This window comes from Bos mutus, chromosome 14 (genome assembly GCF_027580195.1).
Source record: "Bos mutus isolate GX-2022 chromosome 14, NWIPB_WYAK_1.1, whole genome shotgun sequence".
Taxonomy (NCBI): Eukaryota; Metazoa; Chordata; class Mammalia; order Artiodactyla; family Bovidae; genus Bos; species Bos mutus.
In genome coordinates, this window is record NC_091630.1 from 8067122 (window position 1) to 8198785 (window position 131664).

Consider the following 131664-nt stretch of genomic DNA (forward strand, 5'->3'; position numbering starts at 1 on the left):
ATCTTTTTAATGTGTTGTTGGATTCTGATTGCTAGAATTTTGTTAAGGATTTTTGCATCTATGTTCATCAGTGTTATTGGCCTGTAGTTTTCTTTTATTGTGGGATCTTTGTCAGGTTTTGGTATTAGGGTGATGGTGGCCTCATAGAATGAGTTTGGAAGTTTACCTTCCTCTGCAATTTTCTGGAAGAGTTTGAGCAGGATAGGTGTTAGCTCTTCTCTAAATTTTTGGTAGAATTCAGCTGTGAAGCCGTCTGGACCTGGGCTTTTGTTTGCTGGAAGATTTTTGATTACAGTTTCAATTTCCGTGCTTGTGATGGGTCTGTTAAGATTTTCTATTTCTTCCTGGTCGAGTTTTGGAAAGTTGTACTTTTCTAAGAATTTGTCCATTTCTTCCACGTTGTCCATTTTATTGGCATATAATTGTTGATAGTAGTCTCTTATGATCCTTTGTATTTCTGTGTTGTCTGTTGTGATCTCTCCATTTTCATTTCTAATTTTATTGGTTTGGTTTTTCTCCCTTTGTTTCTTGATGAGTCTAGCTAAAGGTTTGTCAATTTTATTTATCCTTTCAAAGAACCAGCTTTTGGCTTTGTTGATTTTTGCTATGGTCTCTTTGTTTCTTTTGCATTTATTTCTGCCCTAGACCACTTTCTAACACCATACACAAAAATAAACTCAAAATGGATTAAAGATCTAAACGTAAGACCAGAAACTATAAAACTCCTAGAGGAGAACATAGGCAAAACACTCTCCGACATACATCACAGCAGGATCCTCTATGACCCACCTCCAAGAATATTGGAAATAAAAGCAAAAATAAACAAATGGGACCTAATTAAACTTAAAAGCTTCTGCACAACAAAGGAAACTATTAGCAATGTGAAAAGGCAGCCTTCAGAATGGGAGAAAATAATAGCAAATGAAGCAACTGACAGACAACTAATCTCAAAAATATACAAGCAACTCCTACAACTCAACTCCAGAAAAATAAATGACCCAATCAAAAAATGGGCCAAAGAACTAAATAGACATTTCTCCAAAGAAGACATACAGATGGCTAACAAACACATGAAAAGATGCTCAACATCACTCATTATCAGAGAAATGCAAATCAAATGGTACACTATGAGGTACCATTTCACGCCAGTCAGAATGGCTGCGATCCAAAAGTCTACAAGCAATAAATGCTGGAGAGGGTGTGGAGAAAAGGGAACCCTCTTACACTGTTGGTGGGAATGCAAACTAGTACAGCCACTATGGAGAACAATGTGGAGATTCCTTAAAAAATTGGAAATAGAACTGCCTTATGATCCAGCAATCCCACTGCTAGGCATACACACTGAGGAAACCAGAAGGGAAAGAGACACATGTACCCCAATGTTCATCGCAGCACTGTTTATAATAGCCAGGACATGGAAGCAACCTAGATGTCCATCAGCAGATGAATGGATAAGAAAGCTGTGGTACATATACACAATGGAGTATTACTCAGCCATTAAAAAGAATTCATTTGAATCAGTTCTAATGAGGTGGATGAAACTGGAACCTATTATACATAGTGAAGTAAGCCAGAAAGAAAAACACCAATACAGTATACTAACACATATATATGGAATTTAGAAAGATGGTAACAATAACCCTGTGTACGGGACAGCAAAAGAGACACTGATGTATAGATCAGTCTTGTGGACTCTGTGGGGGAGGGAGGGGGTGGGGAGATTTGGGAGAATGGCATTGAAACATGTGTATTATCATGTATGAGACGAGTCGCCAGTCCAGGTTCGATGCACGATGCTGGATGCTTGGGGCTGGTGCACTGGGATGGCCCAGAGGGAGGGTATGGGGAAGGAGGAGGGAGGAGGGTTCAGGATGGGGAGTACGGGTATACCTGTGGCAGATTCATTTCGATGTTGGGCAAAACTAATACAATATTGTAAAGTTTAAAAATAAAATAAAATTTAAAAAAATAGAAAAATTTTTAAAGAAAAAGAAAACACAAATAGCAAACTAAAAAAGAAAACAAAAGCAAAGAGGATATAACAAACACTTTAAAATATTGAAAAATAAAATAAGAAAAGAGTACAAACCCAAAAAAGTTATAGTAAAACTAGAAAAAAGTATTTTAAAAATTTAAAAAAATAATAATAACACCACCACTATTTGGGTTGGCCCCTGGACCACCTGTGGCCACTGTGGGTTCAGCTCAGACTCTGATTTGATCCAAGTCACTGTGTAATTGTCCCCAAAGTCCACAGTTGCTGAAGCTTGACCCATCTCAGGAGTGGGAATGCCCATCTGCTCAGATATTCCGCAGACACAGGATTGACCAAGCTGATCACAGGGATTTAATCCACAGCTTTTGCAGCTACATGGAGAGATTTCCATTCCTCTTCCTTCGCTGAGTCAGCCCTGGTGCTCAGCTTTGGCTTTGATGCCACCCTCGGGTATCTGTTCCCTGCCAGAGTGAGAGGGAGGGAAAGCAGTGACTGGCTGGGGCACACCTAACCAGGCCAGAGAAGGATAGGGCCGCCACAACCGGGGTGCAGACCAGCAGGCGGTTGCAGCAGCCTGGGGCAGGGTCGCTCTGGTGGGAACCACTCCTGGCGCCGAAGGAGGCGCGAGCTGGTGTGTGGGCAGCCCCACCTCCACAGTGGCGCCTCCTGTCCTAGGCAGACAGTGTTTCCTCAGGAGCATTCCCGGCCATACAGCCCCCGAATCCCGTCCTCTCTGCCCTATCCGCGCAGCAACAGCGGTCCTCTCCGAGAATCTGCCCTCCCAGCTCCAAGCTTGAGCGCACAGCCCCGGACGGCACTGATGGACTCCCATCTCAGACAAGGGAGCCCAGGGCTGATTCCCAGAGAGGCTTTGAGACTTGCACCAGCAAGAACTCCAGGGCCCACGAGCGCAGAAGAGGTCCTGGCTGGAGGATCAGACAAGTCTCCCCAGTCGGATGCCATCCTAGAGCCTAGGGAGGCTGAAGAAGCCAGAGGATGCGGAAGGTGCCCGCCCATCGCGTTCCATTCAGCAATGGTGCCTGGCTTCCACGGTACCCCGGGCTTTTTCTGCAAACTTCCACACTTGCGGAGCTCCTTGCTCCTGTCCCTTCAGGCTCCCTTTTCACAGCCAACAGCTGGTCCTTCCCAAGGCCCATGCTCCAAAGCCCTCTTTCCAGCACGCAGCCGCCCCCCACGACAGGAGGCACGCAACTCAGCCTGGGGTGCACAGGGCTGCCGCACAGGCCAGGCGGGCTTCATCCTGCTTCCCACAGACCATCTGTAACAACCTCCTTTGATCCCCTAAAGATCTCTTTCTGTCCCAGCTGACTTCCCCACCATGAGGGTCTTTGTTTTTTTTTCCCTGAACGCAGGGACCTCCCTCCACATTCAGCTTCCTGCCAAAGTTGCTGGTCCCTTCTGTGACTCCTCTCGTCTTTTTATCTTTCTTTCCTCCTACCCAGTTTCAAGGGGATTTTTCTTATCCTTCTAGGTGTCCAATGTCTTCCACAAATGTTCAGCAGGGGCTCTGTAAGAACTGTTCTATTTGTAATGTATTTTTTATGCACTTTTGAGGAGAGACCAATTCCGCATCCTCCTGGTCCACCATTTTGACTTCTCTCAACATTTCTTTGAAAAAGAATGTTGCTTATTTACTATATGCAATCATGACTAAGAGTGAACCTGCTTGTTTTATTATTTTGTTCCCCTCCAAATTCTGTGCACTGTGTAAGTCACTCTCATGCCCCATTACCTGGAAAGAAGTGCCTTAGAATACACAATGAAGCATCTCCCAGAGGTGCCTGACTTCAGCAAGCGGCAAGTCACTGCTTTCTCTGTTTCAAATGGAAATCAGTGTTACACTTAGATGACTGGACAACAGTGTCAGCTGTCATCAGTCTCTCACGGAAAACATTCAAAACTAAATTAGAATTTGCTGTTGCCTAGCTATTTTCCCTTTTATTTTAGAAAAATTTTTAAGGAAACAAGGCTGAAGTTTGGGACTTGTTTGTCACAGATTTTTTTTTTTAAACGCTGGGTTTTATTAGGGTCAGCTATGTTTTGTAGAAGTGACTGCTTAGTAGACTGTCATAGTTTTAATCGCAGAAGACTTTAACTCTTGAATCCTGAGTATTTTGTAATCCTGAGTATCACTTGAACAAACTATGAGGTCCTTAAAGGCAAAAAACATTGTATTCAACTTTGTATCCCCATCACCTTACTCAGTGCTTGTCACATAAGCAGGCATCTCATACTCAGAGATTTTATTAAATCTTTGGTATTAATTACGAAGGTGACCTACGTCTAAACAGTCAAAACTTCTGGAATGTTCTACCTTATCCTATTTGAACTAACATATTTCAATAACTGGATATCCTACTTTGAATCAACTCTCGCTTTTAGTAAACAATTACCATATACATAATTCCAATAATTTTAAAAAGCTGGCCTGAATGAGACTAAAATTTCCAGTTAATGTGTATGCTGGGGGTAAATATATAAATTCTTCGTATTATACCATTTGTCTTTGAGAAATTTTGAGAAAATGTGACCCTAAATTTAATAAATGTGAATTTCCTAAGAAAGATATCTATACAGGTCTTGAGTAACAATCCTCTTTTCTGAAGGGAAGAGAAAACTTCTATTCGTGTTTATTTGGTGATTTATTACTTGTTTCAGTTACTGGGTTGTTGGTTTTTTTTTTTTTTTGTCTTTACATACTTCTAAGGATTTTATGGTCCTTTGATTTTTAAAATGTATATTACTTTAATTTTGAAACAGTTTCATAAGTAGAAAACATTGCAAAAAGTGACCCCCTGTTGGTCTGGGTACCTTAGAATAAAAGGAGTCTGAGACCTCGCCCAGTGGATAAGATTCTCTGCTGTTAACTCAGCATCACCACCACCCTCTCCAAGTAACCCCAAACTCCTCCACCATCCCATGGTTCCAAGATGGTGATGTAATAATAAGTCTCTACTCTCTCAAGCCAGTTTTGGACCTTCCCAGAAAGCCTCATTTTGTAAGTAATGAATCTTTTCATACTTTCTTGATACATACAAGGATTACCATCAGCCTTGACAGCTAAAGCAAATTTTGAGTGAAGGAGCCATCGCATCTTTACAAGATAAATGCAAAAATTGTGCCAGAGAAAGGCCATAATTCCCCGGAGAAAGATGTGGCCATATATATGAGCAAACTTGGGATTCATAACAGCTTCTGGAGCAATGCTTTGTAAACCACTCAGTTTAACGCTGCACATGGGGACTGTTGATAGAAGCTCTCCGGAGAATCCCGAGATTTGCAGCGGCTTCCAGATGGCCCGAGACCATCCACTTCAGCAGTGACTCTCCTGCCACATTTCCCTAGCTCTTCCAATGATTGTATAAACCTCAAATTAGCTGCAGACTCCTCTATCCTTGGAATACAAAGGGGAATTTCTATTTTCTAGACTGAACCCTGACTGACATACTCAGTTAATAACAGGAAAAATAAAAACTCAGATTTAACAGATTGGCCCTCAATGGGCTTCCCTGGTGGCTCAGATGGTAAAGAATCTGCCTGCTGTGCTGGAGACCTGCATTTGATCCCTAGGTCAGGAAGATCCCCTGGAGAAGGGAATGGCTACCCACTCCAGTATTCTTGCCTAGAGAATTCCATGGACAGAGAAGCATGGTGGACTATAATGGGGTCACAAAGAGTCGGACATGACTGAGCGTCTAACACTTTCACTTCATTTGGCATTCAATAAATAATCATCTTATGGTTGTAGCCTTGTTCCTTTATTCCTGAGAGTATGAGTTAGCAAAATGAGGTGATGTGAGAGAACCTTAGTACAAAATATGTCACAGTCTGTCCAGGGAGTAGTTTTGAACAGGAATCTGAACAAAGAGGACAGACAATATTCCACAGGTAAGATCAAACCTAGAGCCAGAGATGAAGCAGAAAGGAAATGAACATGGAATTGAGCAACTGGAAGATGCATTTTTTTTTCAATTATAGTGCATTTGTAGCAAATTTGTTGAATAATTTGCTGCTGATTAGCAATTTTTATTGGCCTACACTCAATTTTGCAGATCTTTCTCATGTATCTTCAAGGAAACACATGGCTCCCAATTTGCCTCACTATCACGCCCTGCATGATAACAGCTGGGCATATAATCTCCTAATACCTAGGAGAAAAGCCAACTATGGGTGCCCAAAGAAGCAAGCAAGAGCAGCTCCCAAGCCGACTGGTGAAAGAGACTGAAGAGTCTCTAGAACTGATTGTCAGAAAGTGAAACCTAGATAAGAATGAAAAAATCTGGATATTTGCGGGATGTAACTCCCTTGTTTTTGCTCATATAAATTCTTTGGGAACTGTGTTGCTGCCCAAATAGGTTGTAATGTCCATGAGACTCACAGGGGGAGGCTGCTTCTAAGACTCTCGCTCACTCGCTCGCTCAGTCGTGTCCGACTCTTTGCGACCCCATGGACTGTAGCCCACCAGGCTCCTCCATCCATGGGATTCTCCAGACAAGAATACTGGAGTGGGTTGACTCTCTAGGTAAAGATAATCACCTCGCTCAGTCGTGTCTGACTCTTTTCAGCCCCTTGGACTGTAGCCCACCAGCTTCCTCTGTCCATGGGATTCTCCAGGCAAGAATACTGGAGTGGGTTGCCATTTCCTTCTCCAGCAGATCTTCCCAACCTAGGGATCAAACCCAGGTCTCCTGATTGCAGGCAGATTCTTTACAGTCTGAGCCACCAGGGAAGCCCAAGGCTCTTTAAAGCTGCTAAATATTTCTTGACATTGTTTTTTTACCTTTGATACCATTTTGGCTAAAAGTACTACAGAAATCAGCATTTGACGTAGATAACATAAACACTAAGTCATATTCCCCTGTTATGGTATCCATGAAGCTATTTTCTGTTGCTGTTCATAGTTGCACTGCTAAATTTGCCAGTATCAAAAACCAGTGGCTTAGATTTTCATTTCACATCCTCATGTAAACATCACCAGGGTTTGTCTGCTTATTACCTTTTCCTGATCCCTCTTCTGACCTTTAACTACATTTATTCCATCTTCCAATCCAAGATCAGTGGCTCCTTAACTCTGAGTTAAGACTATGTTGAATTCACTCTGGTTTTCTTCTCCTTTTCCTCCAAGATAAAGAGAAAACACTAGAAATTGCAAGGTATTTGTTTTTTTCTTATCAATTTCAAATGTACCAAAAGAACAAATAAGGGAGAATTGTGCAGAAGGGGAATATTTTGCTTGCTGCAAGCTAAAATCAACTTGTAAGGTGCTGCATAAAAATATAACATATTCATAAATTACCTCTTAAGTGAAAGTTTTCTGCTGAGCCGTGAGATACACCTTTAGATTCTTCCTTTGTTCTTGAGGATGCAGTTGCCATCAGTATTGTATTCTGATTCCTAATGAGCATCATGACTTTCATTCTGGGATTTCTGAACCAAGACATGAATGATATCATATAAGTTTCATCTTGGTGAAAGTGAGTAACCAAGATGGCAGAAAGCTAAGACAGACACTAGTAATCAATATTATTAATAGTAACAAAATGTTTCAGAAACAATAACATAAAACAAATAAGTAAAAATACAGCCTCATCCAAATACAAAATACTCACTTGTATGGTCTTTGATACAGATAACATAAAAGAAAGTGAAGTTGCTCAGTCGTGTCCGACTCTTTGCACCCAGTAGACTGTAGCCTACCAGGTTCTTCTGTCCCTGGAATTTTCCAGGCAAGAGTACTGGAGTGGGTTGCCATTTCCTTCTCCAGGGCATCTTCCTGACCCAGGGATCGAACCTGGATCTCCCGCATTGCAGGCAGATGCTTTTATCATCTGAGCCACCAAGGAAGCCCTACAGATAATGTAAACACAAAGTCATATTCATTCAGATTCATCATTTTACACAAATTCATTCACATGTGACACAGGATAGACCAACATATATTCATAAGTGCAACTCCTCACAACTGCACTAACTGAAGATTAGAACTCCTCTGGAGAGAGCACAAACACATGTGTGTATTTAGGCCCATGCTAGCCCAGCACACATTCACACAGACCTACTACAAATATGCCACTGCTACCATCAGAGTCTTTCAGCCATGTGTGAAGTCCACTCTATGTCATCTGTACTTATCTACGATATAACTGCATAATGTAACCAATTTTTTTCCTCAAACATTTTGTCTCTTTTCACCAATTAACAGTTAAGTTCCCATAGAATATTATTTTGACAATTTTATTAACAAAAGACCCACAAGAAAAATTAAAATATAAGCTTAAGCATATTTCAAATTGCTGAGTGCAAAATATTGAATCCGCTTTTACTACCAAGAAATTTCCAAGTTACTGTTTAGGTCTCTTCTAGTACTATTCTGAAAATTGATACTCTGTGATACTTTTAGAATGGAGTGGTCATTTGAATAGTAGTGTATCCCCTTTTCATTGGATTATGATCTGCATAAAACTTCTTTGAAAGCTAGAAAATATTTCTACACTAATTAATGTATATAAACAATTCAGGCTAAGTTTAAGCACTTGAAATTGCTATTCAATTTTAGGAACAGAGGATCAGCTTGGTGAAGAACTAAACACTTGTGACATTAAATAATATATTATTGAAAGAGTTAAGGGGAAAAGGTCAATACAGAATAAAATATGTGCTGAAAATTTAGGAAAAGTTCACTAACTTCCAGAAATAAATTCTGTAGGTATAATAACTAAGATTATTGACATTGTTAGCTCTGACATAGAGTATTTATCCAAAGATTTTTAATAGGATTCACTCAATGTTTTGCTTTGTATTGAGAAATAGAATTTCATATATATTAACTATATTAATTATACTACTTTACTGTTTTTAGCACTAATGAATATTCATAAGGCTTGATGTCCTTTCAAACTAATTGGGATTTCAACTTTCAGTTTACCTATTACTGTCACTACATCTCTTGAAGAAGGACAAATTAAACTCAAAATCCATGGCACAAATATTAATTTCATATGCTATTCAACACCTCCATGAGATCCCATCTGTTTACAGATTATATTCATAAGACTCTCTCTTGCATATTTTCAGGTTAAGTCCCGTTATAAACATGTCAAACTTCATGGTTGGTAAAGTACTACATTTCAGTACAGTCAGTGGACAATAAAAATGCTGTGAGACACAAATTGCTTTGCACATTGATAAAAAGCAAGAATTGTGTCTAAAGCAAAGGTCCTACTCAATCAACAGTGTTCTACAGACATCAAGAATGGTGAAAAGACTAAAATGTCAGGGTATCATTGCAAAGTAAGTTAGCTTTCTATTTTGCAATCAACCAAGTTAGAAAATCTAGATTGTAATAATTGTTACACTTTTAATTAATAATAATATTGCAGTTTCCGGAATATTCCAGTTTCTTGTCCTCCATTCTCTCCTCTTTCTAACTGAGAAGCTGGGAAACTAATATATATATTTCCCAGACTCCCTTGCAAATACAGGTTATAAATGCAAGTCAAGTTCCAACATGTAAATTTGCTCATTAATATATGGAAAATAGAATTGAGGCAGAGGCCAATTTCCAGGGCTCTTGGCTATTGTTACTAGCTATTATGGTCTTGGAAACACAATGCTCCCCTGAAGAAACTTTATATTATGCATTCTTCAGCTTCCTAATTATCCAAAGTAATAGAATCCCTGCACAACAATCTTGGTTGCCCATTTTCCAGATACCTCAGACAGTTAAGAGATAGAGAGCAGTTCTGGCTCTAATATATCTCTAATATTGGGTTCTTTTCCATGGGGATGATCTTGATCCCTGACTAATGTACAATGTCATGAACCTCCATCCATAGTTCATCAGGCACTCTATCTATCAGATCTAGTCCCTTAAATCTATTTCTCACTTCCACTGTATAATCATAAGGGATTTGATTTAGGTTATACCTGAATGGCCTAGTGGTTTTCCCTACTTTCTTCAATTTAAGTCTGAATTTGGCAATAAGGAGTTCACGATCTGAGCCACAGTCAGCCCCTGGTCTTATTTTTGCTGACTGTATAGAGCTTCTCCATCTCTGGCTGCAAAGAATATAATCAATCTGATTTCGGTGTTGACCATCTGGTCATGTCCATGTATAGAGTCTTCTCTTGTGTTGTTAGAAGAGGCTGTTTGCTATGACCAGTGCATTCTCTTGGCAAAATTCTATTAGCCTTTGCCCTGCTTCATTCCATATTCCAAGGCCAAATTTGCCTGTTACCCCAGGTGTTTCTTGACTTCCTACTTTTGCATTCCGTCCCCCATAATGAAAAGGACATGTTTTGGGGGAGTTAGTTCAAAAGGTCTTGTAGGTCTTCATAGAACCATTCAGCTTCTTCAGCATTACTGGTTGGGGCATAGACTTGGATTAACATGATATTGAATGGTTTGCCTTGAAAACGAACAGAGATCATTCTGTCGTTTTTGAAATTGCATCCAAGTACTGCATTTCGGACTCTTTTGTTGACCATGATGGCTACTCCATTTCTTCTGAGGGATTCCTGCCTACAGTAGTAGATATAATGGTCATCTGTGTTATATTCACCCATTCCAGTCCATTTTAGTTTGCAGATTCCTAGAATGTCGACATTCACTCTTGCCATCTCCTGTTAGACCACTTCCAATTTGCCTTGATTCATGGACCTAACATTCCAGGTTCCTGTGCAATATTGCTCTTTACAGCATCAGACCTTGCTTCTATCACCAGTCACATCCACAACTGGGTGTTGTTTTTGCTTTGGCTCCGTCTCTTCATTATGATCAAGACCATCCCCATGGAAAAGAAATGCAAAAAAGCAAAATGGCTGTCTGGGGAGGCCTTATAAATTGCTGTAAAAAGAATAGAAGCGAAAAGCAAAGGAGAAAAGGAAAGATATAAGCATCTGAATGCTGAGTTCCAAAGAATAGCAAGGAGAGATAAGAAAGCCTTCCTCAGTGATCAATGAAAAGAAATAGAGGGAAACAACAAAATGGGAAAGACTAGAGATCTCTTCAAGAAAATCAGAGATACCAAGGGAATATTTCATGCAAAGATGGGCTCGATAAAGGACAGAAATTGTATGGACCTAACAGAAGCAGAAGATATTAAGAAGAGGTGGCAAGAATACACAGAAGAACTGTACAAAAAAGATCTTCACGACCCAGATAATCACAATGGTGTGATCACTCACCTAGAGCCAGACATCCTGGAATGCGAAGTCAAGTGGGCCTTAGAAAACATCACTATGAACAAAGCTAGTGGAGGTGATGGAATTCCAGTTGAGCTCTTTCAAATCCTGAAAGATGATGCTGTGAAAGTGCTGCACTCAATATGCCAACTAATTTGGAAAACTCAGCAGTGGCCACAGGACTGAAAAAGGTCAGTTTTCATTACAATCCCAAAGAAAGGAAATGCCAAGGAATGCTCAAACTACCACACAATTGCACTCATCTCACACGCTAGCAAAGTAATGCTCAAAATTCTCCAAGCCAGGCTTCAGCAGTACGTGAACTCTGAACTTCTAGATGTTAAAGCTGGTTTTAGAAAAGGCAGAGGAACCAGAGATCAAACTGCCAACATCTACTGGATCATCGAAAAAGCAAGAGTTCCAGAAAAACATCTATTTCTGCTTTATTGACTCTGCCAAAGCCTTTGACTGTGTGGATCACAATAAACTGTGGAAAATTCTGAAAGAGATGGCAATATCAGACCACCTGACCTGCCTCTTGAGAAACCTATATGCAGATCAGGAAGCAACAGTCAGAACTGGACATGGAACAACAGACTGATTCCAAATAGGAAAAGGAGTACGTCAAGGCTGTATATTGTCGCCCTGCTTATTTAACTTCTATGCAGAGTACATCATGAGAAACGCTGAGCTGGAAAAAGCACAAGCTGGAATCAAGATTGCCGGGAGAAATATCAATAACCTCAGATATGCAGATGACACCACCCTTATGGCAGAAAGTGAAGAAGAATTAAAAGCCTCTTGATGAAAGTGAAAGAGGAGTGGAAAAGTTGGCTTAAAACTCAACATTCAGAAAATGAAGATCATGGCATCCGGTCCCATTACTTCATGGGAAATAGATGTGAAAACAGCGGAAACAGTGTCAGACTTTATGTTTTTGGACTCCAAAATCACTGCGGATGGTGACTGCAGCCATGAAATTAAAAGACACTTACTCCTTGGAAGGAAAGTTATGACCAACCTAGATAGCATATTGAAAAGCAGAGACATTACTTTGCCATCAAAGGTCCGTCTAGTCAAGGCTATGGTTTTTCCAGTAGTCATGTATGGATGTGAGAGTTGGACTGTGAAGAAAGCTGAGAGCTGAAGAATTGATGCTTTTGAACTGTGGTGTTGGTGAAGACTCTTGAGAGTCCCTTGGACTGCAAGGAGATCCATCCACTCCATTCTAAACGAGATCAATCCTGGGTGCTCATTGATAGGACTGATGTTAAAGCTGAAACTCCAATACTTTGGCCACCTCATGCGAAGAGTTGACTCATTGGAAAAGACCCTGAACCTGGGAGGGATTGAGGGCAGGAGGAGAAGGGGATGACAGGGGATGAGATGGTTGGATGGCATCACCGACTCGATGGACATGAGTTTGAGTGAACTCCAGGAGTTGGTGATGGACAAGGAGGCCTGGCGTGCTGCGGTTCATGGCGTCGCAAAGAGTCGGACATGACTGAGCGACTGAACTGAACTGAACTGAATATTGGGTGTAAAGCACTAGCTCTTCTAGTAGATCACTTCTGAACTCATCTAAAAGGCTGTTGGGTAAATTTTAAAAACAGTCTCTTTTAGGCTTCAGAGACAAAGCAGAGTGGGCCTCTGCCCTTGCTTCTAACCTGCCTGGACACTGCCCTGACTGGAAGTGACTGGAAGTGACTGTCTGCTGGGAGCACAAGACTTAAAGCCCCGTAGAGAAGATGGTGGTGGGGGAGGGGAGGAATCCTGAGATTGTTGAGCCCCTGGAGGGGGCCTGGGCAATCAAGCCTCAGGCTTAGCAACAGTCCAAGTTTTCCAAGTCAAAACAAACAGCATAAACAGGAAACCAGGCTTGCAATTTGGTCACAGCTTGATGATGATATCAGCTTGCATCCTTCCTGGGATTATAAGCAGGAACCCCGAACTGCCATCTTTGAAGTCTCACCCATGGAACAGAGGACACACTGCCTGGGACCCTTTCCCAGCTGGGACTCCAGATGTGCTGTGACATGGGAATTCCCAGCGGCGTTTGTCAAAACCCAATTTGGCGATGTATTCTCTGCTCTTTCTATCTCTCTTTTCTTTTAATGTTAGTATATGGAAAATAAGCCACATAATTCTGTAATAAATATTTGTATTGTTAGGTAGATAGAATAGGGAAAAGGAGTCCAAAATGACGGTGGCTAAAAGACAAGGAAGGTCAAAGGAAGGTCCGAGGACCAGAATGAAGACTTCAGGCAGAACAAACAGCACTCCTGGCTAAGCCCAATTTGCATAGGGCAGGCCCAGGTGGAGGAAAAACATATAAAAGGAGGAGCCAAAGCACTTTCTCACGGACTCTCTGAGCGCACGTGCGTGCGCTCTTTTCTTTCTCTCTCTCTCTCTCTCTCCTCTCTGTCTCACTCTCCTGCTATCTTCTAAATAAAATAGAGCTGTAACACTGATTTGCCTAAGAGCTGTAGCACGGTTTGTCCAAGAGAGCTGTGACGCGCCGAGGGCTTTAATGTCCGTTGCTCCAAATCTTTGTTGTGATGAGACAAAGAACCAAGGAACATACACTCGCGTGACAGTATTATTTATTTGTATATAACAAGTGGCTTATTTTGTTAACAAATCCTTTGAACCTGAGATGAAAATGAAAATTTTTGGCAAAACAGACTCTTATCTTAGAACTTGCTCCTTAGGCTTTTCCAATGTAAGCTCTAAATTCCCTTACCTGCTAAAAATACCTAGAGTGGTTTCTGTTTTGTGCATTGAACCCTGACTGACATCTTACATTTTTGTAGCTGTATATGATTTATAAAATAGGCTATGTGATGTCAACAAAGACTGGCTTTACATTTAGGTTCGAACCTTGGCTTCACCATGTACTAGCTTTGAGATCATTTAACTTTTACCATCCTCAGTTTTATTATATCTAAAGTAAGGATAACAATAACTGCTTCACTGCTGGCTCAGACAGTAAAGAATCCACCTGCAAAGCAGAAGACCCATGTCTGATCACTGGGTCAGGAAGATCCTTGGAGAAGGGAATGGTTACCCACTCTAGTATTCTTGCCTGGAGAATTCCATGGACAGAGGAGCCTGGCAGCCTATAATACTGCATGGGGTCTCAAAGAGTCGGACATGACTGACTGACACTTTAACTTTTTACAAGTTTCAATATATTAAATTAGATCTCATAAAGTACTTTCCCAGCATCAAGCATAGAATCGGTGGTTAAAAAGTCAGTTCCTAATCTTATATGTTGTGGTTGATGCTCAGTGGCTCCATTGTGTCTGACTCTTCACAACTCCATGGATGGCAGCATATGAGGGTTCCATGTCCTTCACAATCTCCCAGAGTTTGCTCAAACTCATGTCCATCAAGTCGATGACACCATCCAACCATCTCATCCTCTGTCATCCCCTTCTCTTCCTGCCCTCAATCTTTCCCAGCATAATATTATTTTCTAGTAACTTGGCTTTTAGCATCAGGTGGTCAAAGTTCTAGGGCTTCAACTTCAGCTCAATCCTCCCAATGAATATTCAGGACTTTAGGATTGACTGGTTTGAATTCTTTGCTGTCCAAGAGACTCTCAAGAGGCTTCTCCAGCACCACAGTTTGAAAAAATTAATTCTTCAGTGTTCAGACTTCTTGATGGTCCAACTCTCACATCCATACATGACTACTGGGAAAATCATAGCTTTGACTATATGGACCTTTGTTCACAAAGTGATGTTTCTGCTTTTTAATATGCTGTCTAAGTTTGTCATAGCTTTTTTCCCAAGGAGAAAGTGTCTTTTAATTTCATGGCTGCAGTCACCATTCACAGTGATTTTGGAGACCAAGAAAATAAAGTCTGTCACTGTTTCCGTTTTCCCCATCTATTTGCCATGAAGGGATAGGACTGGATGGCATGGTCTTAGTTTTTTGAATGTTCAGTTTTAAGTCAGCTTTTTCACTCTTCTCCTTCACCTTCATCAAGAGGCTCTTTAGTTCTTCACTTTTTGCCATTTGAGTGTGTCATCTGCATATCTGAGGTTATTGATATTTCTCCTGGCAGTCTTGATTCCAGCTTGTGCTTCATCCTACCCAGCATTTTGCATGGTGTACACTTCATAGAAGTTAAATAAACAGGGTGACAATATACAGCCTTGATGTACTCCTTTCCCAATTTCGAAACAGTTCATTTCTCAATGTCCAGTTCTAACTGTTGCTTCTTGACCTGTATACAGGTTTCTCAGGAGGCAGGTAAGGTGATCTGGTATTCCCATCTGTTGAAGAATTCTCCACAGTTTATTCTGATTAACACAGTCAAAGACTTTAGTGAAGTCAATGGAGCAGAAGTAGATGTTTTCTGGAATTCCCTTGATTTTTCTATGATCCAACAGATGTTGACAGCTTGATCTCTGGTTGCTCTGCCTTTTCTAAATCCAGTTTGTAAATCTGGAAGTTCTCAGTTCAGGTACTGTTGAAGCCTAACCTGAAGGCTTTTGAGCATTACCTTGCTAGCATGTTAAATGAGTGCAATTATGGGGTACTTTGAACTTTCCTCAGCATTGCCTTTCTTTGGGATTGGAATGAAAACTGACTTTTCCCAGTCTTAAGTTTTCCATTGCTTAGTTTTCCAAATTTGCTGGCATATTGAGTGCAGCACTTTAACAGCATCATCTTTTAGGATTTGAAATAGCTCAGCTAGAATTCTGTCACCTCCACTAGCTTTGTTTTTAGTAATGCTTCCTAAGGGCCACTCGACCTCACACTCCAGAATCTAGGTGAGTGAACACACAATCAGGGTTGTCTGGGTCATCAAGACCTTTTTTATATAGTTCTTCTGCATATTTTTGCTTTTTTTTTTTTTTTTTTTTTTACATCTTCTGCTTTTGTTAGGTCCATACCATTTCTGTGCTTTATTGTGGCATCTTTGCATGAAATATTCCCTTGGTATTTCTAATTTTCTTGAAGAGATCTCTAGCCATTCCCAATCTACTGTTTTCCTCTCTCTTTGCATTGTTTACTTAGAAGGCTTTCTTTTCTCTCCTTGCTATTCTTTGGAACTCTGCATTCATATGGATATTTCTTTCATTTTCTCATTTGCCTTTCACTTCTCTTCTTACTTCTATTTGTAGAAGTAAGCTATTTGTAAGGACTCTTCAAATAACCATTTGCCTTTTTTCATTTCTTTTCCCTTGGGATGGTTTTGATCACCACCTCCTGTAAAATGTTACAAACCTCCACCCATAATTCTTCAGGCACTGTGTCAGATCTAATCCCTTAAATCCATTTGTTACTTCCACTGTATAATCATAAAGGATTTGATTTAGGTCATATCTGAATTGTCTGGTGGTTTTCCCTACTTTCTTCAATTTAAGTCTGAATTTTGCAATAAAGAGTTCATGATCTGAGCCACAGTCAGGCCCTGGTCTTGTTTTTCTGACTGTTTAGAGCTTCTCCATCTTCAACTGCAAAGAATATAATCAATCTAATTTCAGCATTAACCATCTTGTGATGTCCTTATGTAGAGTAGTCTTTTGTGCTGTTGGAAGAGGTGTTTGCTATGACCAGTGTGTTCTCTTGGCAAAACTCTGTTAAGTTTTTGCCCTGCCTCATTTTGTACATCAGGGCTAAACTTTCCTGTATCTCCAGGTATCTCTTGACTTCCTACTTTTGCATTTCAGTCCTCTATGATGAAAAGGACATCTTTTTTCATTGTTAGTTCTAGAAGGTCCTGTGGGTCTTCATAGACTCGTTCAACTTTAGCGTCTTCAGCATTAGTGGTTGGGGCATAGTCTTGGATTACTATGATATTGAATGGTTTGCCTTGGAAACAAATCAAAATCATTCTGTAATTTTTTTTTTTTTTTTAAATTTTATTTTATTTTTAAACTTTACAACATTGTATTGGTTCTGCCATATATCGAAACGAATCCACCACAGGCATACATGTGTTCCCCATCCCGAACCCTCCTCCCTCCTCCCTCCCCATACCATCCCTCTGGATCGTCCCAGTGCACCAGCCCCAAGCATCCAGCATCGTGCACCGAACCTGGACTGGTGACTCGCCTCACACATGATATTATACGTATTTCAATGTCATTCTCCCAAATCATCCCACCCTCTCCCTCTCCCACTGAGTCCAAAAGACTGTTCTATACATCAGTGTCTCTTTTGCTGTCTCGTATACAGGGTTATTGTTACCATCTTTCTAAATTCCATAAATATGCGTTAGTATACTGTATTGGTGTTTTTCTTTCTGGCTTACTTCACTCTGTATAATAGGCTCCAGTTTCATCCACCTCATTAGAACTGATTCAAATGTAGTCTTTTTAATGGCTTTAATGGCTGAGTAATACTCCATTGTGTATATGTACCACAGCTTTCTTATCCATTCATCTGCTGATATTCTGTAATTTTTGAGATTGCACCCAAATTCTGCATTTCAGACTGTTATGTTGACTATGAGGACTACTCCATTTCTTCTAATGGATTCTTGCCCACAGTAGTAGATATAATTGTCATCTGAATTAAATTTGTCCATTTTAGTTCACCAATTCCTAAAATGTCAATGTTCACTCTTGCCATCTCCTGTTTGACCACTTCCAATTCACCTTGATTCATGAACCTAACATTTCAGTTCATATGCAATATTGTTCTCTACAGCATCGGACTTTACTTTCACCACTAGACACAAACACAGCTGGGCATTGTATCTAATTTGGCTCAGCCTCTCCATTCCTGCTGGAGCTACTTATCCAGTCTTCTTTCATACTGACACACCTATTGTCCCAGGGGTCCATCTTTAAGTGGCATATCTTTTGGCTTTTTTATACTGTTCATGGGATTCTCAAGGTGAGCATGCTGAAGTGATTTGCCATTCCCTTCTCCGTTCCATTTACCACGTTTTTTCAGAACTCTGCACCATGACTCGTCTGTCTTGGCTGGCACTACACAGCGTGACTCATAGTTCATTAAGTTACACAATGGTGTGATCCATGTGATCATTTGGTTAGTGTCTGCCCTCCTACATATACTTTATATCCTTTATGTCTCATTCAATGCATATTCAATAGAAAAATTTATCCCCTTTCTTATTCACAAACGTAATCTCATTTATCTTTATGTCTCTATTGAAAAACAAATATTAGTTTTTTTATCAGTCTATGAATCTGTGTACCTCTCAGACATATGTTGAGTCATCAACATGAATATGATTAACCTATATCTAAATTTATGACAACAGAATTAACAGTTCATAAATGTTGCTCCATGTACTTTTTGTATATATTTACTTTTTATTATTTATTTACAAATTTACAAAAATCACATATATTTTTTATATATTTACCTTTTATTATTACCAGGGATTCCCTGGTGGCTCAACTGGTAAAGCATCTGCCTGCAATGGAGGAGATCCTGGTTTGACTCCTGGGTCAGGAAGATGTCCTGGAGAAGAGACAGGCTGCCCACTCCAGTATTCTTGGGCTTCCCTTGTGGCTCAGCTGCTAAAGAATCCACCTGCAGTGTGGGAGACCTGGATTCGATCCCTGGATTGGGAAGATTCCCTGGAGAAAAGAATGGCTATCCACTCCAGTATTCTGACCTGGAGAATTCCATGGACTATACAGTGAATGGGGTCACAAAAAGTCAGACACAGCTGAGTGACTTTCATTTTCATTTCACCTTTTATTATGGACAATGCTAAATATATCTAAAAGTAGAAAAAACAGTATATATACCTCCTTGCACCCATCATCCAGCTTCAATAGTTTTCAACTTATAACCAATTTGTTTCATCTATATCCCTCACCTGCTTCTCTACCTGCAAACTGTTGTTTTTTAATTAAAGTATAGCTGCTTCACAGTGTTGTTCTAGCCTCTGCCATACAGTGAAGTGAATCAGCTATGCAAGCATACCTCCTTCCATCTTGGACCTCCCGCCCATCGCCTACCCCTCTAGGAGTGAAGTTGGGTCATCTGTAAAGACTTGAATGAACCTAGAGTTGTCATACAGAGTGAAGCAAGTCAGAAAGAGAAAAAAACATTTTATAGTAAGACATACATGTGGAATCTATAAAAATAGCATGGATGAAGCTGTTTGCAGGGCAGGAATAGAGAAGCAGACCCAAGAACGGACATGCGGACAGAAGGAGGAGGAGCCAGGTGGGATGAATTGGGAGACTGGGACTGACTTATGTCCATCGTCACGTGGAAGCCAGAGCTCGTGGGAACCTGCTGTGCGGTCCAGGGAGCCCAGCTCTATCCCTGTATTCAATACTTCTTTATGTGCTATGTAGAGAATATCCGGGGAAAACACTAGTCAAACATCCAAGATGTATAAACCAGACACACCCAGGTCTCCTGCACGCATGGCAGGCAGATTCTTTACTGCTTGAGCTACCAGGGAAGCCCACAAACCAGATACAAACCAGCACACAAAGTGAAGCTGACCAAACGTCGGGATATCGTTTTCTGTGAAGAGCTAAAAAGTAATGCTTGTTGCCTTTTTCTCCAACATTTTTTATATTTTAAACCTCAAAACAACCTTTGAGGTTGGTACTTTTAAATAATTAAGCATACCAGTGGTGTCCAGACACTTCTAATTATATGATCCTGGACGCATTTCTGAACCTCAAGTCACAGGACCTATACATGAGGACTCTAAAATTTCTTGTATCATAGAGCTATTATGAGAATTAAATAAGCCATTTGGCCTTATTATTCTTTCTGACATACACTGGAATCTCTGGTTTCTAGCCCTAAGGGATGATATTTTCATACAACAGTCAGCTTTCCTAAAGTCCTTTATCTCTTGAACTTCAGCACAGTCAAATTCTTCCTGGCTGTGCTGTAAACCTGCAAAAATATGACTGCTTTCCTTAGCTTTCTCTTGTCTATCTACCTTACCTAGAATTTTCAATTCAATGATCTTGTGACTGCTTCCATCTATCCAAGATAGCCACCTGCCTTAAAATCCGCCACTGTTCACCAGACAAAAAAAAAAAACACACACAAACAAAGAAAAAGGGCATCTGTCCCCCTTGTTTTCGCTTGCTTCTGTGTTAGGGGATGCCCTAGGGAATGCACTGGGGAAAGAGCTGCACTAAGGAATGCCTGCAGGGGACACAGCCTGCTTAACTCTCTGTAGACTAATATGTTGTCCTTTGTCAGCCAGCTGGGTCAAGTTCCCCATTAGCAATTCTAAGGGTTCAGCCCATCAAGACAAATGATTCATTCATTCAGATGAGCATTTGTCTTGATAAACTGACCTTTTTCACTCTCTCCTCCTGATAAACAAGCCCATTATCATTCACCCATACCTTTCACAAAATTTTACAGGTACTCCCTCTAAAAAAGGATTGAGCTAGGTTCTAGTTATAAAAGAATGAACAAGATTTATCCCTGGTCTCAAGGAAGTCGTAATCTATTATGGTACATCTTCATTAAACAAAGCTCAATCTGTATGTCTCTTTTTCATTAGAAGCAACATACTCTTTACGTCTGCTTTGTTGGCCTCCTAAGTATCTAAACATAAATGATACATGTGGACAGACCACATACTTTTGTACTGCTTTGTTTTGACCAACACTTTTCTAGAACAATAGCCCAATAGCTGCTGTTCCAGTAAAAATCTGGATTCTAAAACTAAAATGTTTTCCTGTTTTTACTCATATTTCCTACATTTATTTATACAACATGTACCAGAACTATCAGTTACTATATTTTGTTACCTCCAATTAGGGCTTCGAAAATTTATTATGAAACTTCAGCATCTCAGAGATTGTACAGACATTACTTACTGTTGAACATGTTAGCTTCATTTTTACTGGGGCAAATGTTACTTAAAAGAAAAGTATGCTACGGTCAACATGGAATGATCTGGGAGTTACCAGCATGATTCAGTCAGTTCAGTTCAGTTGCTCAGTCACGTCTGATTCTTTGTGACCCCCACAGACTGCAGCATACCAGGCCTCCCCGCCACCAACACCCAGAGCTTGCTCAAACTCATGTCCACTGAGTTGGTGATGCCATCCAACCATCTCATCCTCTGTCATCCCCTTCTCTTCCTGCCTTCAATCTCTCCCAGCATCAGGGTCTTTTCCAATGAGTCAGCTCTTCGCATCAGGTGGCCAAAGTATTGAAGTGTCAGCTTCAGCATCAGTCCTTCCAATGAATATTCAGGACTGATCTCCTTTAGGGTAGACTGGTTGGCTCTCCGTACAGTCCAAGGAGCCTCAAGAGTCTTCTCCAATACCATGTTCAAAAGCATCAATTCTTCAGCGCTCAGCTTTCTTTATGGTCCAACTCTCACATCCATGCATGACTACTGGAAAAACCATAGCTTTGACTAGACAGACCTTTGTCAGTAAAGCAATGTCCCTGCTTTTTAATATACTGTCTAGGTTTGTCATAGCTTTTCTTCCAAGAAGCAAGTATCTTTTAATTTCATGGCTGCAGTCACCATCTGCAGTGATTTTGGAGCCCCCAAAAATAAAGTCTGTTACTTTATTTGTCCCATCACTTCATGGCAAATAGATGGGAAACGATGGAAACAGTGACAGCATGATTCAAAGTGCACAAAATTATGTTTCCCATCCAGATGTTACAGTATCTGACTTTTTACTACTAAAGATTCATTCCTTTGGATTGTGCTTCTTGCCTGCTTTCAGTACTGGCAACAACAGGCTAATTCACACTGAAGAATCAAAGGGTTATGTTCCAACAAGGATTTCATTGCCATGAACACTTTAATGAAGATTTTTCTTCATTATTTTTAGTAATACTATCAACCATTTATTGATAGGCTAATGCATACTAAGATACTAGACATTTCACAGTTCTGTTACTTAATCTATAAAACAACGCTGCAAGACACATGCTATTATCATCCATATTTTACAGACGAGAGGCACTTTAGAAGAGTAGTGAAGGAGCACTGGCCTTGAGGAGGGATATACATGATAAAAATTTCAAATTCATCTCTTAATAGGATGTGTCCTTGGAAGATGTACAGTGTTTCACCTATAAAAACATTGGTAATGGTACTTTTCTCCCGAGCCTGCTATAAAAAGTAAATATGCTTGACATGGACTCTAAAATACAGAGGCTGTATAAGGGTAGATAAAGAAACAATAATCAGAGGTCAAACAATCTACCCAAGGCAGCAGCTAACAAGATCCCCATATCCTGGAGGACTTCTGCTACATCATAGTGGTTTTTGCAAAGGGTACCCATATCTCTGCATCTCTGAGTGCTTCATCTAAATCAATTTGGATAAATAAATATAAAAAGGAAGGCAATCGTCATTACAACAACAGCAGCAGCAACGAACACACTGCAAATTTAACTGCTGTCCGTTAGAACAGTCTGTCCGTTTCTACCCTGGGTTATTAAGGTCAACTGGAGATTCAACCATGGCAGCCTCCTTCCTCTTCCCTGCTTCACGTGGTCTGCCCGTCAGTCTGTGACACTAGCTCTCCTGTAATAGAAGCTCTGTGAGTCAGTGCCAATGATCAGGCTGAGTCATTAGGCAGTGACGCAGTCCTGAGACTCTAAAGATAGCAATTAAAAATGACCTTTGTTGATGAATTAGGTGTCTCCACGCCCCTGGCTCCCTACCTTCAAATTAGTATCAGCAAAGAAGTTACTGCCAGGGACATGAGAAGAAAATGTAATTCTTGAGAAAGATATGATTATACAAATGAAGAGAAGGAGGAGAGGGAGAGGGTCTCACTCCAGCTATATTTGGTACTGGACATAAACCTTCCATTTTGTTTTCTCGTTTGTTCAAATTTGCATGACAAAGAACTGTTTATTTAAAACTCAAACTTTTAAGTGCTCATAAAAAGACTCCCTTTCTCTCTAATTGACATTTTTTTCTCATTTAGCCATTTATATTGTTCCCAGATGGTCTTTTGTGTCTAACTCTTTGCTACAACTATCAAAATAATCAACAAATTCTAAGAAAACAACTTGCTTTTTCTTACCACGTCATATTACTTTCTTTAGAAACATAAGAGGTAGTCCATCACGTCATTATCAAATTATAGTTATTGCAACAAGATTTTTTTCCATATAACACTAAGCCTGTTATAATACTCTCTAATGTTAATCCTCAGGTCTAAACAAGTTTCCCAAGTAAGAAAAGAAAGTAGAAATCATTAACCAGCTTCCTCTTTACTGAATGTTCTGTTTTTTTGAAGAAGCAAGCCTTCTCCTTTGGTAAAATATGCCAGTTGGTTCTGACAAGCACTTGTGAAACGCCTGTCTTCTTGAAAATAGCAAATATCTGAAAATTCACAAAATTTTTCCCAATTATAAAAAATTAGTTGGAATAGGTGCGCTCTCAGAGGCCAAACTTCCCAAGTTCCAGCCCTGCTTTGCCAGTGGTCTCTCCAGCATTATCAAGTGGAAGTCCTGCAAAAGCCTTCCACTCAGCTTGTTCAAACCTGCACGCTCCACCCTGTCCTCCAACCTTCCTGTGACAGGAAAGGGCGTCCTCAACTTGCTTTGCCGATGTCTTCAGATGCCCCCTCCTCTTTACTACTTCAGCACAGTTCATCACTTAGTGCTGTGTCTTTGAGTCGATAGCTCTTACCTATCTCCTCTCTTCCATAATCACTGTTTGACCCTTGCTATCTCTCAAATGACGTAGTGCAGAAACCTCATCAGTGGTCTTCTTCACCTCTCTAATACTCTTCACACAGTCACCAGCATTATCTTCCTAAAATACACAATAATTTCCAGCTCCCTACAGAATATAGTCGGGTCACAGCCGAGCATTCATCTCCTCTCTGATCCCATCTCATTCCATCCTCCCCACATGGCAGATAATACAGCCACAGTGGAAAACTCCCTGTGGCCCCAACAGGCTTCACATTTTCTAGACAGTCTGCCTCTGTGGAAGGTAACCCCTTTTCCTGGAATACTCAGCCAGCCTACCTCAATGGCCAGCATACCCCCTCCTTCTTGATGCTTTCCCTGACTTGTCAAAGTCAAATCCCTCTTTCTCTCCTAATTGCCCCAGTGAACACTATAGTTCTTCACAGTAGCCAATATGATATTTTTTTATTTATTCAAATAATATCCCTTCCCCACTTAAATGTTTAGAAGCTTCCACTAAACACAAAGTAATTAATTAAACACTTCTACAAATACCCTCTTGCAACAACACGAGAGAAGATTCTATACATGGACATCACCAGATGGTCAACACTGAAATCAGATTGATTATATTCTTTGCAGCCAAAGATGGAGAAGCTCTATACAGTCAGCAAAAACAAGACCAGGAGCTGACTGTGGCTCAGACCATGAACTCCTTATTGCCAAATTCAGGCTTAAATTGAAGAAAGTAGGGAAAACCACTAGACCATTCAGGTATGACCTAAACCAAATCCCTTATGATTATACAGTGGAACTGAGAAATAGATTTAAGGGCCTAGATCTGATAGATAGAGTACCTGATGAATTATGGAATGAGGTTCGTGACATTGTACAGGAGACAGGGATCAAGACCATCCCCATGAACAAGAAATGCAAAAAAGCAAAATGGCTGTCTGAGGAGGCCTTACAAATAGCTGTGAAAAGAAGAGAAGGGAAAAGCAAAGGAGAAAAGGAAAGATATAAGCATCTGAATGCAGAGTTCCAAAGAATAGCAAGAAGAGATAAGAAAGCCTTCTTCAGTGATCAATGCAAAGAAATAGAGGAAAACAACAGAATGGGAAAGACTAGAGATCTCTTGAAGAAAATCAGAGATACCACAGGAACATTTTATGCAAAGATGGGCTCGACAAAGGACAGAAATGGTATGGGCCTAACAGAAGCAGAAGATATTAAGAGGTGGCAAGAATACACAGAAGAACTGTACAAAACAGATCTTCATGACCCAGATAATCACGATGGTGTGATCACTCACCTAGAGCCAGATATCCTGGAATGTGAAGTCAAGTGGGCCTTAGAAAGCATCACTACGAACAAAGCTAGTGGAGGTGATAGAATTCCAGTTGAGCTATTCCAAACCCTGAAAGATGATGCTGTGAAAATGCTGCACTCAATATGCCAGCAAATTTGGAAAACTCAGCAGTGGCCACAGGACTGGAAAAGGTCAGTTTTCATTCCAATCCCAAAGAAAGGCAATGCCAAAGAATGCTCAAACTACTGCACAATTGCACTCATCTCACATGCTAGTAAAGTAATGCTCAAAATTCTCCAAGCCAGGCTTCAGCAATATGTGAACTGTGAACTTCCTGATGTTCAAGCTGCTTTTAGAAAAGGCAGAGGAACCAGAGATCAAATTGCCAACATCTGCTGGATCATAGAAAAAGCAAGAGAGTTCCAGAAAAGCATCTATTTCTGCTTTATTGACTATGCCAAAGCCTTTGACTGTGTGGATCACAATAAACTCTGGAAAATTCTGAAAGACATGGGAATACCAGACCACCTGATCTGCCTCTTGAGAAATTTGTATGCAGGTCAGGAAGCAACAGTTAGAACTGGACATGGAACAACAGACTGGTTCCAAATAGGAAAAGGAGTATGTCAAGGCTGTATATTGTCACCCTGCTTATTTAACTTCTGTGCAGAGTACATCATGAGAAACGCTGGACTGGAAGAAACACAAGCTGGAATCAAGATTGCCGGGAGAAATATCAATAACCTCAGATATGCAGATGACAACCACCCTTATGGCAGAGGGTGAAGAGGAGTTAAAGAGCCTCTTGATGAAAGTGAAAGTGGAGAGTGAAAAAGTTGGCTTAAAGCTCAACATTCCGAAAACGAAGATCATGGCATCTAGTCCCATCACTTCATGGGAAATCGATGGGGAAACAGTGGAAACAGTGTCAGACTTTATTTTGGGGGGCTCCAAAATCACTACAGATGGTGACTGCAGCTATGAAATTAAAAGACGCTTACTCCTTGGAAGGAAAGTTAAGACCAACCTAGATAGCATATTCAAAAGCAGAGACATTACTTTGCCAACAAAGTTTCGTCTAATCAAGGCTATGGTTTTTCCTGTGGTCATGTATGGATGTGAGAGTTGGACTGTGAAGAAGGCTGAGCACTGAAGAATTGATGCTTTTGAACTGTGGTGTTGGAGAAGACTCTTGAGAGTCCCTTGGACTGCAAGGAGATCCAACCAGTCCATTCTGAAGGAGATCAGCCCTGGGATTTCTTTGGAAGGAACGATGCTAAAGCTGAAACTCCAATACTTTGGCCACCTCATGTGAAGAGTTGACTCATTGGAAAAGACTCTGATGCTGGGAGGGATTGGGGGCAAGAGGAGAAGGGGACGACAGAGGATGAGATGGCTGGATGGCATCACTGACTCGATGGACGTGAGTCTGAGTGAACTCCAGGAGTTGGTGATGGACAGGGAGGCCTGGCGTGCTGTGATTCATGGGGTCACAAAGAGTCGGACACGACTGAGCGACTGATCTGATCTGATCTGAACCATAATGCCTTCAAACTGTGGTGCTGGAGAAGACCCATGAGAGTCGTTAGGACAGAAAGGAGATCAAACCAGTCAGTTTAAGGGAAATCAACCTGAAAACTCATTGGAAGGACTGATGCTGAAGCTGAAGCTCCAGTATTTTGGTGATGCTAACAGCTGACTCATTGGAAAAGTCCCTGATGCCGGGAGAGAACTTGGGCAAACTTCCAGAGATGATGAGGGACAGGAGGCCTGGTGGGTTGCAGTCCATGGGGTTGCAAAGGGTCAGACAGGACTGGGTAACTGAACAGCAACAACAGCTGCAGTGTACAAGTCTGCGCTTTTGGCTCTTGTCTGTGTCTCCAGATCTCGTGTGTCCCTGCTTGGTTTTCCCATCTTTGTGCTTCTGCCTCACAGTCTCCTTTTTATTATTTAAAACTCCAAGTGCATCCCCACCTCATTGCCCTTCACTTTCATTCACTCTACTTGGAACACTTTTTCCAAACCTCTTAACATGACTGACTTCTACAGGCTTTCAGAAGGCCTTCAAGAAAGTAGCTACACCAACTAGGTGTCACAAAATTCTACATTTTCTTTCTAGCATGTGTTTATATCTATAGCTAAATTTTTGTGTTTCTGGTCTCCTTCAAGCCCTTTGAGGACAGGTAACTTATCCTTTTGTTTACGTCTGAAAACTCCACACCTAATACAGAAGCTGACACATTCAATAAATGTTTATTAAAAGAAGTAAAGGATAAAACAAAGATTTCATTATATATTGTGTTGAATTTCATTAAATTGCATGCCTAATTTTCACCCTAGACTTTAAACTTCTTGAGAACCAGGAACAATATATTAATTATATATTCCCCCACAGTATCTAGCATATCAGATTGCCAAGCAGGTATTCAATAACATTCTCTGATTGGAATTGAATTGAGTAACTCTGTCCTTCCTAAGCTAGACTTATTTTCCCAAAGGTATAAGTCATTGAATTCAGGAAAACTCGGCCTCAGCCTCAGCTCTGCCACTTAAGAACTATGTATAGACCACTGTCGAGTTGCTAAACTTCTCTGAGTCACTGATGGCTCATATGAAAAATACAAATGATGAATGCCTCAGCCTGATACACGTGGTGGTTATGAGGATTAAATTGTGTGTGTGTTTTTCTCTCAGATTAAACTGCAAACTCTTCCTCATCTTTGTAGAGCAGCCTCATACTTTTGCACACAGATCAGCCAATAATAGCCACCATTTATTGAGCACCTGCCATGGGACAGGCTCTAATAGGCATTTTCATAGGACACATTAATTTAATCCTTAAAACCACCATGCAGAACTAAGTATCAGTATCCTCATTTTGTAGAGAAGAAAAACTGACACCTACAGAAATGAAAAACTTTGCATAAGATCACAGAGTTAGTCACTGTCTATGCTGGGATTTGATTACAAGTCTGTGTGAACAACAAATTATAAGTGCTAATATTTACCTTTTTTTTTTAAATTACCCAAGAGTCATTCTTTTCCAGAGAGTTCTCCAATTGCCTTATAAATACTGATATCTGTTAGAAACCCAAAGAATCCCTGGAGGCTCTTTTCTTCACTTCCTCCCACTCAGGGTTCTAGGATAGCTCGGGTGGGAGCCCATGCTGCATTTGGCCATTTCCCCCAAGGCACTGAATCTTGATCAAGGTGAGAGAGAACGAGTTCATTCTTACCAGCAATGGTTCCTATACAACACTGTTCTCTAGTCCCTTGCCATTTACAGCTTCTGGGCTTGCTTCTCTTCTGTTCCAGGCCTGCTTCTCCATTCTGCCCCTCTACAAAACAGCATTCCCTGATAGCTTTCCCTTTTGTCTTGAAATTTACCAGTTTCTGTTGTTAGCATAACAGAACTCCAACAGCTAGGCTATGCAGAAAGAAAAGAATAAGAATTATAATAAATTTTCAAAAACATAACAAACAAATAACAATTTTACTAATGAATGAAAGTCCCTATATATGTAAACATGTAAACTACTAAGTAACAGACTAAACTCTACATAGAAATACATCATAGAAGAGAAATGCTGGGTTTCCCTGGTGGCTTAGTAGTAAACAGTCTGCCTGCCAGTGCAGGAGACGTGGAGTCAGTCCCTGGTCTGAGATGACCCCACTTGCTGCGGAGCAGCTAAGCTCAAGGCCCTGGGCCCCAGGACTACTGAGCCTGGGCTCTAGAGCCTGGGAACCGCACCTACGGAGGCCATGCGCCACCACTACTGAGGTCAGCACTCCTTCGAGCCCGGGTCCCACAGAAGAGGCCACTGCCTGAGAAGGCCACACACTGCAGCTAGAGAGGAGCCCCCACCCGCCACAATTAGAGAAAGCCCATGCCGCAACAAAGACCCAGCACAGCCCAAAATAATAAATAAACACCCCCAGGAGGCCTTTGGCAGTGTACAGAGATATTTAAGGAAAAAATGAATGCCATAAGATCATCTATGATTAATTGCCAAATGAATAGCTTAGGATATAAATGCTATAGAGTAGAGGAGAAAAAGAACACAGGACATTTGCATAACCCAAGGAACATGCAATAAGTACTCACTGAATGAAGTCTGAATATCATTGTCTAAGGCAAGCCTGAGGTAACTCATAAATGCACTTCTCCTGTCAGAGACACAAAGGTGGGGCAATGGAAGGATTCAGCATACAGTCCTTCAAACTGCTCTTCTGCGCAATTCAACGCAGGCCTGTTACAGAAAGACAGGCTTCAGCCACAGTGGCCTTAACTGCTTTCAGTCAACAAATCTATATCAAGCAGTGTCACAGCCATCAGGTGAGGTGCTAGAAATTCAGGAAGGAGTCAAATTCAGACATCCAAAGTATACTGTTATGTTGGTGCAAAGTAATTGCGGTTTTTGCATTGTTGAAATTTGTCATTTGATATTGGAATAGATTCTAAATAAATGTGGTTATGCTATACACCATTTTAATATACATTTATTGCTCTTTTTTTGCTAATGACTTATTCAGTTCAGCTCAGTCGCTCAGTTGTGTCCAACTCTTTGCAACCCATGAACGCAGCACGCCAGGCCTCCCTGTCCATCACCAACTCCCGGAGTCCACCCAAACCCATGTCCATTGAGTTGGTGATGCCATCCAACCATCTCATCCTCTGTCATCCCCTTCTCTTTCTGCCTTCAATCTTTCCCAGCATCAGGGTCTTTTCCAATGAGTCAGCTCTTCACATCAGGTGGCCAAAGTATTGGAGTTTCATTTTAACATCAGTCCTTCCAATGAATATTCAGGACTGATTTCCTTTAGGATGGACTGGTTGGATCTCCTTGCAGTCCAAGGGACTCTCAAGAGTCTTCTCCAACACCACAGTTCAAAAGCATCAATTCTTCAACACTCAGCTTTCTTTATAGTGCAACTCTCACATCCATACATGACCACTGGAAAAACCTTAGCCTAGAATGACTTATTATTTGCTGTTTATTTTAGACTATGGAAATGAAGTTAGACAAAAATCAATTCAAGTGATTGTCTTAGTTGAGTTAAAAATGGGTTGTAAAGCACTGAAGACAACTCACAACATCAACAACTCATTTGGCCCAGGAATGGTTAATGATGGATAGTGCAGTGATGGTTCAAAAAGTTTTGCAAAGGAGATGGGAGCCTTGAAGATGAAGAGTGTAGTGTCTGACCATCAGAAGTTGATGACAATTGAGAGCCAGCATCAAAGCTAATCCTCCTGCAATACAGAAGAAGTTGCCGAAGAACTCAATGTTGACCATTCTGTGGTTGTTCGGCATTTGAAGCAAATTGTAAAGGTGAAAAAGCTCAATAAGTTAGTGCCTCATGAGCTCACCAAAAATTAAAAAAAAAAAATCATCCTTTTGATGTGTTTTACTCTATGCAACAACAACAAACCACTTCTCAATTGGATTGTGACATGAGACAAAAAGTAGATTGTATATGACAATGGCGATGACCAACTCAGTGGTTAGACCAAGAAGAAGCTCCAAAGAACTTCCCAAAGCCAAATTTGAACCCCACCCCCCCCAAAAAAAAGGTCATGGTCACTGTTTGGTGGACTGCTGCCCATCTGATCCACTACAGCTCTCTGAATCCCAGCGAAAGCATTACATCTAAGAAGTATACTCAGCAAATCAATAAGATTCACGGAAAACTGGAACACCTGGAGCCAGCACGGGTCAACCAAAAGGGCCCAATTCTCCTCCACAACAGTGCCCGACAGCATGTTGCACAACCAACGCTTCAAAAGTTGAACGAACTGGGCTATGAAGTTTGGCCTCTTCCGCCATATCCGCCTGACCTCTCAACAACCGACTACCACTTCTTCAAGCATCTCAACAACGTTTTATAAGGAAAATGCTTCCACAACCAGCAGGAGGCAGAAATGCTTCCCAAGAGTGCACTGAAACGTGGGTTTTTATGCTTCAGGAATAAGCAAACTTACTTCTCGTTGGCAAAAATGTGTTGATTGTAATGGTTGACTGTTTGATTTTGATTAATCAAGATGTGTTTGAACCTAGTTATAATGATCTAAAATTCACATTCCAAAACTGTTTGTGCCAACCTAATATCTAAGTGTAGAATAAAGACAAATAGAATACTATAAAAACAATGCATAATTGCACATAGGGAACTACCTAGAGATGAGAAAGCTCTTAAATGGGCCACTTTACCCAACTGGAGCACAGGAAAGACTTCTAGAAGAGAACTGCCTGTCTAGATGTTCAAGCATGAACAGAATTGACAAAGGAAGAGGCGAAGAAGGGATATCCAAGAAAATGGATATTATATTTGCATAAATATATGCAAAAATTTATAAACAAATGGTGTTTCTGGAATACAAGTGGAGTGTGAAGGCGGTGGAGTGTGAAGGCAGTGGTGACAAGAGATTAGATCCAAATGGAAAGCGAGAGTTAGATTATGGAGGGTCTAGTATGAGATGACATCGTAAACACAAGGACATAAACCTTTCATTGACCAGACCTGAGTCTCATGCCTGCCTTTGGAAGCTGGAAAGGAACCAATGTCATTCAAACCACCTAAACTGAATCTGAAAGGGTATTGCACTTGAAATACCCTGGAGGATCATCAGGGCGCTATCATCAGAAAAGTAAATAGATGCAAGGCAGGAAATAGCTGATAATATCTATTATTATTTCTCCTAAGGAGAAGATTAAAATAGCTTCATCACAATCTGTTAAGCCTAGGAACTCAATAATATTTATACTTCTTACTCATGAATAATCATTTAAGTTTCACAATGTGTCGACATCTGTATAAATCTGCTAGACAGCAAACGCCAACAGGGCAAGGATATTATCTGTCTTGTAACTATCATGTTTAGTGCATAGCAGGTACTCAACTACATGTATTTAATAAATAAACGAATGAATGCATATGTTACTTTACTTCACGTTCACCATCAATTTTACAAGGTGGGTAGTTTTATTTTCATTTTATAGATAAATTTTTTAGGTAATTGATAAATCTTTTGGTGAGAAATATATAATCAGATGATTTTCCTTTTAGACACTGAATATCAAGATGGAACTTATAAAATTTCTCTATTAATGTTGTAATGTTTCCTAGAGGGGGAAAAAAAAAAAAAAAGTCATTCTAAATGCCTGGTTTCTTTTGCTATAGCGACACCTACTGTTACTGCCAATGTTTTTAGAAAGAAATATTTGAAAAATAGCAATATATTTAAGCTCTAATTAAAAAGACTCAATATGATTTTTATTTTAATGGTTTAACTTATAAATTATAGTATTTAGGAAGGTTAAAAGAAAAGGTATATAATTTATACACTTATAAAAGTATAATTTTATACTTTTGAAATATGTATGAATGAAATAATATCAAATACTGTTAAGTAACTGGCAATAAAACTATCATTACCAGATGTCTCTACATATATAAACACTTATATATTCATATTACATATGAACATATAAGGCATTTTAAAAAATAATTCTGATACTTTTAATTGTAAGCCTAGAAAACTTTAGACATTTTGTCACCTTAGTAAGCCTTGTAACATTTGAAATGCAGTATTAAAATTGTAGAATGTTTATTCTAAGGTGCTAAAAAATATAAAAATGTATATTTTTAATATTATTAAACATAGCTTATGTACTCATTTATACTCACTTTATTGAATAAAGTTTTCATTCAATTTTTTTCTCTTTTTTAAGGACCAGAAAGAACCCTAAGAGGATACTAAGCCCATTTCACAGAATCTAAGAAACTTGCAATTTAATTAGCTTCAGAAATGTAAGTAACTCCTCTATTTCCATACCGCTCTGGAAAAGGGAAGTTGACACCTTCTTCACATTATATATGTCAGTACTTTTAAGATTTCTTCGGTTTTCATTTTTTGGAAACAAAGACAATAATTTACCTAAAGTTGTCTAGGTTAGGACTTCAGTTCAGTTCAGTCGCTCAGTTGTGTCCAACTCTTTGTGACCCCATGGACTGCAGCACGCCAGGCCTCCCTGTCCATCACCAACTCCCAGAGTCCACCCAAACCCATGTCCATTAAGTCGGTGATGCCATCCAACCATCTTATCCTCTGTCATCCCCTTCTCCTCCTGCCTTCAATCTTTCCCAGCATCAGGGTCTTTTCAAATGAGTCGGCTCTTCGCGTGAGGTGGCCAAAATATTGGAGTTTCAGCTTTAGCATCAGTCCTTCCAATGAATATTCAGGACTGATTTCCTTTAGGATGGGCTGGTTGGATCTCCTTGCAGTCCAAGGGACTCTCAAGAGTCATCTCCAACACCACAGTTCAAAAGCATTAATTCTTCGGTGCTCAGCTTTCTTTATAGTCCAACTCTCACATCCATACATGACCACTGGAAAAACCATAGCCTTGACTAGACGGACCTTTGTTGGCAAAGGAGTAAGCTACCACTATTGGCTTAAGTTTATCAACTAGTTTGTATGTGACCAGGCCATGTTACTTGCTTTACAAAAATTATCTTGCTTAATGCTCAAAATTAAAATTCTAGAGTCCTACACCTCCAAATTATAAACAAGGAAATACAGATACAAAGATATCAAGTTACTTGCCAAGGTGGAAAAGCTATTAATAGTAAGAGGCAGTTGGAAATATTAATCCCAGAACATTTGTACTCCAAAGACCAGAGCTCAACCTAGGATCATGTACATATATTTTAACACCTGAAAAATAGAATGCAATTTTACAAGGGAGAAGGGGAAAGTTGAAGAAGGGAAATTCATGTATAAGGGAAAAGTTCTCTGCATACCTATGTTCTTCTCCCAATACTCCCAGCAGGATATAACCATGTGGGAAAAACTGAATATAAAATGAATTAATGTGATATAACTGACTAACCTCATTGTACACTTTTTGGTTGAGCAAAAACATGCTTTTTAGAAAATGTACATGCATAATAACCAAATAGTACAGAAAGAAAATATTGTATAGAAATCATGAAGCAAAAAAAAAAAAAAATCATGGTGATCATCAGAGCATGTCATCAACAGTAAATATCTTAATACAGTTAAAAACAGGCTGTAAAGATAAACAAATCCAATCACTATTAGAACTAAAATTGAGAAGAATCTCAGAGCTGGAGATCTTTTCTAGCATCTCGGGAATATAATGTGGAAAGTAGAGAGTCAAGGAAAGTTTCTGAAAAGACAGATTTCATAGCTATTGGTATTCTTATTCATTTGAAGTAATTTCCTTTTTATACAGATATTTATAGATATTGATCAATGTATATGATGACAGCTACATAGATATGGATATCTATAGCTGAACTTAGCCCTCCTGCCTCGTCTTCTACATAATCACAAAGCTGTGATTTCCCTGGTGGCTCAGATGGTAAACAGTCTTCTTGCAATTCAGGAGACCCAGGTTCAATCCCTGGGTCGGGACGATCCCCTGGAGAAGGAAATGGCAATACACTTCAGTGTTCTTACCTGGAGAATTACATGGACTCCAGCGGGCTATAGTCAATGGGGTTGCAAAGAGTTGGACACAACCGAATGAGTTTCACTTGTAATAAGAAGAAAAAGATCGATGTTCACATTTTGAGGCGAACACTAGACAGCCACAAAGAAGGACAGAAAGAAATGCAAGCAAGGTGAAAAATGAAGCAAGTTGTTAGGTATAATCTTCAGATATAAAAACATAATTAACAATATTCAATGAAATGAGGAGTTTCATATATTAATAAATGGAATTTGGGGAGAAATGATAACCTCCAACTTGGATTGTTGCAGAGGACTCCAAAATAAATAGGGACCATGAACTTTTTTTATTTTTTTTATGGGTTGTCTTATAGTTGCAAAGAAGAACAGGGAAACTTTAAGGGTTGAAGGGAAGGAGTCAAGTTTAGAAAAAATAGTGTGAGGTCAAGACTATTCATTGTGCATTCAGAGAAAGTGCTGGATTAATTTGTCTAGAGAGCAAGGATCCTAGACAGGCTGCAGGATTAGTGTCAGAAAAGGCAGATTAATAACTATGAACTGTGCTGAATGTGACACTAAAGAGTTGGTAGTTCATCTATTTGGCAATTTGACTTTGAAAGATTTTGATCACAGGGATGACATAAGTAGTCCTTCCACGAGGATAATGAAAGTAGTATTTTAGGAATAATACTGTCAGAAAAGTACATGACAGACAGGGGAGGCTAAAGGTAGAGATGCCCAGGTGAAAGTTGCTACATTAGTTCAGGTATGAGATTGTAAGAGTCTGAATTACATTGGTCAGACTGAAAGCAGTAAGGAAAAAAAAAAAAAAAAAAAAGGATGATGCCAAGATTAAATTTAAAGGATTTGGCAAATCGCAAGGATCCTTATATTAGGCTTGAGTGTGGATGCAGGTTACAAAGAGCAAGAAGAAAATAGAATAATAACTCTCATAGATTGTCAGCTGTCCTGCAGCCTGAAACTTTCAGAATGGCACCCATCAAGTACATGTAAGTACTTCTAGAAGAAGAAAAGAGAATAAGAGCAAAATTGTGAAGAACAGAAGACCTGAAAAGAACATAGAATGTGCAAGGATTGATAGAAATACAGAATGAAAGGATATTCTGTAAATACTAATGACTATACCAGCCAAGCCCATTTGTAGAAAATCTAAGCTACCTGGACTAAGCAACAGAAAAAGAAATAGGAGAGAGAGGAAATAAGAAAAAATAAGCAAATGGCAAGCAGCCAAGAAGACAAGCAAAACAAGTGGCAGGGGAGAATAGAGGCATTGGAAGTGACAAAAAGCTGTCACATTGACAAAATAGAAGAATTAAATCAACAATGGAGACAGAGGTGCTAGTACAGCTCTGAAGTCTAACAGGACTACAAAATTCAATGTTCCTCATTTAATCATCATTACAGTGACTATTTCCAGGAGCAAAAATTAAGAATCCATGTAGTAATCAACCCAGGTTTACTCATAAATTCAATGGGTAGAATGCTAGGTGTTTGACACCTAAGGAGGTGGGAAGGAAAGAAATTAAGTGAAAAGAGATTCAAGTCATAAGTCATCTCCCAAGGTCTGTCTTATAGGAATGTTCTTCCATGAGATTTGCTGATAGTATCCAATTTACCTTCATTCAGTCCCTGCACAAATGTCGCCTCCCCAGCCTCACTAGCTAAATGAACCACTCAGTCAACTCAGTCACTCTTTAACTCCCTAATATGCTTATATTTTCTTTATATAACTTACTGTCATCTGAAATTATATTGTGCCTTTCAAGTATTTTATTTTCTGCCTTGACTGAGGGCAAGCACATAATCTTGTTCATGACTGTATTATACAGCTTTGAAAAGGGCCTAAGTGTTTGTTGACGGAATGGATTAATGACATTTTCACATTGATGTTCTAATTCACACAGACCTAGGCTGAAATTCTAGGTCTGTGTGAATTAGCAATTTCCATCTCCAGATTTGTAGTGGAAATGTGTTTTCTTTCTCCCCAGCACATTTTGGAGAACCTTCCATCCCTAATCACAATCCAAGTGGCCCAGGAGACTGGACTCATGTTCCAGCTCCCAGGCGGCAACAATTACCCATCAGAGAACCCAATTACCTTGGCCTTGATGGTTTGTCCATGGATTGACATGGAATCTAAATTAAGTCAGTTCAGACTCATTCCCAGGGCTTTTTCTGGAACTACCCGGTACATATACTCTCTGGGATCTCTTGCGATTAAAATAAGCTTGGAGCCACCAGCAACACTTTGTGTTACTGCACGGAAGCAGCTACCAGAAAATAAATCCCATGCAGAGGGAAATCCACGAGATGCGGAAAAAGAGACAAATTTCTGATGACGTGGTTTCAATCCCTGGATTTAATGATGCTCACAGCTTTCCAAGAATGTGAGACAATCAAAACCTCTGTTTAAGATAATTTGAGCTGGATTTCTCTCACTTGCAATGGAGAGAGTCCTCACTGGTGAAAATTGTGAGAATTTGGGAGAGTCTCAATTTCATTATTGGAAAAGCAGGGATAATAACACATATGGGTGCTGGAGAAAAATCAGTAACCGTTTAAATTATAAAAATTAAAATAAAATACTTCACACAGAGTAGATACTTAGGAAATGGTAAAAAGTGGCACCTGAATTGTTTATAAAAACATACTAGCAAGAGCAACAGCAGCAGAGTTCACAGTCTGTGGGACATAATTGCTAGCATTCAGAATAAGCAAAAGAAAGACATTTTAATGTCAGATCTGTCCATAAGAGAGAGATCTTATGTGAGGCAAATTTGGACACAAAATGTAAAACAACAGAAGAGAGAAAATAGATTCAAGACAGATATGGACAGGAGGGAAAAATAAAACAGTAAAGCAAAGTAGGTCAGCAAGTTCGGGACACGAGTTGATAAGAGATGATAGAGAAGTGAGGTTTTAAATACTAGAGACAAAAAATACATATACAGATGGGTAGGGACAGCTGAGATGGTATTGTCATCATATGCACTCATCCTATCACAGAGGCGCTGAGCTGATTCACTACAACAAAAGACACATCTTTGAAATGTCAGAAACTTTGCCTAATGTAGTATATCTAGAATCAATTTACCCCAATCAATCAAAGCTAGATACAGACATCCTCTTGAAATATGTACTGTTTTCTTTCTCAAGCAAAAAACAAAGCTTTAAACAATCTTCCTCACTCTGAAAGAGAAAATGAATATCTGTACATGACTTGAGAAGAGATAGTCCTGGAACCAGCTGGATCAAGCAGTGTGCAATCCTCTACACTATTTAACATCAAAAGGGCAACTGGTCACAGTGTCTGTAATTCTTTAATCAACCAATCATTGAGCATTACTGTATCAAGCAATTATGCAAGCAGTTCCCAGTGAGAAGACTAATGTATTTCCCTATCAGGGTTCAAAGTTAAATAAATATAAATGTATATATGAGCAAAAAGAAGAAATGTCACTCAGTTGTGTCTGACTCTTTGTGACCCCATGAACTACACAGTCCATGGAATTCTCCAGGCCACAATACTGGAGTGAGTAGCCATTCCCTTCTCCAGGGTATCTTCCCCACCCAGGGGTTGAACTCAGGTCTCCCACATTTCAGGCCAATTCTTTACCAGCTGAGCCACCAGGGAAGTCCATATATGAGCAAATATGATTCATTTATCAACAAGCATTGTCTGACGTGGAGAAGGAAATGGCAACCCACTCCAGTATTCTTGCCTAGAGAATCCTCTGGACAGAGGAGCCTGGTGGGCTGCTGTCTGTAGGGTCGCACAGAGTCGGACACGACTGAAGCAACTTAGCAGCAGCAGCAGCATTGTCTGATGAGTAATTTGAGAAGAAATATCAGAGAAGACTAACAACAGCAACTTAAGAGAGACTTCACAAAACTTTGTGCCAAAGAAATATAGAGAGTTTTCCAGTGAATCCAGATTAAAGTCAAAACATCACTCATCCTCTAAAATCTAATCCAAATGTCACTTCCTCCAAGAGGCCTTTTTGGTACCATTACCTTCCCTTAAAAGAGCTGATTCCTTTTTCAACCATGTTTTATCCATAACCCTGTTAGGACATTCTTCACTATAAAGTACTCTTTCTTTACTTTTGTTTTCCCGTTCACCTCCATTAACTCAGTCCCAAAAGTGTGACCTCCTTAAAAGCACATCCTTGTAGACCTAGAACTTAATACAAAACCAGGCAGTTGGTTAACCAGGCACCAGGCAGGTGAACAATAAGAGAATGACAACTGAATGAATGAGCACGGCAAACCTGAACTGCTTTACATTGTTACTCAAAGGAATCTGTTTTGGCTAAACCTTGGCATTATCCTGACAGCTGCCCATGAATTAAGATCCCATGAGTTTAAAACGATGAGTGAATTGATTGTTTTAGCATTTGCTAATCTCAAAATTTCTAATAACTTAGAAAATACCATCATCTAGGAGCTTCAAAGATATTTACTCCTTATTACTTACACATACAAGCTAATTCATGGATGAATGAATGAAAAATATTCTTGTGTCTTTATCATCTCTTCATATTTTTAGTGGAAGTTAATTTCAGACCTGTATGCTTAGCTGAAGATAGCAAAGCTATTCTACTGCTATAATATTGAAGAAGTCACTCCTAAAATGCAAGTTCACTGTCTGTTAATATTCTCAGCATTTTCCTGTTCTCCATTGTTACCTCACTGAGTCAACCAAGGGGTCAGAGTGTTTTCCAAAATATGAAATGCTATTAAGATTCATCTGAAGGAATAACCTAAGAGCTCTAAGTTCATTACAATATTATAAAAGCAATTCCTGTGATATTGCATATACTGAGAATTCAGAGTCAAATGTGACAGACAACTTAGAGGGAAAATGTGACCCAAGGTTAACATGCAGAATTGTTAATGTGGCATACTGAGTGGTTAAGAGCACACACTTAAAGTTAGTGTGTCTGAGCTTGAATCCACCACTTATAGCTATGGAATTTAAACAAGTTACTTCATCCCTCTAAATATCTTTATCATCTATTAAATGAGAATACCAATAATAATGCCTACCTACAGATTAGATATTCCACGTGAAATAAAACTTTCAGTACATTTTTAGCTATTACTATTATTATTATTATTGCCCTATGATTATGAAGATATTTTAGGCCACAGGCTTAACTGAGTCTTTCTAAAGCTTCCTGACATATACAGTGAAATAACGATTATACCTCTTTCCCACAATAAGGCAAAGTGGTTGTCTGAGGAGGCTTTACAAGTATCTGAGAAAAGAAGAAAAGTGAAAGGGGAAAAAGGGAAAGATATGCCCAGCTGAATTCACCAGTGTTCTAGAGAATAGCAAGGAGAGATAAGAAAGCATTGCATTATTCTTAAGTCAACAGTACAAAGAAATAGAGGAAAACAATAGAATGGGAAAGACCAGAGATCTCTTCAAGAAAATTGGAAATGTCAAGGGAACATTTTATGCAAGGATGGGCACAATAAAAGAGAAAAGGTAAGGACCTAACAGAAATAGAAGATATTTAGAAGAGGCGGCAAGGATACACAGAACTATACAAAAAGAGATCTCAATGACCTGGATAACCATGGTGGTATAGTCACATAGCAAGAGCCAGACATCTTGGAGTGTGAAGTTAAATGGGCCTTAGGAAGCATTACTATGATTTGTTCATAGTGGAGGTGATGAATTCCAACTGAGCTATTTCAAATCCTAAAAGATGATGCTGTTAAAGTGCTACACTCAATATCAGGAAATTAGGAAAAATCAGCAGTGGTCACAAGACTGGAAAAGGTCAGTTTTCATTCCAGTCCCAAAGAAGGGCAATGTCCAAGAATGTTCAAACTAACATACTGTTGAGCAATTTCACATGCTAGCAAGGTAATGCTTAAAATCCTTCAAGCTAGGATTCAGCAGCATGTGAACCAAGAACTTCCAGATGTATAAGCTGGATTTAGGAAAGAAAGAGGAACTAGAGATCAAATGGCCAACATTCATTGGACCATGGAGAATGCAAGAGAATTATACACACACACACACACATACTTCTGCTTCATCGACTATGCTAAAGTCTTTGGCTGTGTGGATCACAACAAACTCTAGAAAATTATTAAAAGATATGGGACTATCAGACTACTTGTCTCCTGAGAAACCTGTATGCAAGTCAAGAAGCAATAGTCCTGGACATGGAACAACATACTGGTTCAGAATCAGGAAAGGAGTATGTCAAGGCTGTATATTGTCACCCTGCTTATTTAACTTATATGCAGAGTACATCATGTGAAATGCCAGCTGGATGAAGCATAAGCTGGGATCAAGACTGCTGGGAGAAATAACAACCTCAGATATGCAGATGATACCACTCTAATGGCAGAAAGGGAAAAGGAACTAAAGAGCCTCTTGATGAGGGTGAAAGAGAAGAATGAAAAAGCTGGCTTAAAGCTTAGCATTAAAAAGATAAGATCATGGCATCTGATCCCATCACTTCATGACACATAGTAGGGGGGAAAGTGGAAACAGTGACAGATTTTATTTTCTTGAGCTCCAAAATCACTGTGAATGGTGACTGCAGCGATAATATTAAAAGATGCTTGCTTCTTGGAAGAAAAGCTATGACCAACCTAGACAGCATATTAAAAAGCAAAGATATCACTTTGTCAACAAAGGTATGGATAGTCAAAGCTATGTTTTTTCCAATAGTCATACGCGGATATGAGAGTTGGAACATCGAGAAGGCTGAGTGTCAAAGAATTGAGGTTTTCAAATTGTGGTGCTGGAGAAAACTCTTGAGAGTCTCTTGGACAGCAAAGAGATTAAACAAGGCAATCCTAAAGGAAATCTACCCTAAATATTCACTGCAGCTGAAGCTCCAATACTTTGGCCACCTGATGCAAAGAGCAAATTCATTGGAAAAGACCCTGATGCTGGGAAAGATTGAAGGCAGAAGGAGAAGGGGACGACAGAGGATGAAATGGATGAATAGCATCACTGACTCAATGGACATGAGTTTGAACAAAATCCAGGAGATAGCGAAGGACAGGGAAGCCTGCCATGCTCTAGTTCATGGGGGTGCAAAGAGTCAGACACTGCTTAGTGACTGAACAGCAAACAGCAACTCCTTCACACTCAGCAAACTCCACACTTATAAAGTAGACATATAACTCCTGAGTCAATAAGAATAAATGATTTAGAATTGGATAATATTAACCTTTGAAAGGACACTGCCATCTATACAGAGAAGGAAAAAAAGAGGTTTTCCAGAAGGCTGGAGAACCATCTGGTAAATTGTTCTTCACCACAGAAATGCAGAACACAACACTGAGTGATGCTCAGTCCAAACATTGCCCTAAAACTTACTTCCTGATTTATTTATTTTAATTGGAGGATAATAGCTTTACAATACGGTGTAGGTTTCTGCTGTAGAACAAAGCAAATCAATCCAAACTATATATATATATATATATATATACCTCCCTTCTGAGTCTCCCTCCCACTCACAACCATCCCGCCCTTCTAGATCATCACAGAACAGCAGGCTCGATTCTCTCTGGTATAGAGCAGCTCCCCACTAGTTATCTATTTTACACATGGTGGTGTTTCTATGGGGCTGCCCTGCTGGCTCAGCAGTAAAGATCCACCTACCATTGCAGGAGACACAGTTTTCATCCATGGGTCGAGAAGATCCTCTGGAGAAGGAATGGCAATCCACTTCAGTATTCTTACCTGGGAAATCCCATGGACAGAGAGATATGTCTGACTTTTTGTGACCCCATGGACAGCAGCATCCCAGGCCTCCCTGTCCTTCACCATCTCCTGGAGTTTGCCAAGTTCATGTCCACTGAATTGGAGATGCTACACAAACATATCATCTTCTGCCACCCTCTTCTCCTCCTGCCCTCAATCTTTCCCAGCATCAGGGTCTTTTCCAATGAGTCGGCTCTTCGCATCAGGTGGTCAAAGTATTGAAACTTCATCTTTAGCATCATTCCTTTCAATGAGTATTCAGGGTTGATTTCCTTTAGGATTGATTGGTTTGATCTCCTAGCTGTCAATGAGACTCTCAAGAGTCTTCTCCAGCACAACAACTTGAAAGCATCAATTCTTCAGCATTCAGCCTTCTTTACGGTCCAACTCTCACATCCATACATGACTACTGGAAAAACCATAACTTAGACTATATGGGCCTTTGCTGGCAAAGTGATATCTTTGCTTTTTAATACACTCTCTGTTTTTTCATAGCCTTCCTTCCAAGAAGCAAGACTCTTCTAATTTCACGGCTGCAGTCACTATTCACAATGATTTTGGAACCCAAGAAGAAAAAATCTGCCACTGCTTCCACGTTTTCCTCTTATATTTGCCATGAAGTAATGGGATCAGATGTCATCATCTTAGCTTTTTTAATGTTGAGGTTTAAACCAGCTTTTTCACTCTCCTCCTTAACACTCATCGCAAGGTTCTTTAGTTCCTCTTCACTTTCTGCCATTAGAGTAGTATCATCTGCATATCTGAGGTTGTTGATATTTCTCCCGGCAGTCTTGATTCCAGCTTATGATTCATCTGGTTGGGCATTTCGCATGGTGTACTCTGCATATAAGTTAAATAAGCAGGGTGACAGTATGCATACAGCTTTGTCATACTCCTTTCCCACTTTTGAACCAGTCAGTTGTTCCATGTAAGGTTCTAACAGTCTACAGCTGAGGACAACTTAGCAACTAAACAATAACTGGTGACCCAATGGTAAAGAATCTGCCTGCCAGTGCAGGAGACACAAGAGACGTTAATTCCACCCCTGAATCAGGAAGACCCCCTGGGTAAGAAACGGCAACTCACTCCCGTACTCTCACCTGGACAGAGGAGCCAGGCAGGCTACAGTCCATGGGGTCACAAAGAGTCAGACGTGAGTGCATATGTGTTAATGCTACTTTCTCAGTTCTTCCCGTGCTCTCCTTGCCCCACTGTGTCCACAAGTTAGTTCTCAGGGTCTGTGTCACCATTCCTCCTCTGCAAATAGGTGCATGAATACCATTTTCCTATATTCCATATGTATCTGTTAGTATATGATATTTGTTTTGCTCTTTTTGACTTTCTTCACTCTGTATAACAAATTCTAGGTTCATACACCTCATTACAAATGACTCAAGTTCGTTCCTTTTATGGCTGGGTAATATTCCATTGTATATATGTACCACAACTTCTTTATCAGTTTATCTATTGATGGGCATCTAGGTTTGCTTCCATGTCCTGGCTATTATAAACAGTGCTGCAATGAACATTGCGGTACATGTGTCTTTTTGAATTGTGATTTTCTCAGAGTATGTGACAAGTAGTGGGGATTGATGGGTCATATTGCAGTTTTATTTCTAGTTTTTAAAGGAATCTCCACACAGTTCTCCATAGTGGCTGTATAAATGTATATTCCCACTAACAGTGCAAGAGTGTTCCATTTTCTCCATATCCTCTCCATCCTCTGTATTTGTAGGTATTTGTCGATGGCCATTCTGATTGGTGCGAGGTGACACCTCACTGCGGTTCTGATTTTCATTTCTCTATTAATGAGTGATGTTGAAAATCTTTTCATGTGTTTATTGGCCATCCGAGTGTCTTCTTTGGATAAATTTCTGTTTTAGGTCTTCTGCCCACTTTTTGTTTGGGTTGTTTATTTTTCTGGTATTGAGCTACATGAGCTACTTGTATATTTTGGAGATTAATTCTTTGTCCATTGTTTCCTTTGCTATTATTTTCTCCCATTCTGAAGGTTGTCTTCTCACCTTCCTTATAGTTTCCTTCACTGTGCAAAAGCTATCAGCAGATGAATGGATAAAGAACATACTTTGATACATACACACAATGGAATATTACTCAGCTATAAAAAGGAATATATTTGAGTCAGTTCTAATGAGGTGGATGAACCCAGAGCTTATTATACATGGTGAAATAAGTCAGAAAGAGAAAGACAAATATCGTACATTAACACATGCATATGGAATCTATAAAGATAGTCCAGATGATCCTACATGCAGGGCAGCAAAAGAGACCCAGACATAAAGAACAGACTTTGAACCCAGTGGGAGAAGGAGAGGGTGGGACAATTTGAAAGAGGAGCACTGAAATGTAATCATTACCTTATGTAAAGTAGGTGACCAGTGAAAGTTTGATATATGACACAGGGCACCCAAAACCAGTGCTCTGCAATAATCTGGAGGGATGGGGTGGGAGGGAGGTGGGAGGGGGGTTCAGGATGGAGGGGACACATGTGTGCCTATGACTGATTCATACTGATGTATGGCAAAAACCATCACAATATTGTGAAGTAATTATCCTTCAATTAAATAATTTTTTAAAAAAGAAAACAATTCCTTAATCATATGGTGACTTTATTAAAACCATAGTGTCCAGCTCTTGTAAACAATTTAGAAGTATCCATGAAGATTACATAAATAAACACAAGTTACAACAGGCAGAGGAGAGATAATAAATCAAATCTGACTAGCATAGCTAGATCCTAAAAGCCAGTTTGGTTACTCTTCACATTTTGCCAATTTCCATGTGTGAGATAACATGCTACATTGTGTGAATTTAAGTGTTACATTTAATTACTTGATCTGCCTGTCTTATGTTAGTCAGTGGAGAAATATTTATTGCACTCCCCAGATGAGTAAGTTCAGAAACCATGTTTGCAGGAAACCATCCAAGGGTGGAATAAATGCTAAGCCTCTAAAAATTCCTCTCTCTTCTCTTAAAACTCCTGGAAGGCAGGAAATAACTTGTGTTTTTCTGTATGTGCCCTGTCCAGTGTTCACCCTCAAATGACATTAAACTAGAATAAATAAAACCTTAGAATAGAGCTATCCTCCAAAATGAAAATTAATTAATATGTCGCAGTTCATAGGGCACTTCTTTTATGAGTGAGGAAAGCTAGTTTCAGTAAGGATACGCGTTGCAGGTACTGAAATACGGAACCTGACTCTTAAAACGCTTTATTGCACAGAGTGTAGTTAGGCAGGTCCAGACTTCATTTGCCACTCAACTGTTCTTTTGCAGCATGCAGACCCACCAATTGTCCTGAAAGATGTGATTTTCATTCTTGGATATTGCAGCCCTCTACAAAATGTACCAAAAAGTCTCTGAAAGCAACTAAAGTGATTCTTTCCTTTGAACTGACTTTCAGATCATCCTTTCCCATAAATTTTTGCCAGTCATTCACAGTCTACAAAATAATAGTGATTCAATTCCTCATTCACTAACTCTCTGGTAACTTCCATATTTCAGCATGAATATAACTGAATCTTTTTACGGTATTTTTGTTAAATATTTGTATGTAAAGTCATATGTACACTCTGCTATCTCTCCAGTGATAGCTTCTTAATGACTGAAGTATTTCAGGCATTTAATTCAGTGTTATGCACAGTGTGAGTACTCACCAAATATATACAATGCCTTTATTCTAATAAGCTACCTGTTGAGCCACAAGGGAAGCAATAAGTTCATCACCTCATCACAAAGCAAATATAAAGAAAGCTGCAAATTTATGATATTTGGCTTTGACTTTTATAAGTCCTAGTTATATTGTAACTCTAGGATACTGTATCATGGACCTCATTAACAAGGGTCCCCTAATGTAATAAACCCGAAATAAACTATCTGGTTTACTCCCAGTTCTATCACTTGTTACTTTTAATACTTGAGGCTAGTCAATCTACTCTGAGACTCAGTTTTCCCATCTTTGAAATGGAAATTGTTGGGGAGAACACTTACCACCATCCACTCATTCCAGATATTCTCTTCCAGGAGGAATTCTTTCCTTGGAATAATATACCCAGCCAATGGCTGCACCATCCATGCCCCCTCTCTCATCAGGCCTGTCCTCCTTTTAGGAGAAAAGGAGTATTTTACCTGACTGATAACATAGTAGCTCATCCTTTTTTCTTCCCTTTCTCTTTGGAATCTTCCTGCCTTCGTATTATTTATTCAGTTCAGTTCAGTTCAGTTTAGTCGCTCAGTCGTGTCGTACTCTTTGCGACCTCATGAGTCGCAGCACACCAAGCCTCCCTGTCCATCACCAACTCCCGTAGTTCACTCAGACTCACATCCATCAAGTCAGTGATGCCATCCAGCCATCTCATCCTCTGTCATCCCCTTCTCCTCCTGCCCCCAATCCCTCCCAGCATCAGAGTCTTTTCCAATGAGTCAACTCTTTGCATGAGGTGGCCAAAGTACTGGAGTTTCAGCTTTAGCATCGTTCCTTCCAAAGAAATCCCAGGGCTGATCTCCTTCAGAATGGACTGGTTGGATCTCCTTGCAGTCCAAGGGACTCTTGAGAGTCTTCTCCAACACCACAGTTCAAAAGCATCAATTCTTCAGTGCTCAGCCTTCTTCCCCCATCAAATATCAATAGGGAAAATATTACAACACAAGCTTGTCTTATGATATTATATTTGGTAGAACATAAAACATTTTTATGTGTGAGGAGTTAGTATTTGATTTTAATAATTCTATCATTTATTTCATAGTAAGTTTTTAAAGGAAGATTGATTTACTCATTCAATCAGATGCTAAATCTACTAAAGAATAAACTTAAGTGAATATTTGCAACTATGCTGGAAATAAAACATCTTCCATCCAACAGATTCAGTTATACATGGTTTATTTAGTAATAATTTAAACTTCTAAATAGCTGAAAGAAAATGCTGGATACAGTCTAAGAGTTTAGAGATCCAGTTTAGATTCAGAGAGTGATCCGAATATTGGCTGCAAAGGTTTTTAAAAGTCTGGCACTGTCATAACTTTACCTCTGTGAACTGTAACGATTTTTAAACATGATCTTGTAACTCTGAAAAAACAAAAACTTGAAATGAGCACACCAGATAACTCCGCATGCTTTTCAGCCAAGAACTGTAGTCTTCTGCTGGCCATAAGATCCTTCCACAGCCTAAAGTAACAATAGGTAGATTATCATGACTTTCATTCATTGTCCTAAGTAATGCTGAACAACACAGATACAGCCCACGTTTTCATAGAGATCACATTTGAAACAAGAGCATGGCTACACAGTTAAGCCATTTTCAGTAATGCATAAGCCAACCTTGACAATCATCTTATAAAGTTGATAATTCTCACTTAAACTAAAATTGTTGTTTAGTTGCTAAGTCATCTCTGACTCTTGCAACTCCATGGACTGTAGCCCACCAAACCTTCTCTTCATGGGATTTCCCAGACAAGAATACTGCAGTGGGTTGCTATTTCCTTCTCCAGGGGATATTCCTGACCTAAAGTCGAACCCATATCTCCTGCATTGGCAGGCGGATTCTTTACCATCAGGCCAACTGGGAAGCCCAAACTAAAATTGGCAAGATTCAAACACTGTATTTTCTAAATAAAGTAATTTTTGAAAGAAAAGTAATATTTATTGGGTATAATCTTATTGCACATTATCCTATTTAATTCTCCTAAAACACTTAAGAAAAAATATTGTTTTCACTCTTTAATATATGAAAGAAATGAGACTCACTGAGATTACAAAATACGAAAGAGGTCATACACATTGGTTAATGAAGAAGGAAACATTTCACTCCATTAGATATCAAAGTCTCATATATTTCTGCTAGAATTAGATAAGTTAGTGCCAATTATATCCCATGGACTTTCCAGGTGTCTCAGTGGTAAAGAATCCATCATCTCAATGCAGAAGCTGCAAGAGATGCTGGTTTGATCTCTGAGTTGGGAAGATTCCCTAGAGGAGGAAATGGCAACCCTCTCCAGTACTCTTGTTGCTGGATAATCCATGAACAGAGGATCCTGGCGGGCTACATTCCATGGAGGTGCAAAGAGCTGGACATGACTGAGCACACACACACACACACACACACACACATACACACACACACTCTAGGGTTCAAATTCCTAAAGAGAGACTTTCTACAGCATTTGCCTTAATCTGGTCATATCCCAATTCTAAGTTGCTATTCCAATAAGAAAGATTTCTAAGGATAAAAATGATGTATATAAAGACTTTAGTCATAACTTTTGTAGATAGCAATGTAGAGCTTATTTGTGTGTCCCAGTCTATGTAGAAAGAGCCTGTGTGTCCCAGTCTATGTACAAAGAGCCATTCACACCATAGACAGTCAATAAGTGCCAAATTAAAATGTTAATACATAAAAAATAAAGCAAATTATAGCCAATAGGATTGGTTCCATAAGGTTTAAATCATTCCTAACAGATACCATTATCAAAGAGACATATCAACACTTTAAGATTACTAGACTGAACTTCTTTAAAACATATCCTTGCTCACATATAACATAACTCTTCATATAAAAGTGTGCTGAAAGTGTTAGTCAATCAGTAATGTCTGACTCTTTGCAGCCCCCTGGACTGTAGCCTGCCAGGCTTCATATCCAAGGAATTCTCCAGGCAAATACACTAAATATACAAATTCTCCAGGCCATTTCCTATCCCAGGAGATCTTCCCAACCCAGGTATCAAACCCGGGAATCTGCATCACAGGCACATTCTTTACCTTCTGAGTTACCAGGAAGCCCTAAAATTGTGTTGAGTGGGGCCAATTCAGTCATGCTCCATCTCTCAGTACTCTATATGTGAGAACAGTTGAACTGATTCAGAATACAGCAATATAATTTCTTTTGTTCAGTTGCTGGCTGGCTCTGCTTCTTAATAGCTGTGGGACTTGACACAAGTAATAAACGTCTCTGTGCCTTGATTTCTACATCTGCAAAGTGAGAATGACAATGGTATCTACTCTATAGTGTTGCTGTATTAAATTAATTACTCTATGGAAATTGCTTACCTGACACATAGCGAGCATTATATGTGTTAGTTGTTATTGCTGTTGCTATATTGTTGCTGCCATTTTAGAAATTCAGTACCTCGTGTCCATAACCCCATAATCCACAAAGGGCTTGAAAGATGAGATTATGGCCAGCCAGAATCTCTTCCTCAGGAGTTGTGTGTTGTGAAACAGAATCAACACCATAGACGTGTCCCTACAGAAGTTAGAAGAGCTGAGATGCAGGTAGTGAGGGCTCCAGGCTGGGCAATAACTGCTCTATGAACCTGTCAATGTCCTCTAGTCAAAGACCATCAGCAGCACATCCGCAGTTCTATGAACTGGATTTACTGATTCACTGCAAGCAGGAGTTCTGTAACACTAGGAATCACAGGACATTTCAGTAAGATATTAGAAATAATTTGTTATAGGATTTGGGCTTATTTTAGGTGATTTTGAGGAGCATTCAAGAAAAACAGGTATCTTCCCTATGTTGGATACCATCTGGAAGAGGAGTGATTCTCTGATTGGATATCTTAATTTGTATTTAGACAATGAAAACAATGAGATCAAGTTAAAGCTAAAATTGTTAAAGAAGCAGTAGGTACTCACTATTAGCCAAGAAAGGGAGATGTTTGTTCATTTTTGTGGTTTGAACAATGCTTTTACCTCTGTTCAAACGTGATCATGAAGTGGTCTTATTTTGTCTTGCTCTACAGTGGCAAAGGAGCCTTGTCTGAGGTTGGTGTTCTATGAAAGTTATTTATATTGAACAGGAGAATGCCACAGATTCACTGAGAATGCCAAGCCAGCTCCCAGCTAATAGCGGCTGCTTTGCTCTTTCTCAGACTAGGTAAGAATGTTTTGCTTTAAGGGCAAAACTTGTAAAGTATTATTATATTATTTACATAGATTGACAGGTTTATAATTTATAGGTCTTTTATGTTCGTTGTATAACTTGAGTCTCTGAGAACAATTCTGGGAGAGAGGTAAGCCGTAGGGCCTCCACATTGTGTAACACTAGGGGGCCCATTTACACTTTTTTCACACTGGCACCTCCCCAGCGGGAATAGTGTCCCCTGGAGTTGTACAACAGGGTTTCCCTGGCAGGGCAGACATTTCTATTCCTTTTTACAACTGGGAAAATTAAGAAACTTCCTGCGTGTTCCTTAGTTCCCAATAAACTTTAGAGTTCTCTCTGGAAACCTGTTCAGCTGCTGCTGCTGGATCCCTGCTTCAGTCATAGTTTCTGATTACACAAGCCTGTGCTCTTATGACCTAGACTATACTGGCTACTACAATAAGAAAGGTTCTGCCTTCTTCCATAATTTTGTTTGTGTCTGCCCAAAAAAAGGACACTAAAAAGGGTACTAAATTTACAATCTCTTTCATACAGTCACTGCCTAAAGCAAAAAAAAAAAAAAAGTTTGTGTGTGTGTGTGTGTGTGTGTGTGTGCATTGTCTAAAAAATATACCTTAGTATATTTTGCATACAAGATAAGAGTGACAGATGGAGAAAATGATTTTGAGTTCTGAAGTCATTTTGGAAAACAAAATATCCTGCTAAATTCAGAGGCTAAAAATTTTAAATGCAGACAGAGCTACTAGTAACATGGCTTTCCACTCTTGGAAACCTGCCAAGTAAAATGTCCAAAGCAAATGGAATTTCCCATGAAGTATCCATTAATAGTTAGTTTTGGTCCATCATTGTCTTTTTGTAGCTGGGAAATTCCCTCTTGCTACTAAATTCCTCTCCTGGGACATCATATAATGTGAAACTGAAAATGGAATACTCTAGCAGTTCCCGGAAAGAATGTGAGCTTTAATTCAAATAGATTTGTGCAGAAATCATGTCCCTGTAATTTAAAACTCTGTTGACTTTGGGGAGTTGCTTTACCTCTCTTCATTAAATTACCATCCATGCTTCTTTCGCCTAGTATCCAAGTGTGCTCTGGACTTCACTATCATATGCTGGACTTCCCTATCAGAACATGTATCACACTCTACTGTAATTGTATGCTCAGGTTCTACCTCCCTTAGAATACTAAAAGTATTTTAAGGATAGAGATCACATGTCTTTGGTTATCCTTGTAGCACCTACATTATGGCACATAATATTTGCTAAATTTGTCTGTTGCCTTAGGGAGTTGGATTAGAGATCTGAAGAATCAAGGAAAGCTTACCTCTCATTTACACGTGTGCTTGCTCAGTTGCTCAGTTGTGTCCAACTCTTTGTGACCACGCGGACTGTAGCCCACCAGGCTCCTCTGTTCATGGGATTCTCCAGGCAAGGATACTGGAGTGGGTTGCAATGCCCTTCTCCAGGGGATCTTCCTGGCCTAGGGATAGAACCCAGGTCTCCTGCATTGCTGGCAGATTCTTTCCTGCTGAGCCACCAGGGAAGCCCAACTCATTTACATACCTTTCTTATAATTCTTGTGATTCTTTGTTATGGTAGTCCCAGGAAACTAATACATCGAAGTTCAACTTTTTAACACCTTCTATTTGGAGCTGATAATCGACTCACAGGAAATTGCAAAAATAATACAGAGAGGTCCCTCATATCCTTCACCCAGCTTCCCTCAATGGTTACCAGATGCATTTAGACCAAACAATAGAAAAAAAAATAGAATATGAAATGTTTTTAAATCTTTTATTTGTACTTTTAATAAGTGGTTTATTTTTCCACTTTTCTGTCTTGTTTCTAATTTAAGAGACTATGAGAGATTTCAAGCATATCACTTCGAGCAACTATGTCCCCAAAATAGCACATACAGCATAAATAATTTTTATTCTCAGTAAATGGAAAAATGTGTCTTAATATGATTTTACAGAATTCTGAATAGATGAATTCAACATATACATATCATGCTTCTTTTTAACCTAATTTCCATAAATATTCTCATTTTTTGTTTCTCATTTAGTTGATATAGTTTAGCATCAGTATTCTTTAGGTTTTCTGCCTTTAGCCATTCTTTATGGCCATTAATTAAACACTATACCCTCCACAAAGACTCATTTGAAAAGACCCTGACGCTGAGAAATACTGAAGGCAAAAGGAGAGGGGGACGGCAGAGGATGAGATGGTTAGACAGCATCACCAACTCAATGGACATGAATTTGAGCAAACTCTGGGAGCCAGTGAAGGACAGAAAAGCCTGGTGTGCTGCAGTCCATGGTGTCACAAAGAGTCAGACATGACGGAGCACATACACACACAAACACACACATACACCCAAGAGACATGATATATATATATGTATGTCCACATATATTATTTATTTCGTATTTAAATCTATTAACTTTTTATTGAAGTGTAACCATACATATATATATGAAAAGTGCACATTGTATAACCTCAAAGAATTTTCACAACTGAGCATACCCATGTAACTGGCACCAAGAGTCTAGGTCCTAGATCAAGAAATAATATTTCTATCACCCCAAAATCCTCATCATGTCCCTTCTAGTCACTATGGCCACCCTACAAGAGTAGCTATTATCCTGATTTCTGAAAGCATAGGCTATTTTGTTTATTTTTGTACTTAACAGAAATTGACTCATAAAATGTATACTTTTCTGTGTTCAGCTTTTTTCATCTGATATTATATTTGTGATTCATCAATATTGTAGCCTATTCAATACCATTGCTGTTTCATATTCCATTATGTTAAATGTGCCACAAATTATCTACCCATTCTACTGGTTATGGATATTTGGGTAATTTCCAGTTTGAAGCTATTATAAATAGCATTACTTTGAGGATTCTAGTATAAGCTGTGATTAATCACTCAGACGTGTCTGACTCTTTGCGACCCCATGAACTATAGCTCGGCAGGCTCCTCTGTCCTTGTAGGTTTTCCAAGCAAGAGTACTGAAGTGGATTGCCATGCCCTCCTCCAGGAATCTACCCAACCCAGGGATCAAACGCAGGTCTCCTGCATTACAGGCGCACAGATTCTTTACTGTCTGAGCCAGCAGGGAATATCAGTATACCTAGACAATAGAATGGGAAAGAGTAGAGATCTCAAGAAAATTAGAGATAACAAGGGAACATTTCATGCAAAGATGGGCTCAAAAAAGGACAGAAGTGGTGTGGACTGAACAGAGCAGAATATATTAAGAAGAGGTGGCAAGAATACACAGAAGAACTATACAAAAAAGATTTTAGTGATCTGGATAACTATGATGTTGTGATCACTCACCTGGAGAAGACATCCTGGAGTGAGAAGTCAAGTGGGCTTTAGGAAGCATCATTATGAACAAAACTAGTGCAGGTGATGGAATTCCAACTGAGCTATTTCAAATCCTGAAAAATGATGTTGTTAAAGTGCTGCACTCAATATGTTAGCATATATGGAAAACTCAGCAGTGGCCACAGGCCTGGTAAAGATCAGTTTTCATTGAATGCCAAAGAAGGGCAATGCCAAAGAATGTTTAAACTACTGCACGTGCACGCGTGCCAAGTCATTTCAGTCGTGTCCGACTCTTTGCCACCCCATGAACTATAGCCCACCAGGCTCCTCTGTCCATGGGATTCTCCTGGCAAGGGTTGCCATTTCCTTCTCAAGCTACTGCACAATTGCAGTCATTTTACATGCTAGTAAAGTAATCAAAATTCTTCAAACTAGGCTTCAACAGTATGCGAACCAAGAACTTCCAAAGTTCCAAGAACTTCCAAGCTGGATTTAGAAAAGGCAGAGGAACTAAGTCAAATTGCCAATATCTGTTGGATCATAGAAAAATCTAGAGAATTCCAGAAAGACATATATTTCTGCTTCATTGACTGCGCTAAAGCTTTTGACGGAGCAGACCAAAGCAAACTGTGGAAAATTCTTAAAGAAGTGGGAATACCAGATGACCAGACCTGCCTCCTGAGAAACTTGTATTCAGGTCAAGAAGAAATAGAACCAGACATGGAACAAAAGACTAGTTCAAAATTGGGAAAGGAGTACATCAAGGTTGTATATTGTCACCATGCTTATTTAACTTACATGGAGAGTACATCATGCAAAATGCGAGGCTGGATGAAGCACAAGCTGGAATCAAGACTGCAGAGAGAAATATCAATAACCTCAGATACGCAGACGACACCACCCTTATGGCAGAAAGCAAAGAAGAATTAAAGAGACTCTTGATGAGATAAAAGAGGAGAGTTAAAAAGTTGGCTTAAAACTCAACATTCAAAAAACAAAGATCATTGCATCCAGTCCCATCACTTCACAGCAAAACAGACGGGGGAAAAGTGGAAACAGTGACAGACTATTTTCTTAGGCTCCAAAATCACTACAGATGGTAATTGCAGCCATAAAATTAAAAGACACTTGTTCCTTGGAAGCAAAGCGATGACAAACCTAGACAGCATATTAAGAAACAGAGACATTACTTTGCCAACAAAGGTCCATATAGTCTATCATCAAAGCTATGGTTTTTCTAGTAGTCACATACGGCTGTAAGAGCTGGACAATAACAAAGACAGAGAGTCGAAGAATTGATGCCTTCAAACTTGGTGCTAGAGAAGACTCTTGAGAATCCCTTGGACAGCAAGGAGATCAAACAAGTCAATCCTAAAGGAAATCAACCCTGAATATTCAATGGAAGCACTGATGCTGAAGCTGAAACTCCAATACTTTGGCCACCTGATGCGAAGAGCCAAACTCATTGGAAAAGTCCCTGATGCTGGGAAAGATTGAAGGCAGGGGAAGAAGGGGATGACAGAGGAAGAGATGGTTGGATGGCATCACTGACTCAACGGACATGAGTTTGAGCAAACTCCAAAGAGATGGTGAAGGACAGAAAGCCTGGCTTGTGGCAGTCCATGGGGTCGCAAAGAGTCGGGACACAACTGAGTGACTGAACAACATACCTAGACAAGGAATTACTGAGGATGCGCATATCTGTAATTTTAATAGATTCTGCCACAGGGTTTGAATAGTTGGTTATACCAAATGGCACTCTTATCAGCAATGTACAAGAGTTCCAATTGCTACAGAACCTCATCCACACTTGGTATATTCTGTCTTTTTCATTTCAGTTATTCTTGTATTTGTGTAGTGTTATTTCATTGTGGTTTTAACTTGTAGTTCTCTAATAACTAAAGATATAGAATACCTTTTCACATTCATTTGCTATTTACTGTTTAGATATCTCCTCTTGTGAAGTATCTATGTCCACTCCTTAATTTCCTATTGGATTATTGGAGCTTTTAAATTTAAAAATTTTTGAACCATGTGACTATAATACTATTTTTTAATTTAAAAGAAATGCAATTAAAATATAAATTTTATAGACTTCTATGCTGCATGTTCTCTCCTTCTTAGAGATTTATAATATACTAGTATTTCAGAAGCTCTAAAAAGTCTTAAACTTTTCAACCACAGAACAGTTTGGAGAAATGCTGCTTCCATTCTTATATAATCTTTAGTTTCATGGAATTAATAATTTTTTTTCGCTTTCCTATAGTTTTAAATCTCCTGCTCAAATTTTATCACATATTTCTTTAGATCTATCAAACATCTAGCTATATAACTACACACAAATACTCAAAATTAATCATCTAAATAAATAATTTTTATCAGTCTTTCTTCTTGGAATCTGCCATCTCCTTGCTCCAGTGAAAGCAATTGCTCTCTGATCCGGCCACATATCTTTCACCTGGCATTTCCCTTCACATCCTTCTGGTCCTGTTTTCTGGGCCCCATGTCTTTCTTGTTTTGCTGTCATGTTCTATTGCAGTACATCCTCTAGTAGTTTTCTTTTTTAAAAAAGTATATAGATGGAAAATAAATGTTTTTGCATCCTTTATGTATGTGAAATGTTTTTATTCTGCTCTTATACTTTATGAATAGTTTGACTACAGAATTCTAGATTGGAAGCTATTGTAATACAAAATTTGAAATTTCACTGCAGTGTTTTAGCATAAAAGCATGATCACTGAGAAATCAGATGCCATTCTAATACCCACCCGTTTGTTCTTGTTTCTTCCCTCTGAATTCTTAGAATCTTCTATTTGCTTTTAGTGTCTTGATCTTTTTAATGATGTACTTTAATATAGGTCTTTCTTATTCACTGTGGGTGCTGTGTATGTGTGTGTGCGTGCGCACGCGCTCAGCTGTGTTGGACTCTTTGTGACCCCATGGACTGTAGCCTGCCAGGCTCCTCAGTCCATGGGGTTTCCCAGGCAAGAATACTCCAGTGGGCTGCCATTTCCTCCTCCTCTTCCCACCCCAGGCATCAAACCGGCGTCTCTCGAGTCTCCTGCATTGGCAGGTGGATTCTTTACCACTGCGGCCACCTTAGCTGGTAGACCCTTTCAATATGAAGACCTTTGACCTTTGATCCTGGCAAAAATTCTTGAGTTATTATTTTGATAATTTCCTCCCTACTTTTTGTTCTCTTTCTCTAGAGCTCTTAGTTTGTAAACTGAATGAATGAATGAACACGAAAAGTTTTCTAAGCACTTTTTGTAGCAAAAAGCTTATTTAGAAATAAACCACAGATTATCAGACCATAGCTTTAAAGCTAAGCAATTTAAGTTACCAGATTTCAAAACAATCTTTATTACAGCTTCCATTAATTGAAAAATGTAGCATTGCTACTCACATTTCCGGCAATAAAGAAATAAAGGGAGAGTTGAATTTCCCTAGGCAGAAATCCCTGATTCAACTCAAGCGTTTCCTATTAATTACGTTTTAGAACTCATTAAATGCCTAGCACGAACTTGCTATTGTGTACAATGTCTGCACCACACGTTGCGAAACAGCCATTTCAGGTGTAGACAGGTGTTTAAGGTAAAAAAAAGACGAAAAGATGCTTCCATCGTTTTTCAGTTGGCATTAAATACTGCGTTCTTCCCAGATCTATGAGAAAGAAACGTTTGCAGTCTTACCTGAAATCAGAGAGAAGGAATCTCTCAAGGTTATTTTTCAATCTCTGGCTGTAATTATGGGCGTCAGGAGAAAACATAGGTAAGGGGAAGAAAACTATGTTGCTAGTAGACGGGACCAGAGGAGAGTCTTCCAGGCGGGAGGGCCTGCGGACCAAGTGTGAGGCGGCTGAGGGGAAATTTCCTCATAGGAAACCCTTCCAAACCCTGGCTGGTCGAGGGCGCGGAGAGAAGACGCACTGAGCGCCCCGGGCTCCTTTCCCACTCTCAGGCCGTCGCCCGCGCCGCGCCGGCCTGGGACACGCGGTCGGAACTCCCGGCGGCGGCGACCTCGGGCGGACGCGCGGGAAAGCCCCCGGCTCGGCGTCCGCCCGCTGACGTCGCTGGAGCGTCTGTGGAGGCGGAGCTCCGAGCGGCCGGCTGCCGCGCCCTGGAGGGCCGGGTCGGCGAGAGGAAGCCCGTCTCCGGAGCGCCCCGTCTCCTCGGCCTTAACCTGTCTCCAGAGAGAGTTCGCCCGGGCCCTGGATAAGGAGCGTGGCGCGGGCCGCCTGGGGGATGAACGGCCTCGCGACCTAGTGTGCGGCCCCGCGCCTGGCGGAGCTGCGGCCGCGGCGGGCACTTCCGGGAGCGGCCGGCGGCCGGAGGGCCGGGGCGGCCCGCCGCCATGAGCGCGGAGCCCGTCTGCAGCGCCTTGCCCGCCATCCCGTACCACAAGCTCGCCGACCTGCGATACCTGAGCCGCGGCGCGTCCGGCACCGTGTCGTCCGCCCGCCACGCCGACTGGCGCGTTCAGGTGGCCGTGAAGCACCTGCACATCCACAGCCCGCTGCTCGACAGGTAGGGCCGCGGTCCTGCCCCTCTCACTGGCTCTCACCCCGGGCACCTGGGCTCCGGAGCCCCGACGGCGGTGACCGCTTCCCCTCGAAGCGGCCCTTCGAGGCTTAGGCTCACCTGGGGGAAAGGCCGGCTTCTCTGGAGATGCCACAGTCTCGCTTCTTGTCACTGCTTTGTTATTTTTTTCCTAGGCTTCCTTTCTCCAGGCACCAGAGCCAGCAATCACAGCCCAACTCTAAACGTCCTCTACTGAAATTCAGTTGTGTTGACTTCGTTTTTTTCTTTTGAAGTCTAACTCTAGGGTCGCATCGCCCAATGGGTAGCGTTTAGCCACACATAGCTGTTGAGCGCTGAAAATATGGCTGTCTGAACTGAAATGTGTTCTTAGTGGGAAATACACGTTAGATTTCTAGCACTTACTATCAAAACTTGTAATATCTCATGTATAATTTTATATGATATGCTTAGATGGTATCTTTTGATATGTTGTGATAAATATATTGGTAAAGTTCACTTTGCATATTTCTACCTTTTTTTTTTAAGTGGCTACATGAAAATTTCAAATTGTATATGTGGGTCACGTGTTTTTATTGACCAGCACTGCTGTAGAATCTGGGACGTTTTGCTTTGGGCTTTTTGTTGTGGTTTTTGGTTTACTACATGTAGTCAGAGAAGTTTAGACATCAAACTCAACTCAATTTAGTTTCTCCTCACTCTCATGGGAAAGGAAGTCTGTCTCTGGAGGAAACTTGTGTAATTTTTACTAACAATAAACTGGAATCAGAAGACTGTTAAATGACGAAACTTTTGAATGCCTCTCCCATTGAACAATTTTAGTGCACTATCTAGATTTCATGGGAGGGCTAGCATTAGTTTCTGTTTCCAGAAAAACCTTTCAACTATATGTATTGGTCAGTGTGTTTAGTCAGTGTGTTTTCCTTCCGGTAGAAATCTAACTAGGCTCTGCATTCAATTCTTGGCAAGTTAACACCCATGATTGCAAACATTCTCCTCTCCCACCTCCCCCAATGAAAGTGAAAGTTGCTCAGTCCTGTCTGACTCTTTTCTACCCCCATGGACTATGCAGTCCATGGGATTCTCCAGGGCAGAATACTGGAGTGGGTAGCCGTTCCTTTCTCCCCGGTATCTTCCCAACCCAGGAATCGAACCCAGGTCTTCCCCCTATATCATATAAGTGAAAATACATCATGCTAGATGCCTGATTTATGGCAGAAAGTGAAGAAGAACTAAAAAGCCTCTTGATGAAAGTGAAAGTGGAGAGTGAAAAAGTTGGTTTAAAGCTCAACATTCAGAAAACGAAGATCATGGCATCTGGTCCCATCACTTCATGGGAAATAGATGGGCAAACAGTGGAAACAGTGTCAGACTTTCTTTTTTGGGGCTCCAAAATCACTGCAGATGGTGACTGCAGCCATGAAATTAAAAGATGCTTACTCCTTGGAAGAAAAGTTATGACCAACCTAGATAGCATATTCAAAAGCAGAGACGTTACTTTACCAACAAAGGTCCGTCTAGTCAAGGCTATGGTTTTTCTTGTGGTCGTGTATGGATGAGAGTTGGACTGTGAAGAAAGCTGAGCGCCAAAGAATTGATGCTTTTGAACTGTGGTGTTGGAGAAGACTCTTGAGAGTCCCTTGGACTGCAAGGAGATCCAACCAGTCCATTCTGAAGGAGATCAGCCCTGGGATTTCTTTGGAAGGAATGATGCTAAAGCTGAAACTCCAGTACTTTGGCCACCTCATGCGAAGAGTTGACTCATTGGAAAAGACTCTTGATGCTGGGAGGGATTGGGGGCAGGAGGAGAAGGGGACGACAGAGGATGAGATGGCTGGATGGCATCACTGACTCGATGGACGTGAGTCTGAGTGAACTCCAGGAGTTGGTGATGGGGAGGGAGGCCTAGTGTGCTGCGATTCACAGGGTCGCAAAGAGTCGGACACGACTGAGCGACTGAACTGAACTGAACTGAGATGCCTGATTAGTTGTCAGTATCCAACAGCAGTTAAATTCCTCAGTTTCAGCCCTGCTAATGCTACTGACTTTCATCTGCCTGTGGTTTCTTTTCGTTCTCTTGCTATCAGGCTTGGATGGGCAAGGTCCCACAGTAAGTTTGAGATACCTCTAGGGATTGCTTCCATTTTTTGTGTACCATAATTCAGATTTAGTGATACACAGGGTATGTTTACCCTAGGTGTTGAATTCTGTGTAGCAAGTATGGGGCAATTACATATATATATATGTATGTGTAGTCAACCTTGAAGGGTGGTAATTGACTAGAGAGGGTGGATGTATTTTAGAATCAACTTAAAACATATGGAAATCGAGCAGTTATGGACTCATTAGGTATTTTAAAGCAGATTGATCCTCCCATTTTGGATGCTGCTTCTCAAGATTTTAATTTATCTAAGTTTTGTGCCATTTGGAGCCAAGAAATGAAGCGGGAGTTCACTTTCCATGTTCATTAACAATTTTCATAATCCAAAATTCCTACCAAATTGGGTAGGAAATTAATTCTGCCTTCAAAGAAGCCTTAAGGACCAACACAACACTCTGGCATTACTGCACCGTGTATTTCCTCCTGCTCGTTACCTAGAATGTTAACATTATCTGTGTTTATGACATCTGAGCATAGCACTGGATATGCAGTTGACTCAAAGGATGTCTGTGTCCTCACTTATGAAGTAGGAATAACAAATACATGTACTTCTTGGGCTCTCGTGTGGATAATGTTTGCATTGTTCTTTGAGAGGAAAGAAAAATAAGTTTATGTGCTATTACATTTTCTTATTTTAGTGATTGATGAGTCATTCTCTATAACCTGACTTCTGCCCAATGAATGGACCTTCCCCAGCAATCTCCCAGCTCCTATGAGTACATGAGTTTGACTGGTTGTTCAAACACCTTGTGTAAACAGTTTAACTGTTTTGTGACTGAAAATTTCTTTGTTGCCAATATATCTATGGAAGCTGTGTTTTATGTTTCTGGGTTTTTTTTGTTTTTGTTTTTTAATATATTGGGTTGGCCAACAAGTTCATTCATATTTTCTGCAAGATGGCATGGAAAAACCCAAATGAACTTTTTGGCCAACTCAATAAAAACCTATTTTTAAACTGTTGTAGCTTATTCTGTTTTCCCACTCTCTCATTCTTTTCAAAATATAACTTCAGGAATTTTCCTTCTCTAATTAAGCAGTGATAGGAAAAAACAAAGGTGTTAGAACCCACAATTGCAATTCAAATCTGACTCCAAACCTGCCACTTATTATTAACATGACCATTAGAAAATTATTCATTTATCTAAGCCCAGTGTGGCAACCCACTCCAGTACTCTTGTCTGGAGAATCCTAGGGACGGGGGAGCCTGGTGGGGTCGCACAGAGCCGGACACGACTGAAGCGACTTAGCAGCAGCAGCAGCAGTGCTCTCATAGGGATAATAAAACCAACTTTGGTAAAGTGACTGATACATAGTAGGATCACAAGAGAAGGAAGAATGCCTCGTACTCCTAATGGGAGGAGGAATTAGTATGTTAAGTATCACCAAGATTTCCCCTAGCATGCCCTCTCTATAATTCTCAGGGTATCTAGGAACCTTCAGGTCAATCCTGGGTTTTCCCTGCAAAGGTGCTACTCTGTAACTGTCTTGTTGATCTACCTTTCTTAAGGCAAACACACACCTCTTTCAATTTAGGGAACAAATTTAATTAAAGCTGGTCTCACAGACCGGTATAATTGGTTGTCTCACAGTTGGGGTACTAAGTGTCTAAAGAACAGGAAGGATAGAGGCTCTTGATGTATTTTTGTAACTCTTGAATTTAGAAACATGTAAATATATTACCTGTTCAAAACATGGATGGCTAAGATATTTTTTCTTTATTTTGTTTATTGTTTGTTTTTAAAAGGAAGCCTCATAGTCTGGTCTGGAATGTGTTTTTCAGCAGCCATTCGTCAAGATCTTGGGTGGTTTAAACAAAAGCATCCAGAAAAATTTTACATTATATGCAAGATGACAGTTATATGAATTTCTTTTAAATAAGCTTTTTAATGGAAGCATAACATGTGTATCAGTTCAGTTCAGTTCAGTCACTCAGTCGTGTCCGACTCTTTGCATGTGTATAGAAAAACACAAATATAATTGTTCAGCATGACATCACAAAGTAAAGATAACTACAGTCACCACCCACATAAATAACTATATCACTTCTTAGTCATTACTCGTCATCCTTCCCAAGGGTGAATACTATCCTGAATTCCAAAACCAAAGATTAGGCTTGATAGTGGTTAACCTTTACATAAATTGAATACATAATGTATCTTTAATTTCTGGCTTCTCTTATCTAACATTGTAAGATTTATCCATGTTGTTACCTGGAGCAGGTAACCTTCATTTTCATTGCTATAAAGTATTCAGTATTCTACTTTATAACACATTTATTTATCCATTCTGTTGTTGATAGAGATGTTTCCATTCTTTGGCTATTAGGATGAGAGCTTCTATGAACATTGTTGTGTATGTCTTTTGATGTACACACGTACGCTTTTGCATTGTATTCTCTTACTATGCCTAGTAAGAGAATTTGAGGAATTTTTTGGTCCCTGAAGCCTCAGTCTTAGTGGTTTTGGAGGTTTTAGTACTTAAGGGAGGTATGTTTCCTAGGAAACATGGTTTCAGTGAATTAGAAGTGGACATGGCTTGCTGGCAAGATTTTTTTCCTGTCATTAACCAATGTGGGTGGGGGAAACATTATTGACAGAGGAGAAAGATTCCTTTTAAGAGGGGGAACTTGGATTGCTGTTGTACAGTGGAGTAAGTCCCTGGAGATGGAAATGGCAACCCTCTCCAGTATTCTTGCCAAGAAAATCCCATGGATAGAGGAGCTAATTGGATGAGCCACAGTCCATGGGGTCACAAAAGAGTCTGACACAACTGAGTGACTAAATGACAGTCATCAGTTCAGTTCAGTTCAGTCGCTCAGTCGTGTCCGACTCTTTGCGATCCCATGAATCGCAGCACCCCAGGCCTCCCTGCCCATCACCAACTCCCTGAGTTCACTCAGACTCACGTCCATCGAGTCAGTGATGCCATCCAGCCATCTCATCCTCTGTCGTCCCCTTCTCCTCTTGCCCCTAATCCCTCCCAGCATTAGCATCTTTTCCAGTGAGTCAGCTCTTCGCATGAAGTGGCCAAAGTACTGGAGTTTCAGCTTTGGTATCAGTCCTTCCAAAGAAATCCCAGGGCTGATCTCCTTCAGAATGGACTGGTTGGATCTCCGTGCAGTCCAAGGGACTCTCAAGAGTCTTCTCCAACACCACAGTTCAAAAGCATCAATTCTTTGGCACTCAGCCTTCTTCACAGTCCAACTCTCACATCCATCATGACCACTGGAAAAACCATAGCCTTGACTAGACAGACCTTTGTTGGCAAAGTAATGTCTCTGCTTTTGAATATGCTATCTAGGTTGGTCATAACTTTCCTTCCAAGGAGTAAGCGTCTTTTAATTTCATGGCTGCAGTCACCATCTGCAGTGATTTTGGAGCCCAAAAAAGAAAGTCTGACACTGTTTCCACTGTTTGCCCATCTATTTCCCATGAAATGATGGGACCAGATGCCATGATCTTCGTTTTCTGAATGTTTAGTTTTAAGCCAACTTTTTCACTCTCCACTTTCACTTTCATCAAGAGGCTTTTTAGTTCCTCTTCACTTTCTGCCATAAGGGTGGTGTCATTTGCATATCTGAGGTTATTGATATTTCTCCCGGCAATCTTGATTCCAGCTTGTGCTTCTTCCAGTCCAGTGTTTCTCATAATGTACTCTGCATAGAAGTTAAATAAGCAGGATGACAATATACAGCCTTGATGTACTCCTTTTCCTATTTGGAGCCAGTCTGTTGTTCCATGTCCAGTTCTGACTGTTGCTTCCTGACCTGCATACAAATTTCTCAAGAGGCAGGTCAGGTGGTCTGGTATTCCCATCTCTTTCAGAATTTTCCACAGTTTATTGTGATCCACACAGTCAAAGGCTTTGGCATAGTCAATAAAGCAGAAATAGATGTTTTTCTGGTACTCTCTTGCTTTTTCGATGATCCACCAGATGTTGGCAATTTGATCTCTGGTTCCTCTGCCTTTTCTAAAACCAGTTTGAACAACTGGAAGTTCATGGTTCACATATTGCTGAAGCCTGGCTTGGAGAATTTTGAGCATTACTTTACTCGCGTGTGAGATGAGTGCAATTGTGTGGTAGTTTGAGCATTCTTTGGTATTGCCTTTCTTTGGGATTAGAATAAAAACTGATCTCTTCCAGTCCTGTGGCCACTGTTGAGTTTTCCAAATTTGCTGGCATATTGAGTGCAGCACTTTCACAGCATCATCTTTCAGGATTTGAAGTAGCTCAACTGGAATTCCATCACCTCCACTAGCCAAATAGCTTCTACTAGAGAGTGAAAGTGAAAGTCGCTCAGTCGTGTCCGATTCTTTGCAACCCCATGGTCTCTACAGTCCATGGAATTCTCCAGGCCAGAATACTAGAGTGGGTAGTCTTTAGTGCAGTATGTTATACTTCCTTAATAAGGTATATTATACTCCCTTAATCAATAAAGTCAGTCAGTCATCACAGCCTGGGCATTCTATTCAGCTAATGTTTTTCTTCCCATTTCCACTGCAACCTTTATAGCTTCAGACCGTCATTGCTTCACATTTTTTGTAGTTTTTTTTTTTTTTTAATTTTATTTTTAAACTTTACAATATTGTATTGGTTTTGCCAAATATCGAAATGAATCCTCAACAGGTATACATGTGTTCCCCATCCTGAACCCTCCTCCCTCCCCATACCATCCCTCTGGGTCGTCCCAGTGCACCAGCCCCAAGCATCCAGTATCGTGCATCGAACCTGGACTGGTGACTCGTTTCATACATGATAGTATACATGTTTCAATGCCATTCTCCCAAATCTTCCCACCCTCTCCCTCTCCCACAGAGTCCATAAGACTGTTCTATACATCAGTGTCTCTTTTGCTGTCTCGTATACAAGGTTATTGTTACCATCTTTCTAAATTCCATATATATGTGTTAGTATACTGTATTGGTGTTTTTCTTTCTGGCTTACTTCACTCTGTATAATAGGCTCCAGTTTCATCCACCTCATTAGAACTGATTCAAATGAATTCTTTTTAATGGCTGAGTAATACTCCATTGTGTATATGTACCATAGCTTTCTTATCCATTCATCTGCTGATGGACATCTAGGTTGCTTCCATGTCCTGGCTATTATAAACAGTGCTGCAATGAACATTGGGGTACACGTGTCTCCTTCCCTTCTGATTTCCTCAGTGTGTATGCCCAGCAGTGGGATTGCTGGATCATAAGGCAGTTCTATTTCCAGTTTTTTAAGGAATCTCCACACTGTTCTCCATAGTGGCTGTACTAGTTTGCATTCCCACCAACAGTGTAAGAGGGTTCCCTTTTCTCCACACCCTCTCCAGCATGTATTGCTTGTAGACTTTTGGATCGCAGCCATTCTGACTGGCATGAAATGGTACCTCATAGTGGTTTTGATTTGCATTTCTCTGATAATGAGTGATGTTGAGCATCTTTTCATGTGTTTGTTAGCCATCTGTATGTCTTCTTTGGAGAAATGTCTATTTAGTTCTTTGGCCCATTTTTTGATTGGGTCATTTATTTTTCTGGAGTTGAGCTGTAGGAGTTGCTTGTATATTTTTGAGATTAGTTGTTTGTCAGTTGCTTCATTTGCTATTATTTTCTCCCATTCTGAAGGCTGTCTTTTCACCTTGCTAATAGTTTCCTTTGTTGTGCAGAAGCTTTTAAGTTTAATTAGGTCCCATTTGTTTATTTTTGCTTTTATTTCCAATATTCTGGGAGGTTTTATTGGAGTAATAGTTGCTTTACAATGTTGTATTTCTTCTGTACTACAGACTGAATCATCTATATATGTATATGTGTGTGTGTATGTATATGTATATATATATATATGTATGTCTCCCTTCTTTTTTGGATTTCCTTCCCATTTAGGTTACCACAGAGCACTGAGTAGAGTTCCCTAAAGTATACAGTAGGTTCTCGTTAGTTATCTACTTTACCCATAGTATCAATAGTGTATATATGTCAGTCCTTATCTTCTAGTTCATTCCACCACCCCCTTTCCCGCCTTGGTGTCCAATGTTTGTTGTCTGTGTCTCCATTTCTGTTTTGCAAATAAAATCATCTATACTATTATTCTAGAATCCACATATATGCGTTAAAATATGCTGTTTGTTTTTTTCTTTCTGACTTTTAACTTCACTCTGTATGATAGTCTCTAGGTCCATCCACATCTCTGCAAATGATCCAATTTAGTTCTTTTTTATGGCTGAGTAACAATGTTCCATTGTACATATGTACCACATCTTCCTTATCCATTCATCTGTAGATGGATATCTGGGTTGCTTCCATGTTCTGGCTCTTGTAAATAGTGCTGCTGTGAACATTGGGGTGCATTTATCTTTTGGAATTATAGCCTTTCTCTGGGTATATGCCCAGTAGTGGGATTCCTGGGTCATACAGTAGTTCTATTTTTAATTTTTGAAGGAATCTCCATAGTGTTCTTCATAGGGCTTTATCAGTTTATATTCCCATCAACAGTTCAAGAGTTCCCATTCTCCACACCCTCTCCAGCATTTATTGTTCGTAGATTTTTTTTTTAATGATGGTCATTCTGATGGGTGTGAATGATATCTCATTATAGTTTTGATTTTCACATCTCTAATAATTAATGATGCTGAGCATCTTTTCAGGTGTTTGTTGGCCCTGTGTATGCCTTCTTTGGAGAAGTGTCTATTTAGGTCTTCCACCCATTTTTTGATTGGGTTTTTGTGTTTTGGTTTTTTTTTTTACTTGAACTGTTTGTATGTTTTGGAGGTTAATTCCTTGACAGTTACTTCATTTGCCAGTATTTTTTCCCATTCTGAGGGAGAAAATATTGGCAGATATTTCCTTGTTTGTCTTGTTTATGGTGTCCTTTGCTGTGCAAAAACTTTTAAGTTCAATTGTGGCTCAGCAGTAAAGAATTTACCTCCAATACAGGAGATGTGGGTTTGATCCCTGGGTCGAGAAGATCCCCTGGAGGAGGAAATGGCAACCCACTCCACTATTCTAGCCAGGAAAATCCCATGGACAGAGGAGCCTGGTGGTTTGCAGTCCATAGGGTGGCAAAGAAACAGACACGACTGAGCGAATGAGCTCACGTGCACATAATAAGCACAGATCCCATTTGTTAATTTTGGTTTTTATTGACATTACTCTAGGAGGTGGGTCAGCAAAGATCCTACTATGATTTATGTCAAAGAATGTTCTGCCTATATTTTCCTCCAAGAATTTTTCAGTGTCTGGCCTTCATTCAGGTCTTTAATTCATTTTGAGTTTATTTTTGTGTATGGCATTAGAGTTCTAATTTCATTCTTTCACAAGTAGCTGTCCAGTTTTCCCAGCACTACGTATTGAAGAGGATGTCTTCATTGTATATTCTTGCCTCTTTAGTCATAAATTAGTTGACTGTATATGCACTAATTTGTTTTGGGGCTTTCTATCCTATTCCATTGGTCTGTATTTCCATTTTTGTACCAGTACCATACTGTCTCGATGACAGTAGCTTTGTAGTATAATCTGAGGTCAGAGAGCCTGATTTCTCCAGCTCCCATTTTTCTTTCTCAAGGTTGTTTTGGGATATTTGGGATCTTTTGTATTTTCTACGAATTGTAAAATTTTCTGTTCTAGTTCAATGAAAAATGCCATTGATAATTTGATAAGGATTACATTGAATCTGTAGATTGCTCTGGGTAGTATAGTCATTTTCACAATATTGATGCTTCCAATCTAAGAATCTCTCCATATGTTTGTATCTTTGATGTCTCCTGAATGTCTTTCAGTTTTCTGGGTACAGATCTTTTGCTTCCTTAGGTAGGTTTATACCTAGGTATTTTATACTTTGTGTTGCAATAGTAAATGGGATTGTTTCCTTAATTTTCTCATCTTTCTTTGTTAGTGTATCAGAATGCAAGAAATTTCTGTTTTAATTTTGTATCCTGCAACTTTAGTAAATTCACTGATGAGCTCTAGTAGTTTTCTGGTGGCATCTTTAGGATTTTCTATGTAAAGTATCATTGTCATCTGCAAACAGTGACAGTTTTACATCTTCTTTTCCAATTTGGATTCCTTTTATTTCTTTTCCTTTTCTGATCGCTGTGGCTAGGACTTCTGAAACTATGCTGAATAATAATGTTGAGAGTGGACACCCTTGTCTTGTTCCTGATCTGAGGGGAAATTCTTTTAGGTTTTTCACCGTTGAGAATATTTGCTGTAGGTTGTCATATATGGCCTTTATAATGTTGAGGTAGGTTCCCTCTATGCTCACTTTCTGGAGAGTTTATATCATAAATGGGTGTTGAATTTTGTCCAAAGTTTTTTCTGCATCTATTGAGATGATCATGTGATTTTTATTCAGTTTGTTAATATGGTTTGTCATATTCACTGATTTGCATATATTGAAGAATCCTCGCATCCCAGGGATAGATCCCACTTGATCATGGTGTATGAAGCTTTCAGTGTGTTGTTGTATTTGATTTGCTAATATTTGGTTGAGGATTTTTGCGTCTGTGTTCATCAGTAATATGGGCAAGAATACTGGAGTGTGTTGCCATTTCTTCCTCCAGGGGATCTTCCTGACCCAGGGTTTGAACTGAGTCTCTTTTGTCTCCTGCATCGGCAGGCAGGTTGTTTACTGCTAGCGCCACCTGGGAAGCCCACTAGTCATTGGAAATGTACCAGTCAAGATCACGATGAGTATGTATGTTTCTTAAAAAGGTTTCTGGACAGCTTGAGATCACAGACTGTATTTTTTTATCTAATTTTTTATTTACTTGACATGTACACACTGCTTTATTTATCTTCGGGTGGGCTAGGTCTTTGTTGCTGCACATGGACTTTCTCTATTTGCAGAGAGTGGGGGCTACTCTAGTTGTGGCACGTGGGCTTCTCATTGCGGTGGCCTCTCTCGTGGAGCACAGACTCTAGGTGCCCTGGCGTAAGTAGTTGTGGCCCAGGGGCTTGTTAGTTGTGTCTCCAGGGCCCTGGAGCATGCAGGCTTCAGTAGTTGAGGTGAGTGGACTCAGTCATTGTGGCCCGTGGGCTTAGTTGCTCCATGGCGTGTGAAATTGTCCCAGACCAGGGACTGAACGCATGTCCCCGGCCTTGGCAGGCAGATTCTTATCCACTGCACCACCAGGGAACTCACCAAACTGTGTTTTGGGTTTTTTTTTTTTAACTTAATTGTCTCCATAAGGCTGAGCACTGTGGTTTATTCATAATGAAAGTTCAACACTTATTTCTTTTATGAATGAATAAGGAAATAAATCTGGAATCCAGAGTTAGCCCAGGAATGTTATAAGCATTTATCTCTTCTCAGTGTTCTTTTCCTGAGTTCCAGCCTATAATTTCTGAGTATTATTGACCCTTATGTGACTATTATCATCTAGTCATTAAAATCTACAACATTTAAGTGTTTTAATATTCAGGATATTTAGAAAATTTTTACATGATATGCAACCGTAAAATTTAATGTAACAGTCTAATAAAATTTTATCATTTTAATACAACAGAGACTTATGTAATTGGTTCAAGCACCTATCGTTTTAATACAAATAGACTTTATAAACAAACATTGTGTTCTTTGCCTTTCCTAGGAAAAGTACAGTTTTAATCTATGTGTAGCACTTCTTTCTGTCAGTGGTTTATATGTTATTTTGGTCTCTAAACAGACCTATGGAATATGTAAGGTAGAGATTATCCCTCCTTTAAATATGAAGAAACTAAGAAAAGTTGCCTAATTTACATGAGATCAAAAGCTAATGAATGAATGGAAAAATCCAGAATTAATTAATATTATGGGCATGATAATTGTGTATTTTTCATTATTTTGAAATAATTATGCTTTTTTTTTTCTTTAGTGAAAGAAATGATGTCTTAAGAGAAGCTGAAATTTTACACAAAGCTCGATTTAGTTACATTCTTCCAATTTTGGGAATTTGCAATGAGCCTGAATTTTTAGGAATAGTTACCGAATACATGCCAAATGGATCATTAAATGAGCTCCTACATAGGGTAAGTACTATACATTTTCAGTGGCTAGAATTCTGTTAGTTAACCTATACAGTGCTTTGGTTTTACATGTGAGCCAAAATAAGAATAATGACAAACAGTTGCAGTGGTAAAATTTCACCATTTCTGGCTTCTTTTGTGTTGTTAAAAATACTGTGCAGCCAGACCCTGCATTCTAGTCACCTCGATTATGCTGCTTAGGTTCCTGAGTCTTACACTGAATTCCAGTATCCACAGGTATATATATGTGGGAGAGGAGCAGGAGAGAAAAAAGACAGACTCTGTACACTGTACAGTTTATTGTTGGCTTAAGCCAGCTTTTATTTTATGTTAAAGACAATTTAGTATTCTAATTAAATGTTAGTAGTATCAGTTCACAAAGTTCTGAATTAATAGGCAAAATTATCTATCTCTGAGTATCAAATACCTGAGTTTTTCCAATAATAGGCAATGGCATGAACCGTATTCCCTTTTTCTCAAGGTACCAATTACTCTGTCTTTAACTATGAAAACCATTAGTAAACAACTTTGAGGGGGCAAGGTCCTCATTCTCAAAATGTGTGTATTCATCTACTGTTGTTTGCTTGACCTTATTAAGATTATCTCTAGCCCACAGTTTCCCTCAAGAGATATTTTTAAATACCTGGGTCTGTTTTGTTAAGGTTGCTTTAGTTAAAACTGAGTAGTAACATAATCTGTAAAATCCAGTCACTGAACACTCCTAAATTCTGGTGCATCACAATGTTCTATAAGCAAATGAGGGAGCATGGGTGCCCCTGTCACCACTCATGGAGTGACTTCCTCTTTATTTTAGGATGCAACACATTGTTTGTGACGGCACAATCGAAAACAAGGGCAGAGTAAAGTGACTAGTGTCAGTGAGTAAGATTTGTGTAACCAACATAGCAATTAAGATACAAAACACAATTTCCTTTTTTTGAATGAATGTAAGCATAGATTCTAATGTTTTCCTCCCATACCCCAGCACCCCAGTAGATACTGTGGTACCCAAATTTGGAGCCCATTAGAAATTCTAGAGCCTCCTAAGGGGCATTGCTAATTTCTGGAAGGAATCATAAAATACAGGTTGAGCACTCATCTACCTTCTTCCGCAATGATTATCTACTTCTTCTGAGTATGTTCCTCTTCCTGGGAAGCTGTATTAATGTTTAAGTTAGGAAAACATTTAAGAAAATTCAGATGACTGTTACTTGTAAGTACCAGGAAATAAAGGCATTACATTTGTAATGTTTCTATATTATACATGGAATGCAAGAGTAGGAAGTCAAGAGATACCCAGAATAACAGGCAAGGTTGGCCTTGGAATACAAAATGAAGCAAGGCAAAGGCTAAGAGAGTTTTGTCAAAAGAACATGCTGGTCATAGCAAACAGCCTTTTCCAACAACCCAAGAGACGACTCTACACATGGACATTACCAGATGGTCGATATCAAAAAAAGATTATATTCTTTGCAGCCAGTGATGGAGAAGCTCTATACAGTTAGCCAAACAAGACCTGGAACTGACTGTGGCACAGATCACGAGCTCCTTATTGCAAGATTCAGACTTAAATTGAAGCAAGTAGGGAAAACCACTAGGCTATTCAGATATAACCTAAATCAAATCCCTTATGTTTATACAGTGGAGGTGATGAACAGATTCAAGGGATTAGGTCTGGTAGACAGAGTGCCTGAAGAACTATAAATAGAGGTTCATTACATTGTACAGGAGGCAATAACAAAACCATCTCAAAAAGGATGCAGGAAGGCAAAGTGGTTGTCCAAGGAGGCTTTACAAAAAGCTGAGGAAAGAAGAGAAATGAAAGGCAAGGAAGAAAGAGAAAGATACCCAACTGAATGTAGAGTTCCAGAGAATAGCAAGGAGAGATAAGAAGGCCTTCTTAAATGAACAATAGAATGGGAAAGACTAGAAATCTCTTCAAGAAAATTGGAAATATCAAGGGAAACATTTCATGCAAGGATGGGCACAATAAAGGACAGAAATGGCAAGGAGCTAACAGAAGCAGAAGAGATTAAGAAGAGGTAGCCAGAGTATACAGAAGAACTACACAAAAAAAGGTCTTAATGACCTGGATAACCATGGTCACTCACCTAGAGCCAGACATCTTGGAGTGTGAAGTCAAGTGGGCCTTAAGAAGCATTACTGTGAACAAACCTAGTGGAGGTGATGGAATACCAGCTGAGCTATTTAGAATCCTAAAAGATGATGCTGTTAAAGTGCTGCACTCAATATGTCAGCAAATTTGGAAAATGCATAGTGTCCACAAGACTGGAAGACATCAGTTTTCATTCCAGTGTCAAAGACGGGCAATGCCAAAGAATGTTCAAACTACCATACGGTTGTGCTCATTTCACATGCTAGCAAGGATATGCTGAAAATCCTTCAAGCTAGGTTTTAGCAGTACATGAACCAAGAGCTTATAAATGCGCAAGCTGTATTTAGTAAAGGAAGAAGAACCAGAGATCAAATTACCAACATTCATTGGATCATGCAGAAAGCAAGGGAATTCCAGAAAAACATATTCTGTTTCATTGACTATGCTAAAGCCTTTCAGTGTGTGGATCACAACAAACTGGAAAATTCATAAAGAGATGGGAGTCATCAGACCACCTTACCTGTTTCCTGAGAAACCCGCATGTGGGTCAAGAGGCAACATTTGGAACCAATCATGGAATAACTGACTGGTTCCAAATTGGGAAAGGAGTACAACAAAGCTGTATATTGTCACCCTGCTTATTTAACTTCTATGCAAAGTACATCATGTGAAGTGCTAAGCTGGATAAATCACAAGCTGGAATCAAGATTGCTGGGAGAAAAATCAACAACCTCAGACGTGCAGATGATATCACCCTAATGGCAGAAAGTGAAGAGGAACTAAAGAGCCTCTTGATGAGGGTTGAAAAGGTGAGTGAAAAAGCTGGCTTGGAACTCACTATTGTAAAAACTAAGATCATGGCATCCGGTCCAATCACTTCATAGCAAATACAAGGGGAAAAAGTAGAAGCAGTGATGAATTTTATTTTCTTGGATTCCAAAACTCACTGTGGACTGTAACTGCAACCATGAAATTGAAAGACACTTACTCCTTGGAAGGAAGGCTATGACAAACTTAGCGTATTAAAAAGCAGAGACATCACTTTGCTACAAAGGTCCATGTAATCAAAGCTATAGTTTTTCCAGTAGTCACATAGGGATGTGAGAGTTGAACTATAAGAAGGGTGGATGCCGAAGAATTGATGCTTTTGAACTGTGGTGCTGGAGAAGACTCTTGAGAGCCCCTTGGACAGCAAGAAGATCAATTCAGTAAATCCTAAAAAGAAATCAACCCTGAATACTCATTGCAAGAACCAATGCTGAAGCTGAAGCTCAAATACTTTGACCATCTTATGGGAAGAGCTGACTCGTAGGCAAAGACCCTGATACCGGGAAAGACTGAAGGCAAAAAAAGGGGGTGGCAGAAAATGAGATGATTAGATAGTATCAACAACTCAATGGCCATGAATTTGAGCACAAACTCCAGGAGACAGTAGAAAACAGAGGCACCTGGCATGCTGCAGTCCATGGGATCACAAGTAGTGGGATGTGACTTAGCAACTGAACAACCTAGAATGAGAAGATATGTCGAGTATAAATGTATGTGTCTGGGTATTATACAGATAAAAATAAACTATCTCAACTGAAGAGAGACCCCATACCATGTAGTGCATTGCCAGTAAATACTAAAAGGAAATATTAGTACTGTAAAGTCATTATTTTCTCTATAAGGAAAATAAGATCCAAGGATGTTAAAGAATGTCAGATAGATACTATGTAATAAAATAAGTATATTTTGCCCTATACTTAGTTGTACTAGATATTTAGTTTATACTATTCTCATGGAATATTTCATTTTCAAAGTGGAAATAAATTTGGCCACTAATTTTGGTTTTATTTATTTTCATATAAAGAAAATCGAATATCCTGATGTTCCTTGGCCATTGAGATTTCGTATTCTGCATGAAATTGCTCTAGGTGTAAATTACCTGCACAATATGAATCCTCCTCTACTTCATCATGACCTGAAGACTCAAAACATCTTATTGGATAATGAATTTCATGTTAAGGTAATTACTGTTTTTCAAAAAAGCTTATCTGCATCCTTGTGTTTAATAGTTTTAAAGACTTCTTAGTTAATTTTTCTACCTTGCCAATTTAATGTCTCTGCCTTTTCCATGGCCTCTAATTCAGTGCCACTTCTTCCTGCTGCAGTGGGTTAGTTATTCCTAGACTACAGATATTCATAAAAGTATGGTTCAGATACAAAGTCATTATATTCTTAATTTAAATTGTTAAGTATACCTTTATTTACTTTTTATTTTGAAATTATTAGAGATTCTTAGGTGGTTGCAGAGTAAAGAAGTCTCATGTACCCTTCACGCAGTTTCTACCAGTGGTTACGTCACATATAACTATAGTACCATTTCAAGGCCAGGAATTTGACATTGGTACAGTACACATATGTAGTTTGTAGTTCTGTTTCACTTTATCTTGTGTAAATTTCTGTGGCTCTGATAGCAGTCAAGATACAGCACTATTCTATCACAACAAAGATACCACTTATACTATCCCTGTATAGTCATGTTCACCTTCCCTCCATCGTCCCTAACTGCTGTCAACCAGTAATCTGTTTTTCTTTTCTATAATTTTGTTGTTTTGACAATGGACTCATACAATGTATGATATTTTGAGATTGGCTTTGTTCATTTAGCATAAGGCCTTTGAGATCCATTTGAGTCTTTGCTTGTGTCAAGAATTGTTTTCTTTTTCGTTGGTGAATAATATTCCATGGTGTGGGTGTACTAGAGTTGTTTAACCATAGTTACTTTTAGCCTTTGGCAGTTAAAATAAAACTCCATTGAATAGTCCTGTACAACTTTTTGAACAAACGTAAGTTTTTATTCCTCTGAGATAAATGCCCAGGAGTTTAACTGTGTGGTCATATGGTAAAGTATGTTTAGGTCTTTAAGAAGCTGCCTGTTTTCTACAGTAGCTGCACCATTGTACATTTCACCAGCAGCGTACGAAAGACCCAGCTTTTCTGCACCCTCACCAGCATTTGGTTTTATCACCGTTTTTTATTCTGGTATTCTAATGGATGTATAGTGATATATACCATGATCTTAATTTTCACTTTCCAATGATGTTGAATAGTGTTATTTATTTATTTGCCATCTCTATATCCTTTTCAGTGATGTGTGTCTTCAGATCTTAAGACCATTTTCTACTTGGACTCTTTGCTTTTTTACTATTGAGTTTTAAAAGTTCTGTGTATTTTTAGATGTAAGTCCTTCATCAGATACATACTGATAGTTGGGAGACCTTTTCTGCCAGTCCAAGGTTTGTTCTTTTCATCCTTTTCAGCAAGGTCTTTCACAGAGCAAAAGTTTTAATTTTTTTCTTTTATGATCATGCTTTTGCTGTCATGACCTTTTTCTTCTGTAGTCCAAGGATTTTTAAATTTGTCTTCTAGCTTAGTGTCATCCTTAAATTTAATTAGCTACTTTTTGTGTCTTCAAGTCATGATTACCTATTAACCATTACAGTGCTCAAATCAGAGCTGCACAACATGGTGCTAAAAACCTCCCTTAAGGTCAAGTTCAGGCCTTTTATTAATTAGGACTTTTGGAGAATAAGCATTCATTTTGTTTGGCATACTCCTAAAAGAACTGTTAGCCCATGTTTCTCCTATTTTTTTCATACAAATGTTACAAAAGTCCTTCTTTGACTGCTTTCCCAAGTGTCCTTGTTACCAGGTCCAACTTTATACTGCTTACCATGCAACAGAGCCAATAAATCAACAAATGAGGTGTTGGGGCAAGGAACAGCAACCCTATTTGGAAAGCCAGTAGACCAAGAAGATGGTGGATTAGTGTCCCAAAGAACCAGCACACCCAAGCTAGAATTCAGGCTTTTGCTTTTATACTAAAAGGCGAGAGGGTGTGGATGGTGGTGGCAAGGTTCTTGGACCTTTTGGGTTTGCAGCTGTCCTTATGGGTCAGGTCATGATGTTCGTACAGACCTTCAACAAAACAAATACTATTTATTCTCTGTTCTGCACTGTGGAGGTATTTGCTAGTGTTCTAACTAAACCTGAAATATATGTAAAATGAACTGAGACTTGTACTATATAAATTTTTCAACCTCCTTGGACCTTATTTCCTTCATCTCAGTCCAGAAACCATTCTTGATAGAGAAGACCCAAGCAAAGTAATAGGTGATGACGATCCCTACTTTCTCTTTTTCATTGATGAGTAGGGTATTTATTTGACATGAATAGAATTTAAAATAGTTTGGCTTTGTGTGTTTTTTTAATTTTTGTTATTTTTAGAACATTCAAAACTGTGACCTTTCTAATACAGTTCTTATAAATTACTGACACTCTTTTATATGTGTCCTGTGTGTCTCTACTTGTTATTTTGTAAATGTCCCTTAAAAGTAAGAGTTTCAGTGACTCATAAATAATTAAGTTATCCTTTCTACCTGTCTTCTTGAAAGGGCCATTTAAATGAAATACAAAACAAAATCTCTTGAAGTACTTAATGAGATTAAATGGAACCTCACACCTTGTTAGTTTTTTTTTTTTAAGTAAATTTTCTCACTGTAATGTTAATCAGAAACATATTAATAGTATCTAAAATAAAAATCTTTACCACTAGTTAAGATCAATCTACTTCTACTTTAAAAAGAATACGCCCAACTTGATGGTCTGCTGGTCAGCATCTATTAGTGCACCTTAAATACAAATGAGCCCGTGACAGGCTTGTCTGAAGTAAACATTTACATGCACCGTGTCTGGTTTCTCTCCTGTTGTCAGTCCTGTGTGGAAACCAGAATGCTTGGAAGTTCTTCCTCATAGCTTCTTACTGATGATAACTTCATAGTTTTAAAGAGACAGACATTATTATGTAAATGAAAATAGCTATTCTGGTAGGGTGGTAGGATTAGGGATGATTTTTATGAGCGAAGTGTTTTAATCTCTGATTTTAAAATTTTTCTTAATTGAAGTATAGTTGATTTACAGTATTATGTTAGTTTTAGTTATACAGCAAAGTGATTCAATTTTATGTTTTTCAGATTATTTTCCTTTATAGGTTATTATAAGATACTGAATATAGTTTTCTGTGCTATACAATAAATTCTTGGTGCGTTATCATCTGTTTTTAACTAAACAGATCCTTTACCTTTAAAATGTGTGTTAAGATCTTGTGTAGAAATAAAAAGTTCCTATTCTCTGTCTTCATTGTTGAATGACAAATATTTCCGGATCCTCAAGAAACCATAGAACTTGCATCCCTCTCATATTCTTCACTTTTTCTCTTCTCTGGAAGATCCAGATTTAATGAATCATGTCTTTTGTATATGGTGTTTGTGATAGAGAAGGGGAAGAAATGTAGTTCCATGTGAACACCAAACTAAATTGACTGATAAAGGGAGTTCTGATTAATTTTTCTAGATAAGGTTTCAAAACACAAATGTGAAGTAAACGGAGCACATAAGCAAACTAAGAATACATTTTCTGCAGCACTGTACTCACACCAGTGCTTAGCCCAGTACCTTGCAGTTTATGGTTTAGGTGTAAGAACCTGTTGCTATTCAGTCGCTAATTTGTGTTGGACTCTCTGCGACCCCATGGACTGTAGCATGCCAGGCCTCTCTGTCCTCCACTAACTGCCAGAGTTTGCTCAAATTCATGGCCACTGAGTAGGCCATGCTATCTATTTCCTTCTCCTTTGGCCTTCAGTCTTTCCCAACATCAAAGTCTTTTCCAGTGAGTCAGCTCTTCGCATCTTCAGCCTCAGCATCAGTCTTTCCAGTGAATATTGAGGGTTGAGTTCTTTTAGGATTGATTGATTTGACTTCCTTGCAATCCAAGGGACTCTCAAGTGTCTTCTCCAGCACCACAATTCGAAAACATCAATTCTTTGGCACTCAGCCTTCTTTGCCTTCTCATAGTAATGCTTATTATCCTAGCCAGTGTATAACTGGAGCACTGTTTTTGCTTTTAGAGGATGAGTGAGAGGAATAAGAGTTTGTAGTGGCAAGTAAGAGTAACTGGGATACAGTTGCGCAGAGTTTAGATTAAAGTTTAAAGACCCTTAGATTAAAGACCCTCAAACTGCATTCTGTGTTGTTGGTATTGTATGAATAAGAGCAAGCTTTAGAGGTTTATTCTTGTGTATAAAACATTAATAATACTAACACACATGGTTCACCCATTATGTGTCAGATACGGTCCTGAGTGGGGCTTCCCTGGTGGCTCAGTGGTAAAGAATCTGCCTCTAACGCAGAAGACTTGGGTTTACTCCCTGGGTTGGGAAGATCCCCTGGAGAAGAAAATGGTAACCCACTCCAGTATTCTTGCTGGGAAGTCCCCTGGACAGAGGAGCCTGGCGGGCTGCAGTCCATGGGGTTGTAAAAGAGTTGGACGACTTCGTGACTAAATAACATCTTGCATTGCCTTCAGAAATCAGTCCAGTTTAGCTCTTCATGTCATGGCACCATTTTTTCTCCTGGTCTTTTCTAATTTTTTTCTTAAGTTTACCCTTTCATTATGGTAATATATGAAAGATTTGTATAGTCTTCCATCCCTTTTTGGAGTGGGGCTATAATTTTTTAATCTCAAATTCATCTAAACACTAAAGAAATTATTTCTTCTGTTAAAGCTTGTAAGTATTTTAAGAGTTAAACGATTGAAACACAAATGGTATGGTGGATGGAGCTCATTCCACTCTGTCAACTCCTAAATGGCACAGTGTAAGGTCTAAGTAATTTAAATTAAATGTCTTCAAAGCTTTCCTTATACTTTTTTGTTCATTAAATATTGTTTCTGTTCTTACATTTTTGTCTCCCTTTTTAAAAATATTACATTTTAGATAGTTACAAAATATTGTGTAGTATCTGCACAAAAGAATTCAAGTGAAGTAAACTACAAAGGACATGTCAGAAGTACAGAATGTCTGTCACTGAAAATTCTTTAGGTACCACTTGGCATGGATATAACTATGTTATATTGCTAACTACACTATTGTCAACAGATATTCTTTTAGTGGTAAGCAAAACTCATATAATAATGAGTTATACTTTAATGGAATTTTACTTATTTCAAAATATGAAAGTAGTGTTTAAGCACATATAAAGAAGAACATGTACACAGTGATGGTCATATCAGACGTGAGTAGTTCAGCAGTCTTGTGAGGTATAGGTAAATTCTGAAAGCATATGATATAAAGCTACTTGTCACAAAAAGTAAAGTGGATATACTCATTCTGTTCTTTTATTCTAAATGCAAAAAATACTCCTGTTTAATTTTTGAAATCTTAGTTTCTTTTAAAACTTGTTATATTATTCTGAACTCTCAGTCAGTTTGTGTTGCTTCTAAGGCTGTTGGGGGGTGTTCAGCACTATGGAATCCAATTTGTTAAGAGACTGGTGGAATATATAGAAATAAAATACTAATATATATGTGTATATATAGCATTTATTCTGGCCTCATGTCTAAACGCAGTAAATATAAAGAAAGGCAAACAATTCCTGGATTTAAATTATTCTTTTCCCTTCCAGATTGCAGATTTTGGTTTATCAAAATGGCGCATGATGTCCCTCTCACAATCACGAAGTAGTAAGTCTGCACCTGAAGGAGGGACAATTGTCTATATGCCACCTGAAAACTATGAACCCGGACAGAAAGCAAGGGCTTCTGTCAAGCATGATATATATAGGTACAGTATGTTACTTTTGCTCAGAGTTAACTTTGCCTAAAGTGAAGTGACTCTTGAGAGTCCCTTGGTCTGCAAGGAGATCCAACCAGTCCATTCTGAAGGAGATCAGCCCTGGGTGTTCTTTGGAAGGAATGATGCTAAAGCTGAAACTCCAGTACTTTGGCCACCTCATGCAAAGAGTTGACTCATTGGAAAAGACTCTGATGTTGGGAGGGATTGGGGGCAGGAGGAGAAGGGGATGACAGAGGATGAGATGGCTGGATGGCATCACTGACTCGATGGACGTGAGTCTCAGTGAACTCAGGGAGTTGGTGATGGACAGGGAGGCCTGGCGTGCTGCGATTTATGTGGTCGCAAAGAGTCGGACACGACTGAGCAACTGAACTGAACTGAAAGTGAAGTGAACTCACTCAGTCATGTCCGACTCTTTGCGACCCTGTGGACCATAGCCCACCAGGCTCCTCTGTCCATGGGATTTTCCAGGCAAGAGTACTGGAGTGGGGTGCCATTTCCTTCTCCACAAGATTAATCAATCAGAGTTTTGAAGCTACAGTTTATTTATTATTTTTTTTTTGAAGCTACAGTTTAAAAGTATGATTCTTATGCTTCTCTCATAGGTGTAGTGAAAGTAAATTAGAGACAGTGGTTAATATTTTTCAAATTAAAAATACCTTGCTTTAAGGAATTCCCTGGCACCTTAGTGATTAAGATTCCAGGCTTTCGCTGCCATGACCCAGGTTTAATCCCTGGTCGGGAAACAGATCTCGCAAGTTGTGCAGAGCAGCCAAAAAATAAAAATAAAAACATATAAAAATAAAGGTGCCTCGCTTTAAGCTACTTTTACATTCTATTAATTTGTAATATTCAAGGGCTTTTATCATATGTGACCTTGAGAGAGGGAGGGAAAAGTGTGAATAACATTTAACTTTACCAAAAGAGACAGTACTCACACCAGAAAAAAGCCAGTAGAATAGGGCTACATGAGACAGTCTTTTTTATTACTCTTTATTTTGTGTGAATGATAGAATCATGTAATTAAAGGACATAGTATTAATGAATCATCCACAAGTTATCCTTGCCTATTATTTTGTTTTTATTGTACCAATTTCCTAATTTTTCAAATTGAATTATTTTCCTTTCAAAGTAAAACTGTATACAAATATTCAGCATCTTGGTTGTATATAGCGATTCTTTAAGCAGCATTTCACTACATTATTATTTTCAAAAATGGTATCTCAACTGTCAGCTTTTTAAATCGGTACTATTTAGTTTATTATGCATAGTTATTATATGTATATTTTATCTTAAACAGCTATGCAATTATTATATGGGAAGTCTTATCCAGAAAACAGCCTTTTGAAGGTAAGTGTACTTTGACTTCCTTATTATGACATCATGTTGGTAAATCACACTCAGAACTATCTAAATAAAGATCACCTATTTTAAATCTGTCTACCATTCATTTTGTGGAAAGCACACTTGAATCCCGTGTATATTGGAAAATACTGAATTAAGGATCAGAAAAATATAGATTTGTTCTGATAATAATTAACTCCATTATTAAGCCACTGAATCTCTTAAGTCCTCATTTTTTTCATCTGCAAAATAAGAATTTTGAATTCTTATTTCTAAGGTTCATTCCAACTATAAAATTCTTTATATGAAAATTTAATTAGTGCTCCTTTAAAGACCAGCAGACATTGAAGAATAATTTTCACATTTTCTGATAATGTTGTCTATTTCTTTGAGGTTTGTTTAGGTCAGTTTGCTGTGTAACAACCTCAAAATCTCAGTAGCTAACAAACTAAACACTTATTTCTTATTCACACTAGATGATTAGTTGCTGTGACTCTTCTCGGCTCTGCTAGTTCTACTCAGCTCTGCTGAGCTCTGCTTTGCTCTGCTGTCTTCATATTCCATTGGCCAAATCAAATCACGTGGCCAAGCCCAGAATTAAAGAGGTGAAGCTATAAACTCCTCCTGTAAGTCTGGGAATAGCTGGGATATAAATATTCCTTTGACAGAAAGGGAGGTAATGAATTATACCTAAGGTTTTTAAGATTCTCTGATTTTCATCTGGTTGAGTTTAGAATGTAATTAATATGTTAGATCATAATATATTTCTAATGAATGAAATATATTTTCATTTGTTTTGACAGACGTCACCAATCCTTTGCAGATTATGTATAGTGTGTCACAAGGACATCGACCTGACACTAATGAAAAAAGTTTGCCATTTGATATACCTCATCGAGCACTTATGATCTCTCTAATAGAAAGTGGGTGGGCGCAAAATCCAGATGAAAGACCGTCTTTCTTAAGTAAGTGTACAGTTTTAATCTGGACCTTTTGAATTGCAAAAATAGCGAATATGCTGTAAATAAAGTATTCCTTGAACAGTCACACAAGTTAAATGATAAAGTCAAAAGTTCGTTATTTTTTTTTTGATTCAGTTGTTATATGAGATGATGAGATTGAAGTGGTAAGGAGAGACTGTTGGCTATCATAAAAAGATTAGAAGATTATTCCAAATACAAGTTTTCAGAGAAAGAACATGATAAATTTAAATTTAGGAGCTATTTGTTGCTGTGTAAAAAAATTGATTGGAGAAGGGCAAGAGTAGAATCTCTAGACCAATCCTGGAAATCAAAAAATCAGATAGAATTAAAATATATTTCAGAGGTAGAATGGATCATCACCTAAATGTAAACATAGAAGAAAATCTTCATGACCTCAGATTGAGCCAAGAGCTCTTATATATAACATCAAAAACAAGATCTATTAAAAAATTTTTGATAACTGATTTTCAAAAAAATTGAAAAATTTACACTTCAAAAGATGCTACAGAAAATTAAAAGACAAGCTGTAGACTGGGAATCTTCTTTCCAGCTAGAAAAAAAAATGAAATATATTTTGCATTCAAAACTTATGTCTAGTGCTTATCTGCATTGTACTGAAAAAAAATCAAAATATGCTGTAATAATGGATTAGCATTTTCTCTCTTATTTCCAAGCACCATTTAATAGGAGATATATATATATCTCCTTTGTCCCCGGTGCCATTTTCAAACTGTAATTTCTTCTCCATTTCCTAAAGATTCTAGCTCTTCTGAAGATCATGCCATTAGTCAAAACTTACTTTACTTCTCTCCAGCAAGAATACTGGAGTGGGTAACCATTCCCTTCTCCAGGGGATCTTCCCCACCCAGGGATCAAACCCTGGTCTCCTGCATTGCAGGATGATTCTTTGGGTCAGGAAGATCCCCTGGAGAAGGGAATGGCTACCCACTCCCGTATTCTGGCCTTCAGAATTCCATGGACACAGGAGCCTGGTGGGCTACATGGGGTCACAAAGAGTTGGACACAGTTGAGCAACTAATAGTTTTTTCTCTTCTCTAATACTAAGACTAAGACTAATACTCACTTAACTTCTCTACAAACTTCCTAGCTTTTCCCTATTGTTCATCGAAAACACTGGCTTTTGGCTTAGTGACTTCTACGTCCTGCATTGGTCAGTGCTGCTGAATATTTGAGAGGAATGTTCTGCAGATCTCTGGAGTTCTCTCTACGCGTTCTCCTCTTTCCTACACTGTCCCATAAACTCTGTCTGCTGTGGTCTACCCTAACTCTAAGCCCGGTGTCTTCAGCTTGAGGTTCCACCAGGCCTCCACCTTTATTTGCCTATCCCTGTAGTATAGCTGGAAACTCTCAAGGCAGGATGCTTGGGCAGTCAGGCTGTGGTTGGGCTCACCTCAGTCACTCAGAGATCACTGTCCCTTTTTGTTGCCTGATACCTAGTGTCTTAATAACCACTGTTTCATGCATTTTGTCTGACTGTTGGATATTTAAGACAGGAGAATGCATTGGTCATTGTTGCTTCATCTTGTCCAGAAATGGAATTCGTTGGTTTTTCTTTAATAGCTAAAACTGAACTCTAAACACTACTTAGCATTCTGTTATGTTTTCAAATACATTCTCATAGATCACCTATTCTTAAGTGGTGGTACAGGGACCCCTGAAGGTGGGTTGGTCCCTGAGACTTAGAAAGGATTCACAAAATCAAAACTTTTTCAAACTAATAAATATTAAGGTATTATTTTCCCTTTTCACTCTCATCCTCTGGAAAAATAGTTTCCAGAGACTAAATGAGGTGTAATGATATCATTGGGATAATGTAATGTATTTTCACATACTCTGATGTTTTAAAATGTTCTCAGTTTTAATTTCTAATATAGTAAATGTCAGTAGATATGATCAACGTACACAAAAGCTCTTTGGGATAATTTTGAAGTTCTGACACCCAAAAGTTTGAATATTACTGTCCTAGATGATCATCTTGAACTACTGCAGGAGATGCATAAGTCCCATACTTTATGTTCCCAAAGTGGAGACGAAATCCCATTTCAATCTCCAAGAAGAGAAGCATGGGAGGAACATTTCCAGCTTCTGTCTGCCCCTCAACACTCCTGCTCATCCTTTAATTTTGGAGAAAAACTAACCATACTTAGCTAATCCATTCTCAATTTTCTCCTACTTTTGGAAGCAAGCTTGTCTAAAAGATGCATACATTTTTCTGCTTCCCCATATGGAAGCAGGTGAGGCCTGTAGCTGAGTGAGTAAAACTCAGTTGAAGGGGCAAAATATTACTAGTAAGCCTATATGCTACAGATCTGAAAAGGGACATAATTCCATTTAGTTTTATCTGTAATAAAGGTGATATTTTGATCAACATCTGTCATAATTTTGTAGCTTTTCTTAATAGATTCTGAACTCAGAGAAGACAGAGGTGATCCATATTGTACCTTATCTTCCCTTCTTAAATTTCCTACACCCCATGTTCCATGTTTCTTTTGAGCACTGAGGAAATAGAAACCATGAGAGAGAACTCCCTCATAGTTCTACCACCAGATCCATCAACTTAGTTGTACTTGACCTGTCTTACTGCTTCTCTCTTTTACAGTGGAAAGAAAAGTGTTCTTATACAACTCTCAGCAGTGTTTCTTTGTCTCTGGATGCCATTTTCTTCCTCTCTGCAGCATTCTGTTCCTTAACACTCTGTCTCCGCTCTTGCATTGCCAGTCTCTACCTGTGTACTGGATCCTTCCTTTGTCATATAGATCTATTATACTATTAGATCCTATCTTTATATAGGACAAAAATTCTTGACCCCACATCATTCTTCAGATCAGATCAGTCGCTTAGTCGTGTCCGACTCTTTGCGACCCCATTAATCGCAGCACGCCAGGCTTCCCTGTCCATCACCATCTCCTGGAGTTCACTCAAACTCAAGTCCATCGAGTCAGTGATGCCATCCAGCCATCTCATCCTCTGTCATCCCCTGTTCCTCCTGCTCCCAATCTCTCCCAGCATCAGTCTTTTCCAGTGAGTCAACTCTTCGCATGAGGTGTCCAAAGTACTGGAGTTTCAGCTTTAACATCAATCCTTCCAAAGAACACCCAGGGCTGATCTCCTTTAGAATGGACTGGTTGGATCTCCTTGCAGTCCAAGGGACTCTCAAGAGTCTTCTCCAACACCACAGTTCAAAAGCATCAATTCTTTGACACTCAGATTTCTTCACAGTCCAATTCTCACATCCATACATAACCACTAGAAAAACCATAGCCTTGACTAGACAGAACTTTGTTGGCAAAGTAATGTCTCTGCTTTTCAATATGCTATCTAGGTTGGTCATAACTTTCCTTCCAAGGAGTAAGCGTCTTTTAAATGGCTGCAGTCATCATCTGCAGTGATTTTGGAGCCCCAAAAATAAAGTCTGATACTATTTCCCCATCTATTTCCCATGAGGTGATAGGACCAGATGCCATGAGCTTTTTCTGAATGTTGAGCTTTAAGCCAACTTTTCCACTCTCCTCTTTCACTCTCATCAAGAGGCTTTTGAGTTCCTCTTCACTTTCTGCCATAAGGGTGGTGTCATCTGCATATCTGAGGTTATTGATATTTCTCCCGGCAATCTTGATTCCAGCTGGGCTTCTTCCAGCCCAGCGTTTCTCATGATGTACTCTGCATAGAAGTTAAATAAGCAGGGTGACAATATACAGCCTTGACATACTCCTTTTTGGAACCAGTCTGTTGTTCCATGTCCAGTTCTAACTGTTGCTTCCTGACCTGCATATAGGTTTCTCAAGAGGCAGGTCAGGTGGTCTGGTATCATTTTTCCACTTGCATTTGGATCTAAACACTTGGTAAGAATTGCCCATACTTGTTGTCTCTACTTCTTCCCTTCTAAATTATTTATTAACAGACGTACAGCAGTCTTCTGTTTCATATTGCCACTAAAGCTGTGTTTGTTCAAGTTACCGAGGAAAGCAGTGTTGAAATACTGATTATCTCACTTAGCCTCTCAGTAGAAGAGTTTTGGCTGACTCTTTCCCTCCTTGAAACTTTCCCCCTGATAGCTTCCAAGGCACAAGAGACCATGCGTCCCTCCCTATTATCATCTCTTCCTCTCTTTTTTTCTTCCTCTGCTCAGTTTCTAACTGTTGGAAATGGCTTAGAGCTAAATATGGCTTCTTTACTGTTTTCCACCTGCACTTTCTCCCTAGACGATCCAGTTCAAACCATGGCTTTTATACCATCTCTACCTTCTTGATGCTCAGTTTTATTTCTGGAGCCCTGACCTCTCCCTTGAGCAGCTTGTCTATATATTACTGTAGTAATAGCAGAATTATGACTTGTTTCTCTTTATTGGCTATTATTAATCATACTTCTATGACTGTTCATATGCATGTGTGTATGTGAACATATGTTTTCATTTCTCTGACCTATGAGTGCAATTGCTTGGTTGTGTGGTAAATTTATCCTTCATTTTAAAGAAATCGCCAAGCTGTTTTCCAAAGTGGCTGCGCTGTGATACGTTCCTACCAGCAATGTGTGAGGTTTTCCTTTTCTCTGCATCATTGTCAGTACTTGTTATTTTGTCTTTTTAATGACAGCTGTTTTAGTGAGTATGGAATGATACCTCACTGTAGTTTTAATTTGCATCTCCTAATGTCTAATGGTGTTTAACCATATTTTCATATGCTTTTTAGCTATTTGTGTGTCTCCTTTGCTGAAATTCAATCCTTTTCTCATTTTTAAATTGGGTTATTTGTCTTAAGTTGTTAGAGTTCTTTTTATATTCTAGATATAAGTTCTTTACCAGATCCATGATAGGTAAAAATGTTCTCCTAGTCTGGGCTTGTCTTTTTTTTGAGGGGGGAGGGGGGGGGGCTTGTCTTTTCATTTTTCTTAATTGCACTGTTTTTCTTAATGCATCATTTTTCTTAGTGTTTCAACTTTTTTGAAGTCCAGTTATCAAAGATATTTTATGGATCCTATTTCTGATACCATATCCTGGGAATTATTTGCCTAACTCAAGGCAATGAAGATTTCTTATATTTACATTTAGGTGCATAGTCTGTGTATACATGCTAAGTCACTTCAGTTATGTCCCACTCTTTGCAACACCATGGTATGTAGCCCACCAGGCTCCTCTGTCCATGGTGCATAGTCCATTTCAAGTTAATTCTATGTATGTTGTGAGGTAAGAGTCTAAAATCTGTTTTCGTGTGGGTATCCAACATTTGTTGAAAAGACTGTCCTTTCCTCGTTGAATTATCTTAGCAACTTTGTCAAAAAATAATTGACCATACTTGCAAAGGCTTATTTTTAGACTCTCAATTATATTCCATTGATCTGTCTTTATTTAGATATATCTATCTTTATGCCTATAATAAGCATTCTTATTTTGGCAGTAAACATTCTAATGATTTTGAATGTCATCAGTTTGGGAAAAAATTGACTTAAGGCCTTATCACTTAATATTAGCATTTATGTTTTTCATTTTAATGGTTATAAGCAACCTGAACTCTTTTTTTCTTATTTAGAATGTTTAATAGAACTTGAACCAGTTTTGAGAACATTTGAAGAGATAACTTTTCTTGAAGCTGTTATTCAGCTAAAGAAAACAAAGGTAAATTGTCATATGAAATGTTAGAAATTTAAAACTTTAAATCATGGAGACTTGTAGTTTAGTTCTTTTTTCTTTTTTCCTTCAGTTTTATACCTTCCACAGATACAGGCTACAGTACTGAGGCAATAGAATTTATTAGAGAGTATGAATGCAGTCTTAAATCTGTCACCAAAGAACTTCTCCATTTTATTCAAACAGCCACCTCCAGATTTCCAAGACATTTTCAGACCTCCCATATATCAAATGTAAATTTGAAATGTGCAGTGAGTGCCTGAATTGTGTATAATTTTACCCTAAATTACCACAGTTGTTGTTTAATATATGTTTATTTCCCAAAAGTTTTGATTCATACAGAGTAAAAGATGCCTGGATGATTGTGCTTATCTTTATTCAGGTTTCTTGGGTTTTTCAGAGGTTTATTGCCAAATTAAGCTATAGAATTTTTATTAATAATTGAGACCAAAATGTGAATGTTTTATTGCTATTTGTGTATTTATTTTGTTTTCCCACTCAGACACTCCATGTTGCATGGACCAAAGTAGCAGTTGATATGAATTACCTAGAATGGTTGTCTCATTTACTCATTCTGGCTCTTGTAAATCAGAAGAACAACTGAAGGGACCTATTACTGCAGGGTTTTCTTGCTGTTATTAAAAATTGTTTAAAAAGCAACTACAGTCATTTAGGGACAAAGTCAGCTTAGTTTAACACTTGCTGGGTTTCACGAAATAGCATTTGGGATATGATAATAAAAACTGTAATTTATTAGCTGAATTCTTGGGCTGTGACAGGCATAATCTACCATTGATTTATCACTAAATGACATTGCTTGCCTCTTGCAGTTTGTGGATCTGTTAACATAATTTTGGTTTAAAAGGGAAGTGCATAAAGGATAACCATAAAATTTTGGTTTAAAGGGAAGTACATAAAGGAAACAATTGCCCTCACTCAAACTTAAAAAAATGTTGGCAATATTAGTGCCTGAATGTTTTGAGGAATTGTGTTTTAATATTTTGATAAATTTTCATTGACTTCCCTGGTTCTGAGTAGGTAGTCTTTTCCAGAACATTCCAGTCTCTCCACTTCTCAGTAGAAACAAACTTCTGATAATATTTCTTTTTGCTTTGTCTTTTCAGTTCCCTTTTCTCTCCTTACAACTTGCTGCTCTTCTGCCAAGCAAAGATGGATAGAAGGATCTGTTTTCTTGTACCTTTCCTACAACCTTGATTATAAGAAACTGAACTGGAAGAGAAGCAGTTCAGTTCCTTTTTTTATCCCCAGCCAACTTAAATACTAGGATCTATATTTAAAACTGTTAATTTGGGGGAGAAATTTTTGCTTCTTAAAGTAATTTAAAGTGTGTATTTTCAAATACTTGAATATCATATAATAATAACATTACTGTCTTTAGTCAGTGTTTTTAAGTTGCAGTATTATTTTCACTCAGATTGTTTTAATTACATTTTTATTTTTTTGGAATCTTTGTATCAATTCTGTAAAACTCTTAGGGAAAGAATATCATCTCCATTTCATAGACGAAATAACTGAGGTATAAGGAAGTAAGTCACATAACACTACACAGCTAGCTAACGGCAGGGCCAAGAATGGAATACAAATTTAATAAGATAATAAGATTTTTCACAAAGAAATTCCTGAAAATAAAGATCACCATTTGGGGTAGTTGTTTTGTTTGAATTCCGTACATTTTTTTCATTTTTTCTTTGAAACTGGCTCCTATAATACATGTTTTCATGGATAGCATCTGTTATATCTTCAATAGTAAAAACTGAATCAAAGTTTTTTCTTCATATTTCATTGTATTTCTTTCTAGGGTCTGACTCATAAATAATTTGAATTAACTGATCAGTTATGAAAAATGATGTTTGTAATTAATGATATTGCATAATCAGAAATATTTTAATAAATTTAAAAGCACAGAAAAGATTTATATAACAGAAATGGATCTAAAGATGAATTTAAAAGGTTCATATAAAAATCTGTTTAACACATTTTCATTGGACTGCTGTGTGCAAAATACTGTCAGATAGATTATGTACACAGATGAATAGTAATTTTTTTCTCTTAAAAGTTCTTAGACATGTTACAGAGCAGACAGTTGTTAAGTGTGAATAATGAAGTGTTGGGTATGGATCCCACCAATTTCTAAAGTTCTGTAGAGCAGCTGCTATTATGTTGGTTTGAGGAAGAAAACCAGACTGATGAGTTTGTTTTTAAATCACTCAATAGTGATGGCAGTTAATCCAAACCTGGCTTAAAGAGACAGGAGTGAATCACTAAATGATTTTAGTACAAAGGCATAGCATTTAAATAAATCATCTGCTTAGTAATGGATATCATATATCGAATGCTTAGAAAGTAATCTTAGGGCCTCTGCATATATTACTTCTAATCCTTGTTGCAGTAATCCACAAAAATAGATATTCTTATCTCCAGTTTACAGATAAGTAAACTAAGATTAAGTCTCATGCCCCAAATCAGACAGGGTTCCTGCATTCTGATCAGATCTGCTTGGCCCCCATCATTCTGTTAGGTCACTCTGCCTCCTTTACTTAGTCCAGCCCTCAACTTCTTATCATTAAAATAGAAATAATAATATTACTTAGAATCATGGTGCCTAAAATATAGTAAATGCTTAATAATTATGGATAGATAGAGGTACACACAAATTAAAATATATAAAGTACTTAGTTTGAACTAGGTACTTTATTATCTCAATCTTTGGAATGACCCTGCATGTAAATATCATTCCATTTTAAAAGATGAATTTGTTCAAGGTAACCAGTTAATATGAGACAGAATTCAAAGCATATATCTCTAAAGTTATTTCCCCTATTCTACACTATCTCTACCTTTAAGTTAGGTATTATATTCTCAACTGATTGAGCTTTTCTTTCCATTGATTTTGCATAACTATATAAAATTATGTTAAGTAGATTGTATTTTACTCATATAACTTTCTGCTGCTGCTCCTGCTAAGTCGCTTCAGTCGTGTCCGACTCTGTGCGACCCCATAGACGGCAGCCCACCAGGCTCCCCCGTCCCTGGGATTCTCCAGGCGAGAACACTGGAGTGGGTTGCCATTTCCTTCCCCAGTGCGTGAAAGTGAAAAGTGAAAGTGAAGTTGTTCAGTCGTGTCGGACCCCTAGCGACCCCATGGACTGCAGCCCACCAGGCTCCTCCGTCCATGGGACTTTCCAGACAAGAGTACTGGGGTGGGGTGCCATTGCCTTCTCCGCATATAACTTTGTAATCACCTCTAATTCTTTTTTTTTTTATATAAATTTATTTATTTTAATTGGAGGCTAATTACTTTACAATATTGTATTGGTTTTGCCATACATCAACATGAATCCACCATGGGTGTACATGTGTTCCCCATCCTGAACCCCCCTCCCACCTCCCTCCCCATACCACCCCTCTGGGTCATCCCAGTGCACCAGCCCTGAGCATCCTGTATCATGCTTCGAACCTGGACTGGCGATTCGTTTCACATATGATATTATCCATGTTTTAATGCCATTCTCCCAAATCATCCCACTCTCGCCCTCCCCCACAGAGTCCAAAAGACTGTTCTATACATCACCTCTAATTCAAACACATGTATGTATGTATGTATTTCAGTTACAGAATGCATCAAGAACTGTTCACTTAAGTGACAAGAAGAAAAGGGAGTTATCTTCGAACATACCTGTAAATTCTGGTCCACAGGAGGTAAAAAAAAAAAAAAATTATGCTAATTAAACTCAAAATGTGAAAAGAATATGAAAAATCATTTAGTCTGTCTTGCTCTTTTATAGATGAGAAGCTCAAGTCCAGGGAGGTTTTAAGATTTTAAGATGGCCATCTCCAGTTTGGTTCATCTCATCAAATCACAGTCCTCACTTCTTTCTGGGGCATTGAATTCTGTCCCTGTCATCATTTTATGTGAAGACTGGTGTCCCAGGGTAGTACATAGGCAAATCACTGATACACTTTGGCCACTATAAGCTGTACTACCTGCCTTGTTCTTAACTTCTTACAATGACTGGATAAAGGAAAATGCTATTTATGTGGCTATTCAAATAGATTTCTTTGGTAGCATTTATTCAGAATTATTTCATATTAATCATTTCTTTTAGCAACATATAAAATATGTTCTCTTTACAGATTCAGAAATGTAATAATACCTTCAAAATGAACCATAAAACACAGTCTCTTGGATCTTTGAGCCCATACATGCACATTTTTAGATAGGTATACAGAAAGAACCTGAGAACCAGATTATTTAAATGCCTTGTCAAAGGTTAGGCAGTAATTCCATGACACAGCTGGGATTGGAGCTAAGTTCGGTATTACTTCTTCCATGAATTTCTGCTCCTCCATGTTGAAGGAACCTGAGGCTTGAGAATAGGCATTTGATCTGAATCAATATTAGGTAGTCAGAGCTACAGATCTCAAGTTTTTCATCAGCTGGACAGTCTGTGAGATTATATACAAAATATTGAAAAAATAATGATTTCTAGTGTATTTAACTATTGCCCCACTCACCCAATTAACCTCATAAATCAAGTTCACCTTGCTTTTTGTTATTTCATATATGTGTTTAATTTTGTAAAGTATAATTTGTGTTAGTCTTGATTCTTTGTTTATAATAAGCCAAAAGCAAGACCTGTTTAGAAATTAAAGCTGTATAACTTTTTAAATAATTTTGCATTAACATAAACAATTTATCTTCTATTTATTTTAGGAGTCATGTGGATCCTCTCAGCTCCATAAAACTAGTGGTTCTCCTGGAACCTCAAGGTCCCTGTCAGCTCCTCAAGACAAGGACTTTTTATCTGGTGTGTATATTTTTCAGCCAGTTATTACTTACAAGTTTTCAATTTTCTTTCAAGATTATATTCTTGCAGGTAGTCATGGTTCGTATGGAACGTGTCTTTCATTGGCATTCATAACTTATTTTTTAAAAGTGACAGTCTAAAGATGTGAAAATAGTAATGGGATGTTAAACAAATACATTTAAGTATAAAAAGCATTCTGTTAGACACTACAGAAAGATATTTTTAAAAATATCTTGTAAGAAAGAAGAAAAATATTTCTAAGTCACCATGCTGCTGCTAAGTCACTTCAGTCGTGTCCGACTCTATGCGACCCCATAGACGGCAGCCCACCAGGCTCCTCCGTCCCTGGGATTCTCCAGGCAACAACACTGGAGTGGGTTGCCATTTCCTTCTCCAATGCATGAAAGTGAAAGTGAAGTCGCTCAGTTGTGTCCAACTCCTAGGGACCCCATGGACTACAGCCCACCAGGCTCCTCCGTCCATGGGATTTTCCAGGCAAGAGTACTGGAGTGGGTTGCCATTGCCTTCTCCACTAAGTCACCACAGTATTAGATAAAAAGTAATATACTGTACGAGATATAGGGATGTAGAGCTATGGTAGTATAGTGGAAAAGTAAATTTTTACAAAGTACTTTCACAACAACCTTGTGAGGGAGATATTCCTCATTTTACAGATTCTTAAGATCAAGACTGCTGGATCACATAGTTAGTAACTGGCAAATCCAAGATTTGAACCCAGGTCTTTTTGATAAATATTTTCATGTCACTCTACTACACCATGTTGTCATCATGAAGAAATTATTTCTGGCTGAAAGTTGGACCTATAGTTATAAAGGATGGGCATTCCAGGCAAAAGGAACTACATAGAGGCAAAGAAGCAAGAAAACCCAGAGAACAGTGAGTAGTTGGGTCTAGCTGGCAAAGACGGTGAATGGAAAGGTCATCAAAGATGAGGAGGGTGGAGTCATCAGGATGAATTCTAATACTAGGCTAAGCCATTTGGACTCATTTGCTTGGGTAGGAAGCAACTATTGCAAATTTTTGAGCAAGGGTGTGTGTGACATGATAAACTTTTTTGCTTTAGAAAGATTCATCCTGGCTGGAATATATAGGATATTTTGGAAGGGAAAGGAGATTCAAGGTGAGGACCCCAGTTAGGAGACTACTGCTGCTGCTAAGTCGCTTCAGTCGCGTCCAACTCTGTGCAACCCCATAGGCTCTGTGCAGCCCACTAGGCTCCCCCGTCCCTGGGATTCTCCAGGCAAGAACACTGGACTGGGTTGCTATTTCCTTCTTCAGTGCATGAAAGTGAAAAGTGAAAGGGAAGTCGCTCAGTTGTGTCTGACTCTTAGCGCCCCAGTGGACTGCAGCCTACCAGGCTCCTCCGTCCATGGGATTTTCTAGGCAAGAGTACTGGAGTGGGATGCCATTGCCTTCTCCGGGTTAGGAGACTATTGGTCTATTAATGTACTCCATGAGAAATTATGAAACCTGCTCCAGAGGATACGAAGCGGAGAATGGTGTGAGAAATGTTACAGAGGACACACTGATAGGACTACAACTTTTCACTTGTAGGAGGGAATAGAGAAAAAAAAGATGAAGATAAAGCTTTGAACAAGTTTAGTTGGAAGAACATTGGTGATATTAACAGAAATAGGAGTTGAAATGGGTTTTAGAGCTAAGATGAATAATTTTTTTTAACTTTTTACAATTTGAGGTGCTTAGCATATATGAGGGTTATATCCTGTTGAAAATGTAAGACTTAAGGTTCAGTGAAGACAGAAAATTCAATTTCATGGATTTGGGAAGGGAGGTGACCATTGAGACATTGATGTTTAATAAGAATGCCAAAGGAAACTGTGGAAAGACATATAAATTCACAGGACACATTTGAAGTGCAGAAGGGGGAAGATGACACAGAAGAAAAAATATGATATAAAGAAGTAAAATTCTATGATTTATAATTTATATAGGACAGACAAGCACAGACAGAAATATGGTTTAATAACCCAGTGTACGAGATAGCAAAAGAGACACTGATGTATAGAACAGTCTTATGGACTCTGTGGGAGAGGGAGAGGGTGGGAAGATTTGGGAGAATGGCATTGAAACATGTAAAATATCATGTATGAAACGAGATGCCAGTCCAAGTTCGATGCACGATACTGGATGCTTGGGGCTAGTGCACTGGGACGACCCAGAGGGATGGTATGGGGAGGGAGGAGGGTTCAGGATGGGGAACACATGTATACCTGTGGTGGATTCATTTTGATATTTGGCAAAAGTAATACAATTATGTAAAGTTTAAAAATAAAATTAAATTAAAAAAATTCATCATAAACCTTTTTGATCTAAACACTATTTTCTTGTGAGTTAGGTTTATGAATGAGCTTATACAATGAAAATTAAAAGTCATTAAATACCACCCTCTGTGTGATCCAGACGTTCATATTTTAGCTAATAGGAATATTCTACCCCTAATGGAGATGTTGTGTTTTATAGCAAAAACTCAAGATTTCTCTGCGCTCCATCAATGTTCAGTGAATCACAGTCGGAACAGTGACTTCTGTGTGGATCGTCAGGTAGCGTTCTGTGACCACAGGACTGCCCCATGCTCTTTAGCAATAGTGAATCCTCTCTCAGCTGAGGGAAACTCAGGTAAATATGTGCTGTGAAATGCTTTGTAAATGATGCCATTTACCTCACAACTGTATATTCAGTAGATATGCTATTTAATGTTTTATGTTCTTCAGTATGGTATATACATACTGTGAGTAGGAAAGCACTGCCAATCCCTGAAGAGTGTTAACATGTAAACACAGGCCTAAGTGGTATTCCATGAACATCTGTCTAGGGAAGGAGTGCTCAGAGAAGGTGTGACTTAATATGTCACTAAAGTAAATACATTTTTATTTATCAAATATTCAAGTATCCTTTATGTTTAAAAAAAAAAAATATGAAAAAAAGTGACATTTGCCTCCACGATTTACAGAGAGTAAAAATGCAGTGCATTTTCTTGGAGGGGAAGGGAAGAGATAACCCAAATATCTGAATTTTTCCTGAAAATTAATAGCATCCTTCAAAATAGTGCTGTTCCATATTAGCTTAATTACAGAAAAATTAGATTTTATGTCTTATTATTTTGTTTTTCATCTGATTTTACTCATAACTGTGTATCTGTCCCCACTTCTTTACCTGTCATTGCTTTTCTACAGGGCGATTTCAGCCTGGTATAGCCCAACAGTGGATCCAGAGTAAAAGGGAAGACATTGTGAGCCAGATGACTGAAGCCTGCCTTAACCAATCTCTAGACGCCCTCCTGTCCAGAGATTTGATAATGAAGGAGGACTATGAACTCATTAGTACCAAACCTACAAGGACCTCAAAAGTCAGACAGTTATTGGATACCACTGACATTCAAGGAGAAGAATTTGCCAGAGTTATAGTACAAAAGTTGAAAGATAATAAGCAAATGGGTCTTCAGCCTTACCCAGAAATACTTGTGCTTTCTCAATCACCATCTTTAAATTTCTTTCACAATAAAAGCCATAAAAAATAACTCTTTCCAAGAAAAGAAGTCAGTGTATAAGAGTATTTTATATTTCTTTTGCCTTGATAATGTTGTATTTATGAGATTCATATGAGTATTTAAAACTTCAATGCAGTTTCTTCTTCAGATAAATATTAGTCTCCTTCCATGATATTATAGTATTTTTTAAATTAATACCGTAGAAAGTTTGTGTTTTGCTGCATAGTTCAATTTTTGTCTTCTTTGGTTAATTAAAACTTTTTTCAATTAATAATTATATGTTTATTATACAAAGCAATGTTCTCAGGTTCCACATGTTTCTCGTGGAAACCATTTTCACATATGCTTTCTTTGTGGATTATTTATTACTTGTTTGAGATGCTTGGCTTTTTGAGGTGTACCCCTTAGACTTAAATCAGGGGTAGTATAGCATTCCTACCCTACAGTCTCAGGTTCTAGTCCTCTTCAGAGTTGTTCATTAAGCTCTGTTATCCACATTACACATTTAAATGTTATTTATTGACCTCCTTAAAATGTTTCAAAGATAAAGGAGTACAGCATATAAAGAAAAAAAATCCTTCAACATGTGTTTGTACTCCTGTTTCTAGCCTGAACTGTCAACCAAGGTAACAACCAAAATTAACAGATTAATATGTATCATTCTATCGCTTTCTTCCTACTTATATTTAAAATATATGCTCTTTTGGGGAAGGATTGTTTCTTAATATTATCGTTGTTATAACACATCATACTTCAACCTGATTTTTGCACTTAGTACATCATGTGAAGCCTTCCAGATCACATTCAAGCTTAATTCATAAGTTTTGATTGCTGTATAATATTATTAGAGCTATTTTTTTTCATTTTCTTGTTCAAACCAATGGTATATATAGTGTGAGTTTTTTGTTTTTGGTTAATGGGTTATGTCACTAAGGTGAAAACTAATAAGAAATAATAGCCCTTTTCTGAAAAGGTGTATTAGCAATGTCAGCAAAAAGTGTGATATAAGATAAATTTGAAAGGACAAACTTTGAAGTTGGGCTGTACAGTATGACCCACAGTTTGAAAAAAAAGAGTAAAATCAATAGATGTCACTGAGGCAATTAAATGTTTTATTAAAATAGATATTTTAGTCTCCATTTTGGAGTTGGGCCTCTGGTGCCTCTTCACTGTCTCTGAGAAATATGGCCATTACTAGGGAAAAGTAGAAACCTAGTATATGAGTTATCTTTTATTATATTTTATTTTTAAAGTGTTTGGATAAAGATTTAATTTGGGAAATGAGGGAGAAAATTATTTGGAGGTTTTCCCCTTTATACAGTTGTTTGTTGTTTTTTTTTTAATTGAATCTTGACGGTTTCAGATTAACTTTTATATCAGTTTAATGATGTGGTACCTGGATTGATAAAGTGAACTTTGCCCTGGTTTTTTGTTTTTTGTTTTTCATTTTCTGCCCAGATCTAAAAACTCGAGGTTTCCAGTCTGTATGCATATGACTGTGTGCACATCAACCACTTTCTTCCCTAGCTTACATATGCGCAGCACAGATGCAGCCGTCCGTTTCAGCTCTGCAGCCTTCTTCTGCATAATAACAACGTATTGACAAAGATGGTGATGACGAGGATCAAGACGAATCTACAATGAGCTCTTAGCCCCTGATAGAATCGTTGCAGTCTCAGCAGCCAGTTTCCATTACACTAATACCTGATAATGCAGTGATGTTTAGGGGAAGGTGCCACAGAGTATTCTGAGTCTGACCTGTCAGTATAGCACAGGGCCTGGCAGAGACACTGTCTGAAGATCTCCTTAATGAATGTCACTGGAATGAAAGCTGAGAAGAGAGAAGGAAGAGGTTTCCTTGAAATCACACTTCCCAAGATGTAATGCGAATACAGCTGGTAGTGAATGAGATTGTTTTAGGTAGTATGCAGACAGGCAGCACTAAATTAACATTTTGTCACATAGGAAGTTCTTTTTAATCAAGTCTTCTAATTAAGTAAAGGAGAACATTAAAATTGTGCTATCATCCTTTATCCCCTTTATCATCCTTTATTAAAAAGAGACTAGACTTCAGGAAGTGTTTAGCAGGAATTTTGTAACTTTTTGAATTGTATTTCATTTGAAGATGACCTACATATGTGTCACCATTTTTCTATTTATAATGTATACTATGTAAAGTTTTATAATATTCAAATAACAATTTGAAGTACTAAATTATAGGTAGTATATGTGAATGTGAACAATAGAATAAAATGACATTGATTCAGTCACTCTAAGGAGGGACCTAAAATTTTATAATAATATATTTTTTAACTAGGTAGTAATAGGTAATGCTCATGCACTCTTTGCACTATATGTTAAGGCAGTGCTACCCAGAAGATTGGTCCGCAGAGCAGCTGCATGAAAATCAGCCAGAACTTGTGAGATGTGCAAACTCATGGTCCCTAACTCACTCAGATCTTTCCGATCACTCAGACTCAATCTCTGATGTTTGAGACCTTTTGTTTTAAGAAACATAGAGAAGGGGATCAAGATGGCAGAGTAGAGAGGTATGCAACTCACCTCCTACCACAAATATTAATACATAAAAAATACATCTACATGTGAAGCAATCCTTGCAGAAGACCTACTGAAAGTTTGCAGGAAATCTCATACAACCTAGGCTACAACTGAGACCCCCAGATAACCAGGTAAGATAAAGGGGAGAGGAATCTAGACAGTATCTACTGCCCTGGGAGAGAACTGGGGAAAATGTTTCCTCATCCTGGGAACTTCCTTCACTGGCGGGGAGGTCTGCCAGGACAGAGGAGCTTCAGAGCAAGTGCAGAAGCTGCCCTATACACCGAAGGATGAAAAGAGCCCAGCACTGTCGGTCTTTGATGCGTCTCCACACTTCCCCACCCCAGAGGCACACCTGTTGGCGTGCCCAGCTACTCAGCTCTGAGACCTGGGCTTCGGCAGACAGACCAGGGGAGGGGACTCAGTCTGGCTGCACAGCCAGCCTGAGGGCCCGGGGTGTGCACGGGGCCGTGTGGGTCTGCTACAGGAGCCACGCTGTTGACAGAAGGCAGGGCCGGGGTGTGGGTCCACCGGAACAGCGCCATTATCAGCTTGCTCACGGTGGGGTAGGGTGCCAGGTGCAGCAAGTTTTGCAGACTTTATGGGTGTGAACACCTGGAGGCGGGGCTGGTCCAAATTACTAGCATTCCCAAGCGGGGCACAGGAACCAGCTTCTGCAGGTTTTCATGCCCGTGGCTTTGTGAGGACACACGCAGGCCTAAGGGACCTCCAAGCCAATGACAGCACCCCACCCCCCACCATGGAAGCGGGCACAGATGACAGGCCAGCAATGGTGGTCTTTGTTGGCATGCACACCCAATGGCAGGTGGCATCACAGAACCGCATTTACTAGCAAAACAGCTTTTGGGGAGAAAATGCAGTCGCTTCTTTCCCAGAGAGAGCCCTCCCGTCCCGTCCATCTCACAGCTCAGCTTAAAACTGCTTGAAACTTCTACAACAACTGGGCAAAAGATCCTGCCCCCAGCAGGTGGTGACAACCACGAAGAAGAGCTCCTGCCCAACATTCATTGCAAGCACCGGTCACCATGACCCTGGCCATACCCCCGAACAAGGGAACAAGGGCCAGTGCACCCTGAGGAATATGTGGCAAGCATCCACACTGAAAACAGCGCCTGCACCAAAAGTCGGCACATACAGTTTACACAGGGTCAACAACAACAACAAAAAAGGCCTTTCCTCACAGGGGATTGAAACACAAAGTTAGGAAGTCAAGAGATGCCCCGAGTAACAGGCAAGTTTGGCCTCGGAGAACAAACTGAAGCTGGGCAAAGGCTAAAGGAATTTGTCAAGAGAATATGCTGGCCATAGCAAACACTCTTTCCCAACAATACAAGAGATAACTGTACAAGTGGACATCACCAGATGGTCAATACCGAAATCAGACTGATTATGTTCTTTGTAGCCAAAGATGGAGAAGCTCTATACAGCCAGTGAAAACAAGACCGGGAGCTGACTGTGGCTCATACCACTCAAGAAGGCAAAGTAGTTGTCTGAGGAGGCCTTACAAATAGTGGAGAAGAGAAGCGAAAGGCAAGGGACAAAGGGAAAGATATGATCAACTGAATACAGAGTTCCAGAGAGTAACCAGGAAAGATAAGAAAGTCTTCGTAAGTGAACAGTCCAAAGAAATAGAGGAAAGCTATAGAATGAGAAAGAACAGTGATCTCGTCAAGAAAATTGGAGATACCAAGGGAGTATTTCATGGAAATATGGGCATGATACAGGACAGAAATGGCAAGGATCTAAGAGAAGCAGAAGAAATTAAGAAGTGGAAAGAATACACAGAAGAACTGTACAAAAAAGCTCTTAATGACCAGATAACCATGATGGTGTGATCACTCACCTAGAGCCAGACATCCTGGAGTGTGAAGTCATGTGGACCTTATGAACAAAGCTAGTGGAGGTGATGGAATTCCAGCAGAAAAGGAAATTTTCTGATTTCCTTTAGGATTGACTGGTTTGATTTCCTTGCAGTCCAAGGGACTCTCAAGAGTCTTCTCCAACACCACAGTTCAAAAGCATCAGTTCTTCAGTGCTCAGCCTTCTTTATGGTCCAACTCTCACATCCATACATGACTTCTGGAAAAACCATAGCTTTGACTAGACAGACTTTTGTCAGTAAAGTAATGTCTCTGCTTTTTAATACACTGGCTAGATTTGTTAAAGCTTTTCTTCCAAGGAGCAAGCGTCTATTTGCCATGACGTGATGGGACTGGATACCATGCCTGTGGCTTTTACATCTAAACAAACTCAAGCTTAATGACCACAACAGGGAAAAATAATAAATAAATTCTATATGCCTATTCATAGGGCTTAGTTGTTGTTCAATCACTAAATTATGTCCATCTCTTTGTGACCCCATGGACTGCAGCACTCCAGGCTCCTCTGTCCTTCATTGTCTCCTGGAATTTGCTCCAATTCATGGCCATTGAGTCAGTGATGCTATTTAACTATCTCATCCTCTGTCCCCCCAGCTGCTTCTTTTGGCTTCAGCCTTTTCCAGCATCAGGATCTTTTCCAATGAGTAGGATCTTTGCATCAGGTGGCCAAAGAATTGCAGCTTCACCTTCAGCATAAGTCCTTTCAACAAATATTCAGGATTGCGTTCCTTTAGGATTGACTGGTTGGATCTCCTTACAGTCCAAGAAACTCTCAAGAGTCTTCTCCAACACCACAGTTCAAAGGCATCAATTCTTTGGCTCTCAGCCTTCTTTATGGTTCGATCCATACATGAGTACTGAAAACACCACGTGCATGCTTGCTAAGTCACTTCAGTTGTATCCAACTCCTTGCAACCTCGTGGACTGTGGCCCCCTAGGCTCTTCTGTCCATGGGATTCTCCAGGCAAAGATCCTGGAGTGGGTTGCCATTTCCTCCTCCAGCAGATCTTCCTGACCCAGGGATCAAACCTGTGTCTCTTATGTCTCTGCCATAGCTTTGACTATACGGAACTTAGTTGACAAAATGATGTCTCTGCTTTTTAATACATTGTCTAGGTTTGTCATAGCTTTCCTTCCAAGGAGCAAGTGTCTTTTAATTTCATGGCTGCAGTCACCATCCCCAGTGATTCTGGAGCTTAAGAAAATAAAATCTGTCACTGCTTCCAATTTTTCCCCTTCTATTTGCCATGAAGTGACAGAAATGGATGCCATGATTCTAGTTTTCATAGGATTAATCATTTATTATTTTGCTATCTACTGTTAGTCTTATTTTGAATGTCAATATTAAATATAGGGAAGTAAGAGATAAACCTTACATTCAGAGTGAAAATATGACACTTACATGTATTTCAAATGATAAACCATAGTTTATTACTTAAAATAAGAAAATAGTTTAATGTTTTTTAAGGGCAGGTAGTTGTCTTGAATATGGCTCAGGAATGTGTTCTCTTCATTGTTCTTCCTTTAAAGATAATCTTAAATATTTATAAAAGGTGATAACCTGATTCTTTCTGCTTCCAAACAGAAGGGAGAAAATTATGCCATATAAGATGGGAGATGGAAGAACTTTTGTACAATAAGGCTTGTATGATAATTGATGTTTTTTCCCCAAAGGTAAATAATGAAATTTTTTCCTTGGAATTTTTAATAAGAGGTCTGCCATATCTTAAAGTATGCTGGGGAAAACCTCTATTGAGGGACTTCCCTGGTGGTCCAGTGGCTAGGTCTCTGAGCTCCCAGTGCAGGGGGCCCAGGTTCGATCCCTGGTCAGGGAGCTAGATCCCACATGCTACAACTAAGACCCAGAGCAGCCAAATAAATAAATAAAATTAAAAAAAAAAAGAAAACCTCTATTGAAATGCCTCTGGGAGTCATACTTAGCAATATTTAGAGTAAATATTTCCCCGAATTGTGTTTCATTATTCTGATTTCCAATGTTTTGTTTCCCTGTATATGCTGTAGCTCCAATAACAAAATAACGTTCAGTTACTGTGCTAGTGTTACCTGAAGAATTTGGATGGTGAACAAGAGGAAAAGAGAGGAAAAATCTAAGTACAACTCATTGGATGTTTACAATCATGTCATTTTCTAAAATGACTTGAACTTGTCTGTAACCTAGTTTCTTTATCAGTTTCTTTATATGTGTGTATATATATTTATATACTGTGAATACCCTTTCTCTGCTGGAGAGGGCTTATTTTACTGGTGGAATTTTAAAAATACTTGACTACATAGTTATACTTCTTTTTCTTTATTTTTCCACAAAAATTCACCCAATATCTATAATTTGGGCAGGAGGGTATCCTGTATCAAGGGCATATATTTATGATCTTAGTTCATTAACAAAAAGTTAAGTTGCATTACGATCATAAAAGTGAATAGTGAATGAAACTACAGCCCTAAACTCTTAAGTAGTTATTGCTCTTATTAGCTCACAGTAAACCAACATCAGTTTCTTCTGCTAATGTTTTCTCAATACTAACAACAATGACGTTGTGCCATTGGTCTTTCACTTCACTGATCTAGTCATGATTTATAGTAACTGTGACCCTTTTCCACTTAGGTTACCTATTTCAATAGAGCCTGTTTCTGTACAGATAGCAGGAAATGAAGAATTTGCATGTATATATGTAGGCAGAAAGAGAAAGATGAGGAAATAAAAGCCTTTCAGGAAAGTGGAAATTTTTATGAAAATCCCTAGGGCATTAAAAAAAAAATATTGTAAACGACCATTGTGAATCATCCAACTTCAATGTTAGCTGTTTTTCAAGAAATATTTTAAGATAAGGGTCCTGAACACTGAGAAAGAATCAAATGACACATGCTGTATCATTTTACCTCACTCCTCTGAGTAAACCAAGAGTATTTCAAGGCTACTGCTCTTCAGTTAGGCTTCACGCCCACGGCATTATGAGTCAGAGGAAGGAGCACTATAACTGGAGTTTGGATTCTAGCCCTGACTTGGTCCAGCAGTGTGACCTTGGACATGTCCCTAATTCATATACTTTATTTAACTCTCTGAAGTTGTCTAAAATTTCTACCACTAGGCATTACAGAATATTGCATTTAACATGAATTCATAAGTCCAAAATTATCATCTAGAAGGAAAAGGAAAAAAACTTGCCTGCTCTGGGCTCTCGTGTATCAGTTTGGGTTGCCTTATTGGATGAGAAATTGAAATATCAGTAACATCAGATATGCAGATGACACCATCCTAATGGCAGAAAGCAAAGAGGAACTAAAGAGCCTCTTGATGAAGGTGAAAGAGGACAGTGAAAAAGCTGGCTTAAAACTCAACATTCAAAAAACAAAAATCACGGCCTCTGGTCCCATCACTTCATGGCAAATAAATGGGGAAAGAGAGGAAACAGTGAGAGACTTTATTTTCTTGGGCTCCAAAATCAGTGTAGATGATGACTGCAGCCATGAAATTAAAAGACACTTGCTCCTTAGAAGAAAAGCCATGATTAACCTAGACAGTGTATTAAAAAGCTGAGACATTATTTTGTCAACAAAGGTTTGTCTCGTCAAAGCAATGGTTTTTCCAGTAGTCAGGTATGGATGTGAGAGTCGAACTACAAAGAAAGCTGAGCGTGGAAGAATTGATGCTTTTGAACCGTGGCTTTGGAGAAGACTCTTGAGAGTCCCTTGGACAGCATGGAGATCAAGCCAGTCAATCCTAAACGAAATCAGTCTCGAATGTTCACTGGAAGGACTGATACTGAAGCTGAAACTCCAATATTTTGGCCACCTGGTGTGAAAAGCTGACTCATTGGAAAAAGATCCTGAATGGGAAAGATTGAAGGCAAGAGGAGAAGGGGACAACAGAGGATGAGGTGGTTGCATGGCATCACTGACTCGATGGACGTGAGTTTGAGTAAGCACCAGGAGTTGGTGATGGACAAGGAGGCCTGGCGTGCTGCGATTCATGGGGTCGCAAAGAGATAGACACAACTGAGCAACTGAACAACAACAAATTGGGTGAGAAAGCATACAAAGCTCCACTGTGAGGTGTGAAAACAAAGACAGAGTTGATTGAGGTCGAGTGTATCAATGAAAGGAGAAATGACACAGTTTATCCTGGTGTTCCGTGCTTGCCTCTTTACCCCAAGGCCAGAGTTGACAGAAAACTGGGAGCAACATGACTTGAGGACAGGTGACTGAGGGATGGAAAAGAACAATTGTTCAAAAGTGTCACCAAGAAACTAGGAGAAAGACGCTGCCCTGATACTACCAGTAATGTTCTGGAGTGAGTATTACATCTGAGGTTGCATAGGGAAAAAAAGGAAGGTTAAATATGAAAGTACGGAAAACATAAGAATTATGCCTTTATTTTTTTGTAACACATTTTTTAACACATTGACATTGTGGAAAACGTGCCAATGTCTGCAAAATAAGCTCACTGTAGGTAAGCGTATCATTTGAGGTTAAATGATTTTAAACTTTTAAAATCTGGCTTAGGCAAAAGTGCCATTAACATTTAAATTTTGTAGAAATGGCATTATGTTTTTGAAAGTTTCATTTGTTTCTCAAGATGTATACCAATGGCGTTTAAATTTGGGAATTTCTGTGTCATTCAAATGTGTACTTCTGCAGTTGTGAAAAGTATCGAGTTTTACAATCTGCGGGTTGTACTTGCTAGATAAATCTTAAACTGCATGTTTTTAAAATCAGTGTTGCATTGCAGACAGATTCTTTCCCATCTGAGCCACCAGGGAAGCTCCAAGAATACTGGAGTGGGCAGCTATTCCTTTCTGCATGGAATCTTCCCAATCCAGGGATCGAGCCTGGGTCTCCCACATTGCAGGATTCTTTCCCATCTGAGCCACCAGGGAAGCTCCAGAATACTGGAGTGGGTAGCCTATCCCTTCTCCAGGGGAACTTCCCAACCAAGGAATCAACCCGGGGTTTCCGGCATTGCAGGCAGATGCTTTACCAGCTGAGCTACCAGGAAAGCCCCTGCTGATGGCTGTTCAACAGCTAATTGTGATTTTCGTGCTCTCACAGGAGGAGATGAACACACAACCTTCTACTCCACTATCTTGAACCAGAAGTCTATTTCATTCTGTTTTTAATGGCTGAGTAAGATTCCATTTTATATATATACACCACTTCTTTATCCATTAATCTGTCAGTGGACATTTATGTTGTCTCCATGTCTTGGCTACTGTAAACAGTGCTGCAATGAACATTGGGGTGCATGTATATTTTCCGGCCATGTTTTTTTCTGGCTATATGCCCAGGACTGGGCTTGCAGGGTCATGTGGTAGCTCTATTTTTAGTTGAAGGAACCTCTGTACTGTTTTCCAGAGTGGCTGTACCAGTTTCCATGCCCATCAACAGTGCAGGAGGGTTCCCTTCTCTCCACACCCTCTCCAGCATTTGTTGTTTGTGGATTTTTTGATGATAGCCATTCTGACCGGTGTGAGGTGATATCTCATTGTAGTTATAATTTGCATTTCTCTAATAACTAGCGGTTTTGAACATTTTTTCATGTGCCTATTGGCCATCTGTTTGTCCTCTTTAGAGAAATATCTATTCAGGTCTTCTGCTCAATTTTTGAGTGGGTTGTTTGTTTTGATGCTATTATGTGTCATAAGCTGTTGGTAAATTTTGGAGCCTAATCCCTTATCAGTCACATCATTTGCAAATGTTTTCCCCCAATCTGTAGGTTGTCTTTTTGTTTTGTTTATTGTTTCCTTTGCTGTGCAAAAGCTTTTGACTTTAAGGGGGTCTCATTGTTTTTGTGTGTGTTTTTTTGTTTGTTTGTTTGTTTTATTTCCATTATTCTGGGAGATGGATTATAAAAGATGTTGCTGTGATTGGTTTTTCCAGGTGTGTTTTCTTTCCTTCCTATTTTCTTCTCTTCTCTTTTGATAACTATCTTTAGAGCTGTGTTTGGTTTGCTGTGTGTGTGTGTGAGGGTATCTATTGTGGATTTTTGGTTTGCAGTTACCATGAGGTTTTGATATAGTAGTATATAAGCAAGATTGTGTTATAATTTGTTGGTCTCAATTTCAAATAATTTCTAATAACCTGCAGTTTCTAATACTCTCCTTTTCTAATGATTTCTGGTTTTGATACCATATTTGTGTGGGTGATTTTCTACATTTACTGTATCTTTGCCTTTCCCATTCATGATTTCTTCATCCAGTTGTGCCTTTTCTTTTCTACTTAGATAAATTCCCTTAGCATTTTTTGTAAAGCGTTAGTTTTTGTAAAAGTCTGGTTTAGTGGTGCTGAATTCTCTTAGCTTTTGCTTATCTGTAAAACCTTTGATTTTTCCATTGAATCTGAATGAGAGCCTTGATGGGCAATGTTTATTATAGATTTTCCCTTTAACCACTTTAAATATATTGTGTCACTCCCTTTAGGCCTGCAGAGTTTTGCTGAAAAAGCAACTGATAATCTTATGGGGATTCCCTCGTTTGCTATTTGTTACTTTTCGCTTGTTGGTTTTAATATTTTTATTTTTGACTCTAATTTTTGTCAACGTGATTTGTATGTGTCTGGGCACATTCCTCTGTGGATTTACCCTGCAGGGAACTCTGTGCACTTTCTGAACTTGAGTGAGCATTTCCATGCTCATTTTGGCAAGTTGCTGGCGATTATCTCTTCAAATATTAATGGTTTCCTGGTTCCTTTCTCTTTTCCTTCTGAGACACCTATAATGTGGATGTTGGCACATTTAACGTTGTCCCAGAGGTCTCATAACTGTCCTTATTTCTTTTCATTCTTTCTCTTTACCCTGTTCTGCAATAGTGATTTCCACCATTCTGTTTTCCTGCTCACCTTGGTTCTTCTGCCTCAGTTATTCTGCTACTGATTCCTTCTAGTGTGTTTCTTATTTATTGTATTGTTCATCTCTGTTGTTCTTTAAATCTTTTAGTTCTTGTTAAACAGTTTTTGTATCTTCTTGGTCCATGTTTCCATTTGTTTCCTGAGACCTTATATCATCTTTATTATCATTACTCTGAGTTCATTTCCAGGGAGACTGCCTATCTCCACTTCACTTAGGTTTTCTTCAGGGGTTTTATCTTTTTCTTCATCTGGAATGTATTTCTCTATTATCTCTCTTTGTCTAACTTTCTGGGTTTGCGGTCTCCATTTCTAAGCCTGCAGGCTTACGGCTCTTGCTCTGGTGTCTGTCTCCTGGTGGGTTAGGCTGCTCTAGGGGCTTTTGCAGGCTTCCTGGTGGGAGAGACTGATGCCTGCCCGCTGGTGGGTGGAGCTCGGTGTGTCCCTCTGTGGGCATGGCCATGTCAGTGGGTGTGTGGAGAGGGAGCTGTGCACTCAGGGTGACTTTGGACAGCCTGTTGCTGAGAGGTGGGTCTGTGTTCCCACTCTGTTGGTTGTCTGCCTGAGGCAGCCCAGCACTGGAGGCTGTAGGCTCCTGGGTAGGGTCAGACCTCAGTGCCAAAATGGTGGCCTCTGAGAGAGCTCACGCTGATGGATATTCCCCGGAGCCTCTGCCACTTCTGTCCTCGCCCCCACACTGAGCAGCAGCTGACCCTGCCTCCCCAGGAGACCCTCCACAACCCACAAATATGTCTGGCCCAGATTCCTGTGGAGTCACTGCTTTGCCTGGGTCCCAGTGCACGTGAAACCTCCCGGGCACTCTCCAAGAGTGGAGTCTCTCTTCCCATAGTCCTTGCAGCTCCTGCACTCGAGCCCCGCTGGCCTTCGAAGCCAAAAGCTCCGGGGCGTCCTCCTCTCAACGTCAGACCCCCAGGCTTGAGAGCCTGCCATGGGACTCAGCACTCAGTCTTAGAGAGAAACTCTATGATATAGTATTTTCCAGTTTGTGGGTTGCCCACCCAGCAGGTATAGGATTTGAGTATATCACAAAACTTCCCCTCCTACCATCTCGTTGCGGCTTCTTCATCATCTGTGGATGTAGAATATTTCTTTGATAGGTTCCAGTGTTTTATGTCACTGACTGTTCAGCAGGCACTCGTGATTTCAGTGTTTTGGTTGGAGGAGGTAAGCCCCCATCATTCTCCTCTACCATCTGGTCTCCTGTCGGCACATTTTAAATGAATGAGTCAAAGTGACAGAGTATTTCTGCCATTTGTTAAGAAATCACCTTTATTTTCAAGCTAAGGACAGTCTCAGAACATTTTTTAACCCTTCCAGACTTTTGGTTGCTTTTGTTTCCTTTCCAGTTGAGTTCCTTTTGAATAATCTGCAAGTAATTCTCACACGGCAAAAATAATGTTCTGAGTTAAGTTTCATTTAAAACATGACATTTTGGCTATATCAAAAGCATTTTGCCTTTTCAAAAGGATTTCCATTTGTGATGAATTAAAAAAAAAAAGGGGGGAGTCAGCAAAGGGGACTGTGATGGGCCTGAAAGGCAAAAGGAAAATCAAGAGAGTGTACTACTGATGAAGCCAAGGACAGGGTTTCAAGGAGTAGAGAGAGTAGTTATAGACAGCAAAGAACCGAGAAGGAGGTCACTTGCAGCCCATTCTCACCAGACTACTTCACCTCCCTCTCTCATCTCTTCTTCTGGGCCTGAAAATACAGTCCACTCTCCCCTAGCTACCAGTCCCCTCTTTCCTTTCAAAGGAGTGTTATCAAAATAGAAAGGAACTGAACTGCAATAGCATACACGACAGACACGGGGTACACGGTGAAGCCTCTTGGTCTAGATGACTCATTCTTGTCAGTAGAACAGAGTTATTACGACACAGGTCGGAGGTGACGGGTGGGACCCAGCACCTCAGCAGGGGAGTTATTGCATACGTGATATTTTATCAGCAAATGCTTCAGAATTTATTATTCACACTGCCTGTATTTCGTCACCAGTGATTTACTCCTACTTCTTACTTCCTGGCCTTTAGTTTCTCCTTCTACCTTTACTGCCCCTGAGCTGCTAAGATGGTACAAGGAGTCGTTTCAAGCCCTCAGACTTTAAAAGAACAGGTACACAAGACAACGGCAGAGATAAAAATCAAGAACGAGTTTAGAGTCATGGCCGGGCCTCTGTGACCAATGCCAGGAGTGCCAAAGCTTGAAATGAGTTTATCCCTGAGAAAAAATTAAAGGTCAGAGACAATAAGGACAAAAGCAATTCCTTATTATTAGTGGTGATGGTGTAATATTTAATAGGCAGGGGGGAAATGTAGAACTATACAACTTCGGTCTGGCCGCCTTCTTTCTAATCAAATAAGAAGATCTTCGGTGAAAAGTTCCAACACCTGAAAAGATAAACAAGCACATATAAGAGAGAACTGAAGTTCATTTGAATAGGTGAGGAGTATTAAGACCATTTAGCTATTTTCAGTGTCCCCATGAAATACTTTCCAGGGCACTAAAAGGAATTGTCAGTGTCAGCAAAGGACCGCTGGCAATCTTTGAAAACCTACAGAGAATGGGAGAGATGCAAGATACATGGATACACGCGCGCCCTAATTTAAGAACGAAGAAATCGATGTCTTCTAGAAACACATTGGGAGAGGTTGCTGTGATTCCCAGTAGCACTCTCTGCTCGTCACCAAAGAAGGAAATCAGGGCTGCCCACCAGAGCTGGTTGAATACATGCATTTACCTCTGTTCCCAAAACCAATAGAAATATTTTTAAAAGGGTAAATATTTAGAAAAATTTTTAGAAAATTCAGAAGGGAGTTATTGACAGTCAACCCAAATAATGAGAAATTTCTGGGATATACTGACGCCAAAATACAATGGAATAAGCAATCCGCAAGTCCTGACTCATGAAAAAGAACTTCAAAAATACAAGCTGTCCCAGCAGAATTCTGCAAAAGCCTTGTAATCAAAATAAGCAGAAGCTGGCAAGAAGAAGAGAGTCCTGGCCAGGGGCCAGGTAGCTAGCAAAGGCAGAGCTCTGTTGCCTTAGGCTGAATTGTGAGATTTTTTTTTTTACGCAAGAGGCTTTCAAAATGGACAACACATCCAGAGAATCAGGACTCTGTCACCGGCAAAAGAGAGCTTCATATCCTTGAGACAAGCCATATCCACATCTTAAATGAAAGCCCACCTTCCTGCCACACGTCCCCACTTAAGTCAAAGCTGATTTAATCCAAACTTGAGCTTCCAGTCAAGCCAATAAGAATTCTTACTCACCAGCCACAAAGTTAGGGTTTTGTCTACAAATACGATAAAACAACCAAGAAAATGGAAATAAAAGGACCAAACTCAGTGAATACATCTAACCCCAGAGGATGCACAATATAGGAACATAGAATAAAATGCTAAAATAAGCATGTTAGTATCTCCAGAGAGATTCTAGGGGGTTCTGAACCTTTTAAAAAATGAAATATGGATGACTACTAAACACGTGAGAAAGTTATTTAAGATTATCCAAATTAGAATGAGATCTATAAAAAGGGGAAAAGGGAAGCAGTGATCACTCCAAACCAGCATGAACTCACAAAGCATAAGTCACTCTTCAGTTAGCTCACTTCCTTTTCTGAGAGGTCATCAGACTGCCGGGACTGGGGAACGCTGGCAGCGCACCTGTCTGGAGTCTAGCAAGCTACTAAACACAATTTTTCTGGACTCAATACCCTGAAAACAAATTATATCCTACCTCTCCTTGTTGATGAGGAGGGCATGGCAACCAACTCTGATATTCCTCCCTGGAGAATCCCATGGACAGAGGAGCCTGGAGGGCACAGTCCATGGGGTCACAGAGTCGGACACGACTGAAGCAACTTAGCACGCATGCATGCATCCTTGTTGGTAGCTGCTGCTGCTAAGTCACTTCATTCGTGTCTAACTCTGTGCGACCCCATAGACAGCAGCCCACCAGGCTCCTCCGTCCATGGGATTTTCCAGGCAAGAGTACTGGAGTGGGGTGCCATTGCCTTCTCTGCTTGTTGATAGAGGAGCAAGCTAATAGAAGTCTGTGTTCACCTACTATGAAAGTGAAAGTGAAGTCGCTCAGTCGTGTTCGACTCTTTGCAACCCCATAGACTGTAGCCTACCAGGCTCCTCTGTCCATGGGATTTTCCAGGCAATAGTACTGGAGTGGACTGCCATTTCCTTCTCCAGGGGATCTTCCCAACCCAGGGCTTGAACCCGGATCTCCCACATTGCAGACAGACGCTTTACCGTCTGAGCCGCCAGGAAGTCCACACCTACTATGGACATCTCTAATTATTTTTTTCCTCTAGATTATAAACTTCTTGAGAGAAGGAACCATTTTTCTGTATTATATTCAATCTATCCCAATTGCCTAGAGTGAAAAATGGCAGATTCTCAATAAATGTGTATTGAGTGATAATTAAGTTTAATGGTAACTAACACAAAACTTAAGTGTAAAATTATGCATCAGATGAAAGGGGAATACTAGCTTCTCAGTTCGTTGGGGAACTGAAGGAAAGTTACACGGCTCAAAATAGCCTGGAGTTAAAACTCCCTTCCTGTCCTCCCCACCACTCTATGCAAAACAGAGAACCCTCTCACCTGGGGGAAAAAAATGGACTTTAAGGCTGATAACACCCAGTTCCCAGCTGGTCCAGCCTCTGGCCAGTCTCCAGAATTCCTTGCACCAGGCGTTTAAGAGGTAACTACTGGGAACAAACTCAGAGAAGAACAGGCCCCCTAAGACGGCAGATTTCCACATATATGCCTATATATACTCACTCTTTTCTTGGGTTAGTGCGGCAGCTCACTAATCTGATTGCTGCCCCTTCTCGCCTCATTAAAGGTGATCTGTTCCTATAAAGTGCTAGTCTGGTTCTTTTTCCAAACCTCACCTTCTCTAACTCCCTTACCTTACAGGAACAATACGGGGGTCTTAGCTAATTACCTACTTAGTGTTGTTGACATTGTGACATGATTGACCGGAAAGCTAAGAAAGGGCTATCGTAATGAACAAATAGCGAGGAAGAAAGGGGAGCTGTGGCAGATTGCATTTTCCAAAGATGACTGTAACAACAGCTCTAATCCCACAAGCTCTTTTCAGTGTGACTTTGACTTTGGACGCTCCTCCCACTGAGGAATAGGATCTGCGTTCCCTCCCCTTGAAACTGAGTTAGTTTGTACTATGGCAGCAATGCCATCTTGTGACTTCATAGACTAGGTCATAAAAGGCAATACAGTTTCTGCCTGGCTCTCTCCAGACACTAGCTCTTGAAACCCAAGATGCTACATGGACAGTTCCGATGAGGCCTCAGTTAACAGCCAGAATAAACTGCCAAATGAGTTAACAAGCTTACAGATTAGTTCAGCCTTAAAAATCTTCCCAGCTAAGGTCCCAAACTTTGTGGAGAATACACAAACCTTCTGTGCCTTTTCCAAATCCTTGACCCACAGAATCTGTGTGCATAACAAAGTGGTTTCCTATGCCACTAGATTTGGGGTGGGTTTTCATACAGCTATCAGTAACTGGAAAAATAAGAAAACGGATATGCAAGTTGTAATATATTTACTCAGTGGAACATTATGCTGCCACAATAAGAAGCTTCCCTATTGAAATAGAAAAAACGTTTATTATTATTTAATTACTCATTCAAGAAACACTTAGCCCCTGCTACATGCTAGGGGCAGTTCTGAGAATATAACACTGAACAAAACAAGGTCCCCACTCAACGTTTCCTGCTTGGCCTGTGTCACCAGTCCTCAGCTCTCTTAGCTTTAACCACTGATGATATGCCCAGAATTCTATCTCCAGTTTTGAATTCTACCTTGAGCTGCAGTCCTGTATATTTAAATGCTTACCTGCTCTCTTCACCTGAACACCCCACAGGCATTCCAAACTGCTGGTTAATACCCACACATTCCCAGCCAGCAACCTGGGAATCACTGGCGATTTCTCTTCCTCTGTCTCTCTTCCTCAGCACCTCCCTCCTTTTGACAACTCCACCTCCACAATCGCAGAGCGCACCACGCTTACTCCTGTGCCATCTGGACGCCTCCCTTTTTCCAGCCCATCACCATTGCCTGACTCATATCACCATCATTCCTTCCCTGGGCTCTTTGGTGTTCCCACCACCACTGCCTCAAGTTGACCCTGTACAATACCGTTGTGTGTTTTTTCATAATTTACAAATATTATTATGATATCTCCTCATTGAAAATCACTAATGCTCTTTAGAATAAAGTCCAAGATTCTCATCATTGACAAAAAAATGGGTGGAAGTTGCATAACAATGTGCATAGTATATTTCTACTTGCATGAAATTACATATAGAGAGAGAAAGAGTATAGAAAGATGCCCAGTAAAGGATCAACAGTTGTAACCTCAGATTGAGAAGACTTTCAAGTGATTTTTGTTTGTTTTACTTTTATATATTATCATACACTATTTAAATCCTTTTCAAAAATAAAATTTTCACTTTTGAAGAAACAATAAAACCTTAAAAATACTAAATAGACTTCACTATCTCCTCTTGGCCTAGTCAGCTTTGCCATTTCTCCTCTTATTCTCCTAGTCCTTACTGTAGCCCCTGCCTCGTATTATACAGATTATTTGCATTCTCTCAGCAAACTATGCTCTTTCAAGCATTCAGACATCCAGCGTCCTCCGCCTGGAGGGTGCTTCCCTCTGTTCTTTGCTTGGCCCCTACTCACCCATCAAGGCTCGGCATCGACTCTTACAGAGGCTTCTCATAACCACCTCTTTCTCCAAGCTCCTTTCGCAACATGTACTTCCACTTGAGACAACTGCGTCATGCCTATCCGTTGGCCTCCATCTTCGCAGTGAATCCTACACACCAGGAATCCCCAGAACCCACCGCAATGCTGGTACACGGCATTCAATGTCATGTCTTCCTCCTTTCCATCAGGGAAGCACTGTTGAGGAGGAAAACAGAGGGCCAGGTCAACACTGTGATATCCCACTCCCTGGATTCAAATTTCCAGTTCTGTCGCTTGCCAGCTGTGGAACCCTAGAAAGGCTACTTCTCCTTTCTGTCCCTTAGCTGCCGTATCTCCAAAGTGAAAATATTACTAACTACATCATAGAGTTGCTGTGAAGATTACGTCAAGTGGAAACAAGCTCCACATAGTGTAAGCATTTAATAAACGGCTGTTATTACTACTTTTGTCCTTCATTGACTGATAAGCTCCTTGAGAGCAGGGTTGTCTCTATTATAACTGTATCCCCAGAGTCCAGCATATAATCAGTGTTCAATTAGTGTTTGGTGAGTATCTATGTTATCTTGTGTATTCTTGAATTTTCTAAAGAATATTTTCCTTTTATTTAATATTTCATTCAAGATTACTTTCTCCCTGAAATCAGTCCTCTATTAAAAGCAGCAGGAGAGAGAGTGTGCAGTGTTGGAGGAAGGCAGTGAGACAGCACCCAGACAATCACTCCCCGGCCTCCAGCGCTGAGGACAGCTGACCACGCCCTTTCCTGTCTGTCCTTCAAAATGTACTCCGTTTCCACATTTTCTGGTGTGCGTATCATATTTTTCAGACTTCAGACATGTCCTTCTCCATTCCTATGTCTTTCCTCCTCTGCCCATACTCCACATCCTTGAAAATCAATTTTTAAAAAAAAATCATACAAGAAGGTGCAGAGAAATCTAATCCAGCCCAGATTTTGAACCAAGACCTTACTTAGACAATTCAAAGTAAATAATCACTCATACAGAGACCCAGTGAAAGACCTCTAGTAAGTGGCTCACTGATTGGAAAAGAGGAAGCTAAGTACGCTCCTCAAGTTCTCAGTCATGATCACTTAAAGCACATTTGAAGAACAATTCCTGTGAATTTGCTGGAAGTATGAAATGAAATGACAAATGTGGAAGGGCTTTTAAAAAGTTCAGTTCAGTTCAGTTTAGGCGCGCAGTCATGTCCGACTCTTTGCGACCCCATGAACTGCAGCACGCCAGGCCTCCCTGCCCATCACCAACTCCCGGAGTTCACTCAGACTCACGTCCATCGAGTCAGTGATGCCATCCAGCCATCTCATCCTCTGACGTCCCCTTCTCCTCCTGCCCCCAATCCCTCCCAGCATCAGGGTCTTTTCCAATGAGTCAACTCTTTGCATGAGGTGGCCAAAGTATTGGAGTTTCAGCTTCAGCATCATTCCTTCCAATGAACACCCAGGGCTGATCTCTTTTAGGATGGACTGGTTGGATCTCCTTGCAGTCCAAGGGATTCTCAAGAGTCTTCTCAAACACCACGGTTCAAAAGCATCAATTCTTCAGCACTCAGCTTTCTTCACAGTCCAACTCTCACATCCATACATGACCACTGGAAAAACCATAGCCTTGACTAGACAGACCTTTGTTGGCAAAGTAATGTCTCTGCTTTTGAATATGCTATCTAGGTTGGTCATAACTTTCCTTCCAAGGAGTGTCTTTTAATTTCACTGCAATCACCATCTGCAGTGATTTTGAAGCCCCCAAAAATAAAGTCTGACACTGTGTCCACTGTTTCCCCATCTATTTCCCATGAAGTGATGGGACCAGGTGCCAAGTAGACATACAGATGACCAAAAGGCACGTATAAAAAAGCTCAACAGTGCTCGTAATTAGAGAAATGCAAATCAAAACTACCGTGAGATATCATTTTATGCCAGTCAGAATGGCCAATATCAAAAAATCTACAAATAACAAATCCTGGAGAGGGTGTGGAGAAAAGGGAATCCTCCTACACTATTTGTGAGAATGCAAATTGATACAGCCACTGTGGAGAACAGTACAGACCTTCCTTCAAAACCTAAACACAGAACCACCATATGACTCAGCAATCCCACTACTTGGCATGTACCCCAAGAAAACCATAATTGAAAAAGACACATGTATGCCAGTGTTCATTACAGCGCTATTCACAATAGCCAGAAAACGGAAGCAACCTAGATGTCCACTGACAGATGAATGAATAAAGATGTGGTCCATATATACAAGAGCATATTACTCACCACTAAAGAGAATTAAACAGGGTCACTTAGAGAGTCATGGATGGACCTAGAGTCTGTCATACAGAGTGAAGTGAAATCAGAAAGAGAAAAACAAACATTATACATTAACATGTGTATATGGAATCTAGAAAAATCGTACACACGGACCTATTTCCAAGGCAGAAACAGAGATGCAGACATAGAGAGCAGACACGTTGACGTGGAGAGGAAGGGAAGGGTGTGACAGGCCGGAAGATTGGGGTGGACACATATACACTGCCGTGTGTAGGAGATGATGGCCCGTGGGAAGCTGATAAAAGGCACAGGAAGCTCAGGTTGGTGCTCTGTGATGACCTAGATGGGCAGGAAGCGGTGGGGTAGGAGGCAGGTCCAAGCGGAAGGGGATATCTGTGTGCACACGACTGATTCATTTCCTTGTACAGCAGAAACTAACACAGCAAAGTAAAGCAATTATATTCCAGTAAAAATAATACATATATAAATAAAACTGAACACTTTGCTGTATAGCTGAAACTAACACAATATTGTGAATCAAGTACATTTCAATAAAATTTGTAAAATAAAAAAATAAGTAAGTTAACAGGCATAAGTCATGATGTTAAACTTTGAAGATAAATTCTCTTTTTAGTGTCTTCAGTCATGTTAATAAAAATTGGTGATTTTGTAATCTCAATTTTAAATGCTCAATTTCCCTAAATTAAACACTAGGAAAATATTTAAAATAAGTTTCTTATGTCATAGAAGTGTCAGGGCCTATAACTTGGCAAAATCAGAGACTTGGGAAATATTCTGACACTAACCAGGCAATCTCTGGTGAGCAGTAAGCCCAGCATTCTTTTCCCACGACAAGAGAAACCAGGACGGTGAGAAAGCTAACATACTTTTGCTCCCATTCAAGGGCAAGACCTTAAGTGTGTTCTTCCTAAGATGCCCCAAACCTTGCATAAGCCAGTGTATTCTTAAGTTATTTGCTGAAGAATTCATACGGTGTACTTTATACTCGACAATAATTTCCCTGATCAAAATGTCCACTACGGAAGTGGAGTTTGAGCTAATCCTTAAGGATAGTAAAAGGAGTGGCTGCTGTGCATGCCAGCCAAGGAAGGAAGGAAGGAAGAATTGAAGGAAGGGAGAAAGGAGGGCTGGAGGTAGAAAACGGAGGAGAAAAGGAGATAGAAAAGGTTGTGCTAAACATAGTGAATAAACCAGGTTAGAAACAGTGAAGAATTTATATTTGAAGTAGTAGAGTGTTCAGTTCAATTCAATTCAGTTGCTCATTTGTGTCTGACTCTTTGAGACCCCATGAACCACAGCACGCCAGGCCTCCCGGTCCATCACCAACTCCCAGAGTCCACCCAAACTCATGTCCATTGAGTCGCTGATGCCATCCAACCATCTCATCCTCTGTCATCCCCTTCTCCTCCTGCCCTCAATCTTTCCCAGCATCAGGATCTTTTCAAATGAGTCAGTTCTTCGCATCAGATGGCCAAAGTATTGGAGTTTCAGCTTCAACATCAGTCCCTCCAATGAACACGCAGGAATGATCTCCTTTAGGATGGACTGGTTGGATCTCCTTGCAGTCCAAGGGACTCTCAAGAGTCTTCTCAAATACCACAGTTCAAAAGCATCCATTCTTCAGCGCTCAGCTTTCTTCACAGTCCAACTCTCACATCTATACGTGACCACTGGAAAAACCATAGCCTTGACTAGACGGACCTTTGTTGGCAAAGTAATGTCTCTGCTTTTGAATATGCTATCTAGGTTGGTCATAACTTTCCTTCCAAAGAGTAAGTGTCTTTTAATTTCATGGCTGCAGTCACCATCTGTAGTGATTTTGGAGCCCAGAAAAATAAAGTCTGACACTGTTTCCACTGTTTCCCCATCTATTTGCCATGAAGTGATGGGACCGGATGCCATGATCTTAGTTTTCTGAAGGTTGAGCTTTAAGCCAACTTTTTTACTCTCCTCTTTCACTTTCATCAAGAGGCTTTTTAGTTCCTCTTCACTTTCTGCCAGAAAGAATGAAGGTTCTTCATTTTTAGTTCCTCTTCACTTTCTGCCAGAAAGAATGAAGGTTCTTGTTTTGCCAAAGCAAAAACAATATCCAGTTGTGGATGTGACTGGTAATAGAAGCAAGGTCCTATGCTGTAAAGAGCAATATTGCATAGGAACCTGGAATGTTTGAATCAAGGCAGATTGGAAGTGGTCAAACAGGAGATGGCAAGAGTGAACGTCAACATTCTAGGAATCAGCGAACTCAAATGGACTGGAATGGGTGAATTCAACTCAGATGACCATTATATCTACTACTGTGGGCAGGAATCCCTTGGAAGAAATGGAGTAGCCATCATGGTCAACAAAAGAGTCCGAAATGCAGTACTTGGATGCAATCTCAAAAACAACAGAATGATCTCTGTTCGTTTCCAAGGCAAACCATTCAATATCACAGTAATCCAAGTCTATGCCGCAACCAGTAACACTGAAGAAGCTGAAGTTGAATGGTTCTATGAAGACCTACAAGACCTTTTAGAACTAACACCCTAAACAGATGTCCTTTTCATTATAGGGGACTGGAATGTAAAAGTAGGAAGTCAAGAAACACCTGGAGTAACAGGAAAATTTGACCTTGGAATACGGAATGAAGCAGGGCAGAGGCTAATAGAGTTTTGCCAAGAGAACACACTGGTCATAACAAACACCCTCTTCCAACAACACGAGAAGACTCTACACATGGACATCACCAGATGGTCAACACCGAAATCAGATTGATGATATTCTTTGCAGCCAAAGATGGAGAAGCTCTACACAGTCAGCAAAAACAAGACCAGGAGCTGACTGTGGCTCAGATCATGAACTCCTTATTGCCAAATTCAGACAAATTGAAGAAAGTAGGGGAAACCACTAGACCATTCAGGTATGACCTAGATCAAATCCCTTACGATTATAGAGTGGAAGTGAGAATAGATTTAGGGGACTAATCTGATAGACAGAGTAGTGTGTTAAGTTTGTAAAAATATGTCTCAGGTAGATTGCTGAGAAATTTCAGCACATGACAAAAATACGGACTCCACTGAGCTCAGAAAAATAAAGTAGGGAAAAACTTGGCTTCTGTTATTGAGAAGACCCTACCAAATCTCATTCCTCAAATGGAAAAGTACTATTTTCTATTTGGAGAAGCCTAGTGATGAGAGACATACGTAAATAACCAGCCCAGGACCCAGTCCTGCCATCCTCATAAGAGAGCAGACCATATGGCTTTGCCATATGTCAAAGGATCCTTTAGTCATTTGAAGCAGACACTGTTATTGTTTACCATCATTCTGCAGATGAAGTTCGCTAGCTTGCTCAAGGTCACTCAGCTCTCAAGAGTCAGAGGCAGGTCCTGAACTTCAGCAGTGTGGTTCCAGGTCCCAAGCTCCAATTACTGGACTGTGCCTCCTCTTTCAGGCCTGAAGAACTTTAAGAAGAGAAGTAACAGGATGAGATTGGGGCTGTTGAAATGTCATTCTGGTGGTAGGGTAGGGAGGGATTGCAGATACCTGTGTCCAATAAATGCTTCTGTTCTAATAACTATTTTGGTTTCAATTTTTCTTACACTTAATTGTTAATACAAAGTATGATGGTAGTTGATTTGTGAGATGAGTTGTTTTGGTCTGGAAAAGCAAAACTCACAACCAGTAGCAAAGTCTCTTTGGACTTCTAAAAACAAAAAGGCATAATCTTAATGTTTCATCAGTAGGACACACTCTCATGTGGTTTCACTTTTCCAGTAGTGGTAGCAGTCATCCCCCTGTATCCTCATCCCCCTGTATCCTCACGCCCCAGTATCCTCAAACCCCTGTATCCTCACCCCCCTGTATCCTCACGCCCCTGTATCCTCACCCCCTGTATTCTCACCCCCCTGTATCCTCACGCCCCGGTATCCTCACCCCCCTGTACCCTCAGCCCCCTGTATCCTCATCCCCCTGTATCCTCACGCCCCTGTATTCTCACCCCCTGTATCCTCATCCCCCTATATTCTCACCCCCCTGTATCCTCACCCCCCTTTATCCTCACCCCCCTGTATCCTCACCCCCCTGTATCCTCACCCCCCTGTATCCTCATCCCCCTGTATCCTCAACCCCCTGTATCCTCATCCCCTTGTATCCGCACCCCCCTGTATCCTCACCCCCCTCCCCCTGTATCCTCATCCCCCTGTATTCTCATGCCCCTGTATCCGTGGAGCAACCCTCATCTTACCTTCTGCAAGCAGGCTGAAGAAGGAAGGAAGGAAGGTATGAGCTTCATGATGAGTACTGTACTGGAACAGAGCTGGGTGTGTGTGTGTGTGTGTGTGTGTGTGTGTTGTGTGGAGGGGGCCCTTACAGAAACAAACTGAGCTGGAATATTTTCTTTTTCACACTATGCTATACTCACATGAAACATTCTCAGTTTTTACAATTATAATTAATTGTTTTTTAATGATCTTTTAAAATTATAGTTTTACTAAATGTTTTCTTAGTAAGCTTTCTGATTCAAAATATCGGTTGTGTAAATTAAGTGGAATGGAAAGCAACTGAATCAATGAAATTAAAAATTGTTGAATCGAATTGCAAAATAAGTACAAGAGTCACAGTTCTCAAATGTGTCTATTTTATTGTCACTAGAGGGAGCTCAGCGCTTGTATTCTAAGAGTTCAGCGTCTGGGCAATCGCATCACACAGGCCCCATTGCACTGTTTGTTTCCAAATGAACCAACACCATTAATTTTCCAAGAAAATGAAATTGACTGAAAGCATTAATTCTCATGCTTTTCACTGTACATGGGGCAGGTATAAATACCTTCATCTCCGTAAGGCCGCTGTCAAGATAACACACATGATTTTTTGAAAGCACCTCTGAAATGGCTCATGCTCTTTGCAGTGGTACAAAATGGAATGCATGAGTGGAGACTCGAATGTGATGCTTGAAATATGCTTCACTCAGTCTCAGGAGGGGAGTCTATTCAGGGTGATCAGCACAATTATCTCAGGAACAGAATCTGGACCTCAAATGGTACTCCACCCTTGTTCCGTCGCTCAGTCACGTCTGACTCTTTGTGACCCCATGGACTGCAACATGCCAGGCTTCCCTGTCCTTCACCATCTTCTGCAGTTTGCTCAAACTCGTGTCCATTGAATTGATGAGGCTATCCAACTGTCTCATGCTCTGCACCTCCCTCTCCTCCTGCCTCAACCTTTCCCAGCATCAGTCTTTCCCAATGAGTCAGTGCTTTGCATCAGGTGGCCAAAGTATTGGAGCTTCAGCTTCAGCTTCAGTCTTTCCAATGAATACTCAGGGTTGGTTTCCTTTAGAATTGACTGGTTGGATCTCTTTGCAGTCCAAGGGACTCTCAAGAGTCTTCTTTAGCACCACAGTTTGAAAGCATCAATTCTTTAGTGCTCAGCCTTCTTTATAGTCCAATTCTCACATCCATAAATATGACTACTAGAAAAACAATAGCTTTGATTATACAGACATTTGTCAGCAAAGTGCTGTCTCTGCTTTTTAATACACTGTCTAGGTTTGTCATAGCTTTTCTTCCAAGGAGCAAACATTTTTTAATTTCATGGCTGCAGTCACCATCGGCAGTGATTTTGGAGCCCAAGAAAATAAAAGTCTGTATTATTATTATATGGAACTGCTCATAAGTACACCTCTTGTGATGGATACATTTTTTAAAAACCAAATGATACCTTTATTTTATTGCCACTATTTATGGCTCAAACTGGCAGCTACATTCCATGCGGGTGCAAAGAGTTGAACGACTTAGCAACTAAACAACGACAACAAAAGACAAATCTAGGCCTCATAAACATAACTTACTCAAATGAGCTTTGTAAATAAGAATGAAGAGGATATTTTTCCCAAAATCTTGGCTCCAATGCCAAATAGAAATATGAGAGGGAGTTTGGAGAAAATAGAAAAGATTAGCTTTATTAATTTTGTCAGGCAAAAGGGAAACACAACAGGCTAGGGCCTCAAGAACTGTGCCCCTGCTTCTCGGAAATAGGGAGAGGTTTTATATCCTCTTGAAGGTCTCACACTTTTTTCTTTTGCAAAGCTTCAAAACAAACACTGCGGGCATCATGCAACTCAGCGATTGGGTCTGGTGTCCCTGAAGTTATCTGCCCGTGACCTTCTTTCTGAAATGCACAGTGTTACAAGAGAGCGTAGGAGAAGAATGCCAGATACGGAGGATAATCTACATGGACTCAGACAGCAGTTAGCTTTATGAAGGACAAGTCCAGTGACACGTGTTTGTTAGTAGAAACAGCTAAAGAATAACCAAGATTGTTTACCTCTTGTAGGCTATCTCCACCTATCTCCCACTTTAATATTAATATCACACATTTTTTTTCACAAGCCAGAAACAGTCTTTTGCTGTTATTGTTCTCATGGAAGGCACTGAATCTGAACATGGATACTACATGCTCCAGAGCTACTTCCTCTTCCCCTGCCCCGTGCCCCTCCCACCAAGACTATTTATACACAGCCAGAACATTACAAGCTTGTTCATAGTTTTGTTAAAAGGTACTCTTCATCATTCTTCTCTTGTTACAAAAATTAGGAAAAAAATGTTTCTAGAAAAATTAGAAAAGTCAGTCATGCCAAATGAAGAAAATTACTGCTCAGAAATAATCTATTTTTCTATGTTAACATATATTCATTATTAAATCTTTTGCCAAAAAAAATAGGGTATCATTCATTTTGTTTACTAAACCTTTTTATTCATGGAACCAACTAATAATTCATCTACATCAACACTGTAGAAGTTGAATCGCATTCCACTGGGTGTTTTTACTGTATTTAAATAATTCACTACCGTTGGACATTTTAAGTAGTTCTTGTATTTTGGCTATTAGATAAATTCCTAAAAAATTCTTGCAGATTCACTTTTTGGAATACATTTGCATTTTTTCTTTCTTATTTCTTTTTGATTGCTTATTTTTTTTTAGAAATTAAGACCTTTTAATCTTTTCAAAAATTATTTCAAAAATAAAATATATTCTTTTACACCCTTGATAACTTTTTATAGAACGTTGTCCAAGTACATCATCACCCCCATCGATCTCAAATTCAAGAAATTCACTTCTCTCTGAACATGTTTCCTGAAAAGCTCCCCCTTCCTCCCAGAGTCATTTTTCTCTAGGCAGTTTCCTGAGCCCTTGATCTAGATTAGGCCTCTTTTATAATGTCTCCATTACACCTTTCATTTGTCCTTCAGGGTATTTTTCATTATTTTAATCATATAGTTCACTTTATGATGATTTGTTTAACTCTGCTGACCTGTTCAAATTGCAAGGGCAGGAATCCTGACTGTTAATTCACCACTGGGTCTACAGTAACTAACACAGTGCCTAGCAAAACAACACACACTCAAAATACATCTTGAATAAACCAAAAAATTATAGGTTTTAAGTGATTGTGAACTAACAAGTCCACCATATCAAGTGGGCAAGAAATGCGACTTATTTTTCTATATTCTGTGTCCCTATTCTACAGGGTTGGCGGAAAACTTAAGTTCAGTCAGGCTGAGGGGTTTCTACGTCTTGCCTCTCTCACTGCCTGTTGGGTCCTAGTTACCGGATCCTATAAAGGACCAAAGCATTGAAGATGAGATCAGATCTGTATGATCTGGACACACGTGTTACCTACCCACTGTTCCTTACTGCACGGTCTCTTTAGGTCTGCCCCTCTTCCTAGCTTCTACAACATGTCTGGAACACATGAACCTTCTCACAAGGCTGCCTACACAAAGGTCTGTATCCACAAGTCGAGACATTCAGCCATTTCTTTCTGGGCCTTATCACTTTCACAGACAATGCAAAGAATAGTGGATGCCTTCTGCACAGCTGACCCATGGTCCTCTTTTTCTCTCTCTTCCTCTGTCAGCCCGTGAAGTTTATTCCATGGGCCCATCAACCTTTTTTGCTTCCCTAACTAAAAACTTGATAGGAAAATGGGCACAATTTATGAGAACAGTTATGAGGACATGCACATAAAAGTAAATACAAATACTTCCTAAATATATGAAACAATGTTAAATTTCCCTCACCAAAAGGAAAAAAGCAAATAAAAATTATGAGATACCATCTTTAACTTATCAAGATGAACTCTGCCATTCTTCTCTTATGCAGAATATATTCCTGGGAGTGAGGAGGAGACATAGATTGACCCTACACTAGGGTAAAGGTTGTCTGAAAATTCTTAGTCTCCAGTTCCAGTTCCTCCTAGACCAAATGCCACACATGTAAGTTGATAAAAGAAATGTTCACATAACTGAGATAGAGGGAGGTTATTCTGGCTTAACTTGAATTTTATGCTAACTAAAATAGCCTGTTTTATGGCCTATCAAACATACATTGTACGGTGTCCAGGTTAAACATAAAGATTAAATCTCTGTCTTCCTGGGACGCCAGTGCTAGTACTCCGTTGACGATAAGACTCCCTTCCCAGGCACCAAGGCCATACTGACTTACTGTGAATGTGCTGGCCTATTTTTTGCTTTTGTTTTTTGAGACCTTGAAGAAATGCAGTCCTGACTAGTTTAATGTTCTTTGTCCTGACGAGATCTAATACCGTGCTGGAAACCGTGTTTCTCTGAGAGCAGTTTCTCAGAGTATCTGGGACCAGACTTCTGCACTAGTCTCCGCGCACGTGTGCGTGCCCACAGGCTCCTCTGTCCATGGGATTCTCCAGGCAAGAATCCCGGAGTGAGTTGCCATGCCCTCCTCCAGGGGATCTTCCTGATCCAGGATTGAACCCGTGTCTTCTGTGTCTCCTGCACTACAGGTAGATTCTTTACCTCTGAGCCCCTGGTGAAGCAGGCTAGTCTTCAGTTTGGCTCAAATAACTCTTCTATTCTTATTATTGATTGCTGATTGTTGACGAAGTAAAGAGACCTTCAGACAACTCTGCCTTTATAACCATATGTGCTGTGCTGTGCTTAGTTGCTGAGTTATGTCCAACTATTTGCAACTCCATGGACAGTAGCCCGCCAGGCTCCTCTGTCCATGAGGATTCTCCAGGCAAGCACACTGGAGTGGGTTGCCATGCCCTCCTCCAGGGGATCTTCCCAACCTAGGAATTGACCCGGGGTCTCCTGCTTTGCAAGTGGATTCTTTACCAGCTGAGTTACCAGGGAAACCCTTACAGCCATATATCTTACAGCAAATATATGGGAAATTCCAGGCAAGAACTATCCAGCTGACCTCATCAACCCCAGAAGAATGAAAAATAATAATAAATGGTTGTTTTAAGTCACTAATTTTGGAGTGGTCTGATACACAGATAGCTAGAATACACCTCTTGAGAGTGTTACACTCTCAATATTTGATATTTATCAAAATGTTAATCAATACATGCCATCACCTAGAAACTTCATACATTAATATTTATCCTAAAGATGTATTAGAACATATACAAAGTAACATTGTAACAAGCTATGCATTGCATCTTTGTTTGCAACAGTTAAAAAACTAGAAACAATCTAAATGTTTCTAGACACAAGAAACAGGTTAAATACTTTCTGATACACTGAAACAATGGATTACGCTACTAAAAAGAAAAAGGAATCACATTACATACTACTACAGAATCCTATAGAATAATCCCCAAGTTATCACCAAGTTAACTTCACAGCAAGGTGAAGGACAATGTGCTTAATATGCTATCCTTTTTATGATAAAAATAATACACACATGTATATATATATATATATACACACACACACACATGTATATGTTCATATGTATATATTTGTAAATGCATAAAATATCTCTAAAAGAATACAGAAAAAATGGGTAACAAAACAAAACAAAAAAAAAACCATTAAAAAAAAATGGGTAACAATTGCCCCTGCAAAGGGCACTTGGACACCTTCAGGACAAGAGGTGAGAGAAAGACTTGATTTTCACTGTGAACCTTTTCAATTCTGTACCATGACCATGTATATATTACCTAGTCAAATAACTTTTTAATAGTATCTTTATGATCAAACCACACTAGTACAATATTCTCAATTTAAAAATGAGACAACAGTCCAGAAAATTGAGGTGATTTGTTTACACAAGAAAAGTTAGCCAGTGTCAGGACCAGGTCTTGAAATGGTGCTTCTCATGGAGCTCTTTTTTGGACAAAACCCTTTGAGTTTATCCCTTTTTAGTATGCCTGTTCTCTGTCAGCATCTCCAAGAAGTAAATTTTTTTCCCCCAGTTTCAGCCTGTTTCTACTTCTAGACTAAGTCCTTCAGGACTAAACATATGTGTGTTGTATTTGTTTCCTATTGAACAGATTACAACAAATTTAGTGTCTTGAAACAACACAAATTTATTATCTTAGCGTTCTGGAGGCTAGATGTCCAAAGCGGGTCTTGAGGGTTTTGCCGAGGCTGCATTCCTTCTGGAGGCTCCCGGGGAGAATCCATTCCCTTGTGTTTTCCAGCTGCGAGATAGGGTCTGTCGTTGCCCATGGCCTTCTGTCTCCATTTCCAAAGCACATTTCTCCAAGTTCTGCTTCTACTGTGCCATCTCCTCTTTCTGCTTTTGACCCTCTATGTCTCCCTCTTTTAAGAACCTTTATGATTACAGACATGGCTAACACACTTATAGTTCCCAAAGGGAAAAGGTGGGTGGCGGGCGGGATAAATCAGGAGTTTGGGGTTAACATATACACACTGCTGTATATAAAATAGATAACCAAAAAGGACCTACTGTAGAGCACGGGGAACTATACTCAATATTGTGACATGACTCTGTCTGGGGCATTTCTTAATCAAGAGTACTGGAGTGGGTTGCCATTTCCTTCTCCAGGGGATCTTCCTGACCCAGGGATTGAACCCACGTTTCCTGTACTGCAGGCAGATTCTTTACCGCTAAGCCACAGGGGAAGCCCAAAAGACAAGTTGTATGTATTAATCAAAAAAAAAGAAAAGAAAAATCCTTGTAAATACATTAGACCTACCTGGATGGTTCAGAATCATTTTTTCCATCTCACTATCCTTAACTTAATCATATCTGTTTCCCATGAACTGTAGCCTGCCAGGCTCCTCTATCCATGGAATTCTCCAGGCCAGAATACTGGGGTGGGAAGCTGTTCATCCCTCCAGGGGATCTTCCCAAACCAAGGATCAAACCCAGGTCTCCTGCATTGTAGGCAGATTCTTTACCATCTGAGCCACCAGGGAAGCCCAATCATATCCATAAAGCCCTTTTACAATGTAAAATAACAGTCACAGGTTCTACGGACTTAGGACATGAGTTTCCTTGGGAGGTCATTGTTCATCCTATCATTTTAGCTCTAAATTTGAAGTCTGTGTCCTAAACTGTCTCTATTTCTTCATCTATAAAACAGGAATAAAGGCACTACCTATTTTATATGGTTGTTGTGCAGATTATATCAATTATATATTTAAAAAGCAAGGAAATCCGCCTGACACATCGTAAGCTCTGGAAATATGTTATACATAACATCTTTTGAGCTTTCCTGGTGGCTCAGGTGGTAAAGTGTTAGTCGTAAAGAGTAGAACACGACTGAGCGACTAACACTTCAATTCAGGTGGTAAAGAATCCGTCCGCAGTGCAGAAAACCTGGGTTCGATCCCTGGGTCTGGAAGATCCCCTGGAGAAGGAAATGGCAACCCACTGCAATGATCTTGTCTGGAGAATCCCATGGACAGAGGAGCCTAGTGGGAGAGTTAACTTAGGCAGGTGGATAAGGAGTCCAAGCCCAGGGTCCCTTTAAGGAGGAGGTAAACATTCTTTTTTGCACTCTTTTGCCTTAGACAAGTAAGCCTCGTAGGCAGCAATATCTCTTGCTCAAGGACATGCCTTTTTTTGAGCTTTGGACAAATGTCATAGGAGAAGGCCTGGAAAGTAAAACTTCCACTGCCTTAAGCTTCCTTTTGGCTAATCTCATGCTGATGTCACCCCAGGATGTATGTTACAGGAAAGGATCTGGGTAAAATTCTCACAGCCTTGAGGTAATTGTTTTTATCTATTGTCAGCAGCTAGTTGAGAAGTATGGAAGACCTCGCTTAAACTAGTGAGGGCGTACTCTCCTGCCTCATTCTGATGTCTACGTCAGAAGCTTTTTCTATCACTTTCACTTTAAATAAAATCTACACAAAGCTCTGAGTGTCCGAGACTGTCTTTGGTCCCAGACTTAAAGCTTCTCCTTTGGAGACCATGAATCCGGTGACACCGTTCAGTTCATCATAAGTTCTCAATGGTGAGCTACAGTCCATGGGGTTGCACAGAGTCAGACATGACTGAGTGACTTTCACTAACATCTTTTATGTATGACTTGCGGTTGGTACTGTTGAGTCAGTGAACTCTAGTTGTCTGGTAATGTTCGAGCTTTTCATCAAGAGGCTAATGATCTCTTATGTCTTCCTTTAGATCTCTGCTGAAGATACAGAAGAAAGGCCTTTATTTTAGCAAACTCCAACAAACTCACTTTCAGGGGAAAAACAATAACAACACAACACATTCAGCAGATGAATGAAATTAATTTAGGATACGAGTTGACATTTTATGCAGTCTTCTTCACTTGTGCCTCTGCAAGTCCATAACCTCCACAGTATTTGCTGAGAATTTGAGGGAAGTTTGCTGCATACAAGGCCCCGTGCAACAAGGATACCAAAGGGTGGCAATAGAAGGTGATCCTGGCTTTTTACACCTGAGGTAAGTGAGCCTTAAGGAGACCAACTTACAAAACGCCACACAGCCAGAACTGGAGTTCAGGTTATGGCTCCGGAGATGAACTACAAACCGGGGGAAAAAAGGAAAAGTAATACATTGTGCTATACAATATTAAATGTGCTAAATGAATAGTTAGGACTGCAAGTGCTCGGGATTTTAAATGGGGAGAACTCTTGTAAAATGGGTTCACCAGAAAAGGTATAATTCAAGGAATGTGTAAATTTTGGATAGAAAGAGAGGAACTGGAGAGGGAACAGGTAATTTTGAGCATAAGCAAAGACACAGACCCGTCCTGCAGAAAGTTGGCACTGAGCATTTATTTGTACTGCGGAGCAAGCGGCTCCTCACGTAAGTAAGCCTGAATAGCAGGACGGGTGCTGTGGGGGGCAGCTCTGGGGGGCGGGCAGGCCTTTGCCTCCCCTTCCACAGAGCAGGGTCAAGGGCACGATGATGCTCCACTAGCCGAGCCACTCCTGACAGAGGAGGAGCAAGCCAAGCAGCTGTGGCTAAAACAGACCGTTTGAGAAGAAGGTAGAGACAGAGCTCTCTTTCTCAGAAAGCCTGAGGCAACATGGGAGTCTGCTTCCTGATATTACAAATGTAGATATCTGCAGCACTGAGGTCAGCATGAAAACTGAGTCTCGGAAGTTTAACGAAAGTAACATTTGGGAGATATCTGTGGAAAATGCTACAATTCTTGGACATTTCAAATGTTCCAAGCCCCACGCTGTCACTCGTTTTACATCCTTTTAATAACCTTTTAATAACTTTACATCCTTTTAATAACCCTCTGAGATAGACATTATTATACCCATTTTACAAAACGATAAGCCAGGGAAAAAAAGCCAAGAATTTAGTGCCAATCATCTCCATAGCTGCACTGAGCCCCGCACATCTTCCACCTAGAACATCCTCTCACTACTTAAAGCTACATCCCAGCAAAATGATCCCTGAGAGCTCAGCTGGTAAAGAATCCGCCTGCAATGCAGGAGACCGTGGTTCGATTCCTGGGTCAGGAAGATCCGGTGAAGAACGGATAGGCTACCCACTCCAGTGTTCCTGGGCTTCCATTGTGGCTCAGCTGGTAAAGAATCCGCCTGAAATGTGGGAGGCCTGGGTCTGATCCCTGGTTTGGGAAGATCCCTTGGAGAAGGAAAAGGTTACCCACTCCAGTATTCTGGCCTAATTCCTGTACAGTCCATAGGGGTCACAGAGAGTTGAACCTGACTGAGTAACTTTCACTTCACCAGCAAAATGAATCAATTTCTTTTCCAGTTTCTGGTTGTGTTTCTTGAAAAATACTGTAAGGTATTTCTGTAAACTGACTAGAAGTCCCAGAAAAAGCAGAAATGTAATGATGATAATTTGCTAAGTCATCTCTATGCTGAGTGCTCTCAGAACCATAAAACTGAACCCTTTTACACCTACTTGTGAGCAGTTAGCAGAGTCGGGAGATAGGGGACAGCCTTTTATTTCCTATTTCCATCTTTCAATTAGAGAAGGCTCAAAGCAGTCAGTGCTCCAAGACACAAAGTCACAGGAAGTGGTAAAGCCCAGTGAGTCAGATAAGATTTTGGTAGACTGCAGAGGAAATAGCAGAAAAGACAGTCTTATTTTCAGGAAGAAACAGCTGTGCACCAGCGTCCTCGTGAGTTCTGTCACATCTGAGAGGGCCCGGACTATCTAGGCCATCAGCTTATTGACCACTGCCTTATGATACTTAGTGAAATGAATGCTTTCTCTATGAATAAATGTATTTAACTGAATCAATCAAATTCTTTTCTTTCTCCACCCTAAGCAGAAATTCCCCAACTTTATAGCTTCATGGCAGCCTCAGCAGTCAGTACTTTCTCACAGTGCCCTAGACCTCAAGGGTTAATTACACGCATGCATGGGCTCCGTCGCTCAGTCGTGTTCAACTCTGCGACCCAGGGACTGTAGCCCACCAGGCTCCTCTGTCCATGCGATTTCCCAGGCAGGAATACTGGAGGGGGTTGTCACTTCCTTCTCCAGCTTAGTTAAGTAGTTAGGGCCAAACAATTTGATAATATTTATGTTTTATCAATGTAGTAGCCATTTGAAAAAAAAAATGATACACATAAATCGAAAAAAATACCACTTTGCTCTGAAAAGGTCCCCAACTACTTATTAATGGTACAAATGTGCTGGTTGGGCAC

General features: G+C 39.7%; 1 protein-coding gene across 1 annotated transcript; it reads left to right on the forward strand.

The window, feature by feature from the left end:
• Positions 1–57799: 57799 nt before the first annotated feature.
• RIPK2 (receptor interacting serine/threonine kinase 2) lies at positions 57800–97771 on the forward strand. Its single transcript, XM_005888276.3, has 11 exons — positions 57800–58122; positions 70131–70284; positions 74250–74405; positions 79903–80060; positions 81373–81422; positions 82220–82381; positions 87946–88031; positions 91674–91763; positions 92779–92872; positions 95375–95530; positions 96088–97771. The coding sequence occupies exons 1-11, from the start codon at positions 57950–57952 to the stop codon at positions 96429–96431; spliced, it is 1623 nt and encodes a 540-aa protein (XP_005888338.2). The 5' UTR covers positions 57800–57949; the 3' UTR covers positions 96432–97771.
• Positions 97772–131664: the final 33893 nt, after the last annotated feature.

Coding starts and splice junctions, on each gene's coding strand:
- RIPK2 (XM_005888276.3), top strand. CDS start 57,950: ATGAGCGCGGAGCCCGTCTGCAGCGCCTTGCCCGCCATCCCGTACCAC. Junction 74,406..79,902: donor ATAATGAATTTCATGTTAAG/GTAATTACTGTT, acceptor TTTCCCTTCCAG/ATTGCAGATTTTGGTTTATC. Junction 91,764..92,778: donor TAAATTCTGGTCCACAGGAG/GTAAAAAAAAAA, acceptor TATTTATTTTAG/GAGTCATGTGGATCCTCTCA.